Consider the following 144,179-nt stretch of genomic DNA (forward strand, 5'->3'; position numbering starts at 1 on the left):
CCAATGACTAAATGCCTTCTAGTCACTGCAAGTTCATATATGGTCAACTAAATGTGTTACAAAAGAATCTAATTAGAAGGATGAGTAGGGTTTACCCAGGCTAGCTAGAAAACAGGATTGCATAGTTCTTGGGGAAAGCTTTGCTAAAATAGGTGACCAAAAGGTATTACCTGGATAGCATGGAAATTGTAGGTAGAATGGAAATTCAAAGAAAGACAGATCAACTCTGAGGAATTACGTCTCATGAGTGGGCATGCGACAACTGAAGACAGCTGGGAGCATCATTTCAAATCTTGGGTTTTTGAAATAATCTAAACCTGACTTTATTCCCTACTCTGCCTCTTGGTAACTGAGTAACCTTGGACAAATTAGGGTAGGAGAATTCTTGACATAATCATATTTAAGTTTTTTCTCCATTGGCTTGGTTCCAATTGAATTTGCACTTTGGAAAGAGAAATATTCTGGCTGAATACCATAACTATTTTTGAAATTCATGGATAAATATTTAGGAACTGAAATGTATGGATAAATATTTAGGAAAAACTCTTTGCGTTGCCAATTTTTAAAAATGTGACAGCTGGCCGGGCACGGTGGCTCCAGCCTGTAATCCCAGCACTTTGGGAGGCCGAGACGGGCGGATCACGAGGTCAGGAGATCGAGACCATCCTGGCTAACACGGTGAAACCCTGTCTCTACTAAAAACTACAAAAAACTAGCCGGGCGAGGTGGCAGGCGCCTGTAGTCCCAGCTACTTGGGAGGCTGAGGCAGGAGAATGGCGTGAGCCCGGGAGGCGGAGCTTGCAGTGAGCTGAGATCCGGCCACTGCACTCCAGCCTGGGCGACAGAGCGAGATTCCGTCTCAAAAAAAAAAAGTGACAGTTATAAGAGAGACATGTATAGGACTTTACTTGACTTTGTTTTTCAATTACTTTTCATAAATCTTTTATGTCAGATAAAATTAAGAGTGTACTCAGTAAGAAAGCTATATTTCAGTCTGATTTGAAAATGCAATGTCAGAAACTACATAGATGGAAATTGTCTGCAAAATGAAGTATACTTTATACCAAGTTCTCGTTTGCAGGTTTTTAGGTTCTGCTGAAGTAGTTGGTTTGGCACCCAAATGGCATGATTGTTTAGAAAAGATAACAAGATGGACATCGGTTTTTGATGTTGTCTTGAAAAGTGAACACTTTCTGATGTCATCATCACAAAATTATTTCAGCATAAACAGAAGGCGGCTGTGGTGGACATCACTAAGGTGCAGGTAGAATAAAAATTGAATTATGTAAAGTTGGGCAGCTCAAACATTAGATGGGCATGGGGCTCAGAGGATGAATTAATGGAATGAGCCCTTTCTAGATGGATGCTTGGAAAACAGAGTGGAATTATGAAGGGATCACAAGCTTCAAAGTAAGAGAGATCTGATCCCACTTCCTGTTTGATTTTGGTTGCACCACTTAACCCATACCTTATCTCTAAACTGGAATAATTATATCCAGCAGATTTCCCAGATTCTCTATAATTTTTACATCTTACTACACATGGAAAAGTCTAATATTTGCTTTACACATTGAGGCAAATTGATAAGGGCAGGGGAAACTAGTTTGGGGCCCCCAACTACGCTAAATTGCCTAGCCTCTTGAAGGGATCAATATTTCAGTGCATTTATACCTAGAAGAACTATACAGCTGATTATGCAGACATAGACACCTTTTAAAGAGAAATTGGGAATAGAAATAATAATTGGAGGACTTACTGGGAAAACCAGGACATATGCTTAACTTAACTGTAATCCATCCAGAACAAATGGCATACTTTTGGAGAAGCTCTAGGCTCAACCAATGTTTTTCATAGTAAGCAATCAAATTTGGTAGCTATTGTTATTTACAAAAAAAATCTAAATGTGGAAACCTGCTCTGACCCTTGGGGAAGTAGTTTTCTCCAACTTAGTTATTACTAGTTCAGGATGGATCCCAACCATCTATTCTAGCTATTCCTACTATCAGATCAAGGGGAATAAATAACCTAACAACAATGATCCTAGGAATCACACATCACTATTTCTAGTGTCATAGATTTGTGTTACTTCACTTTCAATCTTCTCCTTTTTCCTAAGTGGCTGAGAGCTGCCCTTGAGAGAAGTCCATGATTCAGGAATCTTTCTGAGGCCATTGTTTATTTTTCTCTCCTCATAATGGCTATACGCTATTAATTCTCACTCTACCCAGCCCAGGTCTCTCCCTTGAACTTCACATTGATATTCTCAATTCTTGCTTGATATATTCAAGCATGTATTTGGATGTATACACACACACACACACACATGCATATATGCATATGTATATATAGTTATGCATATGTGTGTGTGTGTGTGTGTGTGTGTATCCCCAGATATCCAACCCATCTTCAAACTCTACATAGGCAAGTGAGCATTGTATATCTCATGCTTCACCCACACCAGGTCTATGTTTCTAACTTGTATTAGGTCACCCAATTGCTCACCTGGGAGTAATCCTAGATTCCTCTATTTCTTATACTTTTGTTTTCAAACTCAAACCCAGGCCATTGACTCTTTCTCCAAAATAGCTTTCAAGAGATTATCCTCTGTATATTCCTACTGCCTGAATGTTTCCTATCATCATCTTTCACCTCCTTACTAAAAATGGTCCTATTTGTTGGTCTTTATACTACTAGTTCTAGCACTTTTGCTGCCTACAAACTTTTATCATTCTAACATGCAGGTGTGGTCATATTATTTACATGCTCAAAATCCATCAGTGACATCTGGTAAAGGATAAAATCTAAAATACTTTTTCATCACATAAAAAGATCCTCGGGTTCAGGTCTTTTAAGTGTCAAGCTTAATTTCACTCAATGCCTTTCCACATTACACAATATCACCACCTCTGTGCTGTGTCAAATATTCTCAACCTTTTGAAAGAGAAATTGGGAATAGAAAGAATAAGCCTAGGATTTACTGAGCAAACCATGACATATACACAACCTAACTATAGTCCATTGAAAGCAGGAATAAACCTCTTATTTTAATCACAGTCACATTGCTATAACCGGTTCTGTATTGAATTCAACAAGCTTCACTCAGGTCCATTCTGAAAATGTCTCAGGTTGTCCTCAAGCTACATAGTTTTTCTTTCCCCAGGGCTTCTCTGTCATCAAAGCATGGTGCACACTGAGAAAGCCTCTCACTATCACAAGTGGGCAGCCTGAAATGGTAGGATGTTCACATGCATAGAACCACCTTCATGTGTGGGAGATAGAATGCTGGACCAATAGTTCAGAGATGTTTTATGAACCTTCACTGCAGGTCGTGTAGGGTTGAGCTCTTGTCCACTGTACTAATGGCCTATTAAGCTACTTATATGTATATATTTTCTTTCTCTTTTTACTCCCTCTTTCCATCATTCCTGATCCATGTGATTACTTCCCAAATAAATTACCTTTATGTAATCCTTGACTGAGGCCCAATTTTCAAAGAAATGTGAAAGACTAGTTTCTAAAGAGTGTTCATAAAACAGACCTCTGTGATGGGATTTTAAAGTTGATTACTCATAGATCAGAAAAGGCTAAAACTGTTATCATTTGTGGAAAGTCGGTGGTGATCATCTTTGGCATGCAGTAATATATAAAGACTGTCACATGGGGTGGATTGTGACGAGGTGCAGGTAGAAGGAAAGCTGAGTTACGTAAAGTAGTTGGGTAGCTCAAGCATTTTATTGGCTTGGGGATCTCTTAATCATAAGGATTCCTGTTCGTATCACAGATGTGTCCTCTGGGAGGATTTTCCTCACATTCTCATTTAGGAATATCCCTCACTGGGTCTGTGGTGTGCCAGCAGTGCTTTTAAAGCTATCATCAATATCCTATGTGAACACTAAAATATTCATGAATGTGACAGTGTCCTGAATCGTTGTGGAGTTCATTTTCTACCCTCTGTCTCTGACTCACATGTCTCTTACTGGGTGTTTATATTTCTGGCTTCTTTATGCTCAGAGAGTCCAGATGCACAGAAGGCAATGTTGTGATGGATCAGACTAGTGGCGTAAGTGGACCTGAGTAGTGTGAGAATTGGAAGTATTGGAAACTCCAAGTTTTCTTGCTTCACTTATGAGACACATATCATAAACTTCCATAAGCTCTTAGGCTCAAGCAACAGTTGCCTATGTCAGGGGTCAAATTAATAATGTAACCTTGTGTTGGCTCACCTTCCTTTCCCTTTTCATTTTCCCCGTTCATCTCTTCTGCTTTCTGAAATCACTTTCTAAATAAACTACCTTCATTACAAATTTGTTCCTGAAATTGTTTTGTGGGAAACACTCACTAAGAATTCATTTTAAATACCATTACCAAAGTACTTACAGCACTTAACAAAGGGGCTGACAGATGGTATGGGCCCAATAGCTGTTGGTGTAATTAACATTGGTCTCTGTAAATGCCATGCTCCTTCTGGATCCTGGGCCCTGTCTGGATCTTTGCCTAGGATTTTCATCTGTCCCAAATGCCTCCATCCAGATATTCCCTGGATATTCCTACTGCCTGGATATTGCCTATCATCATCTTTACCCTTTTTTTTTTATCTCCCTCAGATATATCACCTGTGTAACTCCTGCTTATTTTTCAACTAATTTGCATCTCCACTGGGTAAATTCTCCTGAGTTCTTATAGGAAATATAATTTGTTCACAAAAAAAATCCCTGTTTTCTGCAAATATTGCAAGAGAACATTTTCTAATCATCGTTTCATGTAACTGGGTCAATATGACTGAGTCCTAGCAAGGGAAATGTAGGCAGTGGTGATATAAACAATTCAGAAAACCCTAGTCTTAAAACTATATGCAGGATTTTCTATACTTCCTCTAGTTATATCTATGCAAGCTGGAAGTAGAGAACTCAAAGATGGCAAAACTATAAGCTGGAAACAGCTCTTTACTGGTTCATGACCTGGAAAACAGTTCCCTAGGAATATCACCAAACCGCATTAGACTGAAAAACTTTGTGTTAAGTCACTGAGATATCAGGCTTCATTTCTACTTTGATATAGCCTAGCATACCATAACTAATACATCCCAGAAACATATAGGGAATTCCTCTGTGTTCTACTGGACTTTGGACAGAACCTATATTAAATCAATAAATATTTAACTGTAGTTGTCTCATTTTATTTCCATCAATTTTACTGTAATCTCTTTGGATTTCCCAGCGCTGGCACTACATGACAAATTTACTGATTGGATAGATGGATAGGGGAGATTATTCTGTAAGGTTCTAGGAGGAAAACGTTTAGAAATTATTGGGATTTACGCATTTTGATTGACTAAGTAAAAGTAGCTTCTCAAAAGTTTAATCATGGAACAATGGAAAAGAGTTGCTTGGGAGCCCAGTTGGCCTGAAATTTAAGACCAATTGTCAAAACTTTTCAACTTACTAGTGAAGTAATTAAATGCAGGGACATCAAAGGACTTGCCCAAAGTATATTAGTAATAGAACTTACAGTGAAATTGAATATCCTGCTTCCCATACCAGTAGTTTATTACATCAAAATTTGTAAAAAGGCTGAGTAATCAGCACATCCAATATGTACCAGAAATCAGTCAAATCCTGACAATTTACTAATTATGTGCCTTTAGTTTGATTACTTAATCTGGCTCAGGGAATCAAGGAGGTTTTCTCATTTATAAAAATAAGATTTAAATATCTTCATAGCTTTTCATGAGATAAAATGAGGTAATCTACATTGACCCTGAGCCTGACACAAGGTTGCAATTATTACTGTTTATTATCATTTTACTAAGTACAAAAAATTTATTATTTAAGTTGATTATTTACATTTTACCATTTACTGTTATGATATTAAGTTTCAGCTACCTTATAGGTCAGAGAGTTTGGGGAGCTAACTTGGAAATATAGATCCATTGGAAAATTCCAGTTCAAGACCCACACAACTGAATTCTAAGTGAATTGTGTAATGCCATAATTTTTTCAAACTGAGAACTTTCTGTAAAGACATTTTTATGTGTGGCTGTAATTAATTGCAAGCAGTAAGTGGAAAGGAATGGGAAAGGAGGCAATCTGGGAACTTAGATGATGGTGAATGCTGGAAAGTCCCAGAATACCATTCGTCTTCTTAGATTCTCAGTTTCCATAATGATCTGGGGTAGTATTCATTTGTGATTCCCATGAAAATAAGTAATTTAGTAAATGTGATACTATAGAGCCAGAGAAGGTCTAAGATGACAGAATCATCATCACGAGGATTTTATTTTTTTACATTTATTTATTTTTTATTTTTTTTATTTTTTGCCATTGGGATTTGGCTTGTGCTTAAGGTTTGGATCCATGATAACTCAAAAGTTCACATCTCTTCAGGGAGATACTCCTAAAGAATAACCAGTGGGATGATTTCCCAGAACTTGGCTCCCAGAGTTGCTTATGACCCTGGTGGGTCCCTCATGGAATATGTTAAGGCAAGCGTGTGTGATGACTAAGACTCTGACATACCTAGATAACTCATCCTGGCTGTGCATGTCTGTAATCTTGAGAAAGTTACTAGGTTGGCTGGTGCAAAAGTAATTACGGTTTTTGCCATTAAAAGTAAACCTTTTGAGCCTCTGTTCCTCCCATACAAAATAGGGGTAACGGCCGTGTACTGAATTGTTGTTACAATTAAGTGACAATATGTGAACGAAAATGTTATCTAGCACAGTGCCTGGCACATAACAGGCACTCAATAGCAATTCCTTCTGTCTTTCTTTTTTTCCTGAGCATTATTATTAGCAAATTCATTTAATACCAACTTAGAATTCTCCAACACAAACACATACATTGTTCCAGTTTTCTCTGTTAGGCAAGCAGTGCCTTTCATAGGTACGGATACATGCTTCAGCTACCATTCACCCATAAAGTTCACCTTTAAGATTCACTTCTATAAAACCCAGCACAGACAGCTGAGGAAAGGAGGAAGAGACCATTGGCCCAGACCCTCCTATGTATATCGCCTCCCCTTAGGGATGAATTTTGTGGGAATTTAGAATAGAACTTTGCTATGGTTTGAACATGGTGTGTTTCCACCAACACTTATGTTGAACCTTGATCCTCAATGTGGCAGCTTTGGAAGTGGGGCCTGTGAGTGGTGATTTGGTTGTTAAGAGGTACTAACGCCTTTCTATCCAGACTAAGTTCTCTCTCTCTTTCACCTCACCATGAGAGCTGGTTGCTATAAGACAAGGCTCTTCTTGTGCTTGGTCTGTTTCTTAGGTGCCTGCTTCCTTTTCCTCTTCTCTGCCATGTAATGACATAGCACAAGGCCCTTATCAGAAGCCAAGTAGATGGCAGTGCCATCCTTTTTGGACTTCCCAGCTTCCAGAGCTGTAAGAAATACATTTCTTCATAAATCATCCAGTCTCAGGTAACATATTGCAGCAACAGAAAATGAACTGAGACAAATGTATAAAAGTGACAGATTTGTTGGGCACAGTATAAATGGCAGTCTGATTTTTTAATTCCTGCTTTATTCCTTTGGGAGACTGGCTAAATCACCTTTGATCTGCTCATCTATAGATTAAGGATTGAACTCACTTTGAGAAGATTATACTTTGGCTCCTAATAGTTATAAAGGGAGTGTAACAACTTACCCGCAAATGAAAGCTTGACTCTTTTTAAAAAAAATAAAATAAACTTTATTTTTTATATAATTTTTGGTTCACAGCAAAATAAAGTGGAAAGTATAGAAACTTCCTGTCAAACCTCTGCCCCCACACCCCATGCATAGTCTCTCCCACTATCAAAATAATTGGTGCATTTGCTACAATTTATGAACATTAACACACCGTTATTACCCAAAGTCCATAGTTTATACCATGGTTCACACTAAGCATTGTATATTCTGTGGGTTCAGAATAATGTATGATGACATCTATCCACAATCACAGTATCATGCAGAATAGTTCCCCTGACTTAAAAATCATCTGTCTTCTAAGTATTTAGCCCTCCCTCCCTCCTAACCCCTGGCAGCCATTGATCTTTTTACTATCTTCAGAGTTTTGCCCATTCCAGAGTGTCAAATAGTTGGAATACTATAGAGTATGTAACCTTTTCTGATTAGCTTCTTTCAGTAATATGCATTTCAGGTTCCTCCACGTCTTTTAATGGCTTGATAGCTAATTTTTTTGGCACAAAATAATAGTTCATTGTTTGGACATACTACAGTTTACTTGTCTGTTTACCTACTGAATAACATCTTGGTCGCTTTTAAGTTTTGGCAATCATGAAGAAAGGTGCTATAAATATCTGTGTGCAAGTTTTTGTATAGATATACAAACTCCGTTAGTTAAATATCAAGGAACACAATTACTGGATTTTATAGTAAGAGTATGTTCATATTTGTATGACACTGACAAACTGTTTCCAAAGTAGTTATACTATTTTGCATTCTCACACGCAAGTTCCTGTTGCTCCACATTCTTGCCAGCATTTGATGTCAGTGTTCTGGATTTCGTCCATTCAAATGGGTTTGTAAAGGTAACTTATTGTTGGTTTAATTTCCATTTATTTGATGACATATGAAGTGGAACATCTTCTCATGGTAATTTGCCATCTGTGCATCTTTAGTGAGGTGTCTGTTAATGTCTGTGGCCCACTTTTAAATTGGGTTGTTAGCTTTCTTATTGTTGAATTTTAAGAGTTCTTTGTACATTTTGGATAACAATCCTTATAAGATATGTCTTATGTCTTTCTCTCAGTGTGTGATTTTCTTTCAATTCTCTTGGTAGTGTCTTTAGTAGAGTAGGAGTTCTTCATTATAATGAAGTTCAGCTTATCAATTATCTCTTTCATGGATTTTGGCTTTGGTGTTATAGCAGAAAGATCATCACCAAACCTGAAGTCATCTAGATTTTCTTCTCTTGAAGTTTTATAGTCTGCATTTTACAATTAGTCTGTGATTCATTTTGAGTTAATTTTTGTGAAGGTTGTAAAGTCTGTGTCTAGATTTATTTATTGGCATATCAATGTCCAGTTGTTCCAGCACTATTTGTTGAAAAGAATATTTTCTCCATTGTATTGCCTTTGAAAATTTGTCATAGATCAGTTGGCCATATTCATATGGGTCTATTTTTGTGCTCTCTGTTCTGATCCACCGATCTATTTGTCTCTTCTTTTGCCAGTACTACTACACTGTTTTGAGTAGTGTAGCTTTAGAATAAGTCCTCAGGTCAGGTAATACCAGTCCTCCAATTTTGTTTTCCTTCAATATTGTGTTGACTATACTTGGTCATTTGCCACTCCATATAAACTTTGGATTTATTGATATCACAAAATAACTTGCTGGGATTTGATTGAGATTGGATCAAATCTATAGATCAAGTTAGAAAGAAGAGACTTGACACTACCGAGTTTTCCAATCCATGAACATGGAATCTATTTAGTTCTTTAATTTCTTTATACAAATATTGCACGTATTTTGTTAGACTTATATCTAAGTATTTCATGCTTTCAGGTGCTAATCTTATATTGCATTTTTAATTTGAAATTTCATTTGTTTCTTGCTGGCATATAGAAAAGTTACTGACTTTTGTGCATTTACCTTGTATCCTTGCAACCTAGTTATAATTGTTCATTAGTTTCTGAAGTGTTATTTTTGGCATCCTTTTCAGAGTTTCTACACTAATGATCAGGACATCTGCAAACAAAGTCAGTTTTATTTCATTCTTCTCTACAGTATGTATTTTATTTTTTCCTGTTCTTGTCTTATTGCATTATCTATGCCTTCTTTTCAGTATGATGTTGAAAAGAGGTAGGTAGTGAGAGAGGATATCCTTGCCTTATTCTTGATTTTAGCAGGAAAGTTTGGAGTTTCTCCCCAGTAAGTATGAAGTTAGCAATAGGTTTTTTAAATAGATATTCTCTATCAGTTGAAGAAGTTCAGTTCTATTCTTAGGTTACTGAAAGTGTTTTTTAATCTTTAATGGGTGTTCGATTTTTTCAGATACATTCCCTGCATCTACTGATATAATCACATAATTTTTATTCTTTATCCTGTTAATGTGATGGATTACATTAACTAATTTTTGAATGCTGAAACAGCCTTGCATACCTGGGATAAACTCAACACACTTATGTTGTATGACTCTTTTTATACATTGTTGGATCCAGCTTGTTAATATTTTGTTAAAGGTCTTTGCATATATGTTCTTGAGAGATACTGGTCTGTAGTTGTTTTTTTTTTTTTTTTTTTTTTTTTTTTTTTTTTTTTTTTTTTTTTTTCCTTGTGATGTCTTGGTCTGGTTTTAGTGTTAGGGTCATGCTAGCCTTATACAATGAGTTAGAAAATTTTCTCTCTGCTTTAATTTTCTGTAAGAGTTTTCAGAGAATTTTGGTATTATTTCTTCCTGATACATTTGATAGAGTTCACTCTTGAAAACTTCTGGTCCTAGTGTTTTATGTCTTGGAAGGTTATTAATTATTTATTCAATTTATATAATAGATACAGGCCTATTCAGATTGTTTATTTCTTCTTGTGCGAGTTTTGGCAGATTATATTCTTTGAGGAATTCATTCATTTTATCTAGGTTATCAAATATGTAGGAACAAATTTTTATAGTATTATTTTATTTCCTTTTAATATCCATGGGATCTGTAGTGATGTTCCTTTTTCATTTCTGATATTAGTAATTTGTGTCCTTTCTCATTCTTCATAGTTAGGCTAGCTAGAAGCTTATTGATTGTATTGATGTATTCAAAGTCTCAACTTTTGGTTGTGATGATTTCCCTATTAATATCTTGTTTTCAATTTTGTTAATTTCTGATCTAATGTTTCTTTATGTCTATTAACTCTAGATTTATTTTGCTGTTCTTTTTTTTTCTAGTTTTCTAAGGTGGAAGCTTAGATGATTGAGTTTAGATCTTTCTTTTTTTCTATTATGTGCATTCAATACTATTGTTTTCCTCCTAAGCACTGCTTTTGTGGCATTCCATGAACTGAATTTTGACATGTTGTGTTTCTACTTTCATTTAATTTAAAATATTTTTAAATCTCTATAGACATTTCTTCTTTGAACCATATGTTATTTAGAAGTGCTTGTTTAGTCTCCACATATTTTGGATTTTTTTTCAGTTATCTTTCTATTATTGATTTCTAGTTTCATTCCACTGTGGTTTGAAAACAGACATTGCATGATGTCTACTCTTTAAATGTGGTCAAGTATATTTTATTGCACAGAATGCAGTTTATCTTGGTGAATGTTCCAAGTGAGCTTGAGAAGAATGTGTATTCTGCTCTTTTTGGATGAAGTAATCTCTAGATGTCAATTATACTCAGTTGATTGATAGTGTGGTTGAGTTCAATACAATGTCCTTATACTATGTCCTTCCTGATTTTCTGCTTCCTGTATCTGTTCATTTCTGATAAAGAGGTATTGAAGTCTTCAACCATAATAGTGGATTAATCAATTTCTTCTTGATGTTTTATTGCATCAAGTATTTTGTGGCAGTGTAGTTAGGCATATACATGTTAAGTATTGTTATGTCTTTAAAAATTGATCAATTTTTCATTATGTAGTGCTCTTCCTTATCCCTGATTACTCTCCCTGCTTTAAAGTCTTGTTTGTCTGGAATTCATGTAGCTACTCCTGCTTTATTTTGATTAGTATTAGCATGATATATCTTTCTCCATCCATTTACTTTTAATCTTTATGTATCTTTATGCCTAAAGTTTGCAATGTACATTTGCAACTAATCCAAGCCCCCCCCCCCTTTTTTTTATACTTTAAGTTCTAGGGCACATGTGCACAACTTGTAGGTTTGTTACATATGTATACATGTGCCATGTTGGTGTGCTGCACCCATTAACTCATCATTTACATTAGGTATATCTCCTAATGCTATCCCTCCCCCCTACCCCCTCCCCACAATAGGACCCGGTGTGTGATGCTCCGCTTCCTGTGTCCAAGCGATCTCATTGTTCAATTCCCACCTATGAGTGAGAACATGCGGTATTTGGTTTTCTGTTCTTGCGATAGTTTGCTGAGAATGATGGTTTCCAGGTTCATCCAATCCAAGCCCATTTTGAAGAAATAATGTATTGTTTCACAGGTAGTGCAAACACCTTATCATAACAAAATAATTTTAATCTCTCCCTTCCCTTTCGGTATTATTGCTCTCATTTATATTACTCACACACAAACACACACACACAGATATACACACACATTCAAATACATTGCTGCTATTATATTCTGAATGACTGGTATCCGTAAGATCAATTAAGAATAAGAAAAATTAAAGTTTACATTTTATCCTCACTTATTCTTTTTCTGATGCTATTATTTTATGTAGAATTAAGTTTCTGACCTACTTCATTTACCTTTTCTTTAAAGAATTTCTTTTAACATTTCTTGCAAGGTAGCTCTACTGGCATCAAATTCCTTCAATTTTTTTGTTTGTTTGTTTCAGAAAGTCTTTATTTCTCTTTCACTTTTGCAGAATAGTTTCACAGGGTACAGAATTCTAGATAGGTAGGATTCTTCCCCCTCAATACTAAACACTTTACTCTTTCCTTGTCTGCATGCTTTCTGAGGAGAAGCTAGATATAATTCTTATCCTCTGTAGGTAAACCAGTTTTCTTTTTTTGCAATATTTAGAACATTTTATTAAAGTACAAAATTGTTGGAATTTAGCTACTAGAAAGACATAGTAAATATTTACAAAAACATTGATAACATCATTCAAGTCATACACATGTAACAATGTAGACAGGTCTTAACAAAGTTTACAAATTGAAATTATGGAGATTTCCCAAAATGTATCTAATAGCTCATTGTTGAGCATAGTTATCAATATAACATTTAAGATCTTGGAGCAAATGTTGTCCCCGAGTCTTCTGCAATCCAGTGTCTCTTAGAAATTGGTTTCTCTCTTTGGGAGATTCAGACTCAGAGGCAGTCAGAGGGGACAGGTGAAGAGCTGAAATAATCACATAGCTAGGCCAGTGTTCTTCTTGTTTTTCTGGCTTCATTCAAAATTTTTTCTTCATCTTTTATTGTCTGAAGTTTGAATACAACATCCCAGATGTAGTTTTTGTTTGTTTGCTTGACATTTATCCTCCTTGGTTTCTCTGAACTTCCTAAACCTGTAGTTTAGTGTCTGATAATAATTTGGGGGAAATTATCAAATATTTTATCTGTTCTTTTCTCTCTTATCCTTTGGGTATATCCATTACAGATGTGTTACACCTTTTGTAGTTGTCTCACAATTCTTGTACATTCTGCTCTGGTTTTTTGTTTGCTTGTTTTTTCCTTTATTCTCTTTGCTTTTCCGTTTTGGAAATATCTATTGAGATAGTCTCAAATTCAGAATTTTTTTCCTCTACTGTGTCCAGTCCATTAGTAAGTCCACCAAAGGCATTTTTCATTTATGTTACAGTGTCTTATGTTACATTTATTTTTAATTCTTTCTTAGAATCTCCATCTCTCCACTTACATTGCACAACTCTTCCTGTATTTTGTTTACTTTAACCATTAGGTCCTTTAGCATATTAATCATAGTTTTTTTTTTAAAGAATTCCAATCTGATAACTTCAATATCCCTGCCATATCTGAGTCTGGTTTAGATGCTTTAACTGTTTCTTCAAAGTATGTTTTTGCCTTTTAGTATGCCTTCTAATTTTTTCTTGATTGCAGGGCATGATGTATTGGATAAAAGAAATTGCTCTTAGTAGGCCTTTAGTAATGTGGTGATATGGTGGGGAGGTGAGGCATTGTGTAGGCTTTTGAGTAGGTCTCATTTTTTTGATGAGCCTGTGTCTCTGGACTGTGAATTTCACATATGTTTCTCAAGTCCTTCCCACTGTCTGACCATTAGGTAAGACAGGATGGCTAGTGTGGGCTGGAGTTTGGTGATTCTCTTCTACCAGATCACTTAGGCACTGATAAAACCTCCATAGATAAGGCTCTGGTTGAATAGTTTCTGCTAAGGGCAGATCTTGTTAAGAAGAACAGAATTCTCTGGTGTGTTTCAAAATAGTTTATTTTCCCCTGCCTGTGCTAGAAGCATGAGGGGATTTTCTTCCATGTATACAATGAGGTAAAACACAAAATGTGTTGCAACCCTGCAATGACTGGGTCGTGTTGGAGTTTTTGACCTTCAAACTTGTTCACACTGAGACTCCAGCAATATGTTGGAATTTAGGATTTTCTAGTGTGCTGGTTCCTGTGAAGGTTTCTGCTTCAGTAAGTTGTAGTTTCTGTATTCCTCTGTCTCTCCAATTTCAGGGGCCTGTACCTAAGAAGAGAGTGGTTTTCTTCAGTTTGCTTAGGTTATAACTTCTTGTTAGGATGGAGTGGTGACTTCCTAGTTCCTTACATGCTATGCTAGAACATGGCCAAACTTTGCTTTTTATGCTGGTTATGCTGGTTCTAATAAAGGTAGTAATAGCAACGAACCCTAGAATATATATTGTGTACCAGGTAGTGATTGAATCCTCACAACTAACTTATGATATAGGTATGCTATCATTCTGCCTTTTACAAATGAGGAAACTGGGCTTTTTATTTTTATTTTTTACTTTAAGTTCTGGGATACATGTGCAGAACATGCAGGATTGTTACAGAGGTATACATGTGCCATGGTGGTTTGCTGCACCTATCAACCTGTCATCTAAGTTTTAAGCCCTGCGTACATTAGCTATTTGTCCTAATGCTCTCACTTCCCTTGCCCCCAACCCCCTGACAGGCCCCAGTGTGTGATATTCCCCTCCCTGTGTCCATGTATTCTCATTGTTCACCTTCCACTTATTAGTGAGAACATGCAGTGTTTGGTTTTCTGTTCCTGTGCTAATTTGCTAGAATGATGGCTTCCAGTTTCATCCATGTCCCTGCAGAGGACATGAACTTATCCTTTTTATGGCTGCATAGTATTCCACGGTATATATGTGCCACAATTTCTTTATCCAGTCTATCACTGATAGGCATTTGGGTTGGTTCCAAGTCTTTGCTATTGTAAATAGTGCTGCAATAAACATATGTGTACATGTGTCTTTATAGTACAACGATTTATAATCTTTTGAGTATATACTCAGTAATGGGATTGCTGGGTCAAATGTTATTTCTGGTTCTAGATCCTTGAGAAATTACCACACTGTCTTCCACAATGGTTGAACTAATTTACACTCCCACCAACAGTGTAAAATCATTTCTATTTCTCCACAGCCTAGCCAGCATCTGTTGTTTCCTGATTTTTTGTTTTGTTTGTTTGTTTGTTTGAGACAGAGTCTTGCTTGGTCACCAGGCTGGAGTGAAGTGACGCAACCTCAGCTCACTGCAACCTCCGCCTCCTGGGTTCAAGCAATTCTCCTGCCTCAGCCTTCTGAGTAGATGGGACTACAGGTGCCCACCCCCATGCCCAGCTAATTCTTGTATTTTTTGTAGAGATGGGTTTTCACCATGTTGGCCAGGATGGTCTGATCTTTTGATCTCATGATCTGCCTGCCTCGGGCTCCCAAAATGCTGGGATTACAGGGGTGAGCCACCTCGCCTGGCTGTTGCCTGCCTTTTCAATAATGGCCATTCTAACTGGTGTGAAATGGTATCTCATTGTGGTTTTGATTTGCATTTCTCTAATGACCATTGATGACAAGCTTTTTTTCATATGGGAAACTGGAACTTTTTACAAATGAGGAAACTGAAGCATAGAATGACTAAATAACGTATCTGAGGTTATATTGCTAGGGATTAGTAGAATCGATATCTGAATCCAGGGCATGTGGTTCCAGAAACTGTGAGCTTAACCACTATATGCCACTGCTGGGTTTGGAGAGTAAGTTTAGCAACTCTTAATTATAAGACAATAACCTACCAAGAAAATGATACCCTTCGGTGATGAGCAATTTAAGCAGGTGATTGTTTTCAAGACTACAGTAATGACAGCTCCTTGCATTTTTAGAGAGCCAGATAGTAAGAAGTTTCCATACCAGCTCTTACTTACTGTTGGTGCTTGAAGCATTGTGTTGAGAAGGATTCTGAGGCTTAAACCCAGCTCTGTGGGAATGAGTGCAAGGACTGACTAGCCATGTCTTCCACAAGTACCTGTGATTGAGGAACACAGCGTATTGACTAACTTCTTACTGAGAGCTGTATTTTGGAAATTGCTGTCATATATTACTTCTTCCAGAGTTATCTCTTTGGAGCTCCTACATCACTATGCATACCACTATGATTTTAAATAATTAATTGTGTGAATTAATTATTTAATTAATTATTTAATACCTCATGTATCTGGGTAACCTAACTGTTCAGCATGACACAAATTCTGGCCCATAGTAGGACTCAATAAATAATTATTAAACAATGTATAGCTAAAAGTAACTTCATAAGTGTTATTAGCTGTTTAAGAAGTCTGAGAATTCTGTGAAAACCATCTTGAGGGAGGACAAAACTTGGCATCAAATTCACGAGTTTTCCTCTGGGCTATATCTTCTTTCTAAAATGTAAATGACTTACCCCATAGCCACTGGGAATTTTCAAAACCATTACTATTCTAGGAGGGGAGAAAAGACTTCTAAAGTTGCTCCCAGTAGCTGACCTACTGTACTTTGTTTGGAAGTAAACTCTGCCTGCATTTCCTGCAAACTTCGTTAGTTCCCTACAGACATGAAAAGAAATTGTTTGCACTGACCCATCTTACTGGGAGACCTTTACTAAAAGTGTCCTGAAGAAGAAATTATTCTTCACCCCTGGGGTCACTTGGTAGCTAAAACAGACTTCTCTTTTTTCTTCCAATCTGTTCTACTTCACTGACTCCTTTTTCTGTGTGTTCTTAAAGGTATTGCCTTATTTACTTTGATGGTTTCTCAACTAATTGAATACAGCAGTGAGTTCTTTCTTTCTGGACTCTTTTGGATGATTCTACTACCCCAAGGGGAAAGGTTCCCATCAGATAGCTTGACTTTGAGATGCTTGCTTATTGAAACTACTTTAAGAGTTATTGCTATTTATAGGCCTGTTAAAAGTTTGCACATTTGGCTAAACTATACAAAATAAACTGATGCCTGCTTTGACTTTTGCCAATGGAAATCCTAACTTATGTATAGGGGACTAGTTTCTGAAAACAATAAATGGATATGTCTTGTGACTTGATTTTTAGGTTGATGTGTAATCAGATCCTAATATGATTTTTTAATCTATGGAATTACCTGTCAATGAAGAATATAATACAAATTATAAAGTCCAAATCATGTAGAAACATTACTGGAAATAAAGAAGTAATTGTCTTGGAACCAAATTCTTGTCTTTAACATGGAGATGATGTGATTCTGACTCCATAGGTAGTAAATCTTTTCTAATTATTTAATGTGTGCATACACATCCCCCCAGTACCCAGTGAAATCTTCCATAACTGGTTACAGTGCTATACAATCTTCTGTTACCTTCTTTCTTCCATTCCCATTTTCATATCCTCGAAACCTTTTTGTCGAGATAAGGATTTTGTTTGAAAAAGCCATAAAAATCTAAGAAAAGATGCCTACTATCTTCCCCTTCTGCACAGTTACTCGCATCCAACAACTCCCAGAGCTCAGGATTTTCTAAGCTTCTATGTTTAGCATGTTGTATGTGTAATGAATCATAGTGTCCACCTGTAAGTGTCATAAACAGATGGTATAAATATGCTTGCACACTGTGACTCAAAACACATCTCCAGTTTTAGCTTAAGTTGAAACAATATTCACAGTTCCAAGAAACCTGTGGCTTGCAACTTCAGGGTCAGTGGGAGGAGAATACCGGAAAACTGGAAGCCTGTGTTCTCTGTTGCCTGTCAGTGCAGTCCGTACTGAAGGGACCCAGGAGGAAGGGAAGGGAGGGATAGTGAAGGAAAACCTGTTTTCCATGTGCTCTTGAAGCCAATCATTTTGAAGATGCTCAAGAAATCTGTCTTTGGATCCTATGGGAGCGGGTGGTTTCACTCATGGTCTTCCCTCTTCCTGGAATGTCCTTTCTTTCTTTCCACACCATGCCCCCACCACCCCACTTCCACTTTTCCCTGATTGTCTACAGTCATCTGCCAGGTTTCAACCTCAAAGTCTTTTCCTGTGTGAGGTCTTCCTAGCCCACAGACCGGGTAAGAGGCCTCTGCTCTATGCATTCATGACACACCACTGAACCTCCCCAACTCCTTACTCTAACCAGATTCCACTGCAATTGCATTTTTAATGCATGTCCTTCTCACGACAGTGTGAATCCGCTAGGGCAGGAATTGCCGTCTCATCTGATGGTGTATGCCCAGTATGGAACACAGCATCTAGCACTTAATAAATATTGTTCACTTGAAGGCCTATACCAATAAACAATTGATAAAGCTAAACAGCCTAGTTAAAATTTCAATGTGATGTTATCTGGCTTCATGAAGGTGACAAGAATTTACTTTTGAAGAAAAACAGTACACAAGTTTACATTTGATTCTGGGGCATTTCATTCATTTCTCAATATTTCTCTTACACAAGGTCCAGATCCTGCATCCTCTCCTCTTTGAACTTCTGTCTGATTTCCCTGGGCAGGCAGTAGCTTTCTCATGTATGATCACACAGGGCTTATTCATAGCCTGGCATTCATCTTTCCCCTCATTTTATCCTGATCTACTAGGTCCTTAGACAGTCAAGGTTGTGAACTGGGTTTCTGCTGCTTCTGCCTCATTTTACATTCCCTAGGGCCTAGCATATTGCTTAGCATAAGGAAGGCACTCATATTTGCTGAAATGATTGAAATGGTGGTGAGAAAAATAGAACATCTATTCATTTAACCACCATTAAATAAATATTTATTGTGAGTCCAGCTGTTTACCAGGTACTGTTTTAGGTGCTTAGAATACATCGATAAAATATTCCCTATTCAGATAAACATTTTGGAAGTTTTTGCCTTTTCCAAAAACTAAAGAAATGGTTTCCAGGTTTGTTTTGTAACTGTGGTTACCTAGTAGATGTACACAGACACTTAGTACATAAGGTTGCTGAGTACTGGGATTAAATTTTAAGGTTCTGATTAAGAGTCACGCTTAGTAGTATCCTGCCAGTTATGGATGAACTTAGTAACCTGAAGATGTATTCAATAAGGAAAAGATAGGAAGTAGCTAACTGAGTCAATAATTTCTCTGGTTACCTGGTATTATCAAGGACACAAATATCTGTGTGATGGTGAAGGTTCCACTTACTTTTTTATTATAAGTCTCTTAAAAAGTCCTGAAGGTTAAAAACTTGTCAGTGTTGAATCAGTTCCTAAAATTGTGCTAAATTAAATTTGATTATTTACAAAGTGCCTAGTTCTTCTTAAGAAAATAACACCTTTTATTATGCTATATTTAAATGTATCTAAAAATGGATTTTATGTATGTTAGAATCATTAAAAATACACATGAATTTCATGCTGTGCAACATTTATCTATTCTAATGATGCTACTTTAGTTGAAGAGTGATTAAACATGTAGGACTTGCTCATTATCAGTCATTTCGACATTGTAGATGATATATGGAATATAGGAATTGATGTCAGTTATTATTCACTGACTTCATTTGCAAGCCAGTAAGCAACATTTTAAGGAGCAAACATTCAATGTTAATTGAAAAACCAATAAAACTCAGAGAGAGAGAATTTTGTGTCTTCTATTTCCCTAATTTTAGAAGCAGCCTCAATTTAAATCCATAGTGTTAGCCCCCACTTTGTATTATTTTGTGGAAAGGCAGAAGCTGATTTTTTATTCTTCTAGCATGTGAAAAGTCATGTAGCAAATTATTTCCAGATTTATGCTAACATGACTTAACATTTCTTAAAGGGCTGTGTAGCGCCGCAGACTTCATAAACAGGTCCTCTTATTCATCATAGAACCTTACTCCCCGCAGATGAACTACAGCAACAATTATGCCCAACACAGGGACTGTCTCATGCAGTATAGGAGCAGAGAATGCATGTCCTCTACAATCAATGCAGTAGGAGCTGGTAGGAATTACTACTGCCGGAGCTGGTAGAGGTCAAAGGCTTTCCTGGGGAGAGGAATGGAATAGACAGTGTTTCATCCTGAATGAGTGTGCATCTTGGGTTAAGGCCTTAGAGCCCTATGAACTTACTGAGCAACACCACTTTTGCTCTTGGGAAGAGCCATCCTTGGCAGCACTGTTAAATAGAGGAATGTTCATCTATGGCTCAATATCTCTTTCTAGATCCATCAGTTCCAACAAGAAGAAACAAGCCTGGCCCTCATAGTACAAAGATGACTATAGTCGAAATCTGAAACCAGTTTTGAGCTTGGCTGTGTCATTTATCAATGGTATGACATGGGGGAAATTAGTAAAGCTCCTTGTGACAATATGCTCCTCTGTACAATGCAGCCAACATCATTCACAGATTTTCTGTAGTGATTACATATAAGTGAATGTATATGAAACAGATCAACAGAAAAGCCATCTCTTCACTTGTTAGACAACATAATTATTACCCATAAAGCTGGCTTTAGGGAAAAAGTTGTCAAGACCATTTTATAATTAGTAGCCTTTCCTCTAGCAATCCTCTTACTCAAATGCCAAGATTCCTCTAGCCTCTCTGCCAGTAACATCAAAATACAGTATCTTGATATTTTCGGGAAAAAAATGAAAGCTGTAACTGTCAGGACTCTTATAGAACTATCAAAAGCATATTAAATCAGCTACATAAATTGTGAAAAGAGTCTGGATTCTACGTGTTCCGTGATAGTTTAAACACAAGCCAGCTCATTTAAGGAGGGCAAAATAAAAAACAAAGGGACTGAGCACCCTCTCTTAAGGAGACAGGCCACTCCCATAGTCAAGTATTTGTGCCTCTTAATTCTTTGTTTATTTCTTTATAAATCTGTGATGAATGAAGCACTAAAGATTTTTTAAAAGGTAAGGGAAATGTATGTTAGCATTACATAAAAAGGACCTCGATACTAAGCAGGAGAAACTGCCCAAAGTAGGGAAGATTAAAAAAAGGAGAGCTAATCATTTGTGTCTTATAATGATGTTAGGAAAGGCTACTTATTTTTTTCACACCCCACATCCAATCTCCCAGGAAATTATGTTGACTTTGTTTTCAAAATAGATCTAGAAAGTGACCAGTGACTTTTTCCCACCTCCTCTTCTACCACTGTTGTATGAAGGACACTCACCTCTCACCTGGATGGTTGCAGGAGCCTCCTAACCTCTACTTTTCTTGCCTAATACCGAGTCCTCCCCACTGGCTGCCTCCCCAGCTCAGTAGTCACAGTAATCCTTTTAAAATGTAAGCCAGGTCAGGTTCTTCTTCTGTTAAAAACCCTCCAGTAGCTGCCATCTCATTCAAAGTAAATGCCAAGATCTTGAAATTCTGCCCAAGGCCCTCCATACCCCACTTTTCCAACCTCTCTGACATCATTTCCTATTAGTCTTCCTGTGGCTCAGTCTGGGCTTCTTGATCTTCCTCTTACTCAACAGGCACCTCCTGCTGGAGAGTCTTTGCACTGCTTAATTACTCCACTGGAAGCAACTGTGGTAATTCATGGTCTATCCCAGATATGCACATGGTTTGTATCTCTCCTGCTTCAAGCCTTTGCTTAAATACTATCCTCTCAATCAAGTTTATGCTGACCACTGTATTTAACATTGCACATTGTCTGTCACTCCCTGCTTTCTGATTTTACTTATGCTTGTCTATTTTTTTCTGTAGCTTGTATCATATTCCACAAAATTTGCTTATTTATTATATTTACTATTTATTGTTCATCCTTTACTCATTCCCCCAATATAGAGTCCAAGAATGAAAGGATTTATGTCTATTTGTTTCACATATGTATCTCATTTGTAGATTATTAAATGTGTGATATCCCTTGAATATTTTTGAGGGTGACAATTTCAAGAGAAACCTTAGAGAGAAGCACAGAGCCTGGTATAGAGTACTTTTAATATGGAAAAAGGCAGACGGGTACAAGCTGTTGAAAGAGAAATGAAATCAACAGAACTAAAACTTTGTTCTAAAGACTTATTTTAACCTCTAGTTTCTAAACACATTAACCACAGTAACCATTCATCTTAGTTCTTTCTTGGTGCTTTCTCTGAAATTTAAAAAATATTCTGATTTTAAATTTTAGTTATGTTGAAAGAGTGAATAACAGTTAGTGAAACAGAACAATGACATTGTTTCTGTTATAATTTTTAATGTCCATCATTAAATGTTTCAGTCAAAAGCAGCATTCATTCTCTATTTATTTTTCAATCAACTTATTTGCTGACAATGCATTCTATGAAAACTACAATTATATGCCATCATTTGAAATCAGAGGAATTGATGTTTTTTAATGGGTAAAAGCAGGTTTTTTAATGGTGCAAAAGCAGCTGTTTTGGTTTTAGAAGAGTGCATTGCAGTCCTTTATACCAGCTGCTTTTGTCCAGAGACAGGCATTGCAAATCAAAACCTCATGTACATGTATATTCCTTCTACATAGTTCCATTTGGCAGATACATGTTTACATGCCAATGTAATAAGGGCGGGGAGGTAAAGAGTATAGAATACAGTTCAGATATTAAATTTTCAGTGTTCTCAGTTTTTCAGTCTTTCATTTTAAAAAAGCGCCTTAAACTTTGTGTTTCCACTCCTCTGGTTGGGTAGGAGGTGGCAGTATGCTTTTGGTGAAAGACAAAGTTGATGAGTACATAGATGGGTACCTTGAAGAAAGACAAAGTTGATGCATACCATTCGTAGAACATTCCTTGAGGCCTTTGATCTTGCCTTTTTTTAAGAAAGGCTTTAAGGATTGGGAAAAGTGGAAGTGGAATAAAATAGGAAAAAATGTACTTTAAAATTATTTTTAGAGATTCCCTAGTGACAAGAACTGATGAGATTTTAGTAGTTTTCTTATAGTGAGTCCCTTATAATGCATAAGTTGTGTATATGACCTCAGATGAGAATGGGTTCATGGAGCATCTCGGGATGCCAAACACTGATTTTCAAGACCCGGTCCTCATGGTAGAATCACTCCCCACCAACACACATACACATATACATATGCATACATGTATGCACATATATGCACACATGCACACACACCACACATCTATGACAGTGTGCAGCCACCTGCCTTTGAGGGCAATGGGCAGAGGCCCATTCACTGAATGTTCAGATGACATGAAACTTCTACTCTTCTTATATAATACCCAAGAGGAGGTGCCATATTAAAGACTGGATACTTTTTTTTCACTTTTGCCAGAAACATGAAGGCCTCAGGAGAAGTCATCTGATTTACAGAAAGAGAATAATATGATGTTCCTTGCTTCCAAGTTTTGCAGAATAAAAGTTACATCTGATATAAATGGTTCAAAAGCAATTAAAAGGGGATTTGGGATTTATTGACTTAGAGTTCTCATATGACTCTTTTTTTAAACCAGAAGAGATCCGGGCAAGATAATAGACCTGTAATTCCCTCCCCCAGTTACAATGAGCTGGGAATTTACGTGGATTGTCATAACTAACAAAAAGATCCCACTTTCTGTAAGACATTCATATAATTCTAGTAACACATGTTTGTGTCTACACAGTACCATTTTTCAGAGCTTGGCCTCCAGCTCAAATCTACAGTCTATTTCTTCCAGAATGTTGAAATTGACTGCAAGGTCATGCATTTGATCTTTGCTTTCTAAAACTAAATGGAAAGAAAGTGATACTGAAGAATCTGGCAATTCAATCCACTGAGTGGAAAATCTGAAATGTTCCAGTCTTCAACATTTGCTTTTAGACTTACCGCAGAGATTATTTTTTAAAGCCTTAGCTGCTATTGCCTCTATTACATAATGCTTGGTACTGCACTCTGCTAAGAATAAACAAGCACAGAGGAGCACCAGTATTTCAAAAATGGATTCTGTGCTCTGTGGGTTCGTGGGAAGCACTCTCTGTGGTTAATTCCCCTGGGCCACCCACCCCTGTGGCCTTAGGTCAGGAACTTCTTACCTGAAACAGTTCCTGGTGTTCTTCATAGTGTAGTGTAATGGCAGGGCAAGCTTTAAGAAAAACCTTGGTCTTCAAAAAATTTTCAGTGCGGACACCAGGCACAAAGTGACTAAGCACGAGGCTTGACCACATCACAGTGTGGGATTTAAGAATTCCCTTTTGGGAACCTCCAGTTCTTGAGAAAGGAGAAGATATGCTGTAAATGGGTTGAGATGTTTTCTAAGGATTTATTGGAACTATGTTGCTCTAAGTTCTCTGTGTACATGCAGCAGGTATAGCCCCAATTTTACCTTGACAAATAAGGAATGTTAGAAAACATCAAGACTCCATTCAGGCTTTCTTGAAAGCCAGGATTATTGATGGCATAATTTTCAATCACACCTCATCTCTAGATTCTCTCTGTAACACAGCAATTTAGTTTATGCCTGCATCATGTCACATCAACAACTCACTTGGATTGCTCATGTGTTCCTATCACCAAAGCCATTGAACTCTTTTTAGTTTTCTTCAATTTAATCTTTTCTCAATACTTGATGTGATTGACTAGTTTCTGTTTCTTGAAACTTTCTCCTCCCTTGACTTTCACAGTAACTGGTTCAACATTTTCCCAGTTCTTTTCATTTTAAGTAAATTTTTATTGAATGGCTATCCTGTATTATGAATTAATACAAAAAGTAGGAGTCATAATTTGTCCATTTATGAATAATTTTTGCAGTACTGGGCATTGCCCTAAGTTCTTTGATTTTGGGAAGCTACATAGAAAAGTGTTTAAAACCATGACAACGCCAGTCATGGTGGCTCATGCCTGTAATAGCACTCTGGGAGACCAAGACCAAGGATTGCTTGAGGCCAGGAGTTTGAGACCAACCTAGGCAACATAGGAAGACCTCATCTCCACTAAAAAATAAAATAAAAATAAAATAAAATAATAAAAATTAACTACATGTGCCTACAATCCCAGCTACTTGGGAGGCTCAGCCAGGAGAAGTGCTTGAGTTCAGGAGGTTGAGGCTGCAGAGCAAGACCCTATCTCAAAACAAAAACAAAAACAACCATGGCTTTAGCTCTATACAATCAGTACATCTGGATTCAAATGCTAGCTCTGCCAGTTGGTGGCTCTTAAGGATAGGATTCTCAGAGAACAGACTCTGAAAATGGGAATCAGTTTTTAGGATGTTTACTAAACAGTGCTGTTGAGATCAGCACCTGTGGGGGTTAGGGAAGAAAGCAGGTTTGGGCAAAAAGAGAAGTTGGCTGTGGGAACATCCAACAAAGCCAATCTTGTGAGGATGTCTGAAGCTGAAGAGAGAAAGCCATACCTTTGCAAACTTGCATCTATCAATTTTTGGCTGTAGGCTGCCCCTGGGAAGGGCAGCATGACTTTGGGCAATGTGACTTATCCTAATGAGGCTGATTGCTGTGGGCTGAAGGCAGGAGCACTGCCAGATAGCAGGGAAATATGTTGTGGTCCTAAAGGGAGTATGGGTTGAGTGTCACACCTGGGGAGGATGCTTGATATCCTTGGAAAAATTATTTAATATTTCTGTGCTTCACTTTCCACTGCTATAAAACAGGAATAATAATAGTATGTATCACATGGTTTGTTTTGATTGCTTAGAATAGTATCTATCATATAGTAAGTGCTCAATCAGTTGTGTTATTCCTTAGTCACTCAAGACACCTGGGAAAATAAGATGGTGCTTGGAGATAAATTCAACAGATTTCCAAGATAGAACCTTGGACTTCTCCTAGACTGATGCCCACATTTGGTTCATGCATTTTATTAAGTTTTTCTTTTAAATATCTTTCATATTCATGACCCCTCTCTAGTCTCAATGATATTCCTCTAGTTCAGATCCTTGTATGCTGTCATCTGGATTATGTCTTTATTTATTTTTCTTTCTTCCTTCCAAATAATCCTTTGTAAATAGCTAGTGATCTTTTACACAAATTCAAATCCAGTCATCAGTTTCCTCCTTAAAAGTCCACAGCCAATAAGACAAAGTACACATTTGCTTTTCAGAGGGACAGCAATTTTGTCTTTTGCCTCTTCCTTATATGTAGCTAATTCTCCAGCAACAGCTAATTATTTTGAACTCATCTTATCAGACTTTTGCATTGCTCTGGGACCTTGACCAATTGTTTTGTCAGTTTAACTTCTCTCCACAGTTAAAATATTTTCTTTTCTATGAATCTTTCTCTGACTATGTCTTCGAGTGCACTAACACCTTCAGATGTTCGTTTCATTGTCTATGGAAGAATTACTCCCTCTCTCCTTGATGCTACCTTGCCTCTTCTATTCAAATTTTGGCTAAAACACTTAACAACTTGTATTATAATATGGTTCGTTGAACTCTGGAATTGGAAATTTCTGGGTTTAAATCATAACTCAGTTCATATTGGTGTAGTAGCCTTATTGCCTAATTGCACCCTTAATTTTCTCAGCTTACCTTGAAGGATCTGTGTCAGGATTAAATGAGAGAATGCATTCAAAATTCACAAAGCATGTACTCAGTTCTTAGCAGATATAAGTGTTATTGTATTCATCTGCTTGTCTCTCCCATTTAGTACAAGGTCCTCAGGAGAAGGAGCCTTGTCTTATACATCTTTGTTTCTTGGCATCTTAGAAGTGTGTCTGGCATATTAAATGAATAACTGCTAGATAAATGGCTAAGGAAAGATTTGATACACATCATATATCATATTGAAATTGCACAGGAGTATAAAGGACAGACTTTTGGAAAAAGTGAAATGTCAAGTGTAAAAGACACATAAATGTATTGTATTAGTTATTTTACATGCTGCTTATACAGACATACCTGAAACTGGGAATAAAAAGAGGTTTAATTGGATTTAACAGTTCCATATGGCTGGGGAGGCCTCAGAATCATGGCAGGAGGTGAAAGGTACTTCTTACATGGTAACAGCAAGAGAAAATGAGGAAGAAGCCAAAGCAGAAACCCCTAATAAACCCATCAGATCTCATGAGACTTATTCACTATCAGGAGAATTGCACAGGAAAGACCAGCCACCATCATTCAATCACCTCCCCTTGAGTCCCTCCTACAACAGGTGGGAATTCTGGGAGATACAATTCAAGTTGAGATTTGGGTGGGGACACAGCAAAACCATATCTTGTAAAGGGTTATTATATCTTTTCCAAATGAAAATGCTCCATAATCTATGTGAAGGCTGTTTCAAAGGTTAATTAATAGGTGGTCATGTCACCTTAGGTAGGTAAACATTATTTTCCCTTGCTGACAAGAATAAAAATCACTATGGCTAGTTAACAGTAGTAACTAGTAATTAATGGTATTTGTTCATCCCTTTATTCATTACTTTATTCAACAATTATGTGTTGAGCATCTACTACATGTTAATGGGGCTAGATGCAAGTAATTCAAAGATGAACAAAGGCAAACATGGCTTCAGCTCTCAAAAAATCTACAGTCACTAGGGGGATGACTTACAGCACTGAGCAATGACAGTCAGTGGGTAAGTCGTTTCACAGGGAATGTGCAGCATGTAACAGGGGCACCTCACTAGCTGGAGGGAGTCATGCCACAGTGGTTCAGAGCACAGAGTTCCCAAAGGGATTTCTAATCTGTATTAAGCTTTTAGACTTTATGCAAGGGTAATGTGAGGGTTGAAGCAGGAGGAACTTAATTAGTGCGGGAGTAATATCATCAGATTTTCGTTTTGCAAAGACCACTCTGACTGCTGTGTGGATATTAGATTATAAAAAGGCAAAAACTGAAGCCATCACAATCATCTGGGAGACGATCAGCAATGCGGACAATCAAGTCTTCAGTCTCTGAATCTGGATCTCCATTCACTATTTCTTTGTCTTTCAAGGCACGGGTATTATGCTATATGATAATAGGAGATAATAGGAGTCAGGACCATAGGTATTAAGATAATAAGGACTATGTGATTACATACAGACACACACACACACACACACTAAGTGTAAAGAAAACTATTGGAGTCATCTTGTTCATCACACATTTAGATGGAGCAGTTTTGCCTCACAAAGGTGGGTATCTCACCTAATAAAGTCCCTCTCATTGTGTGTAATTCATGTGCTTTGGGTTATAACCATCCTGAGGGCAATGGAAAAGAAATAGGGACCTGTTCCCTAGTTTCAAGGAACTTTTAATCTCCTTGAAGAGCACAAATAGCTCTACATAAAGTGACTTGAAGTCAAGAATAAAGAATAAGTATAAGACAAATTGTGTTTCTACTACTTTAAGCATTCTTCATGCCCTTGTAAATTTATGGGAAATCTTTGTGGCCTCTTTAGCTCTAAATAAGCCTATATAAAACCATAGTTAGCAGCATGGGTTGACCGGGAAGCCTACTGTTATTATGTCTCAAGAAATTCTAAAGTTGCCTCCTTAGGTATATATGCATGTAGTTTGCAGGAATAGGGATGGAGTAGGAAAATGTCCCTACTCATCCTCCTTTGGCCTGTCCCTGCAGAACTGAAGTCCCCTGCAGATTATTAGTTGCCTGGAACCACCTATCTCCCTCTTTGTTAAGGAAAGGTGTAAAAGAGTAAAGTCATGTGGTTGGGTACTACAGAAATATCTTAATTGTGGTCATCAATTGTAAAAGACTTCTGTAGGAATATCAGGTATGTAGATTGGGGGCATTATGTTTTTACTCCAATAAGAATGTATTTTTAAGCCATAGTTTTCAATATTTAATAGTATATCACTAATATTTCAATGTTTATAATATAACAAATGTTTTAAATTAAAAATATACTTTAGTCCACAGTATAAAAGTGTGTTGGTGTGGCCAGGTATGGTGATTCATGCCTGTAATCCCAGCACTGTGGGAGGCCGAGGTGGGCAGTTCACTTGAGGTCAGGAGTTCAAGACCAGCCTGGCCAATATGGTGAAACCCCATCTCTACTAAAAGTATGTTACTACTTTGCAGTGACTTGCTCTGAAGTTTGAATCCTGGTTCTACTACTGACTCATCATGTGAATATAATCAGGTTGCATATCCTCCACATGCCTCAGTTTTCATCACTAAGTTGGAGGTCATAACAGCAGTCACCTCGCTGACATTGTTGGGAGGATTAAATGAGTCAATGCATGCAATGAGCTTAGACTAACATTTGACACATATTGTTTTGAACGTTTTTAAGAAAATGTGGTTCCATCCATTAATAACTTTCCATAAAACGATGATCATGGGAAGGCATGTCTTATATTAAAGACAATTACTACCCTGCCCCTTACTTAAAATTCTGAGATAATATGTGCAAAAATACTTAACAATTGTCCATCCTGTATTTTATATGACGATTTCAAAAATCCCACTGACGACTCTGTGATGGAGGGATAGACATTATTTTAGAGTATCACACTCTGTTGGACTCTAATTGTCTCAGATGGAAACCATATCTAAAGGGGCAATGTATTCTTTGAAAGAAAAGATGTAGAGTGATGCCAGTGTTACATCATATTCCAAACCAGATTAAAAGTCTCTGGAGTTGTGGTTGTACACACCCAGTTTTATGGTTATAAAAACCTATTCTTCCACTAAGAGCACATGGAGCTTTCTACAAAGTTCCATCTCTGAAGTACATAGACCAAATGAAATATCGTGTGGCAGTGAATGATTCTCAGTCACATGAGTCAGGGAGGTTTGCATTTGTTAAATCTGTCGAGTGCACACTATCTGTCGGGTATTGGGGTAGACATGGACGTACTAATAAGATGAATACATCAACCCTCTGGCCAAGAAAATGACAATTACAGGAGGAAAGAGACAAGCAAAATATTCACAATAACATACGATCATAGAAGTATGTAGAATTCAAGGTAATGAGATGAGGGAAATAGAATAGGGTGATGTTGGACACAGAGGAAGTCACCTGGCAGTGGTAGAACCTGGGCTGAGTCTCGAAGAACAAGTAGAAGTTAATTACCAAATAAGATAGTGTCATGAAAAGAGAATTGTGTTTCTGACTTAAGTAAATCAGTTAGCAAATTGTGATGCTGATGACTGGCAAGGAACATGCAGCTGAAAGAGCATAGTAAGTAGCATGAAGGACAAAATCATTTCCAGAATATTTTCCCATTCCCCTACATCTTAGTGCAAACCTCTATCCTGGTTATCCATAATTCTTTTTTGATTGTGTTAAATTTAATAATTAGCTCAGAAGGAGGATAAATGGAAGGAATAATTATTTATTGATTTCTATTAAGTTTTACTTGACCTTAATTCAACTTGCAGTGAAAATTTGTAGAAGTAAATGTAACTTAATGTCACATCTTGGACAACGAGACCTTAATTTGGAAAATAGTGCATTAATAAAAATAACTAAAATTAATTTGGCACATATTGTGTAGCAAACATTGCACTTAGCTCTTCACAGGCATAATTTCATTTTAAGTTTCACAAAAAAACCTGTGAGGTAAATACCATTATTCTCCCCCATTTTACAGATGGGAAAATTGAGGCTTTCAGAGTTTGATTACTCACTGTCAAGAGTTTAGTCAGGACCCAATTTGAGGTCATCTTATTTTGTGCAAAGAGCAGAGTATTGGAAATTCATGAATCTGGTTTAGAGTTCTAACTTATTTATTGGCGAGTCAATAGTCACATTACCCTTATCTGTAAAATATAAGTTGAGGGGTGAGTTGCTAATGCAGAAATAATTGGAGAAGTTGAAATTAAAGACCTATGTAACCCCTTCAAGCTTTGTTATTCTACGGGTTTTGTGCATTACGAAGTGTTCACTCTGGTAGTGACTCTGAGTGCAAAGGTATATGGTGACAGATCCACACAGTGTACTGAGAGGACAGTCACATCGCCAAAAGGAAGACAGACAATCACCCAATCAGTGTGATCATTGGTTCAATTCATGTGTTCATTAAAGGCCCACTGGAAATTCTACAGGCCATGGTTTTGTACTCTGCCTAAGGAGTTATTAAGATTATTGCCCATCCCTTTATAAGAGGGGGAATGAGGACCATTTCTGTGGAGAAAGGAAATCTTGTTCTCCCATAAACAAAGGTCTTCCGCCCAGCACGGTGGCTCACCCCTGTAATCCCAGCACGTTGGGAGGCCCAGGCTGTCAGATCACGAGGTCAGGAGATCTCGAGACCATCCTGGCTAACACGGTGAAACCCTGTCTCTACTAAAAATACAAAAAATTAGCCGGGCGCAGTAGAGGGCGCCTGTAGTCCCAGCTACTGGGGAGGCTGAGGCAGGAGAATGGAGTGAACCTGGGAGGCAGAGGTTGCAGTGAGCCGAGATCGCATCACTGCACTCCAGCCTGGGCAACAGAGCGAGACTCCGTCTCAAAATAAAACCAAACCAAAACAAAAGCAAAGGTCTTCCTGACCATTGTCTGCATTTTAAAGTAATTCAAAAAGGGACTTTCTGTGATGTGCTTTCTCGAATTTTTCCATCTCTTCTTTACACTGCAGTATGCTGTGTTAATATGGTAGAATGAAAGCCTTTCTAAGTAAAGTTTTGGAAAAGAAAACCCACAGAGGGTCTTTTTAAGCTGCAAATGGGGATGGGGATGGGGAGGGCATAAGGACTGAACGTAACAGCACTTTCTAACTCTGGTCTTTTACACTGGGCTTGTAACTGCTGGCTTATTTCAGCCACAGGCAAGTTACTAGGGCTTTTTAGTAATCCACTTTCTTCAGAGAATTTTTTTTTTAAGTGACTGCTTTGGTAATAAAAACCCTAGAAGAGAATTGGAGCTTGCAATGAGCCGAGATTGCGCCACTGCCCTCCAGCCTGGGCAACAGAGTGAGACTCCATCTCAAAAAAAAAAAAAAAAAAAAAAAAAAAACCCTAGAAGAAAAGCTAGGCAATACCATTAAGGACATAGGTATGGGCAAAAACTTCATGACTATAACACCAGAAGTAATGGCAACAACAGCCAAAATTGACAAATGGGATCTAATTAAACTAAAGAGCCTCTGCACAGGAAAAGAAACTATCATCTGAGTGAAGAGGCAACCTACAGAATGGGAGAAAAATTTTGCAATCTATCCATCTGACAAAGGGCTAATATCTAGAATCTACAAGGAACTTAAATAAATTTACAAGAAAAAACAACCCCATCAAAAAGTGGGCCAAGGATATTAACAGACACTTCTCAAAAGAAGATATTTATGCAACCAACAAACATATGAAAAAACCTCATCATCACTGGTCATTAGAAAAATACAAATCAAAACCACAATGAGATACCATTTCATGCCAGTTAGAATGGCGATCATTTAAAAAGTCAGGAAATAACAGATGCTGGAGAGGTTTTGGAGAAATGGGAATGCTTTTATACTGTTGGTGGGAGTGTAAATTAGTTCATCCATTGTGGAAAATGTTTCCTCAAGGATCTAGAACCAGAAATACCATTTGACCCACCAATCCTATTATTGGGTATATACCCAAAGGATTATAAATCATTCTACTATAAAGACACATGCACACGTATGTTTACTGCAGCACTGTTCACAATAGCAAAGACTTGGAATCAACCCAAATGCCCATCAGTAATAGACTGGATAAAGAAAATGTGGCACATAAACACCAGGGTATACTATGCAGCCATAAAAAGTATGAGTTCATGTCCTTTGCAGGGAAATGGATGAAGCTGGAAACCATTATTCTCAGCAAACTAACACAGGAACAGAAAACCAAACACCCCATGTTCTCACTCATAAGTGGGAGCTGAACAATGAGAATACATGGACACGGGGAGGGGAACATCACACACTGGAGCCTGTTGAGGCGGGGGGGACTAGGGGAGGGATAGCATTAGGAGAAATGCCTAATGTAGATGACGGGTTGATGGGTGCAGCAAACCACCATGACAAGTGTATACCTATGTAACAAACCTGCACATTGTGCACATGTATCCCAGAACTTAAAGTATTAAAAAAAAAAAAAGAAGAAGAAGAAGACTGAGTGCGGCGGCTCACACCTGTAATCCCAGTACTTTGGGAGGCCAAGGCAGGTGGATCACGAGGTCAGGAGTTCAAGACCAGCCTGGCCAAGATAGTGAAACCCCATCTCTACTAAAAATACAAAAATTAGGCAAGTGTGGTGGCAGATGCCTGTAATCCCAGCTACTTGGGAGGCTGAGGCAGAAAATTGGTTGAACCCAGGAGGCAGAGGTTGCAGTGAGCCAAGATCATTCCACTACATTCCATCTCAAAAAACAAACAAAACTATGATGTTAGTCTTACTCTTGGGTTTAGAAGACATAAATGTTGAAGTCAGAATACTGATTCTGACACTTACTAGCTGTGTGATTCCAGATAATCCTGAACCTCCATTTCTCATCTGTAAAACGGGAATCAAAATCTTTATTTCTTAGGATTATCACAAAGTTTGAATGCAATAATATATGTAAAGTATTTAGTCTAGTGACTGCCTGAAGTTTAGTAAATGGCAACTAATCATATGTCCAAAAATAGCAAAGACTGGTATTCTGAGTTAGCAGCAATACTAATAGGGTAATATTCCCTGTTCATTGAGCAAGACCATCTATACAACACTTTCTTCTCCCTTGAATGTTTAGCCTCTTTATGGCACATATGTGTAACGATAGCAACAAATGCTGCATCAGTTTGCAAACAGAATGGAAAACAATTAATGCAATATGTTTGTGCACTTAGAAGATTCTCTCAGATATTATAAAGCTTAGGATTTGAATTCTTCTGGAGGAAATCTGAACTCAGGATGGCTTTATATGTGCATAAGCCATTCTTTCATGTACTTTCAGGAATATCTGCTATCTATGGTTGGTTGTGATTATTTGTGAAAAGCCGACATAGGAAGAAGAGGTATGAAACTGTGCTGGCCTAATAAAAATAATGCCTGAGGCGTGAACAGCATATTAATATACTTTGCACAAAAATGGCTGACCCTGCTGAGCTCAGATATCAATCCTATCTGTATACACGAAGATGCTAATTTTCAGTGAAAAACCTCGGAAGGATGCCAATAAATTCTGGGAAAAAGAAATAGTATTATACAGATCCCCTCTCGGAGACCTTTGATGTCCACAGAAAAACCTTTCCTGAAAAGATAATTTTCTCCTTTGGTTCATCTTTGAGGATTGCCCCAACTAGGTCATTTTGCATCCAAAGACCACCACAGAGTTCAGAGAAGGTAGGAGGGGCCTTCCTTTAAACTCTGGGTAAACCATTTGCATTTTCCAAAAGTTAGTTGACAATTACATGGTTTTGGGACTTCCAGTTATAATTGTATTTTTAAAATAATAAGAAACAAGCAGCGGTTATGTTAACAGGGCCCTGGTAGCTATCAAGGATGTGTGGTTCAGCTTTTGAAGTCAGTTTCAATAGTTTTTCATGTGAAATAAGTGGAATAAGATGTTCCCATTTCAACTTCTCAAGCTATGCTGTTTAAGGTACTAGTGTTGTTTCTTATATTTGTTTTAGGGAGTTTTTTTACTTCCTCTGAATGACCACTATTTTGGAAATTAGACCTCCTCTATTAGGCTAAGCAAAATAGGGGTTTAAGATTACATCTCTATTTGTTTATGTATTTATATTTAATAAAATTAATTCAAGCACATGGTTTTAAAAAACAAAACAGATACAGAGTGTTAAAATAATGAGAACAATCTTCTTTCTCTAGCATCTCTCCCCAAGAATATCCATTTCAAAATTTCTTTTCCTGTTTATCCGAGAAGAAGTTCTAAAAAAACACACATTTTATATACAGACTCAATTATATGTATATTATTTCTTTTCCACAAACAGATACACAATGTACTGCTGAGTACTTTGATTTTTCACTTAATGTATCTTGGAGACTTTTCAATATGGTTATGCACAGATCTTTCTGGCATCTGCACTCCATTCAGTTGTTTAGATGTGCTATTTAACCAGTGATTTCTCTGTCTCATTATAATATATGTTGTAACAAGCAGTGTAAATTATTTTTATGTAATTACCAAATCAAATGGTAAGTATATTGAACATTTTGGCAGATATGAGTTCTAAGAGTATGTGAAAGTGTTTATGTTTTTAGGCATGTATTAATATTATATTACATCTATCTGTGTGCTTTCCTTTACAGCTGGTTGAGGGTATGGCATTTATCAATGTTAGCAGAATAAGTAAATTAAAGATAGAAACTTGGGATACAACAAAGGTGTTATTTTAGTCAGGGTCCAAACAGGAAACAGAAGATACACTCAAATTACGACCGTTTAAGGAAGAGTCATTTACAAAGAGACTATTTAAAAAGATGCAGGTAGACACAGGGGAAACCCATGGAATAGGGGAAAAACCTGGAGCTAGTAAATAGTGACTGAACTGTTACCACCTTAAGCTATAATGGAGAGAGGAGGGAGCAAATACTGAACCTCAAAAGGAGCCACGTGAGAAGGTCACCTGGAGAGGAACAGTAGCCACACGTAGAGGGGCCAGACATCAATGTTGTTGGGGCTTGCCATTGGCTAAAACCAAGCAGAAGCCAGAGCACATGCCTTTTGATGGGTTTCATGTTGGTCAGCTTCTCAAGGCAAAGAGGATGGTTAAAAAGCATGAAGAGCAGAGCCGAAGGGACAAAACATCCAAAGGATCCCAACGCAGAGATTATGTCTATCATTATTCTGATTTCAAGCATGACCCATCCCACCCCGGAGAAGGACCCATACAATCTTCATACATCTCTAAGATCAGAATCTATACTTTCTTTTGATACAATAATATTTTGTCCATTTTCTAATTATTCTATTTTGTAAGCTGTCTGATATGAAGGACCATGTCTAACTTATTTCTCACACTTTCATGGAACACAGAACAGTGCCTGACACATATGAACTTCATTCATAGTTACTGAATACATGTAAGAATAAATAAACATATACCAGAAAAAAAGTTTGTTTGTAAACTTGGTATTTTTTATTGCTATCTATGCCGATGTCTTCATCATTAACAAATTATTCAGCACTGGTAGTATGACACAAAACGTGGGAAATTTCCTTCTGGAGAACGACTGGACTCTTGTGTCTTCATGAGATCCCAGCCCTAGAGCTGAAGTCATACTTAGCTTTGCTTTTCCAATGGGTTTTCCTATATGCTGAGTCTCAGGTATGTGAGTTTTGCCCACATAAAGAACATGAGTGATGAGAGAAATTCCAGATATTTAGATGACCTTCTAGTCTATGGGAGGTTTCCATTTCTGCTCTCCAAGTTTTCTGAACCATAAGTTGATAATCTCTAGCACCTGTGCATCCTATGCACTTACTTGGTGGTGCCTTCTCTTTTGCTCGTGTAAATCTAGGCTATTATTCATTAAAGTTTTCTTTAGATCTGGTTGGCACTCATTCTATAAAAGCAATAATTACATTCAATTGTACTTTTTTCTTGAATGATTATATTAAATATAAAATTTTGTTGTCTAACTGCCTAAAGGGCTTGGACCCTATCTTTTGCATCATGCTATTCACAAACACAGAGTTTGACACATAGTGGAGGCTCAATAAATAGAGGTTGAATTTATTCAGGAGTTCAGCAGTCTTCTTCCCTTCTCTAGGCTGTGCCTGATACATTCCTACACTTTGGAGATGCAGCGAGAAAGTTGATTCTCACTATTTGCTGTTGCTGAACAGAGAGCATGAAAATCAACATAGTAAGATAGAATAAACTTGGGCTTTGATATGAGACCAACCTGGGCTCAAATCACAGCTTTGCCATTTTCTAGCATGATAACCTTGAGCATTATTCAACTTCTCGAGACTACTGGGAGAATGTAATGGGATTATATACACAGTAAATTCACTGACACTTGATAAAATATTTACTTTCCTTCCTTTATCACATTCCCCTTAGGAATATCAAAAAATGTACTCTGGTTAAAGTCGAAGGATGGGACAGTGAATTTAAATGGATGGTTTAAGGAATTTATTGTAATTTTGGAAAAAGGGAAGACTATAGTGGAAACAAACAGTCTTCTTTTAAACTTTCTTATCCATGGGTTGTGGAAATTTAATCTTAGTACTACATGGTGTTTCTCTCAAACACACTAAAAAAGCAATTGAACACAACACAAAAGTTGATATGCATTTACTGTGCTCCCCATTCTTCTATATAAGTTGGCATTTGAACTTGTTTTAGAAATGCATTTAAACCAACAGATGTAGTATCTAAATGGTAATGTAACTAACACCTGTGAATCTCTCACTGTCATTCATTTGTGAAGTTCCCTCTTTTGGAACAATCACCAGTATTTCATTCACAAGTGAACCTGTTTTAAGTGTTTACTCAACACCCCTGGATTGTAGAGCAGTTTCCCACCTTCATCAGACTCTGCCTAGTCTTGCAGGCCCCTCTAATCCCTCTCTCTTCCCATCTCCCACTTGGCTCCAGTCACATTAGCCTTTTTTTGAATTTTTTTGCCAATTTCCATGACCACCTAATTACTATTATACATAGAATTACAATATGAATGACTAAATATGTGTACTAGTAACTGTCTTACTATTAGCATTAAACAATACCACCAAATTCTGTTTCTACAAGATCAGGGTTCACAAATCTGTAACACGAATCTCCCTGCTCACATTCAACAGCCCCATCTCTCACCATGTTCTCTCTTAAGCCTTCATTCCAGCCATGCAGAACCTTCGTTTGGGGGTACTCTAGGATTTTTCTTTTTATTCTGGAACATGCTCTTTCTTCTGCTTTAGTCCCTCATGCTTCAACTCCCAATCCCACCCACAAACCCAGGGTCGATTCACTACTGCTCATTCTGCAGTTTTCAATATGAAATAGCTGCTCCTCCAGAAACTGTTTCCAGTCCGTCCTGTTCACTCAGCCTGGTAGGTCACTGATAGCTTAAAGAACTTCCTCTAGGTAGCAATTCCCCTACTTTAAAGTTAATGCGTATTTAACCCTAACCTCCTCCACCAGACTGTAAGACCTAAGAGGGGAGGAACTACGTCTGTCTGATTTATTGTTGACAACACTATGCCAGTGTTGGGCATAGTGCATGGCTCATAGAAGATGCTCAATAGATGATTATGGATTGAAACTCTGAGCTAAACACATAAGGACATTTGTTGTGGAATGGTATTAGTTTCTTTTTGCTACTGTAACAAATTACCATATAGTAGCAACAATTACAATTTAGGAGATAAAAAAAATCCAAAAATGGGTATCACTCGGCTAAAATCATGGTGTCAGCGAGTCTCTGTTCTGAAGGTTCTGGGGGACATTCCATTTCCTTGCCTTGTCCAGTTTCTAGAAGCTTTGTGGGTCCATTTCTTCATCTTCAAAGTCATTAGAAATGCATTTAAACCAACAGATGTAGTATCTAAATGGTAATGTAACTAACACCTGTGAATCTCTCACTGTCATTCATTTGTGAAGTTCCCTCTTTTGGAACAATCACCAGTATTTCATTCACAAGTGAACCTGTTTTAAGTGTTTACTCAACACCCCTGGATTGTAGAGCAGTTTCCCACCTTCATCAGACTCTGCCTGAGTCCTTCGCATGGTGCCATCTTTCTCACTGTTTATTCTGCCTCTCTTCTACTTTTAAGGACTCTTGTGATTACACTGGGTCCTGTAGACAATCCAGGATAATCTCCCTTTTTAAGGGAAGTAGATACAAGTTCCTACTTTAATTCCATCTGAATTATTAATTTACCTTGGGTGTGTAACCTAACATAGCCACGAGTTCTGGAGATTAGGGCACGGGCATCTTTGGGGGTTATTATTCTGCTTACCCCAAGAATGTTATTCTTTTACTCATGTCTGTATCTGTAAAATAAGAGGTGAGGTTAGTGGATCCCGTAAAGAATCTTCTATCTCTAGCCCAATTAGTAGAGATAATATTAAATTATTAAATAGATGTATTCTACTCCTTTCTCTCAGGTAAATTGTGTTTCTCTGTAACTTGAAGACATGAGCAATAATGGGCAGGGCAAAAAAAAAGGCAGTTACCAACCACAACAATTACATATGACTTTAATTTGAGTCTTAAAATATTTGTTGTCCTATTTTTGTTTTTCATGACCTATCAAGGCTATGGTCTTAAGAGGAGACATTCTTGAGAGAGAAAAGAATTTTCTCGATTATTTAGTATCTGATTGGCACATTAAGGTGGCAGATTGAAAATTGAACTTTATTCTAAACCATAAGAAATGAAATTAGGATATGATGCAAGAGATACATATATTATAAATGTAAGTGGATAGCCCATCCCTCCTTGATTTGTGGCATGTAGGGAGAGGAGGAAAAGGTAAATGGGAAGGCTATAGTAAAATAGATATGCTGTGCTCTCCTCTCTGTTGAAATCCATAATGAAACTATCCATATAGATATGGGATGTATTAGTTGCATCCTTTGCAGGAAGACATACTTTGAGAAAATGAAGTTTAATGAAAGGACCATTTACAGACAGATGTGGGCAGGATTAAAGGAATCAACGAGAGATGGTAAAGCACCAGCAGCTATCAACAGAAGGGAAGGATCAGAGCTGTGGCCATTGGTAGGGGAAGGAGCCACTTCAAAAATGTAACTCCACAGGGTGAGTGTATGGGAAAACCTTGACTTCTCTCCCTACCCCATCTCCATCTGGTGCTGTTCTTCTAGTTGTCAAACAAAATGGAAGCCATAGGGCAAGTGAGACTATGATGAGATCTAAAGAGGACAGTCCCTCAGGAAAAAAAGAACAAGGCATATGGAGAATAATTAATGCAGAGTAAGTCCCAATCACAAGGGATTTTAGTTTGTGTGCCTGGACATAACTTGGGTGAAACTTCTCTTTTACTTTGGCACTATGCCAAAGGAGCACACAAATCCTTGTTTAAGGGTCTGCTTTTGGGGAATTTGACCTAAAATATGGTAGAGCTCAGTCTCAAACCTAGCTTCGCCTTCCTGCAAAGCTAGTGCTGCATGTACAGCCTCATGCTGGCTCTTGTTGTTAGATGCTCAGCAGAGAATCTTTTGAAGCAGTATTTTTTTTTTCTGGCATGATCCCTAATAGTACCATTTGATTCTGGAAGAAAAACCTTACCTGACATTCTTTTTAAAAATGAAACAAACAACAGTATTTCCTCTAGTATATCGATTTAGTAGCAAAATGCTATTGGAATGCATTTAAAATATTTCTACAATGTAGATATAGACAAAAAATACTACTGAGCAGAACTGCTAAGCACTAGTAAGTTTGAAATACTCATTTTATAAACTGTACTTCCTGGGTTCAAATTCTAGTCTTGGCCCTTATTAAAATATGACCCCAATATACTACTTGAATTTTTTGCACCTCATTTTGTGTGCTTATGAAATTGGGGTAAATACTTAGGCCATAGTATTGTTATTAGGATTCAATTATTTAATACGCCTAAAGTACTTAGAGGATACCTGGCATATCTTAGAGATTAAAGACTAACTAAACGTTATTGTTACATGACTTAGTAAAAATACCCTCTGCTTTGATTCAGCAAACCTTTAGTGAGCACTTTATGGAAAGACCTAGAAGAAATCGTTCCTGTAATTAAGGAACACCAGAATTTAATCAGAAAAACAGGCATGTCAATCTAGAGTGACACATGATAAAACAGAGCCATAGAGGTTTGGTTCCTATTATCCATCTTAATTTATTGGGATTGTCACAAATTCAGACTGGCAGATATAGATTGGGATATGAAATAGGCAGGAGGTAGGGGGAAGCAATTGTTTTTCGGTTTTTTGGTTTTTTGGTTTTTTTGAGACAGAGTCTTTCCCTGTCTTCCATGCTGGAGTACAGTGGCACAATCTCTGCTCACCACAACCTCTGCCTCTCAGGTTCAAGCAATTCCCCTGTTTCAGCCCCTCGAGAAGCTGGGATTACAGCAATGCACCACCACACCCAGCTAATTTTTGTATTTTTAGTAGAGACAGGATGTCACCATGTTGGCCAGGTTGGTCTCGAACTCTTGACCTCAGGTAATCTGCCCATCTCAGCCTCCCAAAGTGCTAGGATTACAACCACGAGCCACTGCACCCAGCCGAAGCAATTGTTAAATGTGCCTCTGGCATTTGTGGTTAATGCAGCAGTTGTACTTTGTAATGTATTATGCTTTCAATTTTTGTTTCTCTAAGCTTTTATTTAACTTAATTTTTTTTAAATAACTATGTTTTTAGAGATTTTGCACTAAGGTAGCAACCCAAAGACATGGGGTTCAAGTGCTCATGTTACCACTTCCTGGCTTTGTAACACTGGTGATCCTCTCTCCACATTAATTCCTTATCTGTGAAATGAGCCCAGCACACATCCCCTTTTTACTGCTCTCAGAGAGAATGAAGACCAAAGACAGTAAATGGATGTGCCAGTGGGAGTTAGATTTCAGATACACTCGGGTTTGAATTCTGACTCTGCCACTTACTAGCTGTGCAAACCTGGCTGAGTGATTGATCTTTCAAAACCTCAGTCTCTTCATCTATGTAATGGAAATAATTATACCTATCTTCTAAAGATTGCTTTGAGGATTAGTTGAGATTATGTATATAAAAATCCTAGAACATTAGCAAGCTCATAACTCAATTAGCACTTTTCATTACCTATCCCTTTTATTGCAGCTTGGGTAAGAATCTGTCACAGGAATCAAATGAAGCAGCAATCCTGCTTCTGAAATTTACAACAGCATCACCACAGAAGGGAAAAAAACCACCTCTGTGTTTGTCTCCCTGGCACAGCCAGATGACTTGAGGAAGTTTGAAAATGTTAAGAGTTCAGACAAGCAATATGGAAAGACAAAACACCACCCCAAATTGTGGCTGTAACACATGCAGAAGGCAGATAAGGCTTATCATTTATAATTTAAAAGGGAGGATTTATTAAACTAGATAAGGATCTAGGATTTATGATGAATTCTGTTTCTGTTTCTTATCCAACCCCTTTTATGTTTTTAATAATTCACACCTCTAAAGTTACATGGGCTATGTAACTCTCTTTTATTGCCCAGTCTTTCCTTTCAGAAGACACATAAAACATTGCAAGGATTTGTAGACACTAAGAAACAATCGCAGGAAGCCAGAGAATTTGCCTAAAAATTGAAGCTGAGTCAAATAGGAAAAGTCCCCATAACCAACAGCAACCAGACAGCGTCTATTGTGACTTTGCCACATGAGAGACCCTGTTAAAACACCAAAGCCACCAGTATCCAAAACTGTAGAGTTTCTTGAAAAACACACATGAAAAATCATTTCCTGTCTGTCACTGAACTACCAAGTTGCTAAAATATTATGTCTCTGGTGTGACTTTCAATATAGATAAACAATTTTGCTTTCTCTTTCAAGTTAACGTCACCAACAGTACATTCCCGACTTAAAATGTGGCTATTCTCTTATTTCATACTTATTAAAATTTTATTTTCTTCTTATAGATGGCATGTATGTTTTATATATGCATATGAATACTTGCATATTTATGTATATGGACAGCATGGAATTCCAAGGCCATTATGGAAGAAAGCTTAATGTTGTTTTAGTCCAACCCTCTCCTTTAATGGATACAAATACCACGTCCAGGAGAGGACAATGACTTGCTGAAGGCCTTACAGTTACAAGTAGGACATGGACCACCATATTTTTTTTCTTTTTCTTTTTACCTCTCCACTATATCATAGTGCCTTTTAGACCAGGGTAAAACAAAACAAAACAAAAATAAATAAAATCTACAAAGCAGACAGGAATGCCTGAATGTAATGGAACGTATTTATTATTAGGTTGTTGGAAGCACTGAAGCTAGAGAGACCATGTGTCCCAGTTTGTCAGGAATATTTCAGGTTTGCACCTGTTGTGCTTTTGTAGTAATCAATAGCATCCTCGTTTACTTTCAAAAATGTGCTGGTTTGGAGGATTATATATGGTCACCCTAATTAAAACACACATTTCATGTTGAATGCCAGGATCCACATTTTACTTGCAAAGAATCAGAAAACACATTCTAAAATTTGGCTCGCCATAAGAAAATATACAAACTCTGTCACAAGAGTTGGGATTTTGAAAAGTGGGCGGGTAACACTATGTACTTGAAAATGAGCAAGACCATGTGGAATGGACTAAAGATGAGCTAGCCCTGGCCCCAAAGACTCAAGACACAAGTGTAGTTTTGCAAGGTGTATTCAATGAGAATTGTGGCTCTGTTTTTATTTTTGCTTGTTTTTAACAAAATGAAAATATATATAAGAGTAGTAAAGTGATGCCGTAATTAAAAAAAAAAAAAATGATAGCTGTGTGGGCATGGTGGCTCATGCCTGTAATCCCAGCACTTTGAGATGCCAAAGAGAGGGGTGGATCACTTTAGGGCAGGAGTTCGAAACCAGCCTGGCTAACATGACGAAACCTCATCTGTACTAAAAATACGAAAATTAGCCAGGCGTGGTGGCTCACAGCTGTAATCCTAGCTACTCGGGTGAATGAGGCAGGAGAATCACTTGAACCCAGGAGGCAGAGGTTGCAGTGAGCCAGGATTGCACCAGCATGGGTGACAGAGGAGCGAGACTGTCTCCAAAAAAAGAAAGAAAGAAAAAAAAAGAAACCACAACTGAGAGTTGAGACGCAAGTGCAGTTCTTAGCAAAGTGTGTCTTGAAGTGAGTTAGTATATTTCTCTTGGCCCTATCATTTCTGTCATCTATAAAATAAAGGGAATGAATGCAACTGTCTCTTTCCAGTTCTAATTTTAGACTCCCATAGTCTTATTAATAAATTTCTACAATTTTTTCCTTCCCTTGGAATACGTATTACCCATTCATCACTAATTACTCCCAATTTGTTGATGATACAAGTATTTCCTCAGAAATTTCAGAAGGAATGGGAAATAAGTAACATAAAGAATTATCTCCTCCTGGGATTTACCTCTGGCATTAACACAATGTAACAAAATAAGGTGGGAACAAAGAGGGTCCATCTCTTCATTCCGGTGTCCTGGCTCAGACAAACGTCACTTGTATGTCCCATGTTCTATTTTATCAGCTCAGTGGCAAACCAAGACTCTGCCTATAGGTGTAGAATGGGTAAAATAGAAAAATGTGGCATGATCAATTGGCTGAACATGGCTTTCTCCCCAACTGGTTCAGACCGGAGCCCAGCAACTCATACTGACAATAGCTAAAGCTGAAACAATGGGATTAGATATGGTATAACTTTACTTGATGACACGAATAGACCTAGCTTCATTTTTCTAGTGTTGATGGCTGAATTTTAATAAGTCCAAAGGTCAATTACTTTTTGACCACTTATATGGAGAGAAAACGGATATCTAGGGAAAGTTGATTGCATTATTCTTTCTGCACACATAGCAAGTTGATTTTCTACTTATAGAGAATGTTTTTAATTAGTGTTTGAATTGTGCATTAAAATTAGGCTTCTATAAATAGTAAACAGATGTGATATTTTATACCTTAAAATTCAAAACTTTTTTTTCTCCCTCATTTGATGAATTCTAACCCATAGCTCTCTGTTTACATGTTTGCTATTTTGGTTCTGTGTAATTCTAGAAATAACTAGTTTCAGACAGTTATGGTTTAGTGAACGCGGGGAATTGCTTTAGCTAAAATTATTGTTGCTTGTTTCTAAAACTCCTACAGAATAAATCTACGGCCTTTGGAAAAGCAGAAGTTATTTCCAATGACACATACTATTTGCTGAAAATTTACGGTAGATTGACTCATGCATCTTTGCATTGTACTTAGATTAAAATACTATAGCTTTGGTTGAGGGGTAGATGTGTCAGTGGCCTCGCTGTGGCTTAACAGTTTGTTTTGATAGGACAGAGAAAGTTTACCTAATTATAGGAGGCTCATTATTGGTTCTGAAGGAGGAAAAAAGTCATCTCAACATTGATTTCTTCTGGAAATGAATCATGCAGTTGTATAACTTTTAGCACCACTGTCTGTCTCCATCTGTGATCTTTTTTTTTTTTTTTTCTCTTTTAGTTAATGTGAAGTTTGTCATTTCAAATAATGTCTGATGTCTGGCTCCAGGCTATTTGTAGATTTATCCTACTCAACATGTGTCACTCATCTTTGTTTGGAATCTGCAACCTTCATCCTAGCAACCTCTTTTTATTTTATCCTTGCTTTTGCTTCATTGGTGGCTCTATACAGATTATAATGGAATCTTGCAGTAAGACTATGATTAATGGTAGGTATCATAAGTCCATAAATGTACAGTAAATTGAAATTCTTGACATGAATTTATCATCCAGATAAATATTGGCTGCATCTTATTTCAACAAACGCTTTATCCATATTTTATAGTAGCTAACCCATCCATTTAGCAGTGCCTCTTAAAGAAACTATAGAAAGTTCAAGTGTTTCACTCCACACATTTAATCTCTGAGTTAAAACTGGAGCCATCAGAATTCTTCCAAATGTGAAAAAAAAATAAGCCTTGGAATTCCAAATGATTATAATCTTTATTTTAGTCTTTCTTGATTTTTATGTGATGTTTACTTTGTGTATCTGCTTGCACACAAACAAACAAAAAATGGATTCTAGCATGTTGTTGCCTATTTAGGAATCAAATTTTATCTAAACATGATCATGACCCATAAACTATCTTCCGATGGTCTCATAGGCTAGTCAGTGGTCCTAATATACGTTGAACAACAGAATTTTCTATCTCACCTTTAGATTTAATGTGAAGTAACCAACATGAATTTTCAAGAACTCAGCTAAGAATGTGATGGGGCCTTAGGAAAAACATACCCTTGCAAAATCCCTAAATGCTGACAACTCACCTAAGTAATTCAGCACTTCCACCTTGAACTTTATTCAAAACTGTATTAATATAAACCAACAGATGTTAAAAGGTACCATCTCAAAAGGAATAGTACATCATTATCATAAAGGAGAAGCCACCCTCAAATAAAAGTGTATTTGTATCTGTACAAGGTAAACAATTTGAGTACATCTGAGCTTTGGTGAAACTGGTTTACCACTTCTACTCTCTTGCCACATGGGTAATGGATCAAGCAGCCAGAAAATCATGGACTCATTTCAACTGTGGAAGTTCAGGGCGCGACTCCAAGCCAAAAGTGTGGCCATGGCCAGCTGTCTCAAGCCTCTATGTGTACTCAGTAACCAATGGTATGTTACAACATATGCTGCGTCAATCTAGCCATTGGCCTTCCAGACCAAGTTAGGAGAGTTTTTATTGCATTTGGTGCACTGACAAGGAAGCTTTGATTGTATTCTATGGGTCAGGAAGTAGAAAAGCACAAAGACTAAAGATGAAAATACAATTTAGACTTTTCACTTTCAGGTTCATAATAGTAATCTGTGCATTTTTGTCTCCTTTTAGAACTAACCTGTATTTAATATGTAAATGCAGGTTTCCCAAACACTTCCCCTATTAGTCGGAATTATAAAGAGTTTCCTTTCTGAAAAAAAAAATGTTTATATGCAAAACTAGAATGTATTTATTCTTTTAAGAATGAACCCTAAAAGTACTGGTTCATTTTCTGTTCTAATACTTTCCAGTTTTCTACATTTTGCTGTAAAGATAAACTAAAAACTAATAGGATAAAAACAAATGGCTCTGAGTGTTTAATGTCAAGGGTGTCATGCTAATCATAGTAAAAACCAATTATTAAAAACATAGCTCTCAGTAATAAAGCAAATAAATGGAAAGTCTGAATTTCCCTCTCTTATTTAAAAAAAAAAAAACCTGAGAGAATTATGAGAAAAACAGGCCTACCTCAAAGATGTTAGGCAAATCTGATTTTCAAGATAAATTCTAGAATTTGAAAAAATTTAATATTTGTATATATATATATACACACACACACAAACACACACGCTACTGTAGAATAAGAACCATCAGTCTACATGATAACCCCCAATCCTTGGGTACTCAATCATCAAAGAAAAAAATTATTATTTAACATACTTATTTAATAGCATAAGAGTATTTGAAAAGTTGGTTTTGTTTTTTAAATATTTTTTTCCGACTTTTATTTTAGATACAGAAAGTACACGTGCAGGTTTGTTACCTGGATATATTGCACTCAGGTATTGAGCCTAGTACCCAATAGGTAATTTTTCGATCCATGCCCCACTTCCTCATTTCCCCCTCTAGTAGTCTGCAGTGTCTGTTGTTCCCATGTTTATGTCTGTGGCTGATCAATGTTTAGCTCCCACTTATAAATGATAGCATGTAGATTTGGTTTTCTGTTTCTGTATTAACTCGCTTAGAATTATAACCTATAGCTCCATCCATATTGCTGCACAGGACATAATTTTATTCTTTTTTACAGAGTGTTCTGTAGATGTCTATTCATTCCAGTTGGTCAAGTGTCAAGTTTAAATCCAGAATTTCTTTGTCCGTTTTATGACTTGATAATCTAACATTGTCAGTAGGACATTGATGCCTCCCACTATTATTGTGTGGTTGCCTAAGTCTTTTTATAGGTGAAGAACTTCTATTATGAATCTGGGTGCTCCAATCCTGGATGTATATATTTAGGATGGTTAAGCTTTCTTTTTGGATTTTACCTTTTATTATTATGTAATGTCCTTTTTTTGGCCTTCTTTTCATTGGTTTAAAATCTGTTTTATCTGTTATAAGAATAGTGACTCCTGCTCTTTTCTGTTTTCTGTTTTTATGGTAGATCTTAATCCATCCCCTGACTTCGAGCCTGTGGGTGTTGTTACATGTAAGATGGGTCTCTTGAAGACAGCAGATGGTTGGGGCTTGTCTTTTTATCCAGCTTGCCACTCTATATCTTTTAAATGGGGCATTTAGCCCATTTACATTCAGGATTAATATTGATATGTGAGATTTCAATCCTGCCATGTTGTCAGCTGGTTGTTATGCAGACTTGATTATGTAATTGTTTTATAGTGCCTGTGGGCTATGGGTTTAAGTGTGTTTTTGTGGTAGTAGGTACTGTTCTTTTGGTTCCATGTTTAGCACTCCCTTAAGGACCTCTTGTAAGGCTGGTCTTGTTGAAATGTATTCCCTCAGCATTTGTTTGTCTGAGAAGGATTTTATTTCTCCTTCACTTATGAAGCTTAGTTTTCCAGGATATGAAATTCTTGGTTGGAATTTCTTTTATTTAAGCATGCTAAAAATAGCCCCACAATCTCTTCTGGCTTGTAAAGCTTCTACTGAGAGGTCTGCTGCTAGCCTAATGGGGTTCCCTCTGTACATGACTTGACCTTTCTCTCTAGCTGCCTTTACATTAGTTTTTAACAAAGAGAAATTCTCAAGCTCAAACATTAAGTCTTATTAACTGTATTATCACTAGGGATTAGGTACATTCATAACATACAGTAGGTTCACCTTAATTCCTAATGAAGCATAGGTATTTTCTTTTTTTTGAGATGGAGTCTCACTCGGTCGCCCAGGCTGGAGTGCAGTGGTGCAATCTCAGCTCACTACAAGCTCTGCCTCCCAGGTTCACACCATTCTGCTGCTTCAGTCTCCTGAGTAGCTGGGACTACAAGTGCCGCCACTGCACCCGGCTAATTTTTTGTATTTTTAGTAGAGACAGGGTTTCATCGTGTTAGCCAGGATAGTCTCAATCTCCTGACCTCGTGGTCTGCCAGCCTCAGCCTCCCAAAGTGCTGGGATTACAGGCGTAAGCCACCGTGCCCGGCCAGTGTTTTCTTTTAACGCTTATTATAGGAGGCTACATTACTGGTTCTGAAAGAGGAACATTATATCATCTTACCTGATTTTACCTGAAAATGAAACATACTATAAATCATACTATAACTTCTATCACTACTGTCTGTCTCCATTAATGAGGGAATTCAATTATCTTAAAATTCAATTTTCCACATTTTGGGGAGAAATACAGTATTGCTATGGCTGAACAAGCTATTAGGAGAAGAGTCAATATGGCTTTGAGGCTGAAATTCAGACCGAAGTTGATTGTGCTCAGTTCCAGGACACCATCATTAGCCATGAAACCTTGGACAAGTCACTTAACTTCGAAGTAACTCTTTCCTGGTAATAATAGTCCCTACCTACTTGGCTTTGTGTGAGAATTTAGTTCATACATGTAAAGTACTTGCAAAATGAATGTTACCTAGCACTTCATAAGTTTCACCTACTCTATTTTGCATGAGATTATCAAAGATAAAGCACTTAATTGAAAAACTCTTGTAATTTATAACTTTTAAGAATATCCACAGTAACCAAACAAAAAATAACTGACTTTTCACTTTAATAGGCTCCTGAATGTCAAGGAAAAAAATAAATAAGGTTCATTTGGCCTACAAAATTTTGGTTTAATTTTAAACCCACAGCTACCTATTGAAATCAACTTATGGCAGCCTTAAAGTGATATGATTTCTTCAGAAGTGGGTCAATAAAGAGGTTTTCTATTTCAAGAGAATCTTATAAATCACCAGATAAAGACTATGAGAAACAGCATATACACACTTATAGTCTGATTAAATATCTGGATGGATATTTTTTCTTGGGAAAAAAGTTCTATATTTTATGGCTGAGTAATGTATTCTACTTTAATAAAGCTGTTACCTTTTAAGACAACACAAAATTGAATGAATATATCATTCTAAGTACAACTCATGTGGAAAAAATGTCTATTTTTGGAGATAAAAAAGCAGATAAATCAGTCCACATCTTGGTTACTGATGCAAAGGAACTCTGCCACTGTGGAAGGATATGTCAGTGATTCTGTCCTAAAATTACTGACATGTTTATAGAACAGGCCTGAGGAGGCCAAGTTCAAGTGCTCATTGCCTGTGCAGGTTAAGTAGTGGTGATCTGTCCATTACACCTACATTGCTCCCTATTTAATTAAGCCAATTTATTTTTCATACATCTAAAAAATTCTGTGAAGTCTTACCACCAGCAAGAAAGCTAAACTATTAATACTGAAGCTAAGGATGGACTAGAGCAAAAGAGAAAACTGATTGATTTTTAAAATGAATTAATCCTTACTCCTATCCTCTTTCTAAAGCTAAGTATTTAAGTGAAACAGGGATGTCTTATAGAACTATTGACTAAAAACTGGTTTCTGAGTTAGAGGTGCGAGATTTAAAAAAAAAAACTGGACGTGAAAGTTGTGTAATAAAATAAAATTTAAGAACATAATCAAGTTTCAAAATTGAATCAATAAAAGCATGAATTATAAATAATGTACCCACTTATTGCTTTTCCTAGATTACTGTTTTATGTGATATTTGGATTACAACTTGCTTCCTTTTTTAGTAATAAAACCACCAATATAGCAAATTAGAAAATCGAAATTCAAGTCCCTATGATTCCCAACAATCTGGCTGAGGGCAAATCTTTTAACCTTCCTGAGCCTCAGTTACTGTATTTTTTAAGTGAAGGTTTTTATGAGGAAGATGGAGATAATGTATCTATTGAAAATGTTATCAATGTTTTAAAACAGCAACAAAATATCCTGCTTGGGGGACCAAGGTGTAAGTCTGAGACTTGATCACAAACTAGAGCGCCTGGCACACAGATGGGGCTGAATCACTGTTCACAGAATGCTCATTAACGCATGAATGAATCAATGAATATGCAGTAGATAAAAGACGGTGAAACTTAACCATAGCATGAGGAAAGAAAATTAAAACAATGAAAAGCTCATATCATATTAATAGAGACTGTGATTCATTTTGGAGGGTGATGACATTATTTGAATTCTCAGTTTCTTAAATGTATACCATACACAGTTTTTAACACGTTGAAGGAATGTGGCAAATGGTAAAGGTAAAGGTTCTGAATCTAGTGACAGAGGGTAGAGACAGATGCTCAGACTCAGCTTAGATTCAGGCTTTGGGGCTTGAATCCTAGCTCTACACTTCAATTGCTGTGCGATGTGAGGCAAATCACTTAAACACTCTGTCTGACTTTTTCATATTAGAAAAAATGAGAACGCTAACAGTTTTACTATGTCATACCAAACATCAAAAGAGATAGCCAAGATAGTAAAATGAATGACCTTTCTGGCGTAACTTTATTAGCCCCTGAGCACCTGGTGATAGAAAATACACCAGGATGGCAAAATTTCTGTAAATATTCCCATCTCTAAGATTATTAAAAATATTGAAGTTTCTCATTCTTAAGCAAAATTCATTTGGCTTGGTGATTGCAAAGCATTTTAGTCAATAGGGTTCTAGCAATATTCCATAATTTTAGCTTGAGTTTGCAAAACACATGCATTTTTTATAGGAGGTCAGGCACTAGTCAAATTATGAAAAATGGTAGCAGCACCAAGTCTTTGCGTATGCTGACATCTCACAAAGATCACATTAATGTCACTAAGACAGTGTTGCTGGGGAAGAGTTATTACAAGTCCTCTTAGCCAGTTAAGTATTTTAGAACAAAAATGACAACTCCAGCCATTACCCAAGGCATTATCTCACTGAATTTTTAAAGCTACCATAGCTATCATTACTGGCCTTAATTTCTAAGATCTGAATTCAATTTCCAATTGTGGCATTTATTAGTTATACAAATTAATTATGTCCTCTTAAAGTTCCCCATGTCTCCATTTACTCACAGAGGAATGAGATCCTCAGATAAAAATAATGTCTGTGGAATAAATTATAAACAGTTAAGCAAGCCCGCCCTCTCCAAGGCTAGTTGGTGATGTTGTTTCTGTGCCACTCTATCTTCAGGGGAGAGGAAAATAAGAATTATTACATTCTAACTGGAAGACATGTTGCTAGTGGCGATAACTGTCTTAAGGTAAAAGTATTTTTATTTTAGAACTTACTAACAAATTTAGTCAAAGGCCAACAAGCAAGAGAGCTAAAATCTCTGCAAAATGAAAATAAAACAACAAAAAGATTTTGGAGCTGCTTTGGCAGCCAAGAGAGCAGGAGAGGGAGGAGATCTGGGAACCAAGAAGAAAGGGGAAGGCATAAAATTTCAGAGAAAAATGTAGAGAAGGAAAGTCCTGAGCGAAGACGGCAAAGAGGAAATTCCTAGTGTGATACTGGCTAGAGAATTCTAATGAACAGGAATGCCTCCTACGCAATTTTAAGTGATTTGATTTGATGTGCCCTAAAATAATAGCTCTGTTATCCTCAACACTTCAGTAGAAAAATGCTGCATAAAACCGCCTTATATAGGGATGCTTCAGGGAAACCGTAAAAGGAGGGACTATGTTCTATCTGTGGGTGAGAGCAGGGGGGAGAAGTGAAATGAGCTGCAGGAAGAGAGGGTCAAGATGCTAAAAAGAGATGAGCAGCAGTGAATAGGAAGTGAGTCTTCAGCAATTCTCAGCAATCTCAGTGAGGGCAATAGGCTAGCAAAGTTTGCAAGGCAGAAGCTCAAGGCTGTTTCATTTAAGGATGAAAGAGCATTATTACTCCTCAAAGCAGGAACACTCGAGTACCGTAAGGTGTGTGGCACCTGGGTTCCTCATTTCCTAACATACACAGTATGAAGGATTACATTTGAGTTAGTGAGCAATAGTTCTTAGCAGGTTCTGTGCAGTGAACAATCAGGGTTTAAATCCTCACTTCACTACTTTCCTCTGAAACACGAAGTCAGTTACTAAAGTCTTCCAAAGTCCATTCTCCATTTGTGTCTCCAGATGGTAACAGCTGCCTCTCAGGATTATAGGCAATTTAAAAAAGTCTGGGGGGGGGGGGGGCTTATTTCTAAAGATCTGTAATATGATAGCTTGCACACAGTTAAACTTACAAAATGACCTTCATTCTTTCCTTCAGTTCTTGATTTAGTCTGTTGACTTCAAATAATTTACAGTAGTCCCCTCTTTATCCATGGGGGATACATTCCAACTGGATACTTGAAACCGTGGATAGTATTGAACCCTATATATACTGTTTTTTTCCTGTACATACATACCTATGATAAAATTTAATTCACATACTAGGCACCGTAAGAGGTTAACAGCAACTAATAATAAAATGGAACAATTAAAACAACATGTCAGCATCACTACTCTTGCACTTTGGGGCCATTATTAAGCACAATAAGGGTTACTTGGACACAAGCTCTGTAATATTCCAACAGTCTCTCTCATCTCCAAGATGATTACTGAGTAACGACCAGGTAGCTAGTCAGACTGGATAGGCTGGACAATGGAGGAATTCATGTCCCAGGCAGAATAGAGTAGGAGATGGTGTGAGATTTCATCATGCTACTCAGATGGCATCCAATTTAAAAACCTATGAATTGCTTATCTCTGGAATTTTCCATTTAATATTTTCAGAGTGTGGTTGAACTGAAACCATTGAAAGTAAAACTGCAGATAAGAGGAGACTAATGTATTTTAGGAATGCAACTTGTAAATGTCATTATTTGCCAGGGGAATTCTTCAGATTGCAATAATCAGATTGCAAACAGGTCATATAGAGACGTTTGCATTTTAAAATATAAGTGATGACGATATTCATTTAGAAAGCATGTAAGAGAGAAAGAGTCACTTAGCAGAGATGCCATGGGGCTGGGATTATTTAGAAGAATGGAACACAAAACCAATTTTGAGTTCAGCTCAGTGGTACAATCCTAAAACATAAACCTAGCTTGTGGCATCCGAAATCACTCACATCATTCTTGCTGGGAGTCCCTAGATTCTTGCTTCCATTTTTCTATGATGTATTCTAGAATGATGCCTCTAGAATTAACAAGTTTTAAAAAACTTTTGCAACAAAATTACTGTTTTTAAATAAAAGTGTTCCTCAGTGTTGTATAAATCGTGACATGTCCTTCCTTATAAACTTTTGAATCCTTTCACATAAAAAGTAATTATATGTGTAAAAGACTTCAATATCTATGAATGTTATGAAGTAGAAATTTTAGTCATTTATGGGAACATAGAAAATGAAGGCTATTTTCTTGATGATTAAGTTTAGATCTTCTCAAAAGTAATTTATGAAAATATGTTTTGAGAATTTTACATGATGTAAGCAACCCAAATCTGTGATGTGAAGTATCTAAAACATAAACAGACCATTAAAAAAGAAACATATTATTTATTAGGCACATGCTTCTCAGTAGAGTTGAAATAAATATTTATCTCCATAAAACAGAAAACATTTTCCCAGGAATGGGTTGTATTCTGTGTTTTATCAGTTCAGCAAATGCCTGATAACTTCTCTGTGTTGGGTATCAAACAAATACAATAGGTCAACCACTCACTGTTCAGTCTGTGGAAACCCTACTGATTGAGGCTTCTCGGAAGCAAGGGGTAAAGGAAGAACAGGAAGTGGCAATGACCCTGAAGAACACTCATCTCTGACCTCTGTGTATAGCAAGGAGAGAGAGAAGTATGCTCTTTAGTAACTCAATCTTTATTTTCCTATTTCTCAGGAGCCCATGTACTGTAAACCTGTATTTGACCTGCTGCCACAAGGTTAATATAGGCCCACAGCCTCCACATTTGCAAAATGGTGAGCTAAGATACAGAATAAGTAAATACTCATCCCAGGAGCAAAATTTTTGATGGCGTTGAAAGCCGGCTCCATGCCTCAAAAATGTCAAGTCACAACTAATGTTTAACAGTTTCCATTACACATATTCAATTTAATCAGCTATTTGTCTTAGAGAGCATAAAGCAATTTAAAATTGATCATGTGTTTGAGCTGACTACAAAGAATAAAAATGCCTTGTCAAAAAGAGAAAAAAAGTGCTATTAAGTATCAATTTCCTTTTTGCACTGCCAAAAACATCAAAGAATCTTCCAGTTATAAAATCTGAACATGCTTCCTCTTCAGAGTTGACAATTTACCAAATCCTATTAATTCTGTCTTTAAAATACCTTGACTGTTTTTTTCTTCTCAGTTTCTATTTTTTGAGCTCTCATTTACTCCAATGACTTTAATTACGACTGATATGTAGATGACTTTCTAATCTGTACCCCGGGCTGGAATTTTTTTTGAGCCACCAGACACCAACTCCACATATCCAAAATTCAATTCATCTACTTCTCCTCACAATTTGCATTCCTTGTTTCAGTAAATGACACTGCATCCAATTGTTTAAGGCAGGAACCTGGCAATCATCCTGACTTCTTCCTCTTCTTTACCCTCAATTTCCAAAGAATCAATAGGTCTTGTCACTTCCATTTGTGTTAATACCTTGAATCGATTTGCTTCTCTATAACCCCATTGTTGCTGATAATGTCCAGGGCACCCTTAAAAAATCAAGCACTACAGGTTGCCTATTCAATATCTATTCTTGCTTCCAAAGCCTTGATTTACCTAATTAAAAATGTTTAATCTCTTAGTTTCCCTTGCTGCTAGCATAGGACATAATTCCAGCCAATGAGATGGAAGTGAATTTTACCCCAAAAGTTTTTTGGGAAAAACTCCTTAAAATTGATTAACTTAACTGTCTTGTTTCATCAGCTCTTGATCCACAACCTTTCCCTTCATGCCTAGAATGTAGATGCAGTGTCTGAATTGCAGCAGCCCTTTTGTGAGTACAAGGAGAAAAGCTCCATGCAAAAAACAGTGAAGCCAGAAGGGAGAAGTCATGGTTGCTGGTAGTAGCACGATGCTACTATGTCAAGATTTTCTGTGTCCATATTTCTTACTATCTGAAAAAACAAACACACAAACAAAATAAAACAAAACACCTCGTTTCATTAAGTCAGTAAGCCACTGTTACTGGGTTTCTATTACATGAAGCCAATGAAGTTGTACCTCTGTCACATTTCTCATATCCTCCATTTTATTTCTAATATTGGCATTTAAAAAAAAAAAAAATCTTCACGGGCCACGTTTGCCCTTATGATAGTTCCAAACTCCTCAGCAGCATGTATAACGCCCTTCAGGATCTAGTTCTTAACTCTAGGTTAAGCCTCATTTATCCCATCAAGTTCGAACCTCTATGCTCAATCAATTATACTTTCAGTTCCTCAAGCACATCATTCTCTCAACTAAGACTTAAATGTGCTAGTCTGTCTCAATGGAATATTCTTTTATTCCTCTCCCACTTTACTTGGATAACTGACAAGTTTTCTTAAATCCTGCTGTTATGGGTTGGCTCTGTGTTCCCACCCAAATCTCATCTCAAATTGTAATCCCCACGTATCAAGGGAGGGAGGTGACTGGATCATGAGGGCGGTTTCCTCCATGCTGTTCTCATGATAGTGAGTGAGTTCTCATAAGATCTGATGGTTTTGTAAGTGTTTGACAGTTCTTCCTTCACTTGCTCTTCTTTCTCATGCCTCCTTGTGAAGAAGGTGCTTGTTTCTCTGTCACCTTTCGCCATGATTGTAAGTTTCCTGAGGCCTCCCATGCCATGTGGAACTGTAAGTCAATTAAAACTCTTTCCTTTATAAATTACCCAGTCTTGGGTATTTATTTATAGCAGTGTGAAAACAGACTAATATACCTTATTAGGAAACACATCCTGAAAGAAACCTTTCCTGATCCAACAAGCCTAGATCAGGTGCCTCTACTCTGGGTCCCTATAACAATTACATGCCAGTATTTATCTCCATCAGAATATTTTCCACACTAATGACAACTACTATTGTACTTCTCTGTCCCCTCAACTAGATGAAGATAAATTTCTTAAGGAAAAATTGTGTCTTATTCACTGTTGTAATTCCCTGGTTTATCACAATAGCTTATAAATAGTACTATATAGTTGTTGAATGAATAGATGAATAAATGCATTTTCATTACACATATCTATCATTCAAGCTCAAACTCCCATCATTATATGCCCGTACAATTCATTCTAATTCATCCAATATTATTCAAGACATTGTGGTATATAATTAATCACAGAACAACAATAATGAAAATTGTTGCCTCCAGCTCCATTAGGACCAGCTCCATTAGGACCAGAAAAGGGTATTGATTTCTTAACAAGTAAAAAAGGTGTAGGGTACTTGAGTTCTTTAATGCAATTAATTTTTGTGTTTAACTTTATAATTAGGTATATTTAAATGAAAAATTTAGTTGTATCTATATTAATGTTTTTCTTTTATCTGGTTGTTTTCTATCAATTACTTTGATTGCAAAAGCCTCAACTGAAGACATTAAATCAGGGCATATAGAACCAGGAACAATCTTAAGATTACTGACTACCTGAATCTACACGGACTTCTCTTCAAAATAGAGTCAAAATACAATTTGTCTACTTGACTATTTCCAGTCTTAAAAAAACACTACTTGAGAATTATAACTATTCCAAGACTTTTGGAATACAGTTTTCATGATAGGTTTGAGGTTTTTTTTTTTTACACTTTTATGGAGGTATAAATCATATGTCATAAAATTAACTAATTGTAAGTGAAGAGTTGGATTTTTTAGTATACTTGTATAGTTGTGCAATCATCACTTTACTGTAGATTTATAACACAGCCATCACTTCCAAGAGTCCCACTGTGTCCATTTTCAAACAATCCCTGCTCCCACTCTCAGCCCCAGGCAACCACACATCTGCTTTCTATGTGTAGAGGGTTGCCTTTTCTAGAAATTTCATATAAAAGGAGTCATATATGATGTATCCATTTGTGTCTGATTTTTCTTTTTTATTTAGCGTAATTTAGAGATGCAGTGCCATCTGTGTTGCATGTATCAGTAGTTTGTTACTTTTATCATTGAATAGCATTTCATTGTATAGATACACAATGTTCTGTTTACTCACTACTTGTGGATGTTTGTATTTTTTCCAGTTTCTGGCTATGATGAATGACACTGTTATGAACATTTATGAAGAAGTGTTTGTGTGGACACATGTCTTGATTTCTCCCAAGTAGATATCTAGGAGTTTAATTGCTGGATTATGCTTTAAGTTTATATTTAACTTTTTAAGAAGCTGACAAAATGTTTTCAAAAGTGACTGTACATTTTACATCCATACCAAAAATGAATGAGGGCTTCAATTTACCACATTTCAGCAAACACTCAGTATTGTCACATTTGTTATTATTATTATGGCTAGTCTTACCTGTATATAGTGATATCTCATTGAAATTTAATGGATAAAAATTGTAAGCACCTTTTTATGTGTGCATTAGCTATTTACCTTCTTTGTTGAATGTCCATTTAAATATTTTGCCCATTTTTAATTTGATTGTATTATTTAGCCAAGCACAAATTCTTTATTGGATATATGATTTGTAAATGTTTTTTCCAGTCTGTGACTTTTCTGTTTACTTTCATAATGGTGTTTTTTGAAGCACAAATGCTTTAAATTTTGATGTAGTGTAATTCATCAATCTTTTATGAATTGTTCTTTTGGTGTACTATCTAAGAAACTTCTGCATAACCCAAGGTTGCAGAGGTATTCTCCTATGTTTTTTAAAGAAATTTTATTGTTTTGTCTTTTATATGTAAACCTTTGATACATTTCAGTAAATTTTTGTGTATACTGTAAGATAGGTTCCAATTTCATTTCTTTGCCTGTTGTAGCTACCTAATGTTTACAGCGTCATTTGTTGGAAAGACTATTATTTCCCCCACTTAGTTGCCTTGGTACCTTTGTTAGCAATCAATGAACCATGAATGTGAGAATGTATTTCTGGGCTTACTAGTTGGTTACATTAATCAGTACTTTGCATATCTCCCTCCATACTGAGCCTATCTCTGTGGAAGAAAAGTTGCTGGATTTTCTGGCTGTCCCTGTGCTGATAAAACTGCAATTCTCACCAACTGCAATGAGGAAAGAGGTGGAGTTTTCTCCATACATGAAGGCCTCATACTTTTATTGTTCTTGCACAAAGCTGGGGTATCTTTTCAAGAACAAATGCTTAGTTAGTGGGTACAAGGTAAGTTATTTGGGTGAGGGATACCCTAAAAGTCCTGACTTGACCACTACCCAATCCATTCATATAACAAAATTGCAAATGTACCCCATAATTTTGAACAAATCAAAAGAAAAAAGGGCCCTGAAATTATTATTTTGATAACTTCATCTAATGTCATAGATGTTTGTGGAAAGGGTGTTCTGACTTCTTCACATAGCCGTGGCTGAAACTTCCTTTTCATGACTAATTTTTAAGGGGAAGAATATGCTGTTGAGCCTCATCTCAGCACACCTACCCACAGAAGTTGCTTGAAATTATATTTAAAGTAATTTTTGGAACACCTGGGTCTATATGGCAGATTAAATCTACACGTTTATTCTCTGCTCCCTCCACAATGTCACCAAAATAGCAGTAATAAAACTTTAAACAACCCAAAATGACCGTAAGGAAACAAGAGAAGCAACCAAAAAGTGGAAGCTAACAAAAGTGTTAGACAATGGTCACTGTCTTAACAGAACAGAGAAATGTGAAAACTATCACTGGAAACAACAGAAAGATGTAGGTTGATAACACACCAGAAATTCAGAGGTCTCAGGAACTGAAGAGACCATATACTATGTGTTTTGAATGGTGGCAAAATGAGGCTGAAAAGGAATATTGGGAAAGTCTTCAAAATGAACAATTATGGCTGTTGATTTCCAAACCTATTATGTGCTGCTAGAGAACTACACCTGGTATATCTGAGTACAAGACTGAGATTTTAACCCATGGACACTTAGGGAGATCAGCCATAGCTGAGGTGATAGTGAGCTACAGAAGATTAAGAGAAAGTAAGAACACTGAGATACTTAAATCCCTTTCTTAATCAGAATGCTACTAGTAATATACACATCCCCTTAAACAAGGGATTGGAGTATGCTAAATAAATCTTACAGTTCAAAAATCAGAGATGCAGGTAATGAGAATGAGAGGCTGCCACAAATTAGGCAAGTCATTACCTCTTTGCCCTATAATACAGTAGATATTGTCATTAGTCAACTAACTCCACTTGCATATACAGAGCTTCCAAGTATCAGTTTAGTGGCTCCTAACTATGAATGGATCAGTGTAGGATATCCAGACATTTTATTAAAGTCAGTAACAAGAAATATATAAATTAAATCAAACAGAAGTACAAGGAATTTAGACTAAATAGTGACAATCCAAGAAACAAAGGAGATTCTTAAAAAATCTGTGATGGGTAGATTTAGAGAGCTAATAAAATAAAAATAAGACAAAAGCTATAAAGGAAGAAAAATTAGACTGAGATATAATAGGTGCTCAATAAATATTCATTGACTGAATTGAATTTTTATAACTATCAAGGATGTGCGTATTTATAAATAATTTATAATGGTTCAGTGTAAAACACAGTCAACAAAAGAATCAAAAGACATGAGTGGATAAATACACCAGAAATTAGAATATTAATCCAAAAGATCCAATATAACATGGAGAAATGGTCTTGAGAGACAGGGATGGGGACAGAGAGGTGGAGGTAACGAAATTATAAGGAGCCAACACAAGAAAATTTATAATACTGATGGACAATTATTTCCAGACTTAAAGGATCTACAGTTAGCCAATACAGTAAATGCAAAAAGGTCCACATTAAGGCCATATCATTGAAATTTCAGAATAGCTGGTATTTTAAAAAACTCAGAAAACTTCTAAAGAGAGAAAAAACATATTCTGTAGAAACTGTAGAAAATATGAACAACATCAAATTTCTCAGCAGCAACACTAAAAGCTAAAATAAAATAGAATAATATCTTTACAACTCAGGGTAAAAATTATTTTCATACTGGGATCCTATATCTGGCCAAAATATCATATAATTTGAAGGTACAATTACTATATTTTTAGACTTTCAATGTCTCAAAAATTTATCTGAAGTCCACTCCCTTTCAGGAAACTACTAGAAGACATACTATATTAAAATGAAGGATGAAACCAAGAAAAAAAAAGATGCAGATGTCAGAAAAGGAGTTGTATAATAATATCAATTCCTAGACAATAGTGAAGATGAGTCTCAGGATAACAGTTTGCCAACAAGCCTTCCAATCTTAATGGAGCAATAAGTTTGAGGGTTCCCAAAGAAATTTCTAAGAAAAGTAATGGAAACTAATCGAAGACTTTACATTTCTACGAAACTGACAAATCTCAAATAATTGGTAGTTACGATAGGTTTGGTACATAGAAAGCTATGCAAAAAAAAAAAAAGCAATTATTAAACCTAGGGAGAAACAAAATTAGTACATGAAACACAATGTAATCATAATGTGCTAGGTGCCTCTGCTGTGAATAATTGTTACAGGCCCATTATATTATAAACATTATTGGATTAAAATTGTAATATTAGGTTACTAGGATTAAAAGAAGGAAAATGTGTGTGGAAGTTGTAGACCTAGAAACAAGAAAAACATCTCCAGCTTCCATATTGAGAAGCCAATGAGAAAAAAATAAAAAGCAGGGTATCAGTTTAAGTTTGTTACTTAAAAATACAAAGGAGACAAATTAAGAAGCACTAAAATAATTATTTTACTAATAATTAAATACTCCTATAGGTATTCTTATAGGAGTAAGACTCAAGAGTGGAGAGCAAGCAGTGGGAGGCTTCTGATTTTGTCTCATAAGCCTGTTAAAACCATTTGATTTTTTTTTTTAAATCAGCTTTCCCAGGTTGAATATTTGCTTTTTTTTAAATTTTTATTATTTTTTTTAAGATGGAGTCTCACTCTGTTGCTCAGGCTGGAGTGCAGTGGCGTGATCTCGGCTCACTGCAACCTCCATCTCCCAGGTTCAAGTGATTCTCCTACCTCAACCTCCCAAGTAGCTGGTACTACAGGCATGTGTCACCACGCCTGGTTAATTTTTATATTTTTAGTAGAGATGGGGTTTCACTATGTTGGCCAGGCTGGTCTTGAACTCTTAACCTCAAGCACTCTACCCACTTCAGCCTCCCAAAGTACTGGGATTACAGACATGAGCTACCATGCCTAGCCTTGATTTTTTTAAATGTGGTTTTATAATATGAAATTTGAAATGCAAAAAAGAAATTATTATGTGTTTGCATGTTACTTTCTAAATGCTTTATTTTAAAAGTCACTCTACTAAGTTTCATCTTTTACAAACTGTATAAAGTTAAAGTAACTCACAAGAGAGAACTTTAATCCACTAAGTACTTACGTGAATGGACAAAGCTGAAACCAAGTCCAAAGTTGAGTTATATCAATTTGTCAAGAAACCCCTTCTGGAGATGAGGTTGTCCTTCTGTTGCTATCCTGTTTTAACTAGTAAAATACTTCTGCCTTAGGATATGCTTTTTTCATATCCTGGAATTTATTTTCCTTCCAGGAAAATATCATGAAGCTGGATGCATGATCATTCAAATGCACAAGAACAGATGTTGCTGGGTCTCTGTCAAGCACTGAGCAAACGTTTTGATGTGTCATTTCTTCCAGTTACTGTGGATGAATAGCACAAGAATGGTGTGTTAGTTTGGGGCTGCTGTAACAAGTTACCCCAAACTTGGTGCCCTAATACAGCAGACCTTTATTATCTCATACTTCTCAAGGCCACAAGTACAAAATCAAGGTGTAGGGAGTAGAGAACTCTACTCTGCAGGTTGGACGGGAGAAGCACTCCTTGCCTCTGACAGTTTATGGTGGCTGCAAGCCCATTCTTTAGTTTGTTGTTGTGTAACTCTCATTTCTGCCTTGGTCTGCACATGGCCTTCTCCTTTCGTCTCTGTCTCCCTCTTTTGGGTGTCTCTTCTAAGGACCCTAGTCACTGGATTTAGGATCCACCCAGATAGTCTGGGATGATCTCATCTTGAGACTCTTAGCTTAATTATGTTTGCAAAGACCCTTTTGTCACATAAGGTCACATTCACAGGTTCCTGGGTTAGATGTGGATATATATATATATATATTTTTTAAGGCCCCAATCCAATTCTCACGCGCGCGCACACACACACACACACACACACACACACACACACACATGCAAAGAGTAGAGGAATAACGGGGCAAATATCACTTGTTATTTACTTTAATGACAGGTCATATTTGGACAAACACAAAGCTAAGCCTGGAATTCCAATATCTTGGGAACTGAAAGATGAAAGCAGTCAGAAAAAGTAGAACTATGAAGATAGTTTTATAAACTAGCCACTCATTCTTTTCTTTTCAGATTTACCATTAACCTCTTCCACTTTTATGCCATCTGTAAACTTGACTGGCTTGTTGTCTATTTTAAAACCACATTTTAAGGCAAAAACAGTGTTGGCTTGTTGTTCTCAGTGACTTCATTTTCTGAATAAACAAGACTAAACCCTTTTAAATGTCAGTAGAAATCTTTCTGAGAAGCACTATTTTTTTGCACACTAACGGCGATATACTTAACATCATTCAACCACTTTCTTTTGTGTATTCAATCATCTTTCCCATTTTAAAATTAAGTAATGTTTTATATAAAATATGTGAATTCTCTGTAGCAATTTAAATTTTGATGTAGTATTTTCTACATTATATAGGAATATACTTTTATGCTTTACTGAGTAAAAAAAAAAAAAAAAAAAAGGGAGGGGGACAGAATATGTCAAGAAAATTTTTTAAGGACTATTATTTGTTTGAAATGGTGACCAGTTAATTTCTATATATAAATGCAATGATTCTGTTCTCATTGTATGCCAGGAAATGTTTGAAAATAAACAAATAGTGAAATAGACTTAGGGTAGTCTAAACAATTTAAAGAGTACCAATTTTCTTAGAATCATAGAATTTAGAAAGAATGTTAAATATGAAGTCCAAACTCACTTTATATGCCTCGTGGCAATTGACATTACGTGATTTGCTCTACGTCACATATCTGGCTATGACATATGTAAAATTTTAGGTTCCTAACATCATTCTATTCTCACGATTTTTCTATCACTGTTAACCTGACAGATGCATCCACTTTGGATGTTTTAAGTGTTTGTGGAAAATTAATGCATCCTCAATGCTTGAGAATGTTCATCTTTATGGAAACCAAATAGTATTTTAAAAGCAGGATTTGGGGAAATAAATTTGTATTTGATTTTCTTTTTTTTTTTTTTTTTTTTTTTGGTCACTTTTTCAACGGATGACCTCACTCAAACTGCTTAATTTTTTTGAGCCTCAGCTGCCTTGTTTGCAAAATGAAAGGACTACTATCTAATCCACAGGACTATTTTGAGACTAAATAAATTCAAGTTGAGACTAGCTCTCAGCCTGCATATAATGACTATTCAATCAGTGCCAGTTTCCTTCCTTGTACTGCTTATGAAAAAGTCAGTCAGTTACACTATAAACCTGTTGTGATGTATTCAGTTGTCACCCTCCCACCTCAAAATTCGTGTGTTGAAGTTCTGATCCCCAATACCTCAGAGCAAATTTCTGCTGTTTAAGTCAGGGGTCCCCAATCCCCAGGCCACAGACTGGTATCGGTTTGGGGCCTGTTAGGAACAGGGCTGTACAGCAGGAGGTGAGTGGCGGGTGAGCCTGCCAAGTTTCATCTCTATTTACAGCTGCCCCTCATCAGTCACATTACTGCCTGAGTTCCACCTCCTCTCAGATCAGCAGTGGCATTAGATGCTCCTAGGAGCACAAACCCTATTGTGAATTGTGCAAGTGGGGATTTAGGTTGCCTGATATTTAGGAGAATCTAATGCCTGATGATCTGCCACTGGCTCCTATCATCCCCAGATGGGAGCATCTAGTTGCAGTAAAACAAGTTCAGGGCTCCCACTGATTGCACAATATAGTGCGTTGTGTAATTATTTCATTATATAATACAATGTAAATAATACAAATAAAGTGTACAATAAATGTAATGTGCTTGAGGCCAGGCACAGTGGCTCACACCTGTAATCCCAGCACGTATGGAGGCCAAGGCAGGCGGATCACTTGAGGTCAAGAGTTGGAGACCAGCCTGGCCAACATGGTGAAACCCTGACTGTGCTAAAAATACAAAAAATTAGCCAGGTACAGTGGTGCATACCTGTAATCTCAGCTACTCAGGAGGCTGAGGCATGAGAATCGCTTGAACCCGGGAGGCAGAGGTTACAGTGAGCCGAGCTCATGCAACTGTACTCCAGCCTGGGCGACAGCGGTACTCCGTCTCAAAAAAAAACAAAAAACAAAAAAACAAAAAAAAAAACATGTACCTGAATCATCCTGAAACTATTTCCCCATCTTTCCGGTAGAAAAATTGTCTTCCACCAAACTGGTCCCTGGTGTCAAAAGGGTTGGCACTGGTTTTAGCCAACTGGCCACTCGTGTAAGTCACTCAGTTTGTGGTGCTTTGTTATGGCAGCCCTAGCAAACTAATGCACCTGTATTTCTTGGATTGATGGTTACTTATAATGACATTTCTTAGGGATAGTTTTGCAGCAGTCAATCTGTATCAGGATCTGTAAGGTCCTTCTTTTCCAATTTCAAGGAAAGCAGGTCCAAAATCTCTTTCACCTAACTCTTAGTTGAGATGCCTGTTCAAGAATGGAGAAGGTAAGGGGCCTCTCCAATATATGTGATTCTGGTTCCAATCTTCCAATATCTTGCTATGCCTATACTATTTGTACAGGTTATAGGTTTGTGGAATAGATAGAGATCCCGATCTCTGTATCTCTATCTATATCTGATCTACATACTCTACATCTATATCTATTGAGCTTTCTGTGAAACATACCACAAGTTTTTCCCCCTTATTTTATAAAAAACTTGCTGAAAACACCGCTTTAATCAAATCGTCATGTCATACCCTCTCATACATTTTTACTTACCATAATTTGCCCTCTGTTAACACATTGTTAGACAATTGAAGGCCTTTCCCCTTTCTGCCACGTCCCTTCAAATGAAGCTTTGCCCACATTTCAGAGTATTTCCTTGAGATAGTGCACAGAAAGGCTAAAAGCTATAAACCAGGCCAAAGGTTATAAACATTTTAACATTCCTAATACTTATCACCAAGTTGCTTCACAGAAAAGCTGGTTGTTCTTTCCTTTTGAACTTAATCACAAGAGAATAATCTTGGTAGCAAGAGAAAGAAGGCCATGGAGGGCATTGGAAGCATTAGCGTTCAACAGGCACAAGCAGGTAATAAATATCACTTTATGAAAAGCTCAAAGCCATGCATGGTGTTTGCATAACATGTTGCTAACTGAAGACCTCTCTGGTTCACAACCTTTCTGAAACTCAGCATTTAAATGCAATATAGCCTATTAAATTGTCAGCTCAAGTACTCAGCAGAAGGCATCTCTATCTTCTTTGCTCTTAGGGATGTTTCTACTGACATGCACACTGGAGTTCAGAGATAATTTTCAATAAACTGTTGTCACTTGAAAATAAACAGTCTGGACAATGTATGGTCCATCTGGAACACTGAGAAAATAAACAATCTAGGGTATGCTTCCTTCCTGCCTCTGTAGCCCTTTTTGGAATGTGTGTTCCAAATACTTCCCGTTCTTCCCCACAGCAGGAGGTTTTATTTAAAATAAAGCTGTTTATTTGGCATTTCTGGGAGACCCTTTTCTGAGGAACCACAGCAATGAATGGCCTTGCATCCTTGCTTCGAAGAAACCAATTTATCCTCCTGGTACTATTTCTTTTGCAAATTCAGAGTCTGGGTCTGGATATCGATAGCCGTCCTACTGCTGAAGTCTGTGCCACACACACAATTTCACCAGGACCCAAAGGTGAGGAAAGAAAACCACGATTTTCATGTATAATAAATATGATCTCTTCCCTCATCTCTGAACCCCTTCCTAGATTTCAATGACTTTCTCTTCTCTCCTCCCTAGTTTCCTCCCACTTCCCTTCTATTTTGGAAAATCAGGATTTTCCAAATCTGGTCTGTTACTTATTTAAAGCTCTCCCTTGATGTTAGGTAAGAGGATGTTGGGAAGGGGAAACCCAGGACAGAGATCTGAGGGAACTTACCCCAGGCAGGGGGAAATTCCCTGATCCGTTCTGCTCCGGGACAGATGCACAATCCAAGCATGAGTCTTCAGAAGTCCTTTCCTTCCTTAAAGGGATCTCTATTCTTGAGCTGTTTGTATTCTCCTCCTTTCTAATACTGATGCTGATGAAGCTGTTTAAGCAAAGGGTCAGTAAAATAAAACTTAAATCTTAAATATATATTTCATGAGTTAATGGGATCCTGAGTTCCAATGTAGAGGATGGAAACATTTTGTCAAGCATCGTAGGTAGTATATAAATGACCATTTCTTTCTTTGGAAGTGTAGTCTTTGGGGCCAAGTGCCTTCTGCTCAAGAGTGGTAGAATATTGCAAAATGTTCTCCCGTAGAGCCAAGGTCCAAATATGCTTGAAGCAACTAGTAGATAAAAAAAAACCTATTTTTCTGGTTTTAGCTTTTACCCTTTTGTTCTGAAAGTGGTCACTGCACTGCAGATTGGTGCTCCCTTATTAGTAATTCATGCTGTTTCTCCAGGCTATAGGGTGGAAGAATTGCAGCTGCTTAAAATTTTAAGTAGAAAAAAGTGTTTTTCAAAAAAAAAAAATCAGAAATACGTTGCCCCATGCTTGCCAGTTATTTAAATGTGTATTGCTTAAAGTGCATTTTTCTTAATCACTGAATTAATTTTCCTCTAAGATTGCAATCCAAGTTTTAACCTTTGATACGATAAAATAAATGCTGTAAGGAACAATGAGACCTTAGAACTTCCAAATAATTTCTTGGGTGAACAAATGAATAATGTGAGGGCAAATGTTCAGAAAGAAAGTTTTGATTAGAAATAAAGTATTTACTTAAAACCTTTACTGAACTTTCCTTAGAGTATAGGAAACTTTAGATTATTCCTGGGGTGTCATGGGAGGCATCAAAAATTAAAGTTTTCCTTGTCCCTGCAAATGGGAGAATCCATTTGAGAATAGTACTGTTTTTTACTTAGTAGAAAATTTCTCCCTTCCCATTTTCCCATTAGAAACCCTGTTAAGATTTCAAACAGTGGAAATCTCACTAACTTTCCTCCTGAGCATGTGCAGACATTATGAGATAATTACAAGCCAGACTGTGACAAAATGAAGTGAGTGCTCCTGGGGAGAAGGATTTGGGAAGCGGTGCTCTAGAACCCTGGGTTCTAGAACCAAGTTTGTGTGTTATGTTCTTGGGTTTGATTTCCACTTCTTCATCTAGAGCTTGGAAACTGCATCAAATGGACTCTAAATTTTATTTTTAATAATATTTTATTCTTAATACAATAAATTCTTAATAAAAGTTAATACATTTTATTCTTAATAAAGAAATTCATGATCCTCGAATGTACTGAATACCTACTAAGTTCCAGGTATCATGTTAGCTGCTAGGGGCTGGAAACTAAGACAAGGAACCTGTCTTAGCTCTTGTATCTATATACCAAGCTTTGCATTCTATTACAGACTCTTGAGGTTGGCACCAGTTAATTTATGCTTTTTCTTTGAAAATTTCCTACACACCTAAATGCACCTAAAGCAACATGAGTATATCCATATTCATCACTGCCTTTCCTCTGCTCTAGGAACTTTGCTAGATGATATGAGTACACCAAAAACAAAGACATGATACCTTCTCTTAAGATATGAACAGTGGGCCAGGTGTGTTGCCTGTAATCCCAACACTTTGGGAGGTCAAGGCAGGTGGCTCACTTGAGCCCAACAGTTTGAGACCAGCCTGGGTGACATAAGGAGACCCCATCTCTACAAAAAATTAAAATAATTTTTTTTAATTAGCCAGGTGTGGTGGTGCACACCTGTAGTCCCAGTTACTTGGGCGTCTGAGGCAGGAGGATTGCTTGAGTCCAGACAGTTGAGCCTGCATGGGCCATGATCATGCCACTTCACTCCAGCCTGGACAACAGAGTGAGACCCCCATCTCAATATATATATACATATATATACACACACACATATATATATACACACACATACATACACATATGCATATATGTGTATATATATGTGTATCTCTCTCACACACACACACACACACACTGCCATCTACTCTACCTTGTTCTTTCATGAATACACAACCCCTCCCTACTCCAAAGTAAGGCAGATATGTATATTTACCTCTACAAAATTAAAAAAATAATATGATGGCTAAGCAAATGTTTTAAAAGACTGGGTTATTACTGTTTTTTCAATATTTTTTCCCTAAGATCAAGCTAGTCTTAATACTTTTCTCCATAGCTAATCATCTCATTACTGTATTTACTAGCACTGCAGCAAGTGCTCAGAAATTTCTAGATACTCTGGGAAACAGATGGTGAAAGGAATTTTCCCTAAATTCATTTGGGAGAGTGAAAACTAAATAATTTATTTAGAATTGCAGAATGCCATTTCTGAAAACCCAGTAATGCTAACCAATCATAGTATATATTGACCAATATACAGATATTATTTTTAAAGTCTTATTTCCCAGGCATGGCTTAGTGGAAAGAAAGACACTGGAGTCAATCTGACAGTCTTCGGCATGTTGTTACATCTGTTACACTTCAGTGTCTTCATTTGCAAAGTGAGCCTTCGTCACAGACCTGTTTTCAGAATTATCGTAACCAATGTGAACTTTAAGCTGTGTAGACATCATCGATAGAAATTTTAACAAATTGTATTCTATCTTTTCCTTCTCTCGCTGTCAAATAACAATTCTGAGACTAAGTTATCAAAACATCTCTGCTGCAAGCATCATTATTTCTCTTTCTATGCCTTAAACTTATTGTTTATGTTACCTAATAGGAAAATGAAATTCATTCTCTCTCTCTCTCTCTTTCTCTCTCTCCCCCCACCCTCCCCCCGTCCCCTTCCCTCCTCCCTCCCTCCCCCGATCCCCTTCCCTCCTCCCTCCCTCTCTCCTTCTCTCCCTCTCTCCCTTTCTCTCTTTTTCTCCCTCCTCCCCCATCTTGGTGGTTTCTTTAAACAATTTATGTGAAATTCTGACCTCTAGTGGTTTCTCTTGAAAATAACAATGACAAAATATGCACAACTATTATTAAGTAGCCATAAAAAATTAAAAAGAAAAATAAATGAACACAAAGCAAAAGAGAGACAAGTTTTAAACAAAAAGTGTTAAAAAATGATTTTAACCAATTAATGTGGATGACGCTTTACAGTTTTCAAGGACCTTTAAAATCATTGTCTTGTTTAATTCCCATAATTTCCCTATGTGGTAGCAATTTCTTTAAACTTAGACCTAAGGAAACAATACCAGTGGGGCCAAGGGGAGTGGCCAAGGTCTTTCAGCAGGTGGAATCTTGCATCTTGAACTTGACCCTGGGCCTTCTGGCTCCAAGACCAGTGTCATTTCATTATATCCACTAGTTTGTACTAGTTATATATCAGGTTTGAAAATACAGTCCACCAGTCACATTTTGGTGGTTAAAAAAATGTACAGGGCAAAGTCAAAGAACATGGCATCATGAAACCTCACAGCCCGGCACTGTCTTGGGTACTAAAATATGCTGAAAATGATGACATATCTTCTCTTTGATAATCAACTTCATTACTTCATTAATTTGTTTGGAAATAATGTTATTTTACCCTATTGCTTATTTTGATGTTTGCTAGCTTTTTAGTGGGGCCTTTTCCATGACATTTTTTGTGTGTGACCTACAAGGTCTTTTTTCCAACTGACTTCTCTCAGCTTCTCCCCCATCATTTCAAACTGCTGTTTTCACTTCTGCTTTTCAATGGGCATGCTGGTCTTCGCTCTTCTTCCTGACTCGGGACCTTGGCTCTTGATGGCTCTTCTGCCTGTTCCACCCTTATCCAGATCTTCCCAAGGATAGTTCCTTCTCCTCATGGAAGTCTTAGCTCAAGTGTCATCCGTGCAGCAAGACCCTGCCTACCTACCCCTGTACTCTTTGTCATAGTTCCAAGGTATTTTATTTTCACAGGCTTAGTACTAAGTGAAAATCTCTTGTGTATTGATGTATGTATAGTCAGTCCTGGCGTGCAGGCTTCCCAAATGGACAAGGATGCCAGTCCTTCTTGCTGAGCGTGGTTTTCTAAACCTGGAAGAGCTCCCAACACAGGGTGGGTGCTCAGTACAAATTTGTGATTAAATGAATCTACCCATATTTTCCGTGAAAGACTCCCAACATTTTAATTTGAGGTCTTGATCTATTAACACAACTCTTTCAAAATATCCTCTAAGTATGTCCTGAAGTTCCTAAAATCTGTTGCGCATGCTCCCAAAAACAGACTGGTCCTGGGGGCCATGGCCATTGTACCACTTCCCCAACAACTTAAGAACCTCCCTGCCAGGGGCCACTGCCTTTCTCCTAATTACAATAGTGCCTCTGCTTCCCAAGTGCCCCTGTCTCTGCCTAGCCAGTAACACACTGCTGCCTCCTTCACTAAGGAAGGCTTTCTGACACTTCTGAGGACATTGTGATTCTCACGGGTAACCGTCATGACTCCTCCACAAGTGTGGCCTGTGATGAAACCACAAGGCAGAGCAAAGCTCTTTCCCTTTCAGCATGACTCTAATCACCACATCCAATGGGGTGGCAGGAGCAAGATTGCTAGCACACATTGAGTAGCTGCCATTCACCCAGCACTGTGCAAGTGCTTTACAACCATGTTTAAATTTAATTACTTCAATGGACTTTGAGCAAAAAGATTTTATTATCTCAGTGAACTTTGAGAAAAAAATACTTTATTATCTCAATGGACTTTTGAGAAAAAAAGACTTTATCACTCCCATTGGACAGATGAAGAAATTGAGATAAGGATTATTAAGTCCCTAACGTAGGTCCACAGAGCCAGAAGAGGCAAATTAAAACCCAGTTAAGTTCTAGTTGGGCTCTATGTTCCAATCAACCTGCTAAACCCACTAGCAAGCCAGAGAGGCCCCTACACAGTGTTGATGGCACCTCCGTGTCTTATGGGGCCAGAGGAAATGGCTACTTCAGTCTCTTTACTTAAACCCCCCTTGGTCCCCATGGAACTCCAGAGCACGCACCTGAGTGTCAGACAATACAAGCTCTGCACGGTTGCTGCTCCTCTCTGATGAGACAGGCTATGCCATGAGTAAAGCCTGACAGTCGTCACCCCTATCCTCGGGGATAATTCCTTTCTCAGAAAACCTCTTAGCTACTGAAAACTAGATTTCTATTTGGCCATCCCCTATTTTACTGGACATGGCTCTGGATCCCAGCAATTGACACAACTTGAATAATTTCCCAAGATACTTCTCAGCCCCCAACACAAATAAGACATTCTGTGACTTATCCAAATGGATAGAGAGAAATGCCCAAGAAAGTCTGATCTTTTTCATACTCAAACTGGAAGTCTTACTACCTGTGAGGTCACCCTCAGAGATAATTTGGTTTAACTCCAGTTATTTTTACTTTTGTGAAAACTGAGGCCCAGAGAGGTAAAATAACTTGTTCTAGGTCACAGAGCGGCTAATAGGTAGCAGGGCTAGAACTAGAACTCAGATTCCAGATTTTTGGAGCAGGCATTGTTCCATTCCACCATGTTACAATCATTTTCCTCACCTTATATAATTCTCATTAAACATAAAATGATTAGTTGGTTTTATAAATTAACATTAGAAAAGGAGTTCCATGAGATCAATGTATAAACATGACACAGAACTATTCTAGCTCAGTCACCCTGATGCAAGTTGAGTTGCTGATTCTTTTCCGGTAACTATCAGAAAGGGTAAACAACTACGTGTTTTCCCAAAATTTTTATTAATTGTATTAATTCACTAGATTCTTTCATTATGTGTTTTAATATGTATTTTATGCATAAGGACAGAACAATATTTTCAGTGTTTTTTTTTAACTTTTGTATTTCAGTGTATCGATACTTAGAACAATTTTTCATCTTTTTTTTTTCTTTAGGTAGATACTAAGAAGGCATTTCAAGTTTAGGTCAGGAAGGGAAGAATAAAATTCCAGTCAATAAAAGTGTGGGTAAAGATGAGTCAGGAAGTAGTACTAAATGGTAATGATAAAAAACAATTTGTTTCGGCCAGGCGCGTTGGCTCACACCTGTAATCCCAGCACTTTGGGAGGCCGAGGCGGGTGGATCACGAGGTCAGGAGATCGAGACCATCCTGGCTAACATAGTGAAACCCTGTCTCTACTAAAAATACAAAAAATTAGCCGGGCATGGCGGCGGGTGCCTGCAGTCCCAGGTACTCGGAGGCTGCGGCAGGAGAATGGCGTGAACCCGGGAGGTGGAGCTTGCAGTGAGCAGAGATTGCGCCACTGCACTCCAGCCTGGGCGACAGAGCAAGACTCCGTCTCAAAAATAAATAAATAAATAATTTGTTTCATTTTAATATGAATTTAATAAGCCATGTCTCTCTCCAACACTCTTACATAATAATTTGGATATGTATTAATCACTAGTAGAGATCATAGTGATGGGCATTTTCATGTATGTGAAGATCATGGGCTTTTATATGTATATATCATGGATATATATATATATGTATAGTTTTGAATCTGAGCTCTGCCACTTACCTAGCTATACGATCTTAAGCTTAAATGTCTTCATCTATAAAATGGCCAAAACATTGAACTCATGGAGATAGAGAATAGAAAGATGATTAACAGAGGCTAGGAAGGGGAATTGGGGGACATAGGAACAATTAATGGGTACAAAAATAATAGAAAGAATGGATAAGACCTAATATTTGATAGGACAACAGGGGAACTATAGCCAGTAATAATTTAATTGTACATTTGTAATAACTAAAAGAGTATAATTACATTGTAACACAAAGGAGAAATGCTTGAGTATACCCAGTTTCCCATGATGTGATTGTTATACATTGCATGCTTGTACCAAAATACCTCATGGACTCCATAAATGTATACACCTACCATGCACCCACAAAAATTAAAAATTAAAAAAAAATTAGAAATGCAATGGAGATCATATTGCCCACCTCAAATGCTTATTTTGAAAATTGAAACATGTTTAGTATATAGCTTACCTATCATTTTTTTCACTAGTCTCCACTCCTGTTTGTTACCATAGGCTCTCTTCCCCCATTCCTAAAGAAAAGCTCATAGATTTTAAAGTCAGCTCCCCAAATAGAAATGTACCAGGGAAAGACGGCTCCTTTCTCCTACTTATCGCAATTTTCTGCCTGTTTTCAGTCTTACTCCAAAGTCAACTTTTATTTGTCAAGAGCTCACAAACTTGAGACCACCTCTTCTCTTCACTGATATTGCTTCCTTCCTGTAGTTCTCCAACCAATCCTGGCATTCCTTATTAGTAAAATGGAAATAACTGGTAAATGCCCCTAGGGTTGTCATGGGGATTACATGAGTGAAAACAGAAAACCGTACCTCAGATTTCTCATCAGTAACATAAGGATGATAATAGTGTGATTTCTTCATAGGGTTGTGGTGAGGAAAAAGATGAGTTAAGCTACATAAAGCTCTTAGCACCTGTAGTCTCAGGGACTCTGTAAAATAAGAGCAAACCATGGAATAGCAAAACCCAAGGGACAATGAGATTGTGTTTCCTGTTTATTGTTCTTCCTTCTTTAAGAAATATTTCCTTTAGCTACTGTCTATGTCATATAGGCAGGCTATTCTACTGGCCTTGGGTCATTGATGACATATAGGCCAGGCACAAATTCTCTCTCTCTTACTCCTCTTGTTTATATTTATAAAATTCTACTTGTAGAAACTTGGTAACTCTGTTAGTTTCTTCATGATATTTCAACCCATAACCAATTTGTCTGTTTTTTTGCATTACATATTGGACTTGCAATATCCTGTAATTTTATACAGTTCTTTATATTTTATAGCTTTCTCTGCTCTTTTAGAAAAGAATTGTACATACACACAGTAAAAATCGGACGCTCAGAGATTCAAGTAAAGCAGCATCTAAATAATGTGGGGTTTCTTTTCACATTATTTACTGCGATTGTTCTTGATTCGACAGCTCTGGAAGCATCAGTTTAGGTCTCTTGTGGTTACGGGAAGATGGTTGTATCTGTTAAACAAATTATATGAACAGAAGTCATGCTTTAGAATTTGCAAAGGTTCATCTATTATTCTATTTTAGCTCAACTGACACCTATAAGGATCATCACCTTTATTTTAAGGAGAATGAAACTAAAGCATACTACTCTTGCATGTGATTTGACCACACAGCTATGAGAAAGTTTTCTGAGGAGAAACCCTGTACCCATTCTACCTCCCTAACTATGAAGAGAGGAGCCCTAATCAACCCAGCTGGTGAGAGAAGCTGAGCTCTGTTAAATGAGATAATGTCATCTCAGGAATAATCACCCGTATCTTAAGAAGACAGGCTAGATGTGCTGAGGACACAAAATTCTTTAAACAGATAACTTATTGTTACCTGCATTCAGAGCTTATAGATTTTGAAGGTCATTTATTTGATGCTGCTCAGGGATAAGTGTATGTGCAAGACATTATAGCATCAAGTGCAGTCAAAACTAGTTTTGATAGTGTTGTTCTGCCTGGCCTGAGATGAACCAGGATTTAGAAAAAGATTTCACTAGTCAGAGCCAAAAGCTGTGAAAAAGTCATCTTTCTCTCATCAGACCACATACTGGGTGACCAAATGACAGGACAACCAAAAGAAGGAGGCCCATATGTCCAATGGGAAGTTGAGGGATGCAGTGTGGCAGCAAGTGTGACAATATACTCTAGAAAAAAGTGAAAGCCCCTAAAGAAATGTGTGTGGGTCGGGGGACTTTGATATGCCACAAGGGAAAGTCTCTGGAACCAATTTATCATTGTAACCCTAGTACCATGCTTCTCTTGAAGGGCAAAGCTGGACAATGTCACCAATGATTTTAGGGGCAAAGCCAGTGCTAGACCACAGACACAGACCAAGAATAAAGCTCACATAGAATGTACAAAGGCAAGGGATATGACCTGCTTTCCTCAATTGGAGCACACTTAACATGACATTTTACTTTTCAAATTAAAATGAGCTCGAAAGTTTGATTAGCCTGGGTAGAGAATTTTATTTACACACATATATATATATATTTTGCCTCTCCATGATTTGGGAGACAATACCATGTTGGTATTATTCTAATGTGGCCTATCCACATCAATGTGAAATTTTTTTCTGTTCCCTCTTTCTGATATCCAAAACTAAAATGTCCAGCATTTTCAACTGCCAAGGTGTCCCACCATCTGCCCACAGGGCTTTATTAAGGGGAAGATAATCTCCTAAAATGCATCATATCACTGACTTTTCTATATCTTTTCTTGTCTTAATTTTGGGAATGTAGAAAAATGGGCAAGTGAGAGGTTAGAGCATGGTATTCTAGAGCATCAGAAAACACCACCAGTGCAACAAAGTTATTGACTCAGTTTTCTAGTTAGCAAAGACTCTGAGTCTTAAAGCAAAGGATATTCAATGGAGGAGGAGCTAAGTGTTATCCTGCCCCCCCTCGCCCCGCGCGCCTTTTTTTTTTTTTTTTTTTTTTTGAGACGGAGTCTCACTCTGTTGCCCAGGTTGGAGTGCAGTGGGCAGGCGACAGTGCAAGCTCCGCCTCCCGGGTTAACGCCATTCTCCTGCCTCAGCCTCCCAAGTAGCTGGGACTTCAGGTGCCCACCACCATGCCTGGCTAATTTGGTTTTGTATTTTTTAGTAGAGACGGGGTTTCACAGTGTTAGCCAGGATGGCCTGGATCTCCTGACCTCGTGATCCGCCTGCCTCGGCCTCCCAAAGTGCTGGGATTACAGGCGTGAGCCACCGTGCCCGGCCTATCCTGCCCCCTTTTAAGTGGATAGGATTGACATTTTAATAAGGTAGAATACATAATTAGTTTTTTTTGTTTTGTTTTAACTCCAGTGGCTTCAACATAAATAACAACTTATTATACTTGTCTGCTGCATTAATCCATTTTATGTTGCCATAATATAAAGGAATACCTTAAATTGGGTAGTTTATAAAGAAGAGGTTTATTTTGTTCATGCTTCTGCAGACTGTACAAAAAGTGTGATGCCACTATCTGCTTCTGGTGAGGGCCTTAGGAAAAGTACGATCATGGCAGAAGAGCAAAAGAAAGGAGGATAGTGTCACAGTCTTTCAAATAACCAAATCCGATGTAAACTGAGAGCGAGAACTCACTCATTACCACAAGGAAAGCACCAAGTCAGGCATGAGAGATCCTCCTACATGACCCAAACACATCCTGCCAGGCCCCACCTCCAACGAGGGGGATTTACATTTCAACATGAGATTTGGAGAAGACAAACATCAAACCATGTCATCTGCTAACCTAATTTTCATTGAACAGTGGGTTTTCTTTTCCACATAATTTTCATAGTTATTTTGCAGAAGTTGTGAGATTGTTTGTATCTGATCCAGTCAATCAAATGATAGTTTAAACCAGAGGAACCAATGGAAGTCTTTGAGTAGAACAACATTAGATTTGCTTTTTAGGCAGAGAAATCTCTTAGCAGGGTTGAAGATAGACTGAAGGATATGAGAAGGTCTTAGTGGGATGTAAATGAAAGACGAGAGTTGCATTAGGGTTGTTGGAATAGAGAGAATAGGGTGCAATAAAGAGGTACTTCAGAAGTAAAATTAGGAGCTTATGAGTTCTTAATTGTGTTTCAGTTGCATGTGAACACCAGCAGAAAATTCCAGTCGGCAACTGGGAATAGATATCATAAATATTTCTTAGGCATTATTTTTCTAGAAAAACTAATCACATAGCCCATCATCTTGACTTACAGTTTTTATATTTTGTCTCATTCAGTGTTTGATGATTATCAAAGAGGATACTGCCATTCTCACAGATACTTGAGATGTTCATAGATTGAGATGTTGGTATACATAATAATACAGTTATCAAAAGTAATGGCAAAAACTGCAATTACTTTAACACCAACCTAATAACTACATTTAATAACAATACTACACTTTTTCCTTAAATTTGTTTCTAACTCACTTTGTGCTGAAATTAATTTTAGAGAGAATATTGTATGTTACATATACAGAGTATTGTAAATGTTTAGATGCCAAAAGCATAAATATGCTCTGGGAAGACACACACACACACACGCACCAACCCCAACCAGGATGTTGCAAATCTGCACGACAGGATAAGTTCTCACAGAGGCTTTCTTCCCCTTGTCCTCTTCTTTGTACCTCTCTCATTTCTAGTGACTAGATATTCCTCATGGCCCCTTGGATGCTACTGGCATAATGTAATAATGTAATATTCCGGAGTTCTCATTACCTTCTAAACACCCTTCTAAGCTCTTCATGTGCATGACCACATTTACTCCTCACAACAACCCTGTGAGGGAGGCACTTCATTATTCTGACTTACTGATGAGCAAATTGAGGCTTACAGAATTTAAATGGGTTGCTAAAGTCCCATACCCTGTCAGTGATGGAGCCCAGACTTGAACTAAGCGCTTTGATCCCAGATCCTATGCTCTTAACAACTGCATTGCATTGCAGAAGCGTGCCACTTAGTCCCGAATTGATGGGATTTCTCTTTGTTTTTGTTTCCATGGGCCTGGCTGAGAATGCATTTTAATAATGAATGATACGTGAAGACAGAAGGAAACCTGCCTAACAAACCTTAATGTTGCATTTTACTTTAAGTACAGTGTTAGTTCCCACCCTCCTACCCCCACCCACTTACTCAAACATGTGATGACTGCAAAGTAAATGCAGACTCCAAGTGATCATTCTTTTTAAGCCAAATAAGCTTGAAAACAAAAAGAAGATACTTTGTAATTCAAATAGGAGAGACTGTAGGATACTTGAAATCCTCAGTTGTCTCCTTTGCTAGGTTGCAAATAGAATAGCCAAGAACAATGAATGATAACATTCCATGATGAAATATGACATAGACTTATACATATACATACATATATTTCTCTAATAGTCTGGACATTTTCATCTATTATTTATTGCTTATATTTTTAGATTTTTTAATTTTATTGTCCTTTTTGCAAAGCAATTTTCAAAAGTTCTTTGCATATTGCAATATTACTAATTTCTTATATGCTATATATGTCTATCTTTCCTTTTATGACCTTTAGATTCTTCTCTAAATAGATTAATTGCAAATGAAAGAAAAATGTTTTTCAATGGAGGTGGGAACTGAAAGACATTTTGATGAACAATGCATAAACAGATTGGACAAGAATAGAAGGTTATGCAGCAGAGAAACTCCTGGGTTGTAATGAGTGTATATAAATTAGCCATTTATCAGAATGTCAGAAAATAATGTGGGAAAGTCCCATTGATGCCAGCCTGTGAAGGTTCACATACTAGACTAATTAGTTTGAAGTGGCCTATAAACACAGAAGAACTGTTGAAACATTTTGAATTGGGCAGTAGTATGATGAGAATATGATTTAATAAAGATTACTTTGCAAGATAGTTGGGAAAAGTAAAGTTCAGATTCAAGGAAACCAATATTTCAAGAAGTATTTATTGAACAGACACTAATCTAGGCACTTGAGATACATCATTGAAAATCTTTAGGAATCACCTGTAAGGAACAGGGTTACAGCATAAAGACAGGAAGGCATAAAATAACAGCAGCAGGGATGGGAGGAAACAGAAAGACAGAGTGAACATATGAAAATTAAGAATCAAGATGAGAGTGAGGAAGCTGATTTGGGTACCGAGCCTTGGAAATTAGACCATGACTGTAATATTGAGAGACAAAGGTAAATTGGAAGAAGAAACAAGAATATGGAGTGGACAGAAGCAGTAGAGGCAGTGGTGTGTGTATTTGCCTCCTGGGCTGCCTTATGAGATTATTGGCCATCAGCACAGACCTCCCAGCAGGCTGGAGTCAATCCATTAATCAGCCATTATTGAGAAAGACATTTCAATCAATTACAAACTCATTTGGCTGTATTGTCATTAAGCTCACATTTATCTACCTTGTCTTTAAGGATGTTACTCCTTTTATTTTGAAAACAATTATTGAGCAATCACCTATTTACAGATTCTCAGATTCTGTGCCAAGTTTAGGAATACAGTCTATCATCCCTGACCTGTCTTATCACCTATGACACAATGCAATAGGACGCTGTAAAGTGAGAGGGGATTACCCTACAGGGAGTTAGTTTAGTTGTGACCATTGAAGAGGGAGATGGAGCTAGGAAAATCTGTACTGAGAAAACTCCTTGGGAAAGGAGGTAACACGTGAGCTGAACTGATGAGGTCCGAGGAGTTCAACAGAAGACAAAAATCCATATAAAATTTCATTGGCAAAGACATTTTAGCACCAGCTTGCCCTCATATAAGGACAAATTTGTATTTTAGCTTATTTTCTTTGTGTTTACCTTATAATGTAAGTTTATTCTGGTGGAGCTCAGTCTAAAGGATCCTATTTACTTCTTTTTGACAAAGAATAGTGGAGAATTTGAGGTGTGGGCAGGTAGGGTTAGGTATTTCCTCCTTTATGGTCCAACAGCAGTGACTGTCAGCATTTATCACAGTAATTATCTGCTTTTTTGTCCATCTTTTCCTGAAGCTTTGACCTCTTCCTGGGAAGGAACCTCTCCTAATCATTATCAAGTGGTTGTATTAGTATAGAAGTTTGTGTTGCCAAGTGACAGAGGTCAATACAAACCAAACTTACACTGGTCAACCAAACACACAGAGAAAAGCAGGGGAATTCATAGACTCAAGAAACAGCAAGGGATTCAAATTGAGTTAGGTCCAGCTGCTCAAGTCACATCTTCTGGGCGGAGTCTTCACACCATTCTGCTTTCCTCTATAATGACTGTAATGTGGGTTCTCTCTTAATGGTGTCAAAATAGATTCGGATTCTTCAATGATAGTCTATCCTCTCTGAGACTCCTGCAGAAAAAGCAAGTCTCCATTTTTGAAAGTTCTAAATAAAATCCTCAAAATGAGACTCGTGGGCTCTTATTGGGTCACACGTGAATTGCTGAATGAATTATTATGGATATGGTCTAAACCATATGGATTGAGAATGAGTAAGTGTGATTTCCTACAGAAAACTGTGGAGCTGTTACCTGAAGCCCAGAGAGTGGATACCAAGAATATGAAAACAAAAGACGCTCACTATGGTTGCAATATTTATGCATCAGTGAGAGCACATTCCATGCAAGGGGCTCTTTGATGAATTTTACCATCCATAATCTTACTTAATTTTTAGGTAACTCCATAAGAAAAGGGTCATCATCCCCATTTTCCCGGATAGGAAACTAAAGCAGGAAGGTTAATTATTTAGTGTAAGATTTAATGTAAGTTTAAATAATTTATCAAATAATTTGACAAATTACTTAATAAAATTATTAAAATTAAATAATTTATTAAATTCAGTTATCTATTACATTAAAATGTAAGTATAAATTATTTAGTATAAGATTAAATAGCTGTTAGACAGTAAATTCAGGAGTTGAGCCTAAGTACGTGTGACTATAAAATTCCTATTTTGTCCATTGTTCTGAGCTTTCAGAGGCAACTTGAATGAGTGCCCTGTCTGCCAATACACACATGGTTCCTAAAGGTGGAGTTCCTTGGCAAATCGCTTCTTTGTAAGGGGTTGCTATATTTCTTATCAGACTCTTCCTGAGACAGCTTTTCCCCTTAAAGACACGTAATTTTCTACGAACTAAGATGCAGTTGGTTCTTTTTAAACCATGTCCTTACTTTAAGCCAATAATAAACAACATTTTTGAATACTTTAAATGTGTTAGGAAAAGTGCTAATTGTTTTATATGAAAAATCTTATTTCCTGCACATTCAACATAAGATAATGTTAGGATACCATATTAGCCTGTTCTAACCTTGCTAATAAAGACATACTCAAGACTGGGTAATTTATGAAGGAAAGACATTTAATTGACTCACAGTTCCACATGGCTGGGAAGGCCTCGCTATTATGGTGGAAGAACAAGGAACATCTTACACGGCGGCAGGCAAGAAAGCATGTGCAGAGGAGCTCTTCTTTATAAAACCATCAGATCCCGTGAGACTTATTCACTACCACAAGAAAAGCATGGAAAAGACCTGCCCCCATGATTCAATTATCTTTCCCCAGGTCCCTCCCATGACATATGGGAATTGTGGAAGCTACAATTCAAGATGAGATTTGGGTGGGAACACAGCCAAAGCACATTAGATAGAATCTCAGAAAAATCTCTTAGAAGACCCTTGCCCCACTATCATGTACTTATTTTTTTTCTATTCCCGAGAAGCACACTGTTGTTTATTTGTTCTTGAGCAACGTTGCCAGGGTCTGGGCCTCCGTTTTCCACAGATAACCTGCCTCACAACAATGATGGTTACAAACCTATAATGTCTACAGATCAGTCTTCATTCAAAATCCATGCTTGCTTGCTTTTTATGTTTTTATTAAAAGAAATACAAAGAAAGCTTCCCCTAAATTTCTATCACAAAGTTATTAAAGTAAATCGAAGTAGCGTGGGTCTCAGAGTGAGGGAGCAACCCCCAGGATGGGAGACTCTAGAACAGGTAAGCATTCTAGTTATTTCCAATTATAGATAAGAAAATGGGAGCACTGAGAGTTTAAATATCATAGCTAAGTTCACAGGGCTGAGAAGCAATGTGATTAAGATTTGACTCCTGAATATGCAAGGTCAGGACCCTCTCCGGGGCTTCATCAATATGTCATCCCAACTTTCCAGGAATGACTCCCTTCTGTGAATCACCAGTGGAAATTTTTATTCTTCCAACAACTGTGTCCAAGGCAGTTTCTTGATCTATTAGTTCTTTCAGAAGAGAAAATGGAATTATTTGTCATGATTTGTTTTCAGAGGATTTAGGCTTACTCCTCTGAATGTCTACTTCTCTTCTAAGTACTCATTTCTTCCTTGTGTGAGATTATATATAGCACAGCAGTGTGGGCTTGAGATGAACAAGATCACAGAAGTCTATCAAGGTGACTTTCTCAAATGCCTACAGCCCTTTAAAAAGCAAGATTGATATAACGATAATATGTTTATATGGGAGTTTGTTCTTACTCTTTAGAATCACTCACTGAAGTTTTTAAGGGAGATATGTTAATGTCTGTAATTTACTTTTTTAAAAATATATAGCAAAAATAAAATATATATATATATCAAAAATAAATACATGAAGCAATGACAATGTGCAGATTGGTAAATCTCAGTAATGGGTTTTTATCTTTAATTATGTGGAAAAGTTTTACAATAAAGGGTAGAAAAACATACAGCCAAGTAAAAGAGTAAGTAATGATTATATAATAGAGATTGAGGTAGTGAATATGAAGAAATAATCACTTATGTACTTCTATTCTCATTAAAGCAGACAATGATGAGTTTACCAACTGAGCCAGGCATGGTGTTGAACACTTTTCATCCACTGTCTCCATTAATCTACAGCAATCCTATGAGGTTGGGACTATTCTCTCCATTTATGGATGAGAAAACTGAGATTTGAAGAAACAAAATGGCCTGTTGCAGAGTGCTCTTAACCAAGGCATTGCACTTTCGTTACCTTAGGGAAAGCTGTGCAGAAGTGGCTGACTTGAAAGAATTCAGGATAGCCAGGAATAGGCAGGTTGGGTAGGTGAAGGCACCAAGAGAATGTTAAATGGGTGAATGGGGAGAAGGCAAACAATAGCAGGTCCCAATGAGGCCTGAAGATTTCAGTGAAGTGATGAGGTTGAGATTGGGGAAGTGAAAGTACTAGGCAGTAGTCTGTTTTATGACTCTATTGGTACATGTCATGTATGTAAGAGGTATGGGGCATAATTGATGACTACTGAAATTTCCAACAATGAGGATGCAATTGGCATAGATGGGAAGAAACTGTAAGTAGGAGTGGGAAGGATATATTTTAGGCAGGAGTTCTTGCCTTGTTAAGAAAGCACAACATACCACCTATTCCATTCAATTCTTTTATTTTAATTATTATTTTTTTGAGACGGAGTCTCGCTCTGTCACCCAGGCTGAGGTGCAGTGGCACAATCTGCAACCTCCACCTCCTGGGTTCAAGTGATCTCCTGCTCAGCCTACTGAGTAGCTGGGATTACAGAAACCTGCCACCATGCCCAGCTAATTTTTATATTCTTAGACGGGGTTTCACCATGTTAGTCAGGCTGTTCTTGAACTCCTGACGTCAAGCAATTCACCTGCCTCAGCCTCCCAAAGTGCTGAGATTACAGGCGTGAGCCACTGTGCCCAGCCTATCCCATTCAATTCTAAGACTGATCAGGAGAAAGGTTACTAACAACTCCCCAGTCTATAAGATTGTTTTGACAATGAGAAAAGGACTTTAATTAATTATTTTTAGCATCTCCAAAACAATTCACAACTTTTCAATAAGTATTTCCTTTGAGCAAAGGGTACTGGTCTGGGTTCCAACTAGAATTCAATTTTAAAAGATTTTTTGCTAATTGCGGGGGGAAAGTCCTATCTAAGAAAATGTGGTCAAATGTGTACTCTTTGGAATTCTGCTGGTGGCTTGGAGAGGGGGTGTGAGCAAAGCAAATCATTTTTGTAAAATTGAAATTAATTCATTTCAGTTTATAGCTTTTCACTTAATTTTCAAATACAAGTGGCTATTTCTAAATGAAGTAAAATAGTCCAAATTGTCCTACTCATCTAATAAATATAAAAACAAACAACTGTGAGCCAGGTGGGGGGGCCCTAGCCAAAGCTTGTTTTTACATCTCCCTTCTGTTCTCATTAAAGCAAGTACCAAAGATCAAACAAACCCAGGACCCACGCTGAAGGCTAGAACTCAAGTTGTTTGCTTCATCTCTGCCCGCAGCCTGCTTGGCCACCAGCCTGCAATGCAGTCACATGGGTCAAGAATAATAAATAATCCTATTTCACCCTCCCAGATCTCCATCAATAGCCACCAGGGAGCAGTAGATGACTAAGTCACTCAACTGGCTGCCTCCAGTTAAGACACTTGCTTGAAAATGAATGGGAAAGCTTATAGAAGGGGAAGAAGGAAGGAGAAAGAATAATGGCACCAATAAGTCACATCTATGTGGCATTTTTATTCTCAAAGGGCTTCACATACATGCTTGTTTTTGATCTTGCCTTTTCATGAGCAGGACGCACATCACTAGTCCCATTGTACAGAAGAGCAATCCAAGACCCAGAAATGCTAAGGCAGGAATTTGCTCTAAATCATCCAGCTTGTTCAGAACATGGGCTAGGAGGACACATGACCCTCGTTTAAATCCTGGCTTTACCACTTATGAGCTATGTGACCTGGATGTTACTTAACCTCTCTGTGACCCCATTTCCTCTTCTGTAAAATGGAGCAAAGGATAGTACACATCTCAAAGCTTGCTGTGGGAATCAAATGATACATTGTATGTCAAGTGCTGAGAACATTTTTGGCACAAAGTATTTGATAAACAGTATTATTATATTTGTAGAATGTCTTATGGTTCACACAAAGTGTACTCAGTTCAACTACATTTATTAAACACCAGAGCCAGGCACTGTGCTAAATTCTGGAGATGCTAGAATAAATCACTTATGATCCTACCATGCTTTGGGTCACAGGGAGATGTAAGAGATAAGTGGAGATACACCAACACGTTTGGTTTAAAGTGTTATTTTTAAGCCACAAAGGTAATTAGAGGGAGAATTTAACCCAGTCTGGGAGTGTTAGAAAGGACTTCCTGAAGGAAAATGCTTTTCTAGCTTTACCTTTGCTAAACACCCTCTGGGGGGAAAAAAAAAAAAAAGTGTAACTTTTGTCTATTCTATGAATGCATGAAAAAAAGCTCAGAAAAGTTAAAGGACTTTCCAAAGTCCATCAGTGAATGGCAAAGTGGTGTCTCAGTTATGCTACCCTATCCCTATCCCAAGGAAACACTTCCTGTGAATAAAGTCATTAAGGAATAAGTTGGGTTTTTTTTTTCTCCCATTATCTTTCTTGTATAAAAGGAAACAAAAACTATCACTCTTTGTGCAACTCCCCTCTTCTCCCTGAAAAATTTGACAGAATGCCAAATTCTGTAAAATCCACTATCTGCTAAGAGTCACAGAACCTAGGCCAAAAGATACAACTGTGTACCATGAGGATTCTAGAGGAATAGAAACGTACATGTTGTTGAATCCTCATTTGACTACTAAAAAGCTCTATGACAATAGGCAAGCAACTTAACCACATAGTCTCATTTTTTTTCATTCATAAAATAGAGCAATAAGAGTTTCCATCTCCTAGAATTGCTATGATAACTATATGTCAAGTCCTTAGCTTGTGCTTGACTGACTTTATAATTGCTCAATAGATATTCACTGTTAACTTTAGCTAGAAAAATGTCATCTACAGGAAGATCACTTGAGTTCAGAAGGTTGAAGCTGCAATGAGCTGTGTTCACACCACTGCACTCCAGCCTGGGTGACAAAGAAAGACACTGTCAGAAAGAAAGAGAGAAAGAGAGAGAGAAAGAAGGAAGGAATAGTGGGAAGGAAGGATAGTGGGAAGGAAAAAAGGAAGGAAGGAAGGGAGGGAGGGAGGGAGGAAAAGAAAAGAAAAGAAAAAGAAGAAAAATGTCATCTAGTTCACCTAATTCTCCCCTCTGGTCTGACCACAGATATCACCTGTGCATTCTTTTTTGAAAACCATCCTAGGAGGCATTTATAGCTTCCTTTGTGAAGTATTTCAATGTCTGATCAATCTCACAACCTGGAAATCCAACTCTTCCATACATTGTGCTTGCTTTCATTTAAAATCTCAACATTCTGCACTCAGAAAAAATAAAAATAAAAAGAGGGAAAATCTCTGGTGGTGTTTTTTTCCTGGATAAATCAATGAACAACACAAGTTTCTCACACTCAAATTGTCTAATCCCAAGAACTTCATTTTTGTCTTTAGAAGGTTTTGTTTCTCCTCCTTTCCTCTGCTGATGGACAGTGCTTTTTCTTGCCATGAGATTGCTGTGGTGATAATGCAGGCGTCTGGTCATAATATCGTGTATGTTGTGCTCTTTGTTTTCAAAGCACATTCACATGCTCACCTTGTTGATCCTAAAACAACGGAGTGAGGTGTGGAGAGCAGATACTATCCCCACATTTAGGAAAGGAAGCATAAAGGAAACAAAAACAGCAGCCATCATTGCTAAGCACCAATTGTATCCCAGGTGTTCTATCTCTGTTGTCTCATTTGACCTACCTAAAAGCCCGCTCCAGTAGGTGTTATTAGATCTATTTGCTGGAGAGAAAAGTGAATTCTGTACTCAAATTTCTCCAGATAGTTTGTGGTGGAGCTGAGACTTCAGTCAAATCTGTCCTAGTCCAAAGTCAATAAACTCAATCACTGGCCTGTTGAAGATTTGTTCAACCCATCAGTGCCTAACATGGCATTAAAATCCTAGACCCCTGATTCTCAGTCTGGGCATTGTTCATTAAACCATTCATTCAATCTTTAATTCTTCAAGGTGCTGGAGCTACAGTTGCCTATGATTAAGACTGTTGCCACTCACAGAAAACTGCTTTGTGGCTTCCCCATCCCTAGTCTCCTGTTCTTAGCTTCCTAGGTCATGCCTACAATTTTGGGGTTCCCAAGCATGCAGTCAGAGAGTAATAAGTTATGTGTACCTCTGTGTGTGTGTGTGTATGTGTGTAAGTTTTATGTTCATTGTCCATCAATAATTTGCTAGATTCTACAGCAAGAATAAAGATTTGTCAGGCCAAACATCTCAATTCGGCAACAAGGATATTTCTTCAAACATAGAGTTGGATGTGGAGAAAAGTAAAAAATAAAATATACTGGAAGTTTCTTCCTTTCACCTGAGTGTCAAGTCCATGTGAACATATGTCCATACTCACAGCTGGGTTGTGAGGCAAGCACTGAGCTGAGGGAAGGAGTGTAACCATCTCCACCTTCCCCTGGGAGAATGTGGTCATGTAACTATTCGAGATGCTTCATTATGTCTCATTTTCTGTTTCAAAAGGAGATGATGGTGAAAAAGGAGATCCAGGAGAAGAGGGAAAGCATGGCAAAGTGGGACGCATGGGGCCGAAAGGTAACTAAAATGATGTGAAACTGACATTTCAATATCATAATTGCTCTTCTTTCTCTCCTGGCCCTTGCCCTGGAAATTAGCAGCTTTCATAATGCCCTCTGCGCCAACAATGCCTGAAATATATTTCGCACATGAATTAACTCACCATCTGAATGCCCCTCTGAGACTACCTGTCAACAAGACTCTGAGTTTCTCAAGTTGCATTCTTAGGGCTGGCTGGTGTGGGACACTGGGAGCCCCAGGGAAAAGCAGTCTCTGAGAATATTAAGAAACGATGTGTTATAGAGCTGTGTTCATACCTGTGTCTCCCTTCTAAAGCCACTGCTAAGCAGCATTTTTTTTAAGCTGGCGTAGAGTTTAAGGAGGAAGATAAAAAGAAACAAAAAGAGCTACCTGATTCATTGATCTATTCATCTTTCCCCAAGATCTCCTTATTTCTTTAATTCCCCCCTCCCCCGCCCTTTTCATAATACAAAAGAATAACACAGTGGGGAAATGGTGGGGGATGGGAGAAGTGGGATTAAACATGAAGAGAGTAACACAGAGGTGATTAGAAAGTGTCTTCACTCACAAAGCTGGGCATTGGCCTTACCAAAATATAGCTTCTGGGTTGTGATGTGTTTGTGTGCACCTTCTGAACACTTAAAATATTTCTCGTCAATTGCGAAAAGAGGGCTGCCCTAGACCACTTATTTTTAAATCTTGAATAATTTAAAAGGAAGAGAGACTCACAGACCTGTGAGACCTCAATTTGGGAAATGCTGACTTAAACCTGTCTGTAAATATGAATGTCAATTACAAAATTATTCTTAGAAAATAAAGATTTTCAATTGGCAATTTTTTTTAGATCTTTATAAAAAGAAATAATATTGGAAGAGCTCAGTGATTCCTGACCATAGTTTTTTGAAAGAAAATTCAGCAGGACCATGTCTGATGTTTCTTTGATCATTAGGTTTTATGACTGCATGTTCCCCACCCTGTTTTTAAGTGGCACGAGTGTCAAATCTTGTTTTAAAAGAGAGAAGAAATAGAATTCCAAAAGGAAGACAGAATGTAACTAAAGAAGAAAAAAACCAGCATTGAGTCAAGAATACTTTCACCCGGCCCTTCTCTAACCTTTCTTCTAAACATCCTCTGCCATAGTCCTTCCAGAAATACTATATCAGCAAGTATTTTAATATCATCATGTCCATAGTATATATTCATAGCACTCACATGTTAATTTTAATACATACACTATACGTCTGTTAAACTAGACAATAGAGCATGGGATATATACTAGTTATCACTGGCAGAAGGATACACTTTTTGGTATTTCTTTCAAGTGAATATTACATTAGCCATGTTTCAAGGGAAGATAAAACCTTATGATAAAAAGATAACATGTTTGCTTTTCAGGAATTAAAGGAGAACTGGGTGATATAGGAGATCAGGGCAATATTGGCAAGACTGGGCCCATTGGCAAGAAGGGTAAGTTGCATCTTACTGTTCTCCAGTAGCAATTCAAAGCAAATTGAGGCTGGGTGCAATGGCTCACCCCTGTAATCCCAACCCTGGGAGACCAAGGTAGGAGGATACCTTGAAGCCAGGAATTCAAAATCAGTCTGGACAACAGAACAAGACCCAGTCTCTACAAAAGAAAAAAAAATTTTTTTTTTTTATTTTTTATTTTTTTATTTTTTTATTTTTTATTATACTTTAAGTTCTAGGGTACATGTGCATAACGTGCAGGTTACATATGTATACATGTGCCATGTTGGTGTGCTGCACCCATCAACTCGTCAGCACCCATCAATTCATCATTTATATCAGGTATAACTCCCCAATGCAATCCCTCCCCCCTCCCCCCTCCCCATGATAGGCCCCAGTGTGTGATATTCCCCTTCCCGAGTCCAAGTGAGCTCATTGTTCAGTTCCCACCTATGAGTGAGAACATGCGGTGTTTGGTTTTCTCTTCTTGTGATAATTTGCTAAGAATGATGGTTTCCAGCTGCATCCATGTCTCTACAAAGGACGCAAACTCATCCTTTTTTATGGCTGCATAGTATTCCATGGTGTATATGTGCCACATTTTCTTAATCCAGTCTGTCACTGATGGACATTTGGGTTGATTCCAAGTCTTTGCTATTGTGAATAGTGCCGCAATAAACATACGTGTGCATGTGTCTTTGTAGTAGAATAATTTATAATCCTTTGGGTATATACCCAGTAGTGGGATGGCTGGGTCATATGGTACATCTAGTTCTAGGTCCTTGAGGAATCGCCATACTGTTTTCCATAATGGTTGAACTAGTTTACAATCCCACCAACAGTGTAAAAGTGTTCCTATTTCTCCACATCCTCTCCAACACCTATTGTTTCCTGATTTAATTTTTTTTTAATTAGCTGGGCATGGTGGCACACAACCATAGTCCCAACTACATAGGAGGATCGTTTGAGCCCAGAAGTTTGAGTCTGCAGTGAACCATGGTCACACAACTGCACTCCAGCCTGGGTGACACAGTAAGACCCTGTCTCTAAAATAAATAAATAAATAAAGCAAATTGAGGATACCCTTAATTGTTTTAAGGTGTTTTGTATCATGAAAATGTCTCCTTTTTCTTCTTTTAAATTAATAATTCTATCTTCATAGTTTGTCTCTTCCTTCCATATATAAGCAATATATCTCACAGCTCAAAAAAAAAAAAAAATGAAACAAGATTTTGGAAACAGAATCAAGCATCAAGGTCTGATAGTCTTTATGTTGAATAATCTCCTGGGATCTACTTGTTGGCTACAAATCCTTGCTATGATCAAAATGATACACAATTATTAATAAAATACAAAGTAGTCAGAGGACAGTAAAATTTTCTTTTTTAATCTGAGTGGATTAACCAAAAATTCTGTGCCTATGATCTGTTAACAGGATAGAAACTTGGAGCATATATGTGGATACCCATTTGTTTTCAGTCATGTCCTGATTTTTATTTATTTATTTATTTATTTTTAAATTTTTTTTTGAGATGGAGTCTCACTCTGTCACCCAGGCTGGAGTGCAGTGGTGGGATCTCGAGTCATTGCAACCTCTGCCTCCCAGGTTCAAGCAATTCTCCTGCCTCAGCCTCCCAAGTAGCTGGGACTACAGGTGCCCACCACCATGCCCAGCTGTTTCTTTATATTTTTAGTAGAAACAGGGGTTTCACTGTGCTAGCCAAGATGGTCTCTGTCTCCTGATCTCAAGTGATCTGCCCACCTTGGCCTCCCAAAATGCTGGGATTACAGGCATGAACCATCGCACCTGGCCCTGATCTTGTACATCATTAAAGCCTGATTATTAGAAAACAGAGACAGTCACCTCTGTATTGTCTAAGCATTCCTTCCCTATCCTCCTCTCACAAAGCCCCACAATGGTAGCAGGTTCTAATTGCTCCTGATATTCAATAATTTAAGCAAGCATTGTTTTACTTAGTTTAGAGATATAAAACTGAATGAACATATAATTTTATTCCAAGAGATTCATAGACTATTCAGGAAGATAGAACTTTCTTAAAAAGAATTAAAGGTCCGGCGCAGTGGCTCACGCCTGTAATCCCAACACTTTAGGAGGCTGAGATGGGTGGATCACCTGAGGTCAGGAGTTCGAGACCAGCATGGCCAAGATGGCAAAACCCCATCTCTACTAAAAATACAAAAATTAACTCAGTGTGGTGGTACATGCCTGTAATCCCAGCTACTCAGGAGGCTAAGGTACAAGAATCGCTTGAACCTGGGAGGCAGAGTTTGCATTCAGCCAAGATCATGTCACTGAACTCCAGCTTGGGATATAGAGTGAGACTCCATCTCAAAGAAAAAAAAAAAAATAAGTATAATACTGAATAACATGACTACTCCAGGACTCATATTGGAGAGTAAGGCAAGATTGATATGCAAAAGAACAGACATAGGTCTTGAAGAATGGTAACATTATGGAAATAGGCAAAAAGCACTAGAGAGAGATGCAACAGATGCTTGTACAAAAAAAGATTAGGGGACGCTCAGTCCCATGGGTAATATAATTTCTGTAGCCTTGATGTACCCTCCATCTTTTTGTAAATGCTTGAGCAGCTGCATAACTAAGCATGTGGCTTACTTGTCCAGTGGTATGTCCTTGCAGGCAGGTTGACAGACTGTAGTCTGAGCTTAGGCTGTGGCCTCTCTCTTCTCATCCTGTGGCTCAGTGCTCCCTCTTTCTCCACTCTCCAACTCACTCATTTGAGATATTCCCTTCAGCCTGCATTCAGAGACGGGGATGAAAGGCAGTGCCACTGAAGAGAAATTGCTATGGGTGTTTCTGATCTGGTGGGTTATATTGTGTATTTCCCTGTGGTTGAAATCCTTATAGCTGGGGAAGAGCCATGTGAGCCTCCCATGGTTCAGAAGTCCTGCCGCAGTGTGTGTCTGTGATGGTTTTACCATGAAGAGTCCTCACATGTTTCAGTCCTTCCCAAGACGCAGATAAAAGCCACAGCAACGGGTTCACATGGTCATATACCTCGATAAAATTTGTGAAGTAAGACAGATTCACCTCAAATGATTAAAATAGTGCTCCCTAACATTTTTTAAAGTTACTACTCCCCTAGCAAGGCTTTTAAGACATATTTCTTTTCTAATTGCCCTTCCCCATGAATTTTTAATACTACCCATGGATGATATATTTATTTAGGTATTCTGTGTAAGTTTGTGCTTCGTATATTTTTAAAAGTGTACAATTCCATCTCCTAAAAACTAACTTGTGCATCCTTAAGTGATATTGCCCCATTGAAAAAGCACAGGTTAAGACTGCTCTCTCCTTCTGCCCCAGCTTCCCTCATCATCCTTCTTGTACTGGGCAGTTTTGGAGTGGATATGAGAATCTTGGGAGCTAGCTAAAAGGAGCTTGAGGGAGAAACGTTTAGTTTGGAGTTAATGAGATATCTTTACATAGTTTGATGTGACTTCCATTTATACCTATTGCCAGCAATTCCAGTGTAGAAATAGATTCCAAGAATACTCCTACCACTTACTATGCAGCTCTATCCAAAGCCAGGATGCAAAGTGCTGAGCCAGAGTTCAGATCATCATATCAATGTGTCCTGGGGCATGCAGCCCACGAAATGTGCAGGTTGTGGAAAAGAAGCAATGGTTGAAATATACAGGGCCAGAGCTAGTCTGTGGAAAAAAAGTTTCCAAATCTAACAGCTTATATATGAAAACTACTTTATAGAGTGTATTCTCAAGATTGATAATATTATTAATTGACATATATTACCAATAACAAGTTGTAATGCTGAAAGAAAAATCTGACACTACTACTAATAAAGACAAAATTCAGGCTTCTGCTATAGGCCATAAGGGATTTGCCTGCTTACATTAATCCTTCTGCTAAGTGTGACTAGCTGGGTCCAAAAAAAAATTTAAATACATATTTGAAGGTATGACAATGCAACCAAAATGAATAGAACTTTAGAGGCCATGATCTGGAGGAGAAGGGAATCATACTAAGGCAAGTGATGCATTCTGTACTACCTCCCTTCCAAGTCATTCACCAGTTCGTAAGTGGGGCAGCCCTAAGTGGCTAACAGGCTTGAGCAGAAAGTTGCTGAAACTGGATTCATATTCAAGGCCTGCCAAAAAGGAGTGGCCCAGGAAATGCCCCTATATTCCCAGTTAGAACTCCAGAAATACTACTTCAGAAAACACTTAATTAAACCTATACCTATTCATGTTTTTAAAAACTATTAGCAAATTAGAAATAGAAGGAAACATAATTTGTAAAGGAATACCAACAACAACAAAAATCTACTTAAAAATGATACTCCATAATAAAATACTGAACACTTATCTCCTGAGACTGGGAATTAAATTAGCATAGCCCTCTATCAGCAATTCTAATCAACATTATGCGTGAGGTTCTAACCACAGCAAAAAATGAAAGAAAAATAAAAATCATAATAATTGAAAATAAAGGAATTTGAGCATTATTATTTGTGGAGAACATGATTGTATACTTAGAAAGTACAAAAGAATCTATAGATAATCTATTTGTATTGATATGTTTTTTAGATGGCTTGACATACAAAAATCAATTTTGTTTCTACATAGAAACAATTTAAAAAGAGACCATTTATAATAGTGTCAAAATAAGTAAATACGTAAAAATGAATCCAACAAAAGTTACAAGCCCTCCACAATAAACTCCACATAATGACAATGAAAGAAATTAAAGAATATCTAAGATAATGAAGGTAAAACTATGTTAATGGGTTCAGAGACTCAATATTGTTGATCTGCCAGTTCTCTCCCAAATTGATCCATTGACTCAATGCTATCTCAATCAAAATCCCAGAAGCGGGCCAGGCATGGTGGCTCATGCTTTTAATCCTATCACTTTTGGGGGCCAAGGCAGATGGATCACCTGAGATCAGGAGTTTGAGACCAGCCTGGCCAACATGGTGAAACCCCGTCTCTACTAAAAATACAAAAATTAGCCTGGTATGGTGGTGCATGCCTGTAATCTCAGCTACTTGGAAGGCTGAGGTGGGAGAATCACTTGAACCTGGGAGGCAGAGGTTGCAGTGAGCCAAGATCCCAGCACTGCACTCTAGCCTGGGCAACAGAGTGAGACCTCTATCTCAAAATAAAAAAAAAAAAAAAAAAGTTCCTACAAGTGTTCTTTTAGAAATTGATAAGCCAATTCAAAATGTATGTGTAAATGAAAATGACCAAGAATACCCAAGACAATCTTGAAAAAATGAAAAATAAAAACAAAAGTAGAAGACTTAAATTACTGAGTTTGAGTTCATACATTGATTAGGAAACTAAACCGTTAGAATAGTGTGATTTCATGAAGAGACAGACAAATGAATTAATAGGAAGAGTCCAGAAACAGACTACCAGACTTGATTTATGCAAAGTTGATACTATTTTGTAATGGAAGTCACAAGCTAATCAATATATAGTACTGAGTTATTGGTTATTCATGTATAAAAATAATAATCTCGATCCCATACTTAACACTGTACCTAAAATCAATGGTTTATAGATCTAAATTTGGTGGTAAACCCAAATCTGAGAGACCTAAATTTGAAAGGTAAAGCAATAACGCCTCTGGAAGTTAATATAGAGGTCTATATTTTTGATCGTATGGTAACCAACACATTTTTAAACAGGATATGACAAAGACTAACCATGTAAGAAAAGTTAACAAATTGAAGTCTATCAAAATAAAGAACTTCTGGCCAGATGCAGTGGCTCGCGCCTGTACTCCCAGCACTTTGGGAGGCCGAGGCAGGCAGGTCACCTGAGATCGGGAATTCGAGACCAGCCTAGCCAGCATGGCGAAACCTCATCTCTACTAAAAATGCAAAAAGTAGCTGGGTATGGTGGCGTATGCCTGTAATTCCAGCTACTTGGGAGCCTGAGGTGGGAGAATCACTTGAGCCAGGGAGGCAGAGATTGCAGTGAGCAAAGATCACACTGCTGCACACTGCTGCCTGGACAACAGAGTGAGACTCCATCTCAAAAATAAAATAAAATAAAGAGTTTGTATTCATTAAAAGATACTTCTCAGAGAACAAAAAAGGAAACCACAGAGTTGGCTATGTGCTACCTTTGTATTCAATAAAGGGCTTATATGTAAAACATACAAAGAGATTATACAAATCAGTAAGAAAAATGACTGACAACTCAAAAGAATAAAAAAGGTCAGAAGAATAGTCACTTAACAAAAGAACATATTCAGATGATCAATAAATATATTAAAAAGTGTCAACCTCATCAGGGTGATAGAAATTTGACTAAACTATGATAGTACTGCATACTAACCAAAATGGCTAAAATAAAAACGACTGACAATATCTAGTGTTGACAAGGATGCAGAACAACTAAAACTCTCATACTTGGCTTCACCATACCATGGAAATAAATACACTATTTCAATATGCAAAAAAATGAATGAAGATATGGACACAGTACTGGGGAAAATATTCTATACAGAAAATTCCTATATGCCAAATGGTTCTATTTATAGAAATTTCAACAACATGAAAAATTTATAGCTTGAAAACTTGTAACACAGTTCTAAGTCAGTATGGTGATCTTTAGAAAGGAGGGCTATAATAATCTGCAGATGACACAAAAGCGGCTGCTTGAGGATCTTGGTATTGGTTACATGGGTATTTTATTCTGTACAAAGTCTTCAAGCTGAATCTTTGTGTTGGCAAACTTTTCTTTGTGGTTTTTTTCAGTAAGTGAAGTTTAATAAAATAATTTTTGGTTAACTGTGCTAAGGGAAAGATTGTCTGACTACATTATCCCTCTATCATCTCTTATACATGATATTAGAAATGTGTGGACAGATAAAGTAGCAATATGAATGCAGCCAAACATAAATAGCTAATAATTATGAATAAAAGCATTTTCAAGGCACAATAATTCATTTATTGATTAAAATATTATGATGTTTAGTGAATTTTGTAATGTGTCATTGGTCTACTTTTAAAATTTAGTGATTTGTTTTTATTTCTTATGATAGATATTCATTTTTACAACCACTTTTCCATTTTTAATTTTGTACCTTTTCTCAAAGAAGTCCCTTCAAATCGTATAAGCTTCAGATAAAATGCATCATGGATCTGTCCCTATCTGTATCAACTTCCTCAAACCAGTAGTTAAAGAGACAGAAAGGTATAGCCAGAAAGTGGGATGTTGGACTTCAAAATTTTTGAGATGCAGCTATGCTAAATGTGATTAAGATCTCATCTATGTCTTGTATTGCTCTGTGGAGATAGCAGAAGTGGAGGGAGAGGGTAAGTCGCTGCCATGAATAAGTCCAGCATTGAAGAACTTGTTTTTTAATGGTCATTCTAGATTTTGCACTTCCCTAGATTTAGATGTGTAAATCTTGATGGGATTCCACCTAGAAGAGTTAAAGCTAATGATCTTAAGCACAGTCTTAACCCTTGAATACAATAAGACTACATAACTTGGGAACATAGTAGATGATGAAGACAAGTAAGGCTCAAGAGTTTTTAGTATGACTATGAGCCCCAAAGTGGATGAATGTCCAGAAATGTTGAAAAAGTAATAGTCTGGAAATGATAGGGTTAACTAACCTTATTTACTTCATGCTAATTCCTCCAGTAAGGCTCGGGTATATAGCACCTAATACATACCTTTATCACTGTACTCACTGTCATATCTGATTAGCTTCTCTGTTTCCCCTCATAGACTCTGAACCTCTTGGGAGAACAAATGAATGAAAAGTTCACTGGGTTTGTTTGTTTGAATAAAATAAGCTCTGTCGGGACCCTAGTATTTAACCCTAGCATTATTTATCTTAATGTCTATTATATATTATAGACACCTTCTCGATGTTTGTTGCATTAAGCATGAAAAACTGCCTAATAAAACTTACTACTTTTTACAGTTTGTCTCTCTTTACTACTCCGTATTCCTGTAAGTACCACTTTTTCTTAATATCGATTTCCACCATTAGCTACTAAGATTTTCTCCTCCTCTAGAGATATGCTATCAAATTTGTGAGCATGTCCTGGAATTTTTTAAAATGGAGATACAATGATCCACCTCACTTGAACTAATTTCATTTTTAATCTGTACTTCAAAATTTATTGTCCTCATTTTTATGATTGCCTTTCTAAATTTTTTACTGACTCAGATTAATCTCAACTTTCTAGGCTGACCTTGACGTTGTCACTTGCATGGATAGGTTAGCTTTCTAGATGTCAATATTTCATTTTAGGAATAAGAAATAATAGTGATTTAGTATAGGTAAATTCCACCTCATAGCAAAATAAATGCTTTTATTTAAGGTCAATAATCCATTTACGCTGAAAGCATTATGATTTTTTTGTTTGTTTGTTTGAATGTGACCTCTAATTCTTCAACTTTCGGACAGTTATTACAGACATGGTCCCACTCATGGACCAAAATCAGTTTTTGTGGATGACTTTAAATCACAATTTGTTTTGGGGAAGTAGATATTCTAAGCTCAAATCTTCCATAAGCTGGCTAAGTACTTGGCATGCATTCCTTTACCATAACTCAGATTCAGGAAACAGCAGTTAACATTGGTTGAGCATTCTCTGTAAGTCAAGCCCAGTGCTGATCCCATTATAAGAAAACATTACTATACCTAATTTATTCTCCTTAATGATCTCATAATTTTAGGTGCTAATTATTTCTGCTTTTAAAATAAAGAAAAGGAGACTTAGAGAAATTAAGTAACCTGTCCTTGTGTAGCTGGTAAGTGGCAAAGCCAGGATTCAAACCCTGATTTTGGGGAGCTTTCGTGATCTTTCATTGCACCACACTGCTTTGGTGTTCCCATTTGTCATGAAATGAAAAGAATTCGTGTCAAAATACTGAAAAGCAGTCACAGAGTTTACATCTTCTCATAAAAAGAGGTCACATACCAATTCAAGAAACTGTTTTCTATATTATTAAGTTCTAGCTAAAGGCTACTGCTTCAGTGAAGTCTTCTCCACTCTGATCCACACCATCGTTTCTTTTTCTGAATTCCTGCCAGGCTTTTCATTTACTTCACTCTGTTAGTACATGATAGTGTCTCATCTCTTTGTTCTCTTATGTGTGTTTTGCTTTCCTTAAAAGCTCATCATTTGCCCAAGGCACTTGATTTATGCTTCTTTTATGTCCATTATAAAGCTTAGGATAGCTTTATATGAACTAGGATCATAGCATAACTGGAATCAACGTTCCATCTATGTTGAATTAAAAGGTATTCACATGCAAAGAAAAGATAATGTTTTTAAAAATCAGAACATTAAACTCATAGTCATACAATCTTTTAAGTGCATAATGTTTTTGATGGTGATGAGGACTGCTGTTCTTTGCAAATTTTGATAACATTTTTCAAACACCTTGCTTTTTTTCATTAAACCACTGGTTAACTCATTTGGAAGCACCATGAAAGGGGAGTCAGAAATGGTTGGGCAGGAATACGAGCACTGCCATTTAATGGCTAGATGTCCTTGAGCAAGTTATTTTGCCTCTCTGATCCTCAATTTCTTCAAGTTGTAGAATAAAGACAATGATAACACTTACTTCATAGGATTTAATGTGATAATATGTATAAAGTATCTAGAATAGTACTTGACGTTTGATGGGTACTTAGTAAAATGTATATTCCCTTTCTTCCATTAATATCTCAAAATCTATTCTTATTTTTTCCCCAACTTACATATAAGAGAAATGAGGAATTTGCAGGATATAACTAAGGTGTGAGCAGATTGATATTACTGAGTAGGGTGTTTGACATATGTTCATGCCCAACTATATCCTCTGCTGTACCTTGAACCTGACCTTATTCCCACTTTCATTCAGTTGCTGAAGCTTTTCATAGCAAAGCTCAAATGCTAAGCTTTCCTTTACCCTTCCACTAGAAGCACTGTCTCTTCTGCCTTCCTCTCAGAGTATGTTATCTCTCTGTTCAATGTCTTTCTCACAATATGTATCATGTTCCACTGGTATAGATTTCACCATTGTCTCGTTTCTTCCAAGTACAAGTTCCAAGCCTTCCTCTTGCATATGTAAATTGTATTCTGGCCTTCAAGGACCCCCACCTTCTGTTTGGGGAGCACACAAATGACTGGCATCAACTCTAAAGAAAAATGTCCACATGGCTCAGTTTATAAAGGCTCAGCAAATCCTTGGGGCCCCAGCAGGCATGCCTTCTTCTGAATGATAAGAGTAACTATGTAAGGAAAAGTACATATCAGACAATGATGAGAAAGGCCAATGAGTGTCCTCAGTGCACACAACATGGGGCACCCTATGGATTTTAGAGTGGCTTTCACTTTTTCTCTGTTTCTGGTGAAAGATGAGGCTTGGCAGAACCTTAATACCAACTCCATTCCCTTTTGCATTGTCCCCTTGGGCCATATAACCAATTCTCTGACCACACCACATTCCTGTAAGGGTAAGCCCCATACACCTAGCCTAGGTGACCTTCATCCTGTATTTATCCCTCATGAGTTCTTTCTTATTCTTTTTTTCCAGATCACTGTTGAAGTATAAACTCTATTTTACTTCTGTCAGGGTCTTCCCTTTTGATTCTCAAGAACCTCAGCCAAACATTTCTTCCTGAAAATCAAAAGCTTTTGCTTTCAATTATTGCGTCTGATGTGGGCCTCAAGAGCTTATTTTGAAGTTGAAAAAAAATTAACGTGTTTTATTCTTTCTCTCTGCTTTAAAAATCCTGCTTCTCTGAGAATTATTTTGTGGATACCTGCGAGTGAGAAAATGGTTACATATAAAGAAGTACAGAGAGGGAAAGTACCAAGATTGCTATTTCAGTATAATATATTTGACATGACTTTGCATTATTAGTATTTGCATACATCACTTCACTTCTAAAAATTGTAAACTCCTTCAAGTCATAAGTTGAAGTCATGTCTCTGTATACCCTTTCAAAGTACCCAGTCTTTTGTTTTTCATAGAGTAAGTAAATAGTAAATATTTGTCTAATTAAATTGAAAAAGCACAATACATGTGTTTTTTGTTCTGTTTTGTTTCGTTTTGGAAATCCAAGGGCAAAGCCACTTGGAATAACTTGGGGCATAATAAGTCCAAAGACACTGCAGTGTGCTAACAAATTGATCGAGATTCACAAAACAATGATATTTTTAAAATTGAAAACATGCTGAGAATTGTATTAGCCTTGTTCAGAGGGCCACGTTATTAAAAAAGTATTAGTAGGATAGGTTACACAAATTCGAATGCTTCTCACAAACCCTGCATTCAATCTAAATAAATTATGACTCATTTAATTAGTTGTGCCTGTGTAGCCAATTGAAAATCACATTATTTATAAAACCAAGAGATATTAGAGATATTAGTTGTAGATATTGCGAATAAAATTTAAAACTGCTTTGACTCTAGATGTGAATTCACTCCTTTCTCCCTCCTTAACTCCCTCCCTCCCTCCTTCCTTCCTTCCTTCTGTCCTCCTTCCATTTCTTTCTTCCTTCCTTCTTTGTTTCCTTCCTTCCTTCCCTGTTTCTTTCCTTCCTTCCTTTCTTATTTCCTTTCTTCTTGTATTTTAATTTAATTTTATTTTGGTTGCTATCGTTTTTATTCAGGTGACAAAGGGGAAAAAGGTTTGCTTGGAATACCTGGAGAAAAAGGCAAAGCAGGTATGATATGTTCAACGTTCTCTTTGATTTCTAGCATCATTCCAAATTTATTCATCTCAAAAATAAATATATTTTAAATGAAAAAAAAGAGTTCTTTTAGTATGCTTAACCTTATTTTCCTCAGGCTAGAAGAAAGGGAAGAAGGGGACTTTCCTGTCTCCCTGCTGGGGACTTTCCAAGCCCTGGGGACAGGGATGATGGCACGTTTCATCCCTGCCATGCTTACTATGAGAAGAAAGCCCAGCCCATCAGGAAGCAGCCTAATTCTTCTGGGCCAAGAGGAAAAGCTGGCACTAGGCCCTGCCTCAGCATGCCACGCCTTGCCTTTCACTAGCATCTCAACCCAATACTGGCCATCAGAGTGCAGCAGCAGCCTGACCTGATGCAGACAGGCCCCTGGTTACAGTACACGCTTTCCATGGCCAGGGAGATTATCTAGGGTTATTCTCCTGGAGCTCTATTCCCAGTGCTTTACACAGGGAAAGAAAGATCGGTAATTTCAATTGTTTTCTATTCACAGGGGTATGGTGAAGACAATTCTAAAAACTGTTTGACATTCTTCATATTTCATATGAATATGGATAAATAAGGCCGTATTTTTTCCTTTGGCTAATAAAATTATTTTTAATTTTCAAGCTACCAAAGGAGAAAAAAATTGAAATGTTTATGTACAACAGCCATTAAATAGAAAAAGGGAATCATTTGAATTTTACATCGGTTTCCTTGTAATTCCCTCTCTGTCACAGCAGTATTTGCTGGTTGTTGAAAAGGTAGGTGAGCAAAGAAGAATGAAAGACACATTAAAATCATAGTTAATCCACAAACTGGGCAGATGGCTTTTACAAACTTAAGTCGAATCTATTTATACGATTTAAACTTTGTCCTTGAAACATGCAAGCTGTATTTTAAATGGATAATTAGAATTAACATTTAATTTAATCGTGAAAAGTTTCTTCTGTCTTGGAAAAACTGTCATCTAGTGAATAATGCAATAACACAAGAGAACACTGGCAGGAAATATGTTTCAAGAAAGCTATAAAAATTTTATTCTGAGATTGGGCAGACACATTCTGTGTTCAACAAAGAAAATGCCAAATGGTCCAAAATGTGTATGCAGTGGTTTGTTGTATGTATTCTTCTTTTTAATAATCTAGTTTAGAATTGTCTTATAGTTCATTCAAAACATTTACAAAGATATTTTCTGAAATTCTATCAATAATGTAAATTGGAAACCTTATTTTAAATAAAAGGTTTAAAGTATAGCCATTCACAGACATGTAGAACCAGACTAGAAAATGACAGTGAATATTGGAAAGAGAGCAAATGTTCCTTTCCACTGGTCTGCATGTACTTCAACATGAATTCACAGTTTTTGTCATTTAAAAGGTACCGTCTGTGATTGTGGAAGATACCGGAAATTTGTTGGACAACTGGATATTAGTATTGCTCGGCTCAAGACATCTATGAAATTTGTCAAGAATGGTGAACATATTCTCTTTTGTGTTATGTATTTATTGATAAATCTCTATCAACCCTACAATTCCGATACTCTTAGGTGAAAACATCTTGGGTTGGACAAAGGGCTATTGAGATAGTGTTACCAGCTTAAGGGTCTTCCAAATTGCTAATTATCCACTAAGACTCCCCCAGGACACCTCAAGTCCACTACACATATTTGTATGTACGTGCATTGCTTATGGGAAGAGAAAGACTTTCTTAGGTGAGGGGAATGGAGAAAAGAGCAGAGTGTGGCAAGCTATACTGTAAGAATAAAAAGAGACAGTAAGAGTCAGACAGAACTAGCATCTCAGAAAACAGAGGTAATGATAACAATAGCTGCTTTCTTGAGTGCATGGAATAGTGCACAACTACTAGCATTATCTCACTGAGTTCTCATAGGTGTTTATGTAGTATGTAGATACTGTGATCGAACTAAAGCTTAGAGGAAGTACCTTGCCCATGATACAGACCTAATGAGCAGTAGAGTAGGAATGTATTACAAGCTTCTCTGACTCCTCTATCCACAATACAAACATTATGTGTTTATCTGTTTTGCAACTTCCAATACTGGTCATTTTTGTTATCCCTTGTCCATTTTTTTAATAGTAGTTATCAGAAAAGCCCTTGAAGTGGAAAGGGCTTATGTATTTTCTTCTGAAACGGTATTAATAAGGTAACTATTATAATTACAGTTAAAATTGGTTTCTTTTTCATATACTGTCATTTGTTGTAACTCAGCTATATTTGTTGTACATTGTTGGAATCACATAGATGCTGTCTCATGTTCATCCTCATCTTGTAATACTAGAGGCAAAGGAAATACCTGATATTAACTAACCACACTAATTATAACTCTAGTTATAATCTGTACTGAAGATTCTGTCTCTGATATGACTTAAACTGTCATGAATAAGACAGACCATACAGGGAGAACATAGAGTAATAGTTCTGAACATTTCAGTGGTCATAGATTTCTTTGTGAATTAAAGTTATGGATCCTAAAATGTGTTTGTAGAGGCCCCTGACACCCAAAACATACATGCCATATTATGAGTGAAGGGTGATTCTCAGTCTCCAGTTCTGTCCTGAAGCTAACTCAGTAGTTCAGTCTTCCTCTTGTACCTGGGATGAAATATGGACAAACCCGATTCATGTACATGTTCACAGCACAGGAATTTGGTCCAATGTGGACAAACATCTGTATTATTCCTACATCATTTCAATAAGTTTTTACCATTCCCATAAGTATTCCAGGCACTGAAGCTAAAGAGTGTCAAAGACATGGTCATTGTCCTTAAGACATTCACAGGTAAGTAGGAGAGAAATGCAGATAAACGATGAGACTAAAATGTGTTGAGTGCTAGAAGGAGGAAGTGAAGGGGGCAATGGAAACGTGAGGAAGAGTGACTGCCATGTCTACACAAGGGCATTGGAAAGACTTCTTATAGGGGGATACATTTCCACCGAGATCTAAAGGATAAGTAGAAGTTTGCCAGGTAGGAAAGACTTTCTAGGCATAAAAGGCGTGGAAGTGTAAGAGAGAAGGATCTGCTTGTGTGGTCACAAGTAGAGCTAAAGCATCAACAGTGTTGGGAAATATAGTATGAGATGGGCTGGCTGAAAGTTCACGTAACACGTCTTTGTCAACTTTGTGCTGGCCAGGTGTGAGAAGTTGAGGAGAAAAGGAAGGGAGAACAAATGGTAGATATTTGTTCTCTATTTGATAACTAGAGGTGGGGGTGATTAAATCTGTGACTACCTCATAATAGGGCTTTGAAAAATAATTCTTGAATATTGAATAAATAAATGTAAATATGGCAATATCATATAATTCTATTGCCTTTTATCTTTTTGAGATACATAATGATACTCCTTTTTTCTCTCCCTGCAGTGATAGCAGGCATTAGGGAAACTGAAGAGAAATTCTACTACATCGTGCAGGAAGAGAAGAACTACAGGGAATCCCTAACCCACTGCAGGATTCGGGGTGGAATGCTAGCCATGCCCAAGGATGAAGCTGCCAACACACTCCTAGCTGACTATGTTGCCAAGAGTGGCTTCTTTCGGGTGTTCATTGGAGTGAATGACCTTGAAAGGGAGGGACAGTACGTGTTCACAGACAACACTCCACTGCAGAACTATAGCAACTGGAATGAGGGGGAACCCAGCGACCCCTATGGTCATGAGGACTGTGTGGAGATGCTGAGCTCTGGCAGATGGAATGACACAGAGTGCCATCTTACCATGTACTTTGTCTGTGAGTTCATCAAGAAGAAAAAGTAACTTCCCTCATCCTACTTATTTGCTATTTTCCTGTGACCATCATTATAGTTATTATTATCCATCCTTTTTTTTCCTAATTATACTACATTTGATCTGAGTCAACACAGCTAGGAAATGCTAAACTAAGGTATGGAGCCTCCATCATCATGTTCTTTTGTGATGATTTTCATATTTTCATACATGGTATGTTATTGACCTAGTAGCTCACCGGGTTACATGGGTCTTGAGAGAGAATTTTAATTACTAATTGTGCACAAGATGGATGGTTGTCTATATGTCAAATGAGTTGTTCTCTTGGTATTTGCTCTACCATTTCTCCCTAGAGCACTCTGTGTCTATCCCAGTGGATAACTGCCCAGTTTATTGGTGATGATTAGGAAGGTTATTGATGATTAGGCTAATCTGCCCTGGCCCAAAGCCAGACATGTAGAAGGGCTTTCTGTGAGCAATAAGAAGATCTTTGAATCCAAGATGCCCAGATCTTTTACTAGTCACGCCCTATGGCCATGGCTATACTTGGAAGTTCTCCTTGTTGGCACAGACATAGAAATACTTTAACCCCAAACATTTACATGGGGGACTTCTAGCTTTGTGTCTTGTTTCAGACCATGTGGAATGATGAATACTGTTTTCGTGCTTCTGATCTACCAATTTCACTAACATATAACAAGTAGGTGCTTTGGACCCCTTTCTGTAGGCCCACACCTTAATCTCAGGCCCCTATATAGTCACACTCTGATGTAAGAAAAATGGAACTCTTGAAATCAAAAGGAAAAAAATGGGAAATTGTTCACAAACAATATTAGCTATAGTTCTCTTGCTAAATTACCCACTGCTATTAACTTAACTTCATTTTTATTTATCTTAGGTTTACCTGCCTCAATTTTATTCACCTTAGGCATGGGGAATGAGGGAAGGAGTTTGTGAAGCCTTAAGAAAATTCTGGAAGCTTCAAAGTGCTACCAACATCATTTCCAGGCCCCCTCGTCCTTGCCTCTAACATATCACTCATGGTGACATTTCATGGGAGGCCTTTTACTCTTCATAAATATATGAGCTAAAAATCCTGCTGGAGATGTCCCTTCTAATACTCTGACATCACAGAAACGTGTGAGGTACAGAATTTGGAATATGCCTAGAACTCACATTTACTGAGCTGGTAAAATTCTACCTTGAACTGTAGCTTTCACTAGGAATTTAAAATAAACAGTTCAAAGATGCTCTAGATCATCACCCTATAAACTGCTACTCCATTTCTGGTTTGTGACATATGATTAGACTGTTTCAAATGCTGGCAAAATGGTTAATGAAATAAGAGAAACAGATCAACAACATATGTTCACCTTAAACCATCTGTTCATGATTTCACCCATGACTAACTGGTTATGAGATAGGATTTAATTAGGTTATTTCTGTGGGTTCAACAAGGACCATAAACTCAGATCCTACAGGGGCCAGACAGATGACATATATAAATGAAGTAGAATAGGTGGGGACCCTAGTACCCTGAGCACAGCTTGCTCTTCCAAAGGAGCCAGCTGCTCCTCAGTGGCTGCTACTAGTGCTAGGAAGGACCCAATCTTGCTACATTTCAAGAGAAGTCAGAAAGCTGGGAGTTTGTAACATATGTTCATATTTTAAAATGTTGGCAACTAATTAATTTTTAACCCAAATTTTAAGTCATATGGGTTATAAATTAATATTAAAGATTAGAGGTCAAAAGTCTTCTAGCTAAAATTGTGATCATTTCATTTCTTCTGGAGGAAGGTTCAGAAGGTTCTAACCAAATAGAATGTCATTAGAATATGATGACATCAAAGTCAAGATATTCCATTAATACCTTATTCAATTCAGCTTAATAGGAATTTGTTATATGTTTGACATTTATCAGGTTACTAGTTAAACTCTTTTGAGATGATAGCACATGATATTTAAAGGCAGAAAGTTTAGTACAAATTACAAAGCAGGACATCATATCAAAGCCAGTTTCCTTGGATAGAAAGCCATCCCAGATTATGAGGAATGAAAATCTAGAAACACCTGTAGGAAAAAAAACTCATATGTAAGAAGAGAGGAAGGAGAGACATGCAGCAAATGTTGCCTATGGGCAGCTTCATGGTAAGGATCCATGTTCTGATTTGTTCTAAGCTCCCAAAGTATGAGTATTTATTGTGTGTACTGTAAGTGCTATTATTATTTACTGTGAATGTTATAATCATAGTTCTTTCAATGACTCATCTTATCTGTGATGCTTCTAAGAGAAGATACCAGAACTTCAACAAATAAGGTATATCCTGCAACCTTGCCTGAAAGAAATTTTGAAGACACCACAAACTTAATTAAAATTATTATGAAAACTCAAATTTGTGAAGCACTTTGTGCTTTAAAAAATGCCTTCACATATCATTTTTCATTTGATTCTGATAAACTCTGTGAAGGACGAAAAACAGTCATTTTTACTGCTGCTTCCCAATGATAACACTGAGGTCCAAGGAAGCTAAGCAATTTACCGGAATCAGCTCACATATAAAAGAAATTAATGCCATTAGCCTGCTGATTGAAACTGCCAATGCAGTGTCTTCTCCAATTTCTGTGCATTGCTCATGTACTGAATGGAAATTCATCCACAATGGTCTTGTTACAGCAGGGCTCAAACAATTTATCTGTACTACATTCCAAAGTTAATGATGAGGATTAATTAACAGAGATGCTGGATACAGCAACTTGCCTTACACATTTAGTGTTCACTGTTTTGTTTTTCAATTCACGAATGTCCACATAGGCATTACTATTGAGGAGGTGACTTACAGCAGCCACAGTACAATTCTGCAGATAACTACAGATATATGGCAATCAAAACAGATATATAAAAATCTATTTTGTTAATCTTTTCAAAATACCAACTCCTGGGTTCCTGGACTTTTTGATGGGTTTTTCATGTCTCTATCTCCTTCAATTCTGCTCTGATGTTAGTTATTTCTTGTCTTCTGCTAGCTTTTGAATTTGCTTGCTCTTGCTTCTCTAGTTCTTTTAATTGTGATGTTAGGGTGTCGATTTTAGATCTTTCCTGCTTTCTTCTGTTGGCATTTAGTTCTATAAATTTCCCTCTAAACACTGCTTTAGCTGTGTCCCAGAGATTTTGGTACATTGTGTCTTTGTTCTCGTTGGTTTCAAAGAACTTATTTATTTCTGCCTTAATTTTGTTATTCACCCAGTAGTCAGTCATTCAGGAGCAGGTTGTTCAGTTTCCATGTAGTTGTGTGGTTTTGAGTGACTTTCTTAATCCTGAGTTCTAACTTGATTGCACTGTGGTCTGAGAGACTGTTTGTTATGATTTCCATTATTCTGCATTTGCGGAGGAGTGTTTTACTTCCAATTATGTGGTCAATTTTAGAGTAAGTGCAATGTGGTGCTAAGAAGAATGTATATTCTGTTGATTTGGGGTGGAGAGTTCTGTAAATGTCTATTATATCCAATAACAAGTTCTGAAATTGAGGCAGTAATTAATAGCCTACCAACCAAAAAAATCCCAAGACTAGACAGATTCATAGCCAAATTCTACCAGAGGTACAAAGAGGAGCTGGTGCCATTCCTTCAGAAACTATTCCAAACAATAGAAAAAGAGGGACCCCTTCCTAACTCATTTTATGAAGCCAGCACCATCCTGATACCAAAACCTGGCAGAGACACAACAATAACAAAAATTTCAGGCCAATATCCTTAATGAACATTGATGTGAAAATCCTCAATACAATATTGGCAAACCAAATTCAGCAGCACATTAGAAAGCTTATCCACCATGATCAAGTCAGCGTCATCCCTGGGATGCAAGGCTAGTTTAACATACACAAATCAATAAACATAGTCCATCACATAAACAGAACCAATAACAAAAACCACATGATTATCTCAACAGATGCAGAAAAGGCCTTTGATAAAATTCAAGACCGCTTTATGCTAAAAACTCTCAATTAACTATTTATTGGCGGAATATTTCTCAAAATAATAAAGCTGTTTATGACAAACTCACAGCCAATATCATACTGAATAGGCAAAAGCTGGAACCATTCCCTTTGAAAATGGGCACAAGACAAGGATGCCCTTTCTCACCACTCCTATTCAAAATAGTATTGAAAGTTTGGGCCAGAGCAATCAAGCAAAAGAAAGAAATAAAGGGCATTCAAATAGGTAGAAAGGACATCAAATTGTCTCTGTTTGTGATGACGTAATTGTATATTTAGAAAACTCGATGGTCTCAGCCCAAAATCTCCTTAAGCTGATACGCAACTTCAGCAAAGTCTCGGGATACAAAATCAATATGCAAAAATCACAAGCATTGCAATACACCAATAATAGACAGAGAGCCAAATCATGAGTGAACTTCCATTCACAATTGCTACAAAGAGAATAAAATACCTAGGAATCCAACTTACAAGGGATGTGAAGGACTTCTTCAAGCACAACTACAAACCACTGCTCAAGGAAATCAGAGAGGACACAAACAAATGGAAAAACATTCCATGCTCATGGATAGGAAGAATCAACATCGTGAAAGTGGCCATACTGCCCAAAGTAATTTATAGATTCAATACTATTCCCATCAAGCTACCACTGACTTTCTTCACAGAATTGGAAAAATTACTTTAAAGTTCATATAGAACCAAAAAATAGCCCGTATAACCAAGAAAATCCTAAGCAAAAAGGAAAAAACTGGAGACATCACGCTTCCTGAATTCATACTATTCTACAAACCTCCAGTAACCAAAACGGCATGGTGTTTGTACCAAAACAAGTATATAGACTAATGGAACAGAACAAAGGCCTCAGAAATAATGCTACACATCTACAACCATCTGGTCTTTGACAAACTTGACAGAAGCAAGCAATGGGGAAAGGATTCCCTATTTTAAACATGGTGTTGGGAAAACTGGTTAGCCATATGCAGAAAAATAAAATTTGACCCCTTCCTTACACCTTATACAAAAATTAACTCAAAATGGATTAAAGACTTTAATGTAAACCTAACACCATAAAAACCCTAGAAGAAAACCTAGGCGATACCATTCAAGACATAGGCATGGGCAAAGACTTCATGACTAAAACACCAAAAGTAATGGCAACAAAAGCCAGAATTAACCAATGGGTTCTAATTAAACTAAAGAGCTTCTGCACAGCAAAATAAACTATCATTAGAGTGAAGAGGCAACCTACAGAATGGGAGAAAATTTTTGCAATCTACCCATCTGACAAAGGGCTAATATCCATATCTACAAGGAACTTAAATTTACAAGAAAAAAAGCCCCATCAATAAGTGGGTGAATGATATGAACAGACACTTCTTAAAATAAGACATTTATGTGGTCAACAGATGTATGAAAAAAAGCTCATCATTACTGGTCATTGGAGAAACACAAATCAAAACCACAATGAGATACCATCTCATGCCAGTTAGAATGGCAATCATTAAAAAGTCAGGAAACAACAGATGCTGGAGAGGATGTGGAGAAATAGGAATGCTTTTACACTGTTGGTGGGACTGTAAACCAGTTCAACCATTGTAGAAGACAGTGTGGCGATTCCTCAAGGATCAAGAACCAGAAATACTATTTGATCCAGCAATCCCATTACTGGGTATATACCCAAAAGATTATAAATCATTCTACTATAAAGATACATGCAAATGTATGTTTATTGCAGCACTTTTCACAACAGCAAAGACTTAGAACCAACCCAAATGCCCATCAATGATAAACTGGATAAAGAAAATGTGGCACATATGCACCTTGGAATACTATGCAGCCAAAAAAGGATGAGTTATTGTCCTTTGCAGGAACATGGATGAGACTGGAAACCATCACTCTCAGCAAACACAGGAACAGAAAACCAAACACTGCATGATCTCACTCATAAGTGGGAGCTGAACAATGAGAACACATGGACACGGGGAGGGGAACATCACACACCAGGCCTCTCACTGGGGTGGGGGGCTAGGGCAGGGATAACATTAGGAGAAATACCTAATGTAGATGATAGATCGATGGGTGCAGCACACCACCATGGCACATGTATAAGTATGTAACAAACCTGCACATTCTCCACACATGTCTCAGAACTTAAAGTATAATAAAAAAAAAAAAATCAAGATTTGCCCTAAGTAAAAATAAGCACATAATTATTTTCCTCATAAAAGAATTCACTAGAGAAGTGAGTCACTGCTCAAACACAGTAGAAAGGTGTACACTGTGAGTCACTGCTCAAACACAGTAGAAAGGTGTACACCCTTGTTCTAGAAAGATATAGCAAACACTGATTGCACTTTGGACAACTCACCCACAAACACTGCTGGCATTTTAAACAATGCATTTCATCCTGCTTAGATCTGTGTTACCCAATTATGAGCAGCTCTAATTGTCCTTAATCAAACAATTTCCAGCTCTTTGGATTGCGTACTTTGAGGCAATAAGGTACTTGTGGAATGGTAAGTAAAGTAAACTAAACAGCGTCACTCACAGCATCAACATATTGAGACTAAATTTTCTCAGGTATTATCAATGATAGGAAAATGATGGTGTGATTCCTTCCAGGGTAGCACTGGTTTGACAGCATCAGTTAGAAACTGAAAATCTAGATCTGATATCACAACTGCTCGAAGGTCACACCAACTGTTCTAGTCATATTAGGAGAATACCTTAAGTGCTCTAAACCTTGCTTTTCTAATCTACATAGTTCTTCCCCATATAATATGATGAATAAAAGATGCAATGTAAGGAGGTATTTAACGGGGTACCAGCAAAATAAGTTATATGAATGCAGAAAAACTAAGCCATTATGACCAACTACATCTACTACCAGATTCATGTTGAAAAGAAAAGATATTTTAACATATATTAAAAATTAACTGTGAATATGTCTATCATATATATAGTATACATACAACATATATATGTATATACTAAGTGTGTGTGTGTGTGTGTATGTGTGTACAGCACAATAAATTTTTATACTTATTTATAGATAAAATTTTTATCTGTGGGAAGGTGAATAAATTTGCCAACAGTTGTACTGCTTGTTGGAATTAGACCTGAAGTCCATCACTGGATATGATTGATTCTAAAACTATCTATACCTTTTTATAGGATGCAGTTTATCTGAACCTATGGTGATCACATAAAATTAACTATTTTCTACTTAAAAATGAAATCATTAGCTTGTATCTCCTTGAGGTTGTAAGGCCTTCATAATGTAGCCAAATCCTTTAAAATTCATAGGTGGGGGACATCTGACATGTCCTTTCACGTGGGATTGAAGGAAAGGAGCCACTGGCCACAGATATTGTACATATGGACCTTTTTATGAACATAAAACTTTATTTTACTCTTCCCCTAACACATGGTCATGCAGTTCATATTTGAACATTTTTGGTAATCTGGTAAGCCTATTAAAAAGATTTTTCTTATAGTAACCTAAAATATACTTTTCTCTGATTTCCACCCATGGTCCCTTCCTTTTCTTCTGCTGTTTACAACTCTGGGAAGTCTGGTGCTGGCACAAGCTGGAGCACCAAGAGCAGAGTTTTAAAGAAAAGACTAATAGGAAAGGGAATAACTGTCCTCACTATAAACACAAAGGTGAATAAATAGGACTACACAAACCTCAAGACCTAGATCATATGCTGCATACTCAATACATTTAAATTTTGCTGGTGAAGCACAAGAGAGACAAATGTGGAGAACGAATTGTATTCAAAGCCAACTGCAACATCTCAAACATAACTAGTCTATTAGGAGGTGGTACATGGTAGAAAGGGTTCAACCCCCAGAGGAGGAAGTCTTTAAAAGGGAGATGGTTGGTAAGGCCCCCTTGAGAGGGTTCAGAGCAGGAGCCCAGTGCCAGTGGGGGAATGAAGTCAGAATCAGAGCTCAAATGCATGACGCCTACACCATGAACAATTAGAAAGGCTACAGCTTAGATGAATAGTAGAGCTTGTTAACTCATTAATTCATCAGAAATGTTTATGGAGTATCTAATATGTTTTAGGCAGCACCCCGATAAGTGGTAGAGACACAACAGAGAAGAAGACAGATCAGATCTTTAGCCTTCAGACCCACTGAATATCAAGCCTATGGCATCGAGGCTCAAGATTCAATTATTTGTCAGGATTATATAGATCTATCCTTTTTTATACCTATGTTATGTTGCAGCATCATAGCTCTCAAAAATATGCTGAAATAAATTAAGCAAAAAAAATTGTAGAACTGCATCACCCTTTCTTGAAGAATAACATTGACACATCTGTTCAAATACATTAACATGCCCATTTTGGCTTACTCATGATGTGAACAAGGTGTTCCCATGTTAATGTAAATACCAACACCACTTCCTCATAAGATAGAATGCATCCTTGTGGTTGTGCATGAATGAGCGTTGGCAAGTGGCAAATGGTCTTTTGCCTTAGTTTTCCCTACTGATCTACACTTGACATTCAGTGAAACTCAGATTTGGCATAGATTATCACTTTCATAATGAAATAGGAGGAGTAGGGAGAAAGGGAGAAGTGAGTCAGTCATTTTATAATGCATGAAAATGTGAGCACAGCAATTCCAAATTAATCACCTTGTTGATGACTACAGTTGGGAGATAATACAGACTAATGGGTGTTTACACAATTTTAAAACTATATAGCACTTTGACATGCATTTTTTTACTTTAGAACCACTATTAATTTATCAATGTTAATCCTTCCTCTTTGTGTAAATCTAGTTGAGAGCCGTTTGGGAGAGGTGTTGGAGATGCTAATGTCTACAATTCAGTCCACCTACTGATGTGTTGATGGAATGCTAGGCTTAGGAAGGGTACTCATAACCCCTGTTATGATGTGTAAAAAGTCCAGGAAGGTACAGAAGCACTTTTGAAGTCTTGATCAAATGAAGTAAGGGGAGATATAACTTCAAAACACATTCCATTTAAATCTAACAAGGTCTAGGTGGATATTTTTACTAAAAAGTGTTGTCTATATACTATAAAATTGTGGTTGACCCTTCCCTAGTAGGTCAACTTCTAGGGTACTAGCCAACTTCACATGGCTATTTCCTGAATAAACTCAGAGAAGGTGGTTGTAGAGAAAGCTTACCAGGAGAAACAGATGTGTTTTAGAAGTGGATACTTTCTGGAAGTGTTTATGTTTAAAAATACTTTTCCCCAAATTCTCTGTTTTGTATGATCTTTGATTTTGCTGACTTTGGTCAGTCTCTTTTCAGGGACTTAAACTGTACAATTGATGAAGGATTTTTGTAGGGAACTTACAGACACTATACTTCTCCCATTGGAACTTACAGACACTATACTTCTCCCATTCACAGAAGAAGTACATTGTTTTTCTCTAAACTTTAGGGAAAAATACCTAAAGGACCTTAACACTAAAAGAACAGAATTAAAAAACACAAGTAGCTATTGCCAATTTTGATATCTATATTTGACATAAAAAAGGAAATAAGTTGATATACTTTTAAAATGCATTTGAGACACTAGAATGAAATATCAAAAAGGGACAGTTTCTGAATAAGGCTGAAAAATATTCCTTCTGGGTTTCCTAACCCTAGCTCCTTCAGCATAGAGACATTTTATAAAAAAGAGTAAGTAAAGGAAGTCAGGGCGTAAATAAATATGATTGTGCCTTCATATTTGAAAGTTCTGAAGAGAAAATACTTTATAACTTCTTTCCTTAGATCATCTATCTCATCAGGGGTGGGATGGGGAATTATACAACTGTTTCTCTTTAAAAATTTTTGTTAAAAGTTTCCCCTATCCTTGTATTTCAGAAAATTCAATAGCTCAATATGCACTAATGTTCTGGCCTCACCTTTTCATGCCCCTATGAATTATCTAGATATTTGCAAGGTGAAATTATATATGAGGCAAAGGATCTGTCTTTTTTATTACCACAAATTCCTAGTTACAAATGGACAGAAATATACTTAATATCTGGGCCCTGGTATGCAAAATTTATTTAACTGGAAATCTTTGTGTTTAAATTGCTTGCAATCACTCCTAAATTTGCATGCTGGGATTCTGAAACATACCTGCAATAACAATCTTTCTGGTACCTTAATTCCTAAGAATTACCAGCCATAGTTGTTAAAGAATATCCTCACATTTTGCAGAAGTGTAACTACCACATACCCATTGGGATTATAGATTCATAGCTTCTTTACTCTTAACATGGCTTCTTCCTTTGACATCCAATAATCAAGGGTAAAAGACAAATTCATCTGTTTTGTGCTTACATCACTAAAAGTTAACTGACTCTCATTTAGGTTTATGTGCTCTTATTCTAGCGGATCTTGAAGGGAACCTTTGATCCAGTGAATTGCCTTCCCATGAAGCTCGATAAATCCTACCTCAATTCACCAAAACTGGACAAAGTGCTGTTTTAACTGGTGTCCCAGTGTATCAGCTCATTCTTACACTAAAGAACTACCTGAGACTGGGTAATTTATGAAGCAAAGAGGTTAAATTGATTCACAGTTTTATAGGTTTTACAGGAAGCATGGTTGGGGAAGCCTCAGAAAACTTGACACTCATAGCAGGAAAGCAAAGGGGAAGCAAGCACCGTCTTCACATGGTGCAACAGGAGAGAGAAAGAAAAAGGGGAAGTGACACATACTTTTAAACAATCAGATCTCCTGAGAACTCACTCACTATCATGGGAATAGCAACAAGGAAATCTGTCCCCATGATCCAATCACCTCCCACTAGGTCCCTTCCCCAACATTAGGGATGACAGTTCAACATGAGATTTGGGTGGGGACACAAGCCATATCATTCTGCCCCTGGCCCCTCCCAAATCTCACGATCTTCTCACATTTCAAAACCAATCATGCCTTCCCAACTGTCTGCCAGAATCTTAACTAATTCCAGCATTAACTCAAAAGTCCAAGTCCAAAGTCTTACCTGAGAGAAGGCAACTCCCTTCTGCCTATGAGCCTGTAAAATCAAAATCAAGTTAGTTACTGCCAAGATACAATGGGGGTATAGGCACTGGGTAAATGCTACCATTCCAGAAAGGAGAAATTGACCAAAACAAAGGGGTTACAGGCCCATGTGAGTCCAAAACTCAGCAGGGCAGTCATTAAATCTTAAAGCTCCAAAGTAATCTCCTTTGACTCCATATCTCACATTCAGGTCACGCTGATGCAAGGGGTGACCTCCCAAGACTCCATCTCTGTGTCTCTGCAGGATACAGGCCTTGCAGCTACTTTCACACGCTGGTGTTAAGTGCCTTTTAAGTACAAGCTATCAGTGAATCTACCATTCTGGGGTCTGGAGGATGGTAGCCCTCCTCTCAGAGCTCCACTAGGCAGTGCTCTAGAGAGGACTGTGTGTTGGGGCTCCAACCCCACATTTCCCCACTGCACTGCCTTAGTAGAAGTTCTCCATGAGGGCTCCACCCCTTCACAGACTTCTGCCTGGACATCCAGGCATTTCTATAAATCCTCTGAAATCTAGGCATAGGCCCCCAAAACTCAACTATTGCCTTCTGCACACCTACAGGCCCAACACCGTGTGGAAGCTGCAAAGGCTTGGGGCTTGCACCTCTGAAGCAGTGGCCTGAGCTATACCTTGGCCCATTTTAGCCAAGATACATTCTTTAACCAGATACGCTAAATCATCTCCCTAAAGTTCAAAGTTTCACAGATCTCTAGATCAGAGGCAGAATGCCACCAGTCTCTTTGCTAAAGTATAGCAAAAGTGACCTTTGCTCCAGTTCCCAATATGTTCCTCATCTCCATCTAAGACCTCCTCAGCTGGGACTTCACTGTCCATATCACTATCAGCATTTTGATCACAACCATTCAACAAGTCTCTAGGAAGTTCCAAACTTTCCTTCAATTTCCTGTCTTCTTCTGATCCCTCCAAACTGCTCCAACCTCTGCCTATTACCCAGTTCCAAACTCACTTCTACATTTTCAGAGATCTTTATAGCAATGCCCCACTTATCTGGTACCAATTCTCTGTATTAGTCCATTCTGACACTGCAATAAAAAGCTACATGAGACTGAGTAATTTGTGAAGAAAGGATGTTTAATCTTCCTGTACAGCAGTTCCATAGGTGTACAGAAAAGATGGTTGGGGAGGCCTCAGAAAACTTACAATCATGGCAGAAAAGTGAAGGGGAAACAAGCGCCTTCTTCACGTGGAGGAGTGGGAGAGAGAGAGTGAAAGGGGAAGTGGTATGCAATTTTAAACAACCAGATCTCACGAGACTCACTCATTGTTATGAGAACAGCAAGGGGGAAATCCACCTACATGACCAATCCTCACCAGGTCACCCCAAACTGCAACATTAAGGATTACAGCTCAACATAAGATTTGGATGGAGACAAAGAGCCAAACCATATCACCCAGCTGCTGGAGACATTTTTCATGGAAGAAAGCAGGTATACTGTCTATTTCAATCTCAGACGCTTCACATTATTCTCCTACTAGAAGACCTAAGCTGAAACTGCTGGTTGTGGTGAAGGATAATGTGAAACATACTCTATTCATTGACAGAAGAAGGAGGGGGCACCCACTAACGTTAGAAGTCTTAGGGGATCAAACTTTCAGCTGTTGACATATTTGATCATATTCTGTATCCAAGATCTTCCAGGGCTTTCCTCAGAAATATTATGTTTATTCAGTTACATCTTTCTTAAAGATTGTGGAGTACATTGTATTTTCTGCATGAGTCCCCGTTGCCCTGGTGATCAGCAGTTCCATGTATTACTGCCCCTTTGATTTATTGATGTACTCCAGGAATACCTGGGCTACTGCTGTCTGCTTCTGCTTTTTTTTTCTCACTGTCCTGCCTTTCTGCCCTCCAACCATTCTAGGGCAATAAGAAAGGGTTAGTCTTTAATTTGTCTCCTTTAGGATCCATCAGGATAAATTCCCCTTTTTCCCTCAATAACTGTGCCTAATAAGTCTTTGATTCTTTTACCATCATGTACCAGGCTTAACATTAGTGCACTCTGACATGAGAGGAGTGCTGTGTTAACCTTATTTCCTCTCCTCCCACATAAGCTCTTCAATCATTTTTACTATCCAACTCACATGCAAAAAATGTCTCAGACTTAGATAAAAGAAATCAGAGACAAATTCAAAGACACAAGACTCATAGATATTTTATTAATTACTCAACAATGATATCTACCAAATTATACATCTGAGCAAGTTTCCCTGCTATTCTTCACTAGAGTTCACTCAAGACAGTGGTAATACTCAGCAACCTCATATGGGGTGAGAAGTACACTGTATCTGAGAAGCCCTAAACAATCAAATCTCCTTTTTGAAAGGCCTTGTCAGAAACAACTTATGCTGCTATATAAGGCAATAATTCTGCAACTCAAAGGCATATCATATGTGCCCAAAGACCAGGTTCCAGGACTTGAAATTCTTCTGTGCCAGCAATTTTGCAATCTCAATTTATCTGAGACTCTTGTCATAAAACCTGAACATTTCCCATTTATGTTCTTTTAAGCTCTTCCCTGGGGCAGTCCCAGCCACAGAGTACCATAGCAATGATGGACATATAGATGGAATTTAACACTACAGAAATGGGTGAAGTTGCTTGGAGTAAAGATGTTGAGTGAGGAGAGCAGATATCCCAGGACTGAGATACAAATTATCCTAATATTTGAAGGTTGGGGAGAAGGAACAAGGAGAGTCTCTTAAGGAAGACTGATAAAGAGTGATCAGAGAAGTAGTAATAGAAATGTTTGAAAACAAAGAAACAGACAACTGTATTGAATGTCTCTGAAAATTCAAGTAAAAACAGCAATTAAAAAGTATCTATTGGGGGCCAGTGTGGTGGCTCACGCCTGTAATCCTAGCACTTTGGGAGGCTGAGGTGGGAGGATCACCTGAGATCAGGAGTTCAAGACCAGCCTGGCAAACATGGAAAACCTGTCTCTACTAAAAATACAAAAAGTAGTCAGGTGCGTTGGCTCATGTCTGTAATCCCACCTACTCAGGAGGCTGAGGCAGGAGAATTGCTTGAACCCAGGGGGCAGAGGTTGCAGCGAGCCGAGATTGTGCCACTATACTCCAGCCTGGGTGACAGAGTAAGACTCCATCTCAAAAAAAAAAAAAAAAAAAAAAGTATCTATTGTGCTTGTCAGTATCAGAATGGAAAACAAAAACAAAGTAGAATAGGCTTGGCGAGGAAATGGGCTGAAAGAAGTAGGGATAATGTATATAGAAAAGATTTTCAAGAAGCTTGCTCATAAAGGAGAGTTAAAGCAGCAAGACCAAGAATGGTGGCTGGGCATGTGAGTCAGAAGATAGTCATAACTATTATTGTTATAAATATAATGCTGTAATTTGCGCATTATGCTAAGCATTTTACATGTTTTAGTCTGTGACACATACTATAATTATCTTTAATTTACCCATAAGGAAATTGAGGCACAGCAACTGAATAACATCCCTCAGGCCACCCTGCTGAGATTTCAATGCAGCAGTCCAGTCCAGTGCTTGCATTCCTAATCACTGCATTTCTCTGTTTCACCCTATGATGATGGGCATATTTGGAAGGTCCAGAGTTTCTGCTATGGCTTTGCTACATGTGTTCTATGTGACTTCGCAAAACTCAACTTTTATAAGCTTGTCATCTGTATGTACAACACATCTATTCCTGGATGTGTGGGGAAGAAAAAGACTATAAAAACATTACTGTTACACAACACCTCCGTTGGCTATGAATATGTTTGCAACTTAGAAACATTTCATCCATTCTTCAAAAGAAACAAATAGACATTTCAAGAATTTTGAAGACTATTCTCATTTCTATCCCTCAGAAGGCAAGGAAAAATATACACTCACATAAAGAAAATGATTCTAATAGAGATAGAGTGTTCCATGGGGATCTGGTTGAAAACACTTAAAAAGTCAAACATGATAAACACTTAAAGTCAAACATGATAAAGCTCCTAAAAAGAAAAAAAAATAAAAGTATCTATTGAGACACTTTTGCTCTGAGAAACAACTGTTCTGACACAGAGGGGGAAGATGACACATTCAGGTCCCCTGGGCTGGAGTGATGTTATCCTGAGAGGGAGTGTGTTGGGAAGATGGAGAGCACGGAGTCTTCTTAAAGGACATTGAGAATGTTGCTGGAGGGAAGCATCATCTCAGGGGTCCACAGTGGTGAGGACCTCAAGTCCTTTGTCTGGGATTCTAAAAGCATTCATGTCCCTCTGCTGTAGAAATATTATTCTAGACTAGAGAAGTTACTCTACATCAGTTTTAAATGAGTGCTATTTTCCTCTCTTTCTACTACTTTAGCACATCCTAGTTACTTGTAAATAATAGGATGTACTGCTTTTATCTAATTTTTAGAATACAATAGGACTTAATTCATGATGCCAATCATTTTTCTAACTTTTGCAGTTATACAGTCACAGAAGTATTGCCTCCAATCCTAGCTCATAGTCTTGTAGACCTGCAGATTAAAGCCACAAATTCACAACATGACATGCTATGAAACTTAGATATTTGATGAATGAATATGCATTCTTTGTAATATGGCCTTTGCTTGCATTTTCACCTCTTGCCATTGCTACTTCCTTCCACGGACATACCTGCAAATAGACACATTTACTAGCAGTTTCTATGGCAAGTTTGTCTCTCTGATTTGTGTGTGTTGCCTCCTTTATGTATTGTTCCCTGTTGCTTACTGTCTTAGTCCATTCAGGCTTCTATAACAGGGATGCAGAGACTATACAACTTACAAACAACAGAAATTTAGCTCTCACAGTTCTGGAGGGTGAGAATTGCAAGACGCAGGAGCCAGAAGATTCGGTGTCTGGTGAGGGCCCAGTTGCTGTTTTAAAGAGATCTGTCTTCTAACGGTGTCTACACATGGCAGGAGGTGTGAAAAAAAAAGGAGCTCTTTGAGGTGTTTTTTTTGTTTTGTTTTGTTTTGTTTTTGAGACGGAATATTGCTCTGTCGCCCAGGCTGGAGTGCAGTGGTGCAATCTTGGCTCACTGCAAGCTCCGCCTCCCGGGTTCACGCCATTCTCCTGCCTCAGTCTCCATTCATGCTGGTTCTTCCTGGTAATCTAGTCACCTTCCAAGGGCCTCACCTTCTAATGCCTTCACATTGGGGCTTAGGATTTCAAAATATGGATTTTGAGCAGACACAGACATTCAGATCATAGCATCTACTGACTAACCTTTCATTCATTTGATAAAATACAGTTCACATATCTCAGCTTCCCAAAGTCTCTCAGGGATCTCTCTCAGTGAGGCTCTATATGTTTCTTTCATAGTATTTCCTGTTGAAGACAGGGATTATGCCACATTCATCATTGTAGCATGAAGTCCAAGGCAAAGTGTCCAGGATGTAATAAGTAATGAATACATATTTGCCCTATAACTAGCTTATAAATGATGAACCCATGAATAGAATTCAAGGTCTCTAGGTGTCTACTGGTCCTATAATGTGCAATGTACCAATCAGGGAACAGGGATACTTTAGTCAGCATGTGGATGGGAAAGATGGCACAGTAAATGGAGTAATTGAGAAGAGTAGCAAAGGGATTTTTTTACAAAGGTATAGCCAAGGTTAAGGGAAACCATCAAGGGGTGATAAACACGCAGAGCAGTTACAGCAGAGACCGTAGGGCCGATGTGAGGACCGTTAACCAAACCTGCAGAGAGCCACATACAAGAGCTCCCTGAAGAGGCCGGGCGCGGTGGCTCAAGCCTGTAATCCCAGCACTTTGGGAGGCCGAGATGGACAGATCACGAGGTCAGGAGATTGAGACCATCCTGGCTAACATGGTGAAACCCCGTTTCTACTAAAAAATACAAAAAATTAGCCGGGGGAGGTGGCGGGCGCCTGTAGTCCCAGCTACTCGGGAGGCTGAGGCAGGAGAATGGCGTAAACCTGGGAGGCAGAGCTTGCAGTGAGCCGAGATCATGCCACTGCACTCCAGCCTGGGCGACAGAGCGAGACTCCATCTCAAAAAAAAAAAAAAGAGCTCCCTGAGAGGAACTGTGGCCTAGGAGGTGGGAAAACACCTGCTGCCAGTCATGGAGGGAAGCCAAGAGGTCATCAGCTCACTTGCATCTCCTGCTGTTCCTTTGTTCTCCTGCAGGTGCTTCCCATTGGTCAATCCCAGCAAGAAACCAGGGGTAAAGCATCCAGCTGTTGTTGTCTATAAAATTCAGACTCCTGAGGCTCTGAACATGGTGCAGCCAGATAGACGTGGAATTAGAGGAGCAAATCAATATATATAGCAAAGAAGGGGACTGAACTCACTTCTTCAGCAAATGAAGGCTGATGGAGGGATTCTGGAGACCAGGGCAAGATAAACTGGTTCAAAAACAGTAAGTAGGCCAGACACGGTGGCTCACACCTGTAATCCCATTACTTTGGGAGGCTGAGGCGGGTAGATCACTTGAGGTCAGGAGTTTAAGACCAGCCTGGTCAACATGGCAAAACCCTGTCTCTACTAAAATAAGCAACAAACAAAAAGCCAGGTATGGTGGCAAGTGCCTATAATCCCAGCTACTCAGGAGGCTGATGCACAAGAATTGCTTGAACTCTGGAGGCAGAGATTGCAGTGAGCCCATATGGCGCCATTGCACTCTAGCTTGGGTTATGTAGTGAGACTGTCTCAAAAAAACAGCAAGCAGAATTAATACAGACAGTCCTAATAAAATGTCAGAGTAAAAAGCTGAGAAGAATAGTAGAAACCAGATGTTACACAATGGAACATGAACCCAGCATTGAACAGGTGATTTTTAATGAGAAATAGAGGGTAGAGCCAAGAGAAGTTCTCTAAGACACTAGAGCTTGTTGTAGGGACTTTTTTATAAAATACCTGCAAGTAAATAGGTTTATTTACAGGTGAAAAGAGAGCTGTTGAGTCTACAGAGCTGGTTTTGACAGCTACAAAAAGGTCTAAGATATGATTTCTAACTTTAGGAACTCTCTAAATTGCTAAGGCAAACAGTGCCAGATGTAATTCAAGAGGGCAGTCCACCCCTTGGCACATCTTAAAATCTCAGGTCTCTGAGGACGCTCCTGTAATTGCCAATCCTTATCTTTGAAAACCATTTTTGAAACATTTCCAGCAACAATACCCTGACATTCTTTGGCACCACAGGCATCATGCTTGCAAAGTGGATATTTATGCAATTATATTTTATGCTATCCAAAAAGAACTATCAGTAAGTTGGTTGTTGTGGATTTATTTAAGTTTTACTCAAATCCCTACACATAGGGCATGACTCGACATTTTATTTTCAGTCACTGTTAGTTCAATCAAGAAAAAGGTCATTTGCACAGGTAATGGTTACCCCAGAAACAAGTTTCCCCTTTCCCTCTGCACCATCATTTCTAGGCTTGTTGCTCTCCTATAGTACTGCTGCTCCAGAACTTTTTAACGACAAGAAATCAGAAACCCAACTCAGACTAATGGAAACAGGGACGGGAACTGGGAAACACAAGACTGCAGCTGGATTGGAGTCTATCTTGATGCAGGGCCTGAAGGGCTCGGCCTTCTCTAGGTTGTTGTCGTCTTTGTTTGGCTCTTTTCTGTAGTCCCTCATCCCATAATGGGAATGATGATCACCTGCAATTCCAAACTCTCATCCTCCCACTTTACCAGCTCAGGGATAAATACAGTGTCCCTTGCTGACTGTGATAAAATTTCCTGTGATTGTCCCCAAGTTGCTCTGTCTTGGTCTTCTGCTTACATTTGGTCTTGTGCTCAGTCTTGCTCTTGTGTGGCAGGAGTAGGGGTAAGATGAGGGGTGAGTAAAGATTCCATTAACTCATGGAATTGCTCTCTTTCTCTATGTCTACTTTTCTCTCTTTTCCATCTATCTGTCTACCTACCTATTCATCTATTAAACATTGATATGTCTTTGAATGGAATACTAGTATTCTGAATTATGTTGACTTTGAATTGAACTGAATGGCTGAATTGAAGAAAGGAAATAAATGAAAAGACACAAAGGGCAAAGGTGTGCTGTTACTCTACCTTCATCCTGCCCAGGTAACATGATACATCACTATTTCTCGGAGCATTCAATCTTATAAGTCCTAGGCCTCAATCTTGTTCTTCTACCCAGTGGCCTAAGATCAGTGGGATCTTGGATATAAATATCATAAGGCACCAATATCCATCTTGTTTAATTGTAAAATTCCTCCTACACTTCTTTTTTCCTTCTGTTCTCTCTCACCTCCCAGTTTCACAGTTAACTTAGGCATGCAAACTTGTTCTTGCCAAGTGATTCAGCCCAGGGAAGCTGAAGTATGTCAATGCTGCAAAAATAAATTTATTTGCAGTTTCATATCTCATCTTAAAAATTTATCTAAATGTTTCGATCTATTCCACATTATAGTGTGTTTATTTTAATATAAAATAATGTGTCCATCTGGACTTTAAGTAAAACTGGTAGTAGAGAAAGGCCATGCTTTCCTTTGCTTTGAACCTCCCAGGCACACTGGTCTGAATATCTCAATCCAATAAACAAGGCTGTGTTTGGTGGCTCACACAGAAACCAAACACAGAGAAGACCATGAAGATACAATCGCCGGCTAAAAATCAATCCTATTGACTCATGATCATTTTCATATTCACTGAAATTTTAGTTTCCCTGAGTGTCTTGACAATTACTGGAATTTCCCAAATGAGGGACTGGCAATTACAATTTTCCAAGAAGATACATCCATGAGGTATTTCGAATTGTTATAATGTCCATGATGATCTTATGGTCTATTTTTTATCAAGTTGACATTTTTGAGTTGAAAAAGGCTTGTGTTTATTATTTAAAGCAAGATATTTCTGTTAAAGTGAGACACTACACCTGCCAACTTGACAGTGCAGTGCCATTAGCCAATTTGAGAACATAAAGTTGTTCAGGCTGGCAGAATAAGTGCATGTGTGCTCTTGTACACTGCTGTCTCGCCATCATTACCATGCTGCCTGGGAGGAATGCCTTTGACCAGTGTTCTCTACTACCCCCTGGTTCTGTGTACATGGAAGGTCCACCTTGTCCTTGATTCTCCTTGGCCACAGCTGGTGCGGATGTTAGAGACCATGTCTTCTTCTGGAGCTGTAATAGCCTTTGAAGCCTAGCTCTTTTTCTTCAAAGGTTTGGCACCTGAGGATTGTTTTAGATCTCATGAAATCAAAGGATTTTTTAGACCAGAGTTGTGGTTTCTTTAGCAATGTAATCCCTTTAAAAATTAGTAGGCTTTGGGCTGGGCACAGTGGCTCATGTCTGTAATCCTAGCACTTTGGGAGGCCGAGGCGGGTGGATCACCTGAGATTAGGAGTTCGAGAGAAGCCCGGCCAAAATGGTGAAACCCCACCTCTACTAAAAATACAAAAATTAGCCAGGCATAGTGGTGAGTGCTACTCGGGAGGCTGAGACAGGAGAATCGCTTGAACCCAGGAGGCAGAGGTTGCAGTGAGCCAAGATCACGCCATTGCACTCCAGCCTGGGTTACAGAGTGAGACTATCTCAAAAAAAAAAAAAAAAAAATTAATAGGTTTTGGATCCTAAATTTCGGTTCTATGTACCAGCAACTACTCATAAAGTTCTTGGATAGGAAGAGCTCTCAGAGACCATGTGTTGCATGCATGCTCAGTGCCTCCCACCCCACCCCCTTTTATCCCCGGTTCCCTCTTTCTCAAGTCAGTGGCTATTTCTTTGAGACTTCTGAAACTGTAGGTGGTAAGTCTACATTCTTCTTCTAATCTTTGTCCCAGATCACTTTATTCAACTGAGAGGTTTTATTAGACCTTTCCTTCAATGTCTTGTAACATCTCAGTTTTAACTATTTGCCATCTTCTAACAGAGCAAAACTAACTCCAATTTCTGTACTCTCTCAATTCCCTTTCAACTCCATTTGGCTTACTCTTCTCTAATATATATACATATCAGGGAAGATATCTATGTATATATTATATATTTTATGTATATATTTATATATAATTTCTGATATATTTATCTCTGATAAATATGTTTATTTTTATATATTTTATATATATATATTTTATAAGTTTGTATATATACACATGCATATTTATGTGTGTGTGTATATATATATATACACACAAATATATATATTTGTATTAACGTTGACTAGGAAGTCAGATATATATATATATATACACACTCACATACACACAAAGTTAATACAAATATATATGTATATATTTATATATATAAATATATATTTTTTTTAATTCTAGCCCACATGGCTCTAAAGCCAAAGTAATGTGTATCGTCATGACTCATTATGCACCATTTCATTTTAGCTCATTTAAATTTTACATGATTTAATTTAGAGTTTGAGCTTGCCCAATGGGAACAGACATTAATGAAAGTTCTCAACGTGGGGCAAATCTGGTTCTTGCCTGAGGAAAATTTTTCCTAAATGCCATAGAGGATCAGATCACTGACTGAAACATTTGCCAGGAAGTACATCTGTGTAAGAAAATATTGTCATTCATTCACAAATTAATTTATTCATTCACCAAAATTTAATAAGTGCTTAGTATGTGCCAGACACTGAACTAAGCAAAAAAAAAAAAAAAAAAAAAAAAAAGCTATAAATAATTCATTCTTCCTATAGCAGTAGGAACAGATTGTATGCTTGTGGAGTCAAATTTATTATTATCCATATTTTTATGAATAAAAAACTGGAGTTTGATAAGTTACCTTAGCTGCTGCTCTACATCCTCCACTTAGAATAGGAAATGATAGAGTCAATATAGGCATCCAGGGCTGTCTCATGACAGCAGCTATACTTTCAATTCCTTTGCTAAGTCAGTGAGGGTGCAGGTAGGAGCAGCTGATAGACTCAAAATGATTAAGTCATGGCATGTTTAAAAGAGGGTCTAGGCTGAGCACGGTGGCTCATGCCTGTAATCCCAGCACTTTGAGAGGCCGAGGCGGGTGGATCACCTGAGGTCAGGAGTTCGAGATCAGCCTGGCCAACATAGTGAAACCCCGTCTCTACTAAAAATACAAAAATTAGCCAGGTGTGGTGGCTGGTGCCTATAATCCCAGCTACTTGGGAGGCTGAGACAGGAGAATCGCATGAACCTGGGAGGCAGAGGTTGTAATGAGCCGAGATCATGCCACTGCATACCAGCCTGGGTGACAGAGCAAGGTACCATCTCAAAAAAAAAGGGGGCTAGAAACAAAGACATGGACAAAGTATAGAGAAACACAGAGATGATGTAGTGCCTAGTGAAAACTGAGCACCATTAACACTTACAGACCTGAAAAGAAAAGGGAGCAATTACTGGAAGCCAGAGAAAGGATGCTACCTGACAGAAAATAAGAACTTTGGTCAGGGATACGGCCAGCCCAATGTGACTCCACTGGGAGGGAATAGAGCAATAAACATTCAAAACCTCTCTTCCTTTTGTCTCCTGCCATTGTTCCTCATTGGACAAAACAAGTCAGAGCCTGATAGCTAGGGAGTCTATTGATGAGTTCATTTTTACAGTCCAGCCTCCTGAATAACAGAAGAGAGCAGGAAGAGGAGAAAGAAAGGTGAAGTTGAGGGGAACATCAGATGATACACAGGGTAAAGAGTGGAGTGGAAAGTCTCTGAGATGGTAAGGAAGACAGCTAGCATGACCACCTTAAGTAAGTGCTGAACTTACCTAATTCCACAGCATTTTTTGGAAAATGATATTTGTCAAGATTTTACAATGGATCCAACTTAATTTGCACAGAAGCAACACTTTTATGATAAATATAACTTTGCTTTATTAATATTTAATTATTTTATTATAGTCATAAGAGGTTCAGGAGCATGCACATTTGACCCTTAGCACATGCATCAAGTGATAGCTGAAGCCTGCAGGTATACCACAGGTGTGGTATCCTGCGATGTCAGTATCCAGTGAGATGGTCATGGTGGTTTATCCAAATGATGACGCATGTTGGTGAAACCATCAAATCCAATTTAAAGGGCTGGGAAGAGTGCTTCTAGTGGCGTTTTATTTGGAGCACCTGGCTGTTTTTGCTTGGTACAAAGCAAAAACCGTTAAGTAGAGAAACATTTATCTATCTGGCCAGATTACTCAGTCATTTTTCCTAATTTTTTCTTCCTCGAGTATCAACAGCCTTCAGCTTCTTATCGGAGCTGTCACTGGTGGTTAATATCTGTGTGGTCCTCATGTCTGAACATTTCACAGGTCAGCACCTCCTCTACGGCATGCTCAGTCCATTTTAACAGACCAGTTTTGCAGGCAACATAAATGATTAATGGATCTTGTGGGGTAACCTAGCAGCTTGTTTAATGTTTCTGACCTAGGTGCTTTAAAACTCATTACTGGTACCTATTGAAGCTTTTCTAATGGATTTTAAAATAGATTTCACTACTGTTAACATGATTCTGCTCTTATGAGGTCTTCATTTTCATGTACCTTGTTTATATGTTGTTAGCTGTCATTGTTAGTCACTATCAAAAGAGTTACATTTTTTAAAAAGTCAATCTACATTCAGGGTGACAATTTATCATGTTCCATTTAGAAAAGAATGACATTTAGTACAAAGTTACATGTCTAGGCAATGGGCATTTGGCACAAGTACACATATTTTAAAAGTAGAATCTCTGTTTTTATCATTTGAAGCCAGGTCTACACTTAGTGCCCTGGCCTATTCCTTATAATGGACATTGATTATTCTCATTCAGCACATGTTCTTCCACGTGGCTGTGATTAGGCTGCAAACCCATTGTTCTGCTTCTCTTTTTCATGGGCGGGGACATGCCCTAGGCTGGCCCATCAGATAAACTATTTTCACCAACCACTGTGATTGGTTCAAGAATGAGCGTGCTACTCAATCATATAGCCAATCGATTTCTTGGAAGGTTTAATATATGGATGACAGGAGAGATTATGCATCTTTCTTCGTCTGGGATTACAAACAATAAAGGTGATGGAAACTGGAGTTGTCATAGACACTCTTCCTTCATACACAGTGGAAGCCATCTGCAGTAGGAGAGTGTAGGAATAACTCAGAAAGATAAGCTCATAATTTAGTGCATAAAGAAAAAAATGACTTTATTACCATTCCTTTCTCTGGTGGATAGTATAAAATCTAGGATCTTCTACATTCCTATATGACTTTTTTTTTCTTTTTTTTTTTGAGATGGAGTCTCACTCTGTCTCCCAGGCTGCAGTGCAGTGGCCCGATCTCGGCTCACTGCAACCTCCGCCTCCTGGGTTCAAGTGATTCCCCTGCCTCAGACTCCCGAGTAGCTGGGATTATGGGTTCCTGCCACTACACCCCGCTAGCTTTTTATGGTTTTATTAGAGATAGGGTTTCACCATGTGGGCCAGGCTGGTCTTGAACTCCTGACCTCGTGATTCGCTTAGCTCGGTCTCCCAAAGTGCTGGGATTACAGGCATGAACCACCATGCCTGACCCTTATATGACACTTTTATGCTAGTTTAGACTTCAGTCTTTGGGGCTTTAGACATCTCTTAGCTTAGGAAGGCCAGGAAACCTTGATGGACATTTTTCCAAGACCGCATTCTGTGGGGAAGAAAAACTGAGGTTAACAAAAGAAGAACGAATTAATATAAATTACAGGGAAGAAAACAAAAAAGAATTTGAAAGAAAGGAAAATAAAAGCCATAAGCAGTAAGCCTCTAAATCTAGATTGAAAACCAAATTGCGATCAATCTTGGTGATTGCCTAAATAATTAAAATAGATGAAAAACAAACAGTAACTTTTTTAAAGACTTATAAAGTCGTATGCTTTTAAATTTCAGGATTCCAAAAGGACCGATGATATCAACAGCCAAGAAATGTTATAAAGGGTCATGCTAGGAAATTGGATGCATTCACAAAACAATCTTAAGTGAGTAAATGGAATTGTCCACTGAAAGGAGACAATTTTATGATACACTCACATTCTTAGCTGTGGAGTAACTTTGAAAATACATTTGTGGTAAGAATTTCTAAGAACGTTATCACTAAAGATGATAAAGTATGGCAACGTTAATGTGATTCCCCCCTACATAGTAAAGACAAATCTTTCTCTATATTCATACTTAACCACACTGCATTTAAGGAAATTTCATTACCAAGAGAAGGCAAGTTAAACAGAGAAGATCCAGAAAGAAATAAATGCATAGGGTTAGACCCCAGGAAAAATGAGTGACTGCCTTACACACCTAAAGTTATTAGAAAATAAAGCATTTCACAGAAAGGTGTCTGGATTGATGGAAATTTCCCTATTCAGTGACCAAATTCTTAAATGATTTTGGAGGAAAATTTAATAAACTTAATTACATCGCACTCACTTCTTCAAAATACTATATCAAATAGAAAAACATTTTTGTTTATTGACATGATTATTATGAATATGAATTATTGTACCATATTATGAAATAAGAAGGCCCTGAGAACTTACAAAGTGTTTGGAGTTTTTCACTGATCCCAGGTAGCTATGCTTTCAGAATTTTGTGTCTGAATTTTAATATTCTTTTTTTCTTTTGCTTTCTTTTTGTTGAGTTGCCATTTATCTCTTCCTGTTATTGCTTGAATGCCTCAATGGCTGGTTACAACATTTTGGTGCCCTTATTTGCTAAGAGGCATTGTGTATAAGCTGGAGTCAATGAGTAAAAAGTTAAAGCCACCTGTGGAAAAGTTTGTCGGCTTTCTAAGCAACGCTATTTGCCAGCTATTTTAGATCCTCAAAAAATATAATTTTCTCTCTCTCTCTCATTAGCTCTAACTCATTTTTGTGTATCACACTTTGCCCTGCATACAGAGGCAGCCTCATGTTTGATGTTAACGTACATACTATTGAATGTGTGTGTATATATAGTACATATGCATACATGTTATACACATAAACATATACAGTGTAAGGTATAATGTATATAGTATGAAGAAGAAAAAGAGTTGTTGGTTTCTGATTTAATAATAGAGAGTTATACCTACATTTATATACTTGATGATGTAGCAAGCAGACTGAGAATGAGAAAATAAAGAAAAAGACTTCAATATAGAAATTTTAGATGAATGCATTACTAATATTTAAATTCTGAAATTTCAACTATAAAAGAATTTCAATGTAAGGATTTAAAATTATTTTGAAAAATGTTGGCCTATTTTATGTTCTATAGTACTTCCAAATTACATGGACTAAGATGTTTCAGCCATAAAAATTTAGTGCCTTGGAGCAAACTAATGACTAACACAATTGATGATATTTAGAGAATTTCCTTTAGATAATAATCACGACTCACTTGAAGCCAGAAACCAGCCTTGTTTATCTTCATCTCTTTTGCCACATCTAGCCTAGCATTGCACATAGAAAGAAGATACTCAAAAAAAGCTATTTGAAAGAATGACTGTCAGCCTCGGACAAACTCAAAACCTATATCTCGCTGCCTGGCTAAATAGATGAATATATGCATGGATATATAAATAAATATATTAGGAAAAAATCTTCATTAGCTATTCAATCAATTATAAACCAAAACACTTCATTCCTTCCAAAGATATTTATAGAGTCATTAAAATACATAGATCAATAAGAAAGTCTGTGCCCTGAAGAGGATTACAGTTCCTTTGAAGAATGCAATACACATTATGATATCTAAGGCTTGTTTATTTCTGTAATATTCGGCATTACAGCTACTTAAAATGTCAAGTAAAACTGAAGTGTATAAAATTTTGTGATTTTTTTTACATTTATTACTTCCTTTCATCCAGAATAGTTGATGTAGTTTGTAAACTCTAAAGTACAGTTTCACTTCTCCTAATTATTTTCTGCTTTAAAAGACCAAAACCCTTATAAAAGAGATAAAATATGACTTGGCAAAGGTTATAAAGTCAATCTTTGATAAATCTAAACTTAAATATATTTCAGTGTTTTACATTCAGAATTAAACTTCTATTTTGCTCATTCATTCATGTATTCGTTCACTAAGTGCACTGATAACTCCAGTGCATTTTTAAATGATGACAAATTTGTGCCTATGTTTTCTTCATTAACTCTGTACATTCTGATTTTGTGAATAATTGGATTCAAAATCTTCGTTCTTTTATTCCAAGCTATTAGATATCTGATTGCCACAAAAATTCCAATGATCAAATGGTTCCATTTTTGAAACAACTAAGGCAAGAGGTGCAAAAGTTTACGTGGTTAGGCTATATAGTCTTAAGAAACTGTTATCAAAATGAATTATTAAATAATTAAATTTACTATTCCCTAGAAACTAATAAGTCAAGAGATGACAGTTGTACTTTCCTGTAGTAACAAATATTTTCCCAAGCATAACATTAATCTAACTTGTTATCTCTAGTATAATGTCTGTGTTCTCTAGGAGACCATAAGCCCCACAGGAGCAGGGAGTATTAATACGGTTTGACACTTTAGGCTCAACACAATACAAAAGTGTCTAACACATAATAGTCAACCCAACAAATATTAGTTGAATGGAATAAAACTGAATAGGCAAAGCAGTGTAGAAGTCCCTTCATTTGTTAAAAATATAATAAGAAACTGCTACATGTATGCAAAATTAAAACTGTATCAAAAGAAATTAACTAAAATCTCTGTATATTTTATATATGTATTATGTATGTATAAATATGGATATAAATATATGTGTGCATGTGCGCATTTTGATGCCATATTGACAATGTCATTGAGTTTGAATGCTGAGAATGCAATAGTAATAATATCAATAACAAAATAATATAGATAAAAATGTATTGAGTACTAAATATGTGTCAGGAACTATGTGCTTTACATGTATTAATTTATTTAATTTTCACAACCGCCCTAGTAGGTAAATACAATTTTATCCACATTTTGCAGAGAAGAAAACAGCCTAATTCATCTTTTTTTTTTTTTAGACACAGTTGTACTCTGTCACCCAGGCTGGAGAGCAGTGGGGCAATCTCACTCATTACAACCTCTGCCTCCCGGGTTCAAGTGATTCTCCTGAGTAGCTGGGATTACAGGCACGCACCACCATGCCCAGCTAATTTTTGTATTATTAGTGGAGACAGAGTTTCACCATGTTGGCCCAGCTGGTCTTGAACTCCTGACCTCAAGTGATCCTCCCGCCTTGACCTCCCGAAGTGCTGGGATTACAGACGTGAGACACCATGCTCGGTTGGAAACAGCCTAATTCTACAGGTACTATAAAATAAATGGAAAGCAATGTCACCTTTATAGTTTAAATAGCTCCTCATATATCTACAGAAAAGGAAGGAAGAAAGGAAGAAAAGGAAGAAGGAAAAGAAATTCCTGGCCAGAAACTGTTAAATACACATCAGTACAGACCAGTCAGTTAGAAATTAGGTTGTACCACCTGTTACAGGAAGACAAGGAAGTGTAATTGGGTGTCACTCTGTAGTATATACGTTTCAGTGTATGCTACTGATGAGTAATTCTTTTTAACTTCAGATATGCTTTTTGTATTGTATAGAATGGACAGAAATGACTTAGTAGAAAATGTCAGGTTGCTCTTATTCCAAGATTCCAGATAGGCTAAAGAATTTCACAGAATCAAGCTAAAATTAGGAATAGCAGATGGAAAATAGAAGGTTCTATCAGGAAAAGGTAAAACAAAGTGGATATATCCATTGCCCTATATGAAATGAAAACCCAGTGTCTCCTGATATAAAATGGAAATCAAGTTCTGAAGGTGACTAACAAGCCAAATAATGGCAATAGCTGGCAGTGACCAGCTTTGCATGCCATCTTGAGGAGAAAATAACATTGAAGTATTAAATATAATTTATAGATACATATGTATGTTGGTATAATCTATAATAAGTTTATTTTTATATAAAATGAATCGATATCATTTCTTGATCTCTTCAAATAAACCAGGTACCAGGTGGAGCACTTTTCATTGACCAGCTAATTTAAGACTCCTAACACACTTTAATAATGTGTTATCATTTCCTCCTTGTTATAGGTGAGGAAGTGGAAGTTAATAAGCTATCCAAGCTTACACATCAAAGCAGAGAGTGGCATCTCAACATAGATAGAACCCATCTGATTCTGGTATCCACACTATTTCACTGCTCCTTACCCTTTTTTTGGAAGCTAAGTTGGATTTGATAAGGACACATCAGTAGCTGGCCCAAAATCAAATATTGTAGAGGTTGAGGAGGAAGCGTGGAAATAAGGCAACAGATGACTGACATTGGTGGGGCTTGAGCTAACAAGAGACCCAACATCGTCAACATGGTGATGATGGCGCCACGTGTGACAGCCATTTGGGAGATTGAACTGCCAGAACTTCACACCCTTTAGATGTACAGTGATGGTAAAGGGGGTAACAAGGCTAACCCTTACCTCCTTGGTGTAAGCGGTGAACAACTGTGTGTCCTAAAAAATGCACAAAGATTTTGGGAAGTGGATTATTAATATTTCTAGTAAGAAATTGTTGAGTTTGAGATACGTGCCATTCAGTTGGAGATACCCAGGAGGCAGATAGATATGGAAGAGTAAATCTCAGGAGAGGGATTAGTTCCATGGAAAAAGATAGTGAGAGTTGTAGCTCCAGGTAGTGATGGTGGGAGGACGAGGGTTATCTGATGTGGCTATGTATGGAGTGGAAAAAATAGAAAACTAAGGAGAGGAACCCTAGAAATCACCAACATCTAAGGAGCTCTGCCATGCTTCCTGAGGTCAAGGCTTGATTTCTTCAAGACATTCATAGCTCTATGATCTTAATTATTGAACAGCTTTTATAATGATAAATTATGTTTGAATTCCAATAAAACATTATTTGGATAAATATAATATATAAATATAAAACAAATATATAAGTAACACATTAATACAATAAATATATATCATATAGAAATTATATACATAATAAAATATATAAATATAAACTACATGGTATAAATAAGTAATTTTAATATAATTTAATGTACTAACTATATATATATAAAATAAATATAAAATGAGAAAATGGGTTATCAAAAATTACAGACACTCTTATAGACCTGACATTTATGTGAGTGCCCAATTTATGAAGTGACTTTGTTAAAATAAAACTAGAATAATGCTGTGTACTTAGTTTGTGTTATAATTTTTATTTGCTTACTGAGGTTATTGAGGTTAGATTAATATACGTTAAAATATACCTATTTTAGGAATGCAGTTCAATGATCTTTGGCCAGTCTGCAATCTGTGTATCTACCATGCTTGTCAAGATACAGTTTTATTTACCCAGCAACTTTCCTCATGCCCCTTTCCTATCAGTATCTCCAAACCACGGAAAACCCTGTTTTGATTTCTGGTACCGTGGATTCGTTTTGCCTGCTCTAGTACTTTATATAAATGAAACTATACAGAATGTACTCTTCTGTCCTGCTTGTTTTGATCAGCCTTGTTTTCTGGAGAGTCATCCATGTAGTTATGTGTATCAGTAGTTTACATTGCTAAGTAGTATCACCGTTTGTTTATCTGTTCACCTTCTGATAGACATCTGGGTTGTTTTCGATTGGGGCTATTGTGAGAAAATCTTCTCTGATCATTTTTACAAGCTTCGTATGTTTTCATTTCTCTTGGGTAAACACCTAAGCACATGACTGGTAACCCATGAGCAGTACTCTGTAAAGTGTATTTTACTTTATAAGAAATATCCTAAACACCATCTAAAGTGGTTTGTTCCTTTTTTTTTTTTTTTGAGATGGAGTCTGGCTGTGTCGCCCAGGCTGGAGTGCAGTGGCCTGATCTGGGCTCACTGCAAGCTCCGCCTCCCGGGTTCATGCCATTCTCCTGCCTCAGCCTCCTAGTAGCTGGGACTACAGGCGCCCGCCACCACGCCCGGCTAATTTTTTGTATTTTTAGTAGAGACAGGGTTTCACCATGTTAGCCAAGATGGTCTCGATCTCCTGACCTCGTGATCCGCCCGCCTCGGCCTCCCAAAGTGCTGGGATTACAGGCTTGAGCCACCGCGCCCGGCCTGGTTTGTTCCATTTTAGACTTTCACTAGCAATGTATGTGAGTTCCAGCTTGCTGTTTATCCTTGCAAATATTCAGGCTTGTCAATCATTTTAATTTAGTCATTCTAACGCATGTGAGTTATTAATCTTTTTTTGTTTTCATTTGTATTTCCTCGATGGCCAATAATGTTAAACATCTTTTCATGTGCTTTTTGGCCATTTTTGTGCCTTTTGTGAAATTTGTGTTTAAAACTTTTGCCCATGTTTTGAAATTAGATTTTTTTAATTACTAAATTTTAGGAATTCTTTACATATTCTGAATACAAGTTATTTGTCAGATATGTGTTATACAGATATTTTCTCCCAATACCTCACTTTTCTTAAATTTTCTTAGTAGTGCCTTTGAAATCCAAAATTTAAAATTTCAATGAAATGTGATTTATCATTTTTTGAATTGTTAGTGCTTTAGATGTCCTCCCTAAGGAATCTTTGCCTATCACAAGGTAGTAATAATAGGCTCTTATGTCTTCTTCTAAAAACTGTATAGTTTTAGCTTTTACACCTAAAACTATGATCAATCTCAAAATGATGTTATGTAGAATTTAAGAGTCATTTTACCTAATAGGATCATCTAATTTTCCCAACATCACTTATTTTCATAAAAGCCTTTCCTTACTATTTGCATTAGCACTTTTGTTGAAAATCAAATGTATATGTGGATCTATTTCTGGATTTTCTAGTTCGTTCCATTATCCCTTTGTCCATCCTTAAAGCAGTATCACACTGTCTTAATTACTGTAGCTTCATAGTAAGTCTTAAAATCAGCTAGTGTATGCCTTCTCACTTTATTTTTCTTTTAAAGTTTAACAATTTTAAGTCCTTTTCATTTCCTTATGTATTAAAACTTAGATTGTCATTTTTAACAACAACAACATAAAGAAAGAAACCTTGTTGGAATTTTGACTGGGATTATATTGAATCCATTTATTAGTCAATTTGAGAAGAATTGACATCTTAATATATTTCTTTAGACTTTCACTTTTTGGCAATGTTTCATAGTTTACATTATAGCAGTCTTGGGCGTAGTTCTTAGATTTATCTGCAAATATTTTGCATTTCTTAATTCTATAGTAAAACATATATTTTACAAATTACATTTTACAATTGTTCAATACTAATATATAAAAATATAAAATGATTTTTATCTTGATTTTATATCCTATATCCTTGCTAAATTTATTTAGCGCTAGTAGTTATCTATGTCCCTTCTGTGTTCTAAATATCCCTTAGGATTTTCTATGTTCAAAGCATCATCTGTGAATAAAAAGTTTTATTCCTTCTTTTCTAATCTGTATGCCTTTAATTTCTATTTCTTCCCTTAGTGCTCTTGCTAGGGCTTCCAAAGTAATGTTGAATGGTAGCAGCAAGAGCAGACATCCTTTCTTTGATCCTCATTTTAAGGGGAAAGCACTCAGTATTTCATGATTAAGTATAATATTAACTGTCATCAGAATGAGGAAATTCCTTTCTTTCAATGTTGCATGTCAAGTTTACATTTCAAGGTTTTGCTGGCCTCAGAAAACAAGTTAGGAAGTGTCCCTTCCTCCTCTATGATCTGGAAGAATTTTGTAATATTAATTCTGTTTCTTCCATAGATATTTCATTAAGTTTACCAAATTCTCCCACCAAATGGGCCAGAACATTCCCTGTAGGAAGGTTTTTACTTACAAATATATTATTAAATATCTTTATTATAGATGAGTTCTTCAAGTTATCTTTTATTTTTGCATTAATTTTGATGTTATATTTTTCAAAAAAAATTGTCAATTTTATTCCACTTTTCAAATGTATTGCCAAAATTTTTTTCAGCGTATTCCATTTTTTATCATTTTTTAACCTGAAAGAGATGCAGTCATTGTCTGCCCTTCCCAATATTAGCATTTATGTTTCATCTCTCTTGTTTTTCTTGATTAGTCTTGCTAGCGGTTTATCAGTGCTTTCTGAAAAACCAAATTTCAACTTTATGATTCTTTCTATTGCTCATCTGTTTTTCATTCCCTGCTTTCTGCTTTTGTATTTGTTATTTCCTTTCTTCTTCTTTGATTTAATTTGAACTTGTCTTTTTTAGTTCTTGGGGGTTGAAGCTTAAATCATTTAGTCCTTTCTTCATTTCTAGTATTAAGCATGTAAAGTGAAAAAATTCACAATAAGTCCTAATTTAGTAAAGTCCACAAATTTTATGTCATGAATTAAAATACTTTCTATTTTTCCCTTTGTTTTCTTCCTTGATCCATGTGTTACTTGAAAGTTTATCCAAAAACCTGAGAATTTTCTAAATATCTTATTTGTACTGACTTCTAATTTAATTATGTTGAATTTATAAAGCACATTCTGTTGTGTGCCTAGAATATATTCTGTAATGTTTCAATTATTTGAGATCTAATGATACTTGTTGCGTGGCCCAAAAGAAGATCTATCCTGGTAAATTTCCCATGTGCATTGCTGGGTACAGTGTCCCATAAATGTCACTTAGGTCAGGTTGCTAGAGGTTTTTCATATCTTCCATATCTTTATTGACTTTTGCCTACTTGTTATATCATTTATGGGAAAATAGTTTTGAAAATCTCTATGACTGTGAATTTACCTATTTCTCCCTTCATTTTTGTCAATTTATGCTTCTTGAATCTTGGAACTCTATTACTAGGTATGTACACATAAAAATTATTTTATCTTCTTCATGAATTAACCCTTTCAGCTTTACAATGAACTGGTAACCTCTTGTCTTAAAGTTTTGTTTGTCTTGTACTATTATATACACATTAGCTTTTTAAGCTTAACGTTTACATAATATACTTTATCCATCATTTTATTTCAGCCTGTCTGATGTTATAATTAAAATGGTCTTTTCTTTTTATCTAGTCTGACAATTTCTGACTTATCAATAATTATATTTTAATTGTTTTCTTTTTCCTGTATTTGTCAGCTCCAGTGTTTGTATATTAACTTTGTTTAATGATAGGAATATTTTCTTTGGTAGGCAAAGTAATAGCCCCCAAAGATATCCATGTGCTAACCCGCAGAACCTTGGATAGGAATATATTAGTTTACATGGCAAAAAGGACTCTGCAGATGTGATTAAGTTTAGAATCTTGAGATGAGGAGATTATCCAGTATTATCCTAATTGGCACAATGTAATCACAAGGGTCCTTATAAAAGAGAGATAAGAGCGTCAGAATTTAGAAGGTGATACTATGCTGCTGGCTTTAAAATAGAGAAATGAGCCATGAGTCAGGGAATGCCTGAGCTCTAGAGACTGGAAGAGACAAGGCTGTGGAATTTCACCTACATAGAGCCTCCAGAAAAAGTGCCATACAGCCAAAACCTTGGTTTTAGCCCAGAGAAACCCACTTACAACCTTTAAAACTGGAGGATAATAAACTTGTGTTGTTTTATGTCACTGAATTTGTTGTAATGTGTTACAGCAGCAGTAAGAAACTAATACGTTTTATTTTATCATTATCAGAATTGGCTTCTTCTAATACCACCTTAGCAGACACAACATTTTGAAACCTCTCTAAACTCAGTCCAGATTGCCACAGAAATTTCTATTGATTTAATTATAATTCCCAGTTACAAGACACCTTAAGGGAGAAATGTCTTCCAAATGCAGAGTTCTTTAAAAAGTGGGGTAACCAAAGCTAGTGAAAGACAAGAAATAAAATCAAAGCTGAAATGAAGGAAATTGAGATGTGAAAAACCATAGAAAACATCAATAAGAATGATGGCTTCCAGCTTCATCCTTGTCCCTGCAAAGAACATGAACTCATCCTTTTTTATGGCTGCATAGTATTCCATGGTGTATATATGCCACATTTTTTTTATCCAGTCTGTCATTGATGGGCATTTGGGTTGGTTCCAAGTCTTTGCTATTATAAGTAGTGCTGCAATACACATACATGTGCATGTCTCTTTATAGTAGAATTATTTATAATCCTTTGGGTATATACCCAGTAATGGGACTGCTGGGTCAAATGGTATTTCTGGTTCTAGATCCTTGAGGAATCACCACACTGTCTTCAACAATGGTTGCGTACATGGCTTAAAACCTAGATGGTAGGTTGATAAGCACAGCAAACCATCATGGCACATGTATACCTAGGTAACAAACCTGCATGTTCTGCACATGTATCCTGGAACTTAAAGTAACATTTAAAAAAATAATAATAAAAATCAATGAATCCAGGAATTGGTTTTTTGAAAAAATTAATAAAATAGACTGATAGCTAGACTAATGAGAAAAAAAAGAGAGAAGATCCAAATAAATGAAATCCAAAATGACAAAGGAGATGCTACCACTGACTCCACAGAAACACAAAAATCCATCAGAGACTAACTATAAACGCTTCTATGGCCACAAGCTAGAAAAATCTAGAAGAAATGGATAAATTCCTGGACACATATAACCTTCCAAGACTGAAAAAAGAAGAATTAAATTCCCGAGCAGACCAGTGATGAGTTCTTAAAATGAATCAGTAATACAAAGCCTGACAACAATAAAAAGCCCAGGATTCACAGGCGAATTCTCCCAGATGCACAAAGAAGAGCTGGTACCATTCCTACTGAAAGTGTTCCAAAAAATTGAGGAAGAAGGATTCCTCCCTAACTCATTCTATCAGGCCATAATCATCCTGATATGAAAACCAGGCAGAGACACAACAAAAAAAGAAAACTTAAGGCCAAAATTGTTGATGAACATAGATGCAAAAATACTCAATAAAATACTAGCAAACTGAATCCAGCAGACATCAAAAAAACTAATCTACCACAATCAAGTTGGCTTCATCTCTGGGATGCAAGTTTGGTTCAGCATATGCAAATCAGTAAGTGTGATTCATCACATGAACAGAAATAAAAACAAAAATTACACAATTATCTCAACAGACACAGAAAAGGCTTTCAGTAAAAGTTAACATCCTTCATAATAAAAACCCTCAACAAACTAATCATTAAAGGAACAAACTTCAAAATAATAAGAGCCATCTGTGACAAACCCACAGCCAACATCATCCTGAAGGGCAAAAGCTGGAAGTATTCCCACTGAATACTGGAACAAAACAATGACACACCCTCTCACCACTCCTTTTCTTTTCTTTTCTTTTCTTTTTTTTTTTTTTTTTTTTTTTTTGGTCCCCTTCAACTTTTATTTTAAGTTCTGGGGTACATGTGGAGGATGTGCAGGCTTGTTACATAGGTAAAAGTATGCCATGGTGGTTTGCTGCACAGATCAATGCGTCGCCTAGGTATTAAGTCCAACATCCATAAGCTATTCTTCCTGATGCTCTCCCTCTCCCTACCACCCCACCACAGGCCCCAGTGTGTGTTGTTGCCCACCATGTGTCCGTGTGTTATCATCATTCACCTCACACTTACAAGTGACAATATGTGGTGTTTGGTTTTCTGTTCCTGCATTAGTTTGCTGAGGATAACGGCTTCAAGCTCCATCCATGTCCCTGCAAAGGACATGATCTTGTTCCTTTTTATGGCTGCATAGTATTCCATGATGTATCTGTACCACATTTTCTTTATCCAGTCTGCCACTGAAGGGCATAATTTAGGTTGATTCCATGTCTTTGCTATTGTGAATTGTGCTGTGGTGAACATATGTGTGCATGTGTCTTTGTGATAGAATGATTAATATTCCTTTGGGTATATACCCAATAATGGAATGGCAGAACAAATGATAATTCTGTTTTGAGTTCTTTTAGAAATTTTCAAATAGCCTTCTGCAATGGTTGAACTAATTTACATTCTCAGCAGCAATGCATAAGTGTTGCCTTTTCTGCACAACCTCGCCAGCATATTTTTTTACTTTTTAATAGCCATTTTGACTGGTGTAAGATGGCATCTCATTGTGATTTTGATTTGCATTTCTCTAATGATTAGTGATGTTGAGTTTTTTTTCATGTTTGTTGGCCACATGAATGTCTTCTTTTGAGAAGTGTCTGTTCACATCCTTTGCATTCTTTTTAATGGGGTTGTTTGATCTTTTTTTCTTATAAATCTGCTTAACTTCCTTGTAGACTCTGGATATTAGACCTTTGTTAGAAGGATACATTGCAAAAATTTTCTCTCATTCTGTAGGTTTTTCATTTTTGATTACTGATTTTTTTTTTTTTTTTTTTTTTTTTTGTGCAGAAACTCTTCAGTTGAATTAGGTCCCATTTGTCAATTTTTGCTTTTGTTGCAATTACTTTTGGCATTTTCATCATTAAATCATTGCCCGTGCCTGTGTCCTGAATGGTGTTGCCTAGATTTTCTTCTAGGGTTTTTATAGTTTGGGTTTTATATTTAAGTCTGTAACCCATCTTGAGTTAATTTTTGTATAAGCTGTTAGGAAAGAGTCCAGTTTCAATTCTGCTTATGGCTAGCCAGTTCTCCCAGCACCATTTATTAAATAAGGAATCATTTCCCCCATCGCTTGTTTTTGTCAGGTTTGTCGAAGATCAGATGGTTGTAGGTGTGCAGTCTTATTTCTGAATTCTCTGTCTGTTCCATTGGTCTATGTACCTGTTTTCATACTAGTTTTGGTTACCATGGACTTGTTGTATATTTGAAGTCAGGTTGTGTGATGCCTCCACCTCCAGCTTTGCTCTTTTTGCTTAGGATTGTCTTGGCTGTTCCATGTGAACTGTAAAATAGTTTTTAAAAGAAAAAATTCTGTGAAGAATGTTAATGGTAGTTTAATGGGAATAGCATTGAATCTATAAATTGCTTTGGGCAGTATGACCATTTTCACAATATTGATTCTTCTTGTCCATGAATATGAAATGTTTTTCCATTTGTTTGTGTCCTCTCTGATTTCCCTGAACAGATGCTTGTAGCTGTCCTTGAAGAGGTCCTTCACTTCCCTTGTTAGCTGTATCCCTAGGTATTTTATTTTCTTTGTAGCAATTGTGAATGGGTGTTCATTCATGATTCGGTTCTCTGCTTGCCTGTTGTTGGTGTATAAAGATGCTAGTGATTTCTGCACATTTATTTTGTATTTATTTTGTATCTTGAGACTTTGCTGAAGTTGCTTATCAGTTTAAGAAACTTTTGGGCTGAGATGACAGGGTTTTCTAGATACAGGATTATGTCATCTGCAAATTAAGATAATTTGACTTCCCCTCTTCTTATTTGAATACTCTTTATTTCTTTTTCTTGCCTAATTGCACTGGCCAGAACTTCCAATACTATGTTAAATAGGAGCTCACCATGCCTTTTCAATATACTACTGGAAGTCCTGGACAGGGCAATCAGCAAGATAAAGAAATTAAAGGCATTCAAATAGGAAGATAGGAAGTCAAACTACCTTGTTTGCAGATAATATGTTTCTATATCTAGAAAGCCCCATAGTCTCTGCCCAAAATCTTCACGATCTGATAAACAACTTCAGCAAAGTTTCAGCATTACAAAATCAATGTACAAAAATCAGGAGCATTCCTATATACCAACAACATCCAAGCTGAGAGCCAAATCAAGAATGTAATCCTATTCACAATAGCTATAGAAATAATAAAATACCTAGGAATATAGCTAAACAGGGCAGTGAAAGATAACTACAACAAGAATTACAAAACACTGCTCAAAGAAATCAGAGATTACACAAGCAAGTGGAAAAACATTCCATGCTCATGGATAGGAAGTATCAATATCATTAAAATGGACACATTTCCCAAAGCAATTTATAGTTTCAATGCTATTCTTATCAAACTACCAATGACATTCTTCACAGAATTAGAAAATCTAGTTTAAAATTCATATGGAACAACAAAAAAAAAGCCTGAATAGCCAAAGCAATGCTAAGCAAAAAGAACAGAGTGACAAATGGGACCTAATTAAACTAAAGAGCTTCTGCCAGCAAAAGAAACTATCAACACAGTAAACAGACAGCCTACAGAATGGGAGAAAATATTTGCAAACTATACATCTAACAAAGGCCTAATATCCAGAATCTATAAGGAACTTAAACAAATTCAGAAGCAAAGAACAACCCTATTAAAAATTGGGCAAAGGACATGAACAGACACTTTCCAAAAGAAGACATATAAGCAGCCAACAAGAATATGAGAAAATGTTCAACATCACTAATCATTAGAGAAATGCAAATAAAAACCATAATGAAATACAATCTCAAACTAGTCAGTATGGCTGTTACTTAAAAAAAAAAACAGATGCTAGTGGGGTTGTGGAGAAAACAGAATGCTTATACACTGCAAGTGGGAACATAAATTAGTTGAGTAACTGTGGAAAGCAGTTTGACTATTTCTGAAATAACTTAAAATAGAATTTCCATTCCACCCAGCAATCCCATCTTTGGGTATATATCCAAAGAAATACAAAATATTCTACCATAAAGACACATGCACGTGTATGTTCATTGTAGCACTATTCACAATATCAAAGACATGAAATTCCATTAATGGTAGACTGGATAAAGAAAATGGGATACATATACACCATGGAATACTATGCAGCCATAAAAAGAATGAGATCATGTTTTTTTGCAGCAATATGGATAGAGCTGGAGACCATTGTCC

At 37.3% G+C, this 144,179-nt stretch overlaps 1 protein-coding gene and 1 long non-coding RNA gene across 2 annotated transcripts; one reads left to right on the plus strand and one right to left on the minus strand.

Annotated features, from left to right (window-relative positions):
* Positions 1-61,877: 61,877 nt before the first annotated feature.
* On the minus strand, positions 61,878-67,779 carry LOC111549917. Its single transcript, XR_002733872.1, has 2 exons — positions 66,671-67,779; positions 61,878-62,176 (listed from the first exon to the last, which is right to left on the minus strand). It is a non-coding gene; the product is annotated as an uncharacterized LOC111549917 (long non-coding RNA).
* COLEC10 (collectin subfamily member 10) lies at positions 66,182-104,780 on the plus strand. Its single transcript, XM_023223101.1, has 6 exons — positions 66,182-66,426; positions 87,610-87,681; positions 89,080-89,151; positions 100,797-100,850; positions 102,237-102,332; positions 104,242-104,780. The coding sequence occupies exons 1-6, from the start codon at positions 66,279-66,281 to the stop codon at positions 104,631-104,633; spliced, it is 834 nt and encodes a 277-aa protein (XP_023078869.1). The 5' UTR covers positions 66,182-66,278; the 3' UTR covers positions 104,634-104,780.
* The last annotated feature ends 39,399 nt before the right edge of the window (positions 104,781-144,179 follow it).

The sequence above is a fragment of the Piliocolobus tephrosceles genome, chromosome 7 (genome assembly GCF_002776525.5).
Source record: "Piliocolobus tephrosceles isolate RC106 chromosome 7, ASM277652v3, whole genome shotgun sequence".
Lineage (NCBI taxonomy): Eukaryota > Metazoa > Chordata > Mammalia > Primates > Cercopithecidae > Piliocolobus > Piliocolobus tephrosceles.

What these genes read in the sequence shown, in the direction of transcription:
- COLEC10 (XM_023223101.1), top strand. Translation starts at nt 66,279, where the DNA reads ATGAATGGCCTTGCATCCTTGCTTCGAAGAAACCAATTTATCCTCCTG. An exon ending in AATTTCACCAGGACCCAAAG is followed by an intron (nt 66,427 to 87,609) that starts GTGAGGAAAGAA and finishes CTGTTTCAAAAG; the next exon opens with GAGATGATGGTGAAAAAGGA. An exon ending in TGGAGAAAAAGGCAAAGCAG is followed by an intron (nt 100,851 to 102,236) that starts GTATGATATGTT and finishes GTCATTTAAAAG; the next exon opens with GTACCGTCTGTGATTGTGGA.